The sequence below is a fragment of the Scyliorhinus torazame genome, chromosome 1, assembly GCF_047496885.1.
Source record: "Scyliorhinus torazame isolate Kashiwa2021f chromosome 1, sScyTor2.1, whole genome shotgun sequence".
NCBI lineage: Eukaryota > Metazoa > Chordata > Chondrichthyes > Carcharhiniformes > Scyliorhinidae > Scyliorhinus > Scyliorhinus torazame.
Window position 1 is genome coordinate 392,863,360 of NC_092707.1, and position 144,179 is coordinate 393,007,538.

Here is a 144,179-nt window from a genome sequence, read left to right on the forward strand (position 1 = left end):
TGCACTGTTACCACGCCGTCACACACAGTGCCGTACTGAAGGAGCGCTGCACTGTTACCACGCCCACACTCACAGTGCCGTACCGAAGGAGCGCTGCACTGTTACCACGCCCACACTCACAGTGCCGTACTGAAGGAGCGCTGCACTGTTACCACGCCCACACTCACAGTGCCGTACCGAAGGAGCGCTGCACTGTTACCACGCCGTCACTCACAGTGCCGTACTGAAGGAGCGCTGCACTGTTACCACGCCGTCACACACAGTGCCGTACTGAAGGAGCGCTGCACTGTTACCACGCCCACACTCACAGTGCCGTACTGAAGGAGTGCTGCACTGTTACCACGCCGTCACTCACAGTGCTGTACTGAAGTTGCGCTGCACTGTTACCACGCCCACACTCACAGTGCCGTTCTGAAGGAGCGCTGCACTGTTACCACGCCGTCACTCACAGTGCCGTACTGAAGGAGCGCTGCACTGTTACCACGCCGTCACACACAGTGCCGTACTGAAGGAGCGCTGCACTGTTACCACGCCCACACTCACAGTGCCGTACTGAAGGAGCGCTGCACTGTTACCACGCCCACACTCACAGTGCCGTACTGAAGGAGCGCTGCACTGTTACCACGCCCTCAATCACTGTGCCGTACTGAAGGAGCGCTGCACTGTTACCACGCCCACACTCACAGTGCCGTACTGAAGGAGCGCTGCACTGTTACCACGCCGTCACTCACAGTGCTGTACTGAAGGAGCGCTGCACTGTTACCATGCCGTCACTCACAGTGCCGTACTGAAGGAGCGCTGCACGGTTACCACGCCGTCACTCACAGTGCCGTACTGAAGGAGCGCTGCACTGTTACCACGCCGTCACTCACAGTGCCGTACTGAAGGAGCGCTGCACTGTTACCACGCCGTCACTCACAGTGCTGTACTGAAGTTGCGCTGCACTGTTACCACGCCCACACTCACAGTGCCGTACCGAAGGAGCGCTGCACTGTTACCACGCCCACACTCACAGTGCCGTACTGAAGGAGCGCTGCACTGTTACCACGCCCACACTCACAGTGCCGTACCGAAGGAGCGCTGCACTGTTACCACGCCGTCACTCACAGTGCCGTACTGAAGGAGCGCTGCACTGTTACCACGCCGTCACACACAGTGCCGTACTGAAGGAGCGCTGCACTGTTACCACGCCCACACTCACAGTGCCGTACTGAAGGAGTGCTGCACTGTTACCACGCCGTCACTCACAGTGCTGTACTGAAGTTGCGCTGCACTGTTACCACGCCCACACTCACAGTGCCGTACTGAAGGAGCGCTGCACTGTTACCACGCCGTCACTCACAGTGCCGTACTGAAGGAGCGCTGCACTGTTACCACGCCGTCACACACAGTGCCGTACTGAAGGAGCGCTGCACTGTTACCACGCCCACACTCACAGTGCCGTACTGAAGGAGCGCTGCACTGTTACCACGCCCACACTCACAGTGCCGTACTGAAGGAGCGCTGCACTGTTACCACGCCCTCACTCACTGTGCCGTACTGAAGGAGCGCTGCACTGTTACCACGCCCACACTCACAGTGCCGTACTGAAGGAGCGCTGCACTGTTACCACGCCGTCATTCACAGTGCTGTACTGAAGGAGCGCTGCACTGTTACCATGCCGTCACTCACAGTGCCGTACTGAAGGAGCGCTGCACGGTTACCACGCCGTCACTCACAGTGCCGTACTGAAGGAGCGCTGCACTGTTACCACGCCGTCACTCACAGTGCCGTACTGAAGGAGCGCTGCACTGTTACCACGCCGTCACTCACAGTGCTGTACTGAAGTTGCGCTGCACTGTTACCACGCCCACACTCACAGTGCCGTACTGAAGGAGCGCTGCACTGTTACCACGCCGTCACTCACAGTGCCGTGCTGAAGGAGCGCTGCACTGTTACCACGCCGTCACTCACAGTGCCGTACTGAAGGAGCGCTGCACTGTTACCATGCCGTCACACACAGTGCCGTACTGAAGGAGCGCTGCACTGTTACCACGCCCACACTCACAGTGCCGTACTGAAGGAGCGCTGCACTGTTACCACGCCGTCACTCACAGTGCCGTACTGAAGGAGCGCTGCACTGTTACCACGCCCACACTCACAGTGCCGTACTGAAGGAGCGCTGCACTGTTACCACGCCGTCACTCACAGTGCCGTACTGAAGGAGCGCTGCACTGTTACCACGCCGTCACACACAGTGCCGTACTGAAGGAGCGCTGCACTGTTACCACGCCCACACTCACAGTGCCGTACTGAAGGAGCGCTGCACTGTTACCACGCCCACACTCACAGTGCCGTACTGAAGGAGCGCTGCACTGTTACCACGCCCTCACTCACTGTGCCGTACTGAAGGAGCGCTGCACTGTTACCACGCCCACACTCACAGTGCCGTACTGAAGGAGCGCTGCACTGTTACCACGCCGTCACTCACAGTGCTGTACTGAAGGAGCGCTGCACTGTTACCATGCCGTCACTCACAGTGCCGTACTGAAGGAGCGCTGCACGGTTACCACGCCGTCACTCACAGTGCCGTACTGAAGGAGCGCTGCACTGTTACCACGCCGTCACTCACAGTGCCGTACTGAAGGAGCGCTGCACTGTTACCACGCCGTCACTCACAGTGCTGTACTGAAGTTGCGCTGCACTGTTACCACGCCCACACTCACAGTGCCGTACTGAAGGAGCGCTGCACTGTTACCACGCCGTCACTCACAGTGCCGTGCTGAAGGAGCGCTGCACTGTTACCACGCCGTCACTCACAGTGCCGTACTGAAGGAGCGCTGCACTGTTACCACGCCGTCACACACAGTGCCGTACTGAAGGAGCGCTGCACTGTTACCACGCCCACACTCACAGTTCCGTACTGAAGGAGCGCTGCACTGTTACCACGCCGTCACTCACAGTGCCGTACTGAAGGAGCGCTGCACTGTTACCACGCCCACACTCACAGTGCCGTACTGAAGGAGCGCTGCACTGTTACCACGCCGTCACTCACAGTGCTGTACTGAAGGAGCGCTGCACTGTTACCATGCCGTCACTCACAGTGCCGTACTGAAGGAGCGCTGCACTGTTACCACGCCGTCACTCACAGTGCCGTACTGAAGGAGCGCTGCACTGTTACCACGCCCACACTCACAGTGCCGTACTGAAGGAGCGCTGCACTGTTACCACGCTGTCACTCACAGTGCCGTACTGAAGGAGCGCTGCACGGTTACCACGCCGTCACTCACAGTGCCGTACTGAAGGAGCGCTGCACGGTTACCACGCCGTCACTCACAGTGCCGTACTGAAGGAGCGCTGCACTGTTACCACGCCGTCACTCACAGTGCCGTACTGAAGGAGCGCTGCACTGTTACCACGCCGTCACTCACAGTGCCGTACTGAAGGAGCGCTGCACTGTTACCACGCCCACACTCACAGTGCCGTACTGAAGGAGTGTTGCACTGTTACCACGCCCACACTCACAGTGCCGTACTGAAGGAGTGTTGCACTGTTACCACGCCCACACTCACAGTGCCGTACTGAAGGAGCGCTGCACTGTTACCACGCCGTCACAGTGCCGTACTGAAGGAGTGCTGCACTGTTACCACGCCGTCACTCACAGTGCCGTACTGAAGGAGCGATGCACGGTTACCACGCCGTCACTCACAGTGCCGCACTGAAGGAGCGCTGCACTGTTACCACGCCGTCACTCACAGTGCCGGACTGAAGGAGCGCTGCACTGTTACCACGCCGTCATCAAAGTGCCGTACTGAAGGAGCGCTGCACTGTTACCACGCCCACACTCACAGTGCCGTACTGAAGGAGCGCTGCACTGTTACCACGCCGTCACAGTGCCGTGCTGAAGGAGCGCTGCACTGTTACCACGCCGTCACAGTGCCGTGCTGAAGGAGCGCTGCACTGTTACCACGCCGTCACTCACAGTGCCGTACTGAAGGAGCGCTGCACGGTTACCACGCCGTCACTCACAGTGCCGTACTGAAGGAGCGCTGCACGGTTACCACGCCGTCACTCACAGTGCCGTACTGAAGGAGCGCTGCACTGTTACCACGCCGTCACTCACAGTGCCGTGCTGAAGGAGCGCTGCACTGTTACCACGCCCACACTCACAGTGCCGTACTGAAGGAGCGCTGCACTGTTACCACGCCGTCACTCACAGTGCCGTACCGAAGGAGCGCTGCACTGTTACCACGCCCACACTCACAGTGCCGTACCGAAGGAGCGCTGCACTGTTACCACGCCGTCACTCACAGTGCCGTACTGAAGGAGCGCTGCACTGTTACCACGCCCACACTCACAGTGCCGTACCGAAGGAGCGCTGCACTGTTACCACGCCGTCACTCACAGTGCCGTACTGAAGGAGCGCTGCACTGTTACCACGCCGTCACACACAGTGCCGTACTGAAGGAGCGCTGCACTGTTACCACGCCCACACTCACAGTGCCGTACCGAAGGAGCGCTGCACTGTTACCACGCCCACACTCACAGTGCCGTACTGAAGGAGCGCTGCACTGTTACCACGCCCACACTCACAGTGCCGTACCGAAGGAGCGCTGCACTGTTACCACGCCGTCACTCACAGTGCCGTACTGAAGGAGCGCTGCACTGTTACCACGCCGTCACACACAGTGCCGTACTGAAGGAGCGCTGCACTGTTACCACGCCCACACTCACAGTGCCGTACTGAAGGAGTGCTGCACTGTTACCACGCCGTCACTCACAGTGCTGTACTGAAGTTGCGCTGCACTGTTACCACGCCCACACTCACAGTGCCGTTCTGAAGGAGCGCTGCACTGTTACCACGCCGTCACTCACAGTGCCGTACTGAAGGAGCGCTGCACTGTTACCACGCCGTCACACACAGTGCCGTACTGAAGGAGCGCTGCACTGTTACCACGCCCACACTCACAGTGCCGTACTGAAGGAGCGCTGCACTGTTACCACGCCCACACTCACAGTGCCGTACTGAAGGAGCGCTGCACTGTTACCACGCCCTCAATCACTGTGCCGTACTGAAGGAGCGCTGCACTGTTACCACGCCCACACTCACAGTGCCGTACTGAAGGAGCGCTGCACTGTTACCACGCCGTCACTCACAGTGCTGTACTGAAGGAGCGCTGCACTGTTACCATGCCGTCACTCACAGTGCCGTACTGAAGGAGCGCTGCACGGTTACCACGCCGTCACTCACAGTGCCGTACTGAAGGAGCGCTGCACTGTTACCACGCCGTCACTCACAGTGCCGTACTGAAGGAGCGCTGCACTGTTACCACGCCGTCACTCACAGTGCTGTACTGAAGTTGCGCTGCACTGTTACCACGCCCACACTCACAGTGCCGTACCGAAGGAGCGCTGCACTGTTACCACGCCCACACTCACAGTGCCGTACTGAAGGAGCGCTGCACTGTTACCACGCCCACACTCACAGTGCCGTACCGAAGGAGCGCTGCACTGTTACCACGCCGTCACTCACAGTGCCGTACTGAAGGAGCGCTGCACTGTTACCACGCCGTCACACACAGTGCCGTACTGAAGGAGCGCTGCACTGTTACCACGCCCACACTCACAGTGCCGTACTGAAGGAGTGCTGCACTGTTACCACGCCGTCACTCACAGTGCTGTACTGAAGTTGCGCTGCACTGTTACCACGCCCACACTCACAGTGCCGTACTGAAGGAGCGCTGCACTGTTACCACGCCGTCACTCACAGTGCCGTACTGAAGGAGCGCTGCACTGTTACCACGCCGTCACACACAGTGCCGTACTGAAGGAGCGCTGCACTGTTACCACGCCCACACTCACAGTGCCGTACTGAAGGAGCGCTGCACTGTTACCACGCCCACACTCACAGTGCCGTACTGAAGGAGCGCTGCACTGTTACCACGCCCTCACTCACTGTGCCGTACTGAAGGAGCGCTGCACTGTTACCACGCCCACACTCACAGTGCCGTACTGAAGGAGCGCTGCACTGTTACCACGCCGTCATTCACAGTGCTGTACTGAAGGAGCGCTGCACTGTTACCATGCCGTCACTCACAGTGCCGTACTGAAGGAGCGCTGCACGGTTACCACGCCGTCACTCACAGTGCCGTACTGAAGGAGCGCTGCACTGTTACCACGCCGTCACTCACAGTGCCGTACTGAAGGAGCGCTGCACTGTTACCACGCCGTCACTCACAGTGCTGTACTGAAGTTGCGCTGCACTGTTACCACGCCCACACTCACAGTGCCGTACTGAAGGAGCGCTGCACTGTTACCACGCCGTCACTCACAGTGCCGTGCTGAAGGAGCGCTGCACTGTTACCACGCCGTCACTCACAGTGCCGTACTGAAGGAGCGCTGCACTGTTACCACGCCGTCACACACAGTGCCGTACTGAAGGAGCGCTGCACTGTTACCACGCCCACACTCACAGTGCCGTACTGAAGGAGCGCTGCACTGTTACCACGCCGTCACTCACAGTGCCGTACTGAAGGAGCGCTGCACTGTTACCACGCCCACACTCACAGTGCCGTACTGAAGGAGCGCTGCACTGTTACCACGCCGTCACTCACAGTGCTGTACTGAAGGAGCGCTGCACTGTTACCATGCCGTCACTCACAGTGCCGTACTGAAGGAGCGCTGCACTGTTACCACGCCGTCACTCACAGTGCCGTACTGAAGGAGCGCTGCACTGTTACCACGCCCACACTCACAGTGCCGTACTGAAGGAGCGCTGCACTGTTACCACGCTGTCACTCACAGTGCCGTACTGAAGGAGCGCTGCACGGTTACCACGCCGTCACTCACAGTGCCGTACTGAAGGAGCGCTGCACGGTTACCACGCCGTCACTCACAGTGCCGTACTGAAGGAGCGCTGCACTGTTACCACGCCGTCACTCACAGTGCCGTACTGAAGGAGCGCTGCACTGTTACCACGCCGTCACTCACAGTGCCGTACTGAAGGAGCGCTGCACTGTTACCACGCCCACACTCACAGTGCCGTACTGAAGGAGTGTTGCACTGTTACCACGCCCACACTCACAGTGCCGTACTGAAGGAGTGTTGCACTGTTACCACGCCCACACTCACAGTGCCGTACTGAAGGAGCGCTGCACTGTTACCACGCCGTCACAGTGCCGTACTGAAGGAGCGCTGCACTGTTACCACGCCGTCACTCACAGTGCCGTACTGAAGGAGCGCTGCACTGTCACCACGCCGTCACTCACAGTGCCGTACTGAAGGAGCGCTGCACGGTTACCACGCCGTCACTCACAGTGCCGTACTGAAGGAGCGCTGCACTGTTACCACGCCGTCACTCACAGTGCCGTACTGAAGGAGCGCTGCACTGTTACCACGCCCACACTCACAGTGCCGTACTGAAGGAGCGCTGCACGGTTACCACGCCGTCACTCACAGTGCCGTACTGAAGGAGCGCTGCACTGTTACCACGCCCACACTCACAGTGCCGTACTGAAGGAGCGCTGCACGGTTACCACGCCGTCACTCACAGTGCCGTACTGAAGGAGCGCTGCACTGTTACCACGCCGTCACTCACAGTGCCGTACTGAAGGAGCGCTGCACGGTTACCACGCCGTCACTCACAGTGCAGTACTGAAGGAGCGCTGCACGGTTACCACGCCGTCACTCACAGTGCCGTACTGAAGGAGCGCTGCACTGTTACCACGCCCACACTCACAGTGCCGTACTGAAGGAGCGCTGCACGGTTACCACGCCGTCACTCACAGTGCCGTACTGAAGGAGCGCTGCACTGTTACCACGCCGTCACTCACAGTGCCGTACTGAAGGAGCGCTGCACGGTTACCACGCCCACACTCACAGTGCCGTACTGAAGGAGCGCTGCACTGTTACCACGCCGTCACTCACAGTGCCGTACTGAAGGAGCGCTGCACTGTTACCACGCCCACACTCACAGTGCCGTACTGAAGGAGCGCTGCACTGTTACCACGCCGTCACTCACTGTGCCGTACTGAAGGAGCGCTGCACGGTTACCACGCCGTCACTCACAGTGCCGTACTGAAGGAGCGCTGCACGGTTACCACGCCGTCACTCACAGTGCCGTACTGAAGGAGCGCTGCACGGTTACCACGCCGTCACTCACAGTGCCGTACTGAAGGAGCGCTGCACTGTTACCACGCCCACACTCACAGTGCCGTACTGAAGGAGCGCTGCACTGTTACCACGCCCTCACTCACTGTGCCGTACTGAAGGAGCGCTGCACTGTTACCACGCCCACACTCACAGTGCCGTACTGAAGGAGCGCTGCACTGTTACCACGCCCACACTCACAGTGCCGTACAGAAGGAGCGCTACACTGTTACCACGCCGTCACTCACAGTGCCGTACTGAAGGAGCGCTGCACTGTTACCACGCCTTCACTCACAGTGCCGTACTGAAGGAGCACTGCACTGTTACCACGCCCACACTCACAGTGCCGTACTGAAGGAGCGCTGCACGGCTACCACGCCCACACTCACAGTGCCGTACTGAAGGAGCGCTGCACTGTTACCACGCCGTCGTCACAGTGCCGTACTGAAGGAGCGCTGCACTGTTACCACGCCCACACTCACAGTGCCGTACTGAAGGAGCGCTGCACTGTTACCACGCCCACACTCACAGTGCCGTACTGAAGGAGCGCTGCACTGTTACCACGCCCACACTCACAGTGCCGTACTGAAGGAGCCCTGCACTGTTACCACGCCGTCACTCACTGTGCCGTACTGAAGGAGCGCTGCACTGTTACCACGCCCACACTCACAGTGCCGTACTGAAGGAGCGCTGCACTGTTACCACGCCGTCACTCACAGTGCCGTACTGAAGGAGCGCTGCACTGTTACCACGCTGTCACTCACTGTGCCGTACTGAAGGAGCGCTGCACTGTTACCACGCCGTCACTCACAGTGCCGTACTGAAGGTGCGCTGCACTGTTACCCCGCCGTCACAGTGCCGTACTGAAGGAGCGCTGCACTGTTACCACGCCGTCACTCACAGTGCCGTACTGAAGGAGCGGTGCACTGTTACCACGCCGTCACAGTGCCGTGCTGAAGGAGCGCTGCACTGTTACCACGCCGTCACTCACAGTGCCGTACTGAAGGAGCGCTGCACTGTTACCACGCCCACACTCACAGTGCCGTACTGAAGGAGTGTTGCACTGTTACCACGCCCACACTCACAGTGCCGTACTGAAGGAGTGTTGCACTGTTACCACGCCCACACTCACAGTGCCGTACTGAAGGAGCGCTGCACTGTTACCACGCCGTCACAGTGCCGTACTGAAGGAGTGCTGCACTGTTACCACGCCGTCACTCACAGTGCCGTACTGAAGGAGCGATGCACTGTTACCACGCCGTCACTCACAGTGCCGGACTGAAGGAGCGCTGCACGGTTACCACGCCGTCACTCACAGTGCCGCACTGAAGGAGCGCTGCACTGTTACCACGCCGTCACTCACAGTGCCGGACTGAAGGAGCGCTGCACTGTTACCACGCCGTCATCAAAGTGCCGTACTGAAGGAGCGCTGCACTGTTACCACGCCGTCACTCACAGTGCTGTACTGAAGGAGCGCTGCACTGTTACCACGCCCACACTCACAGTGCCGTACTGAAGGAGCGCTGCACTGTTACCACGCCGTCACAGTGCCGTGCTGAAGGAGCGCTGCACTGTTACCACGCCGTCACTCACAGTGCCGTACTGAAGGAGCGCTGCACGGTTACCACGCCGTCACTCACAGTGCCGTACTGAAGGAGCGCTGCACGGTTACCACGCCGTCACTCACAGTGCCGTACTGAAGGAGCGCTGCACTGTTACCACGCCGTCACTCACAGTGCCGTGCTGAAGGAGCGCTGCACTGTTACCACGCCCACACTTACAGTGCCGTACTGAAGGAGCGCTGCACTGTTACCACGCCGTCACTCACAGTGCCGTACCGAAGGAGCGCTGCACTGTTACCACGCCCACACTCACAGTGCCGTACCGAAGGAGCGCTGCACTGTTACCACGCCGTCACTCACAGTGCCGTACTGAAGGAGCGCTGCACTGTTACCACGCCCACACTCACAGTGCCGTACCGAAGGAGCGCTGCACTGTTACCACGCCGTCACTCACAGTGCCGTACTGAAGGAGCGCTGCACTGTTACCACGCCGTCACACACAGTGCCGTACTGAAGGAGCGCTGCACTGTTACCACGCCCACACTCACAGTGCCGTACCGAAGGAGCGCTGCACTGTTACCACGCCCACACTCACAGTGCCGTACTGAAGGAGCGCTGCACTGTTACCACGCCCACACTCACAGTGCCGTACCGAAGGAGCGCTGCACTGTTACCACGCCGTCACTCACAGTGCCGTACTGAAGGAGCGCTGCACTGTTACCACGCCGTCACACACAGTGCCGTACTGAAGGAGCGCTGCACTGTTACCACGCCCACACTCACAGTGCCGTACTGAAGGAGTGCTGCACTGTTACCACGCCGTCACTCACAGTGCTGTACTGAAGTTGCGCTGCACTGTTACCACGCCCACACTCACAGTGCCGTACTGAAGGAGCGCTGCACTGTTACCACGCCGTCACTCACAGTGCCGTACTGAAGGAGCGCTGCACTGTTACCACGCCGTCACACACAGTGCCGTACTGAAGGAGCGCTGCACTGTTACCACGCCCACACTCACAGTGCCGTACTGAAGGAGCGCTGCACTGTTACCACGCCCACACTCACAGTGCCGTACTGAAGGAGCGCTGCACTGTTACCACGCCCTCACTCACTGTGCCGTACTGAAGGAGCGCTGCACTGTTACCACGCCCACACTCACAGTGCCGTACTGAAGGAGCGCTGCACTGTTACCACGCCGTCACTCACAGTGCTGTACTGAAGGAGCGCTGCACTGTTACCATGCCGTCACTCACAGTGCCGTACTGAAGGAGCGCTGCACGGTTACCACGCCGTCACTCACAGTGCCGTACTGAAGGAGCGCTGCACTGTTACCACGCCGTCACTCACAGTGCCGTACTGAAGGAGCGCTGCACTGTTACCACGCCGTCACTCACAGTGCTGTACTGAAGTTGCGCTGCACTGTTACCACGCCCACACTCACAGTGCCGTACTGAAGGAGCGCTGCACTGTTACCACGCCGTCACTCACAGTGCCGTGCTGAAGGAGCGCTGCACTGTTACCACGCCGTCACTCACAGTGCCGTACTGAAGGAGCGCTGCACTGTTACCACGCCGTCACACACAGTGCCGTACTGAAGGAGCGCTGCACTGTTACCACGCCCACACTCACAGTGCCGTACTGAAGGAGCGCTGCACTGTTACCACGCCGTCACTCACAGTGCCGTACTGAAGGAGCGCTGCACTGTTACCACGCCCACACTCACAGTGCCGTACTGAAGGAGCGCTGCACTGTTACCACGCCGTCACTCACAGTGCTGTACTGAAGGAGCGCTGCACTGTTACCATGCCGTCACTCACAGTGCCGTACTGAAGGAGCGCTGCACTGTTACCACGCCGTCACTCACAGTGCCGTACTGAAGGAGCGCTGCACTGTTACCACGCCCACACTCACAGTGCCGTACTGAAGGAGCGCTGCACTGTTACCACGCTGTCACTCACAGTGCCGTACTGAAGGAGCGCTGCACGGTTACCACGCCGTCACTCACAGTGCCGTACTGAAGGAGCGCTGCACGGTTACCACGCCGTCACTCACAGTGCCGTACTGAAGGAGCGCTGCACTGTTACCACGCCGTCACTCACAGTGCCGTACTGAAGGAGCGCTGCACTGTTACCACGCCGTCACTCACAGTGCCGTACTGAAGGAGCGCTGCACTGTTACCACGCCCACACTCACAGTGCCGTACTGAAGGAGTGTTGCACTGTTACCACGCCCACACTCACAGTGCCGTACTGAAGGAGTGTTGCACTGTTACCACGCCCACACTCACAGTGCCGTACTGAAGGAGCGCTGCACTGTTACCACGCCGTCACAGTGCCGTACTGAAGGAGTGCTGCACTGTTACCACGCCGTCACTCACAGTGCCGTACTGAAGGAGCGATGCACGGTTACCACGCCGTCACTCACAGTGCCGCACTGAAGGAGCGCTGCACTGTTACCACGCCGTCACTCACAGTGCCGGACTGAAGGAGCGCTGCACTGTTACCACGCCGTCATCAAAGTGCCGTACTGAAGGAGCGCTGCACTCTTACCACGCCCACACTCACAGTGCCGTACTGAAGGAGCGCTGCACTGTTACCACGCCGTCACAGTGCCGTGCTGAAGGAGCGCTGCACTGTTACCACGCCGTCACAGTGCCGTGCTGAAGGAGCGCTGCACTGTTACCACGCCGTCACTCACAGTGCCGTACTGAAGGAGCGCTGCACGGTTACCACGCCGTCACTCACAGTGCCGTACTGAAGGAGCGCTGCACGGTTACCACGCCGTCACTCACAGTGCCGTACTGAAGGAGCGCTGCACTGTTACCACGCCGTCACTCACAGTGCCGTGCTGAAGGAGCGCTGCACTGTTACCACGCCCACACTCACAGTGCCGTACTGAAGGAGCGCTGCACTGTTACCATGCCGTCACTCACAGTGCCGTACCGAAGGAGCGCTGCACTGTTACCACGCCCACACTCACAGTGCCGTACCGAAGGAGCGCTGCACTGTTACCACGCCGTCACTCACAGTGCCGTACTGAAGGAGCGCTGCACTGTTACCACGCCCACACTCACAGTGCCGTACCGAAGGAGCGCTGCACTGTTACCACGCCGTCACTCACAGTGCCGTACTGAAGGAGCGCTGCACTGTTACCACGCCGTCACACACAGTGCCGTACTGAAGGAGCGCTGCACTGTTACCACGCCCACACTCACAGTGCCGTACCGAAGGAGCGCTGCACTGTTACCACGCCCACACTCACAGTGCCGTACTGAAGGAGCGCTGCACTGTTACCACGCCCACACTCACAGTGCCGTACCGAAGGAGCGCTGCACTGTTACCACGCCGTCACTCACAGTGCCGTACTGAAGGAGCGCTGCACTGTTACCACGCCGTCACACACAGTGCCGTACTGAAGGAGCGCTGCACTGTTACCACGCCCACACTCACAGTGCCGTACTGAAGGAGTGCTGCACTGTTACCACGCCGTCACTCACAGTGCTGTACTGAAGTTGCGCTGCACTGTTACCACGCCCACACTCACAGTGCCGTTCTGAAGGAGCGCTGCACTGTTACCACGCCGTCACTCACAGTGCCGTACTGAAGGAGCGCTGCACTGTTACCACGCCGTCACACACAGTGCCGTACTGAAGGAGCGCTGCACTGTTACCACGCCCACACTCACAGTGCCGTACTGAAGGAGCGCTGCACTGTTACCACGCCCACACTCACAGTGCCGTACTGAAGGAGCGCTGCACTGTTACCACGCTGTCACTCACTGTGCCGTACTGAAGGAGCGCTGCACTGTTACCACGCCGTCACTCACAGTGCCGTACTGAAGGTGCGCTGCACTGTTACCCCGCCGTCACAGTGCCGTACTGAAGGAGCGCTGCACTGTTACCACGCCGTCACTCACAGTGCCGTACTGAAGGAGCGGTGCACTGTTACCACGCCGTCACAGTGCCGTGCTGAAGGAGCGCTGCACTGTTACCACGCCGTCACTCACAGTGCCGTACTGAAGGAGCGCTGCACTGTTACCACGCCCACACTCACAGTGCCGTACTGAAGGAGTGTTGCACTGTTACCACGCCCACACTCACAGTGCCGTACTGAAGGAGTGTTGCACTGTTACCACGCCCACACTCACAGTGCCGTACTGAAGGAGCGCTGCACTGTTACCACGCCGTCACAGTGCCGTACTGAAGGAGTGCTGCACTGTTACCACGCCGTCACTCACAGTGCCGTACTGAAGGAGCGATGCACTGTTACCACGCCGTCACTCACAGTGCCGGACTGAAGGAGCGCTGCACGGTTACCACGCCGTCACTCACAGTGCCGCACTGAAGGAGCGCTGCACTGTTACCACGCCGTCACTCACAGTGCCGGACTGAAGGAGCGCTGCACTGTTACCACGCCGTCATCAAAGTGCCGTACTGAAGGAGCGCTGCACTGTTACCACGCCGTCACTCACAGTGCTGTACTGAAGGAGCGCTGCACTGTTACCACGCCCACACTCACAGTGCCGTACTGAAGGAGCGCTGCACTGTTACCACGCCGTCACAGTGCCGTGCTGAAGGAGCGCTGCACTGTTACCACGCCGTCACTCACAGTGCCGTACTGAAGGAGCGCTGCACGGTTACCACGCCGTCACTCACAGTGCCGTACTGAAGGAGCGCTGCACGGTTACCACGCCGTCACTCACAGTGCCGTACTGAAGGAGCGCTGCACTGTTACCACGCCGTCACTCACAGTGCCGTGCTGAAGGAGCGCTGCACTGTTACCACGCCCACACTTACAGTGCCGTACTGAAGGAGCGCTGCACTGTTACCACGCCGTCACTCACAGTGCCGTACCGAAGGAGCGCTGCACTGTTACCACGCCCACACTCACAGTGCCGTACCGAAGGAGCGCTGCACTGTTACCACGCCGTCACTCACAGTGCCGTACTGAAGGAGCGCTGCACTGTTACCACGCCCACACTCACAGTGCCGTACCGAAGGAGCGCTGCACTGTTACCACGCCGTCACTCACAGTGCCGTACTGAAGGAGCGCTGCACTGTTACCACGCCGTCACACACAGTGCCGTACTGAAGGAGCGCTGCACTGTTACCACGCCCACACTCACAGTGCCGTACCAAAGGAGCGCTGCACTGTTACCACGCCCACACTCACAGTGCCGTACTGAAGGAGCGCTGCACTGTTACCACGCCCACACTCACAGTGCCGTACCGAAGGAGCGCTGCACTGTTACCACGCCGTCACTCACAGTGCCGTACTGAAGGAGCGCTGCACTGTTACCACGCCGTCACACACAGTGCCGTACTGAAGGAGCGCTGCACTGTTACCACGCCCACACTCACAGTGCCGTACTGAAGGAGTGCTGCACTGTTACCACGCCGTCACTCACAGTGCTGTACTGAAGTTGCGCTGCACTGTTACCACGCCCACACTCACAGTGCCGTACTGAAGGAGCGCTGCACTGTTACCACGCCGTCACTCACAGTGCCGTACTGAAGGAGCGCTGCACTGTTACCACGCCGTCACACACAGTGCCGTACTGAAGGAGCGCTGCACTGTTACCACGCCCACACTCACAGTGCCGTACTGAAGGAGCGCTGCACTGTTACCACGCCCACACTCACAGTGCCGTACTGAAGGAGCGCTGCACTGTTACCACGCCCTCACTCACTGTGCCGTACTGAAGGAGCGCTGCACTGTTACCACGCCCACACTCACAGTGCCGTACTGAAGGAGCGCTGCACTGTTACCACGCCGTCACTCACAGTGCTGTACTGAAGGAGCGCTGCACTGTTACCATGCCGTCACTCACAGTGCCGTACTGAAGGAGCGCTGCACGGTTACCACGCCGTCACTCACAGTGCCGTACTGAAGGAGCGCTGCACTGTTACCACGCCGTCACTCACAGTGCCGTACTGAAGGAGCGCTGCACTGTTACCACGCCGTCACTCACAGTGCTGTACTGAAGTTGCGCTGCACTGTTACCACGCCCACACTCACAGTGCCGTACTGAAGGAGCGCTGCACTGTTACCACGCCGTCACTCACAGTGCCGTGCTGAAGGAGCGCTGCACTGTTACCACGCCGTCACTCACAGTGCCGTACTGAAGGAGCGCTGCACTGTTACCACGCCGTCACACACAGTGCCGTACTGAAGGAGCGCTGCACTGTTACCACGCCCACACTCACAGTGCCGTACTGAAGGAGCGCTGCACTGTTACCACGCCGTCACTCACAGTGCCGTACTGAAGGAGCGCTGCACTGTTACCACGCCCACACTCACAGTGCCGTACTGAAGGAGCGCTGCACTGTTACCACGCCGTCACTCACAGTGCTGTACTGAAGGAGCGCTGCACTGTTACCATGCCGTCACTCACAGTGCCGTACTGAAGGAGCGCTGCACTGTTACCACGCCGTCACTCACAGTGCCGTACTGAAGGAGCGCTGCACTGTTACCACGCCCACACTCACAGTGCCGTACTGAAGGAGCGCTGCACTGTTACCACGCTGTCACTCACAGTGCCGTACTGAAGGAGCGCTGCACGGTTACCACGCCGTCACTCACAGTGCCGTACTGAAGGAGCGCTGCACGGTTACCACGCCGTCACTCACAGTGCCGTACTGAAGGAGCGCTGCACTGTTACCACGCCGTCACTCACAGTGCCGTACTGAAGGAGCGCTGCACTGTTACCACGCCGTCACTCACAGTGCCGTACTGAAGGAGCGCTGCACTGTTACCACGCCCACACTCACAGTGCCGTACTGAAGGAGTGTTGCACTGTTACCACGCCCACACTCACAGTGCCGTACTGAAGGAGTGTTGCACTGTTACCACGCCCACACTCACAGTGCCGTACTGAAGGAGCGCTGCACTGTTACCACGCCGTCACAGTGCCGTACTGAAGGAGTGCTGCACTGTTACCACGCCGTCACTCACAGTGCCGTACTGAAGGAGCGATGCACGGTTACCACGCCGTCACTCACAGTGCCGCACTGAAGGAGCGCTGCACTGTTACCACGCCGTCACTCACAGTGCCGGACTGAAGGAGCGCTGCACTGTTACCACGCCGTCATCAAAGTGCCGTACTGAAGGAGCGCTGCACTGTTACCACGCCCACACTCACAGTGCCGTACTGAAGGAGCGCTGCACTGTTACCACGCCGTCACAGTGCCGTGCTGAAGGAGCGCTGCACTGTTACCACGCCGTCACAGTGCCGTGCTGAAGGAGCGCTGCACTGTTACCACGCCGTCACTCACAGTGCCGTACTGAAGGAGCGCTGCACGGTTACCACGCCGTCACTCACAGTGCCGTACTGAAGGAGCGCTGCACGGTTACCACGCCGTCACTCACAGTGCCGTACTGAAGGAGCGCTGCACTGTTACCACGCCGTCACTCACAGTGCCGTGCTGAAGGAGCGCTGCACTGTTACCACGCCCACACTCACAGTGCCGTACTGAAGGAGCGCTGCACTGTTACCATGCCGTCACTCACAGTGCCGTACCGAAGGAGCGCTGCACTGTTACCACGCCCACACTCACAGTGCCGTACCGAAGGAGCGCTGCACTGTTACCACGCCGTCACTCACAGTGCCGTACTGAAGGAGCGCTGCACTGTTACCACGCCCACACTCACAGTGCCGTACCGAAGGAGCGCTGCACTGTTACCACGCCGTCACTCACAGTGCCGTACTGAAGGAGCGCTGCACTGTTACCACGCCGTCACACACAGTGCCGTACTGAAGGAGCGCTGCACTGTTACCACGCCCACACTCACAGTGCCGTACCGAAGGAGCGCTGCACTGTTACCACGCCCACACTCACAGTGCCGTACTGAAGGAGCGCTGCACTGTTACCACGCCCACACTCACAGTGCCGTACCGAAGGAGCGCTGCACTGTTACCACGCCGTCACTCACAGTGCCGTACTGAAGGAGCGCTGCACTGTTACCACGCCGTCACACACAGTGCCGTACTGAAGGAGCGCTGCACTGTTACCACGCCCACACTCACAGTGCCGTACTGAAGGAGTGCTGCACTGTTACCACGCCGTCACTCACAGTGCTGTACTGAAGTTGCGCTGCACTGTTACCACGCCCACACTCACAGTGCCGTTCTGAAGGAGCGCTGCACTGTTACCACGCCGTCACTCACAGTGCCGTACTGAAGGAGCGCTGCACTGTTACCACGCCGTCACACACAGTGCCGTACTGAAGGAGCGCTGCACTGTTACCACGCCCACACTCACAGTGCCGTACTGAAGGAGCGCTGCACTGTTACCACGCCCACACTCACAGTACCGTACTGAAGGAGCGCTGCACTGTTACCACGCCCTCAATCACTGTGCCGTACTGAAGGAGCGCTGCACTGTTACCACGCCCACACTCACAGTGCCGTACTGAAGGAGCGCTGCACTGTTACCACGCCGTCACTCACAGTGCTGTACTGAAGGAGCGCTGCACTGTTACCATGCCGTCACTCACAGTGCCGTACTGAAGGAGCGCTGCACGGTTACCACGCCGTCACTCACAGTGCCGTACTGAAGGAGCGCTGCACTGTTACCACGCCGTCACTCACAGTGCCGTACTGAAGGAGCGCTGCACTGTTACCACGCCGTCACTCACAGTGCTGTACTGAAGTTGCGCTGCACTGTTACCACGCCCACACTCACAGTGCCGTACTGAAGGAGCGCTGCACTGTTACCACGCCGTCACTCACAGTGCCGTGCTGAAGGAGCGCTGCACTGTTACCACGCCGTCACTCACAGTGCCGTACTGAAGGAGCGCTGCACTGTTACCACGCCGTCACACACAGTGCCGTACTGAAGGAGCGCTGCACTGTTACCACGCCCACACTCACAGTGCCGTACTGAAGGAGCGCTGCACTGTTACCACGCCGTCACTCACAGTGCCGTACTGAAGGAGCGCTGCACTGTTACCACGCCCACACTCACAGTGCCGTACTGAAGGAGCGCTGCACTGTTACCACGCCGTCACTCACAGTGCTGTACTGAAGGAGCGCTGCACTGTTACCATGCCGTCACTCACAGTGCCGTACTGAAGGAGCGCTGCACTGTTACCACGCCGTCACTCACAGTGCCGTACTGAAGGAGCGCTGCACTGTTACCACGCCCACACTCACAGTGCCGTACTGAAGGAGCGCTGCACTGTTACCACGCTGTCACTCACAGTGCCGTACTGAAGGAGCGCTGCACGGTTACCACGCCGTCACTCACAGTGCCGTACTGAAGGAGCGCTGCACGGTTACCACGCCGTCACTCACAGTGCCGTACTGAAGGAGCGCTGCACTGTTACCACGCCGTCACTCACAGTGCCGTACTGAAGGAGCGGTGCACTGTTACCAAGCCAACACTCACAGTGCCGTACTGAAGGAGCGCTGCACTGTTACCACGCCGTCACTCACAGTGACGTACTGAAGGAGCGCTGCACTGTTACCAAGCCGTCACTCACAGTGCAGTACTGAAGGAGCGCTGCACTGTTACCACGCCGTCACTCACAGTGCAGTACTGAAGGAACGCTGCACTGTTACCACGCCCACACTCACAGTGCCGGACTGAAGGAGCGCTGCACTGTTACCACGCCCACACTCACAGTGCCGTGCTGAAGGAGCGCTGCACTGTTCTCACGCCGTCATCACAGTGCCGTACTGAAGGAGCGCTGCACGGTTACCACGCCGTCACTCACAGTGCCGGACTGAAGGAGCGCTGCACTGTTACCGCGCGGTCACTCACAGTGCCGTACTGAAGGAACGCTGCACTGTTACCACGCCGTCACTCACAGTGCCGTACTGAAGGAGCGCTGCACTGTTACCACGCCCACACTCACAGTGCCGGACTGAAGGAGCGCTGCACTGTTACCACGCCCACACTCACAGTGCCGTACTGAAGGAGCGCTGCACTGTTACCACGCCGTCACTCACAGTGCCGTGCTGAAGGAGCGCTGCACTGTTCTCACGCCATCATCACAGTGCCGTACTGAAGGAGCGCTGCACGGTTACCACGCCGTCACTCACAGTGCCGTACTGAAGGAGCGCTGCACGGTTACCACGCCGTCACTCACAGTGCCGCACTGAAGGAGCGATGCACTGTTACCACGCCGTCACTCACAGTGCCGCACTGAAGGAGCGCTGCACTGTTACCACGCCGTCACAGTGCCGTGCTGAAGGAGCGCTGCACTGTTACCACGCTGTCACTCACAGTGCCGTACTGAAGGAGCGCTGCACTGTTACCACGCCCACACTCACAGTGCCGTGCTGAAGGAGCGATGCACTGTTACCACGCCCACACTCACAGTGCCGTGCTGAAGGAGCGCTGCACTGTTACCACGCTGTCACTCACAGTGCCGTACTGAAGGAGCGCTGCACTGTTACCACGCCGTCACTCACAGTGCCGTACTGAAGGAGCGCTGCACTGTTACCACGCCGTCACTCACAGTGCTGTACAGAAGGAGCGCTGCACTGTTACCACGCCGTCACTCAAAGTGCCGTACTGAAGGAGCGCTGCACTGTTACCACGCCCACACTCACAGTGCCGTACTGAAGGAGCGATGCACTGTTACCACGCCCACACTCACAGTGCCGTGCTGAAGGAGCGCTGCACTGTTACCACGCTGTCACTCACAGTGCCGTACTGAAGGAGCGCTGCACTGTTACCACGCCGTCACTCACAGTGCCGTACTGAAGTAGCGCTGCACTGTTACCACGCCGTCACTCACAGTGCTGTACAGAAGGAGCGCTGCACTGTTACCACGCCGTCACTCACAGTGCCGTACTGAAGGAGCGCTGCACGGTTACCACGCCGTCACTCACAGTGCCGTACTGAAGGAGCGCTGCACGGTTACCACGCAGTCACTCACAGTGCCGTACTGAAGGAGCGCTGCACTGTTACCACGCCGTCACTCACTGTGCCGTACTGAAGGAGCGCTGCACTGTTACCACGCCCACACTCACAGTGCCGTACTGAAGGAGCGCTGCACTGTTACCACGCCGTCACTCACAGTGCCGTACTGAAGGAGCGCTGCACTGTTACCACGCCGTCACTCACTGTGCCGTACTGAAGGAACGCTGCACTGTTACCACGCCGTCACTCACAGTGCCGTACTGAAGGAGCGCTGCACTGTTACCACGCCGTCACTCACAGTGCCGTGCTGAAGGAGCGCTGCACTGTTACCACGCCCACACTCACAGTGCCGTGCTGAAGGAGCGCTGCACTGTTACCACGCCGTCATCACAGTGCCGTACTGAAGGAGCGCTGCACTGTTACCAAGCCGTCACTCACAGTGCCGTACTGAAGGAGCGCTACACTGTTAGCACGCCGTCACTCACAGTGCCGTACTGAAGGAGCGGTGCACTGTTACCACGCCGTCACTCACAGTGCCGTACTGAAGGAGCGCTGCACTGTTACCACGCCGTCACTCACAGTGCCGTACAGAAGGAGCGCTGCACTGTTACCACGCCGTCACTCACAGTGCCGTGCTGAAGGAGCGCTGCACGGTTACCACGCCGTCACTCACAGTGCCGTACTGAAGGAGCGCTGCACGGTTACCACGCCGTCACTCACAGTGCCGTACTGAAGGAGCGCTACACTGTTAGCACGCCGTCACTCACAGTGCCGTACTGAAGGAGCGGTGCACTGTTACCACGCCGTCACTCACAGTGCCGTACTGAAGGAGCGCTGCACTGTTACCACGCCGTCACTCACAGTGCCGTACAGAAGGAGCGCTGCACTGTTACCACGCCGTCACTCATAGTGCCGTACTGAAGGAGCGCTGCACTGTTACCACGCCGTCACTCACAGTGCCGTACTGAAGGAGCGGTGCACTGTTACCACGCCGTCACTCACAGTGCCGTACTGACGGAGCGCTGCACTGTTACCACGCCGTCACTCACAGTGCCGTACTGAAGGAGCGCTGCACTGTACCACGCCGTCACTCACAGTGCCGTACTGAAGGAGCGCTGCACTGTACCACGCCGTCACTCACAGTGCCGTACTGAAGGAGCGCTGCACTGTTACCACGCCGTCACTCACAGTGCCGTACTGAAGGAACGCTGCACTGTACCACGCCGTCACTCACAGTGCCGGGCTGAAGGAGTGCTGCACTGTTACCACGCTGTCACTCACAGTGCCGAACTGAAGGAGCGCTGCACTGTTACCACGCCCACACTCACAGTGCCGGACTGAAGGAACGGTGCACTGTTACCACGCCGTCACTCACAGTGCCGTACTGAAGGAGCGCTGCACTGTTACCACACCGTCACTCACAGTGCCGGACTGAAGGAGCGCTGCACGGTTACCACGCCGTCACTCACAGTGCCGTACTGAAGGAGCGCTGCACTGTTACCACACCGTCACTCACAGTGCCGGACTGAAGGAGCGCTGCACGGTTACCACGCCCAAACTCACAGTGCCGGACTGAAGGAGCGCTGCACTGTTACCACGCCCACACTCACAGTGCCGTACTGAAGGAGCGCTGCACTGTTACCACGCCCACACTCACAGTGCCGTACTGAAGGAGCGCTGCACTGTTACCACGCCGTCACTCACAGTGCCGGTCTGAAGGGGCGCTGCACTGTTACCACGCCGTCACTCACAGTGCCGTACTGAAGGAGCGCTGCACTGTTAACACGCCGTCACTCACAGTGCCGTACTGAAGGAGCGCTGCACGGTTACCACGCCGTCACTCACAGTGCCGTACTGAAGGAGTGCTGCACTGTTACCACGCCGTCACTCACAGTGCCGTACTGAAGGAGCGCTGCACGGTTACCACGCCGTCACTCACAGTGCCGTACTGAAGGAGTGCTGCACTGTTACCACGCCGTCACTCACAGTGCCGTACTGAAGGAGTGCTGCACTGTTACCACGCCGTCACTCACAGTGCCGTACTGAAGGAGCGCTGCACGGTTACCACGCCGTCACTCATAGTGCAGTACTGAAGGAGTGCTGCACTGTTACCACGCCGTCACTCACACTGCCGTGCTGAAGGAGCGCTGCACTGTTACCACGCCGTCACTCACAGTGCCGTACTGAAAGAGCGCTGCACGGTTACCACGCCCACACTCACAGTGCCGTACTGAAGGAGCGCTGCACTGTTACCACGCCGTCACTCACAGTGCCGTACTGAAGGAGCGCTGCACTGTTACCACGCCGTCACTCACAGTGCCGTAATGAAGGAGCGCTGCACTGTTACCACGCCGTCACTCACAGTGCCGTACTGAAGGAGCGCTGCACTGTTACCACGCCCTCACTCACAGTGCCGTACTGAAGGAGCGCTGCACTGTTACCACGCCGTCACTCACAGTGCCGTACTGAAGGAGTGTTGCACTGTTACCACGCCGTCACTCACAGCGCCGTACTGAAGGAGCGCTGCACTGTTACCACGCCGTCACTCACAGTGCCGCACTGAAGGAGCGCTGCACTGTTACCACGCCGTCACTCACAGTGCCGTGCTGAAGGAGCGCTGCACTGTTACCACGCCGTCACTCACAGCGCCGTACTGAAGGAGCCCTGCACTGTTACCACGCCGTCACTCACAGTGCCGTACTGAAGGAGCGCTGCACTGTTACCACGCCGTCACTCACAGTGCCGTAATGAAGGAGCGCTGCACTGTTACCACGCCGTCACTCACAGTGCCGTACTGAAGGAGCGCTGCACGGTTACCACGCCCACACTCACAGTGCCGTACTGAAGGAGCGCTGCAATGTTACCACGCCGTCACTCACAGTGCCGTACTGAAGGAGCGCTGCACTGTTACCACGCCGTCACTCACAGTGCCGTAATGAAGGAGCGCTGCACTGTTACCACGCCCACACTCACAGTGCCGGACTGAAGGAGCGCTGCACTGTTACCACGCCGTCACTCATAGTGCAGTACTGAAGGAGTGCTGCACTGTTACCACGCCGTCACTCACAGTGCCGTACTGAAGGAGTGCTGCACTGTTACCACGCCCACACTCACAGTGCCGGACTGAAGGAGTGCTGCACTGTTACCACGCCGTCACTCACAGTGCCGGACTGAAGGAGCGCTGCACTGTTACCACGCCCACACTCACAGTGCCGTACTGAAGGCGCGCTGCACTGTTACCACGCCCTCACTCACAGTGCCGTACTGAAGGATCGCTGCACTGTTACCACGCCGTCACTCACTGTGCCGTACTGAAGGAGCGCTGCACTGTTACCACGCCGTCACTCACTGTGCCGTACTGAAGGAGCGCTGCACTGTTACAACGCCGTCACTCACTGTGCCGTACTGAAGGAGCGCTGCACTGTTACCACGCCGTCACTCACAGTGCCGGACTGAAGGAGCGCTGCACTGTTACCACGCCGTCACTCACAGTGCCGTACTGAAGGAGCGCTGCACTGTTACCACGCCCACACTCACAGTGCCGTACTGAAGGCGCGCTGCACTGTTACCACGCCCTCACTCACAGTGCCGTACTGAAGGAGTGCTGCACTGTTACCACGCCGTCACTCACTGTGCCGTACTGAAGGAGCGCTGCACTGTTACCACGCCGTCACTCACAGTGCCGTACTGAAGGAGCGCTGCACTGTTACCACGCCGTCACTCACAGTGCCGTACTGAAGGAGCGCTGCACTGTTACCACGCCGTCACTCACAGTGCCGTACTGAAGGAGCGCTGCACTGTTACCACGCCGTCACTCACTGTGCCGTACTGAAGGAGTGCTGCACTGTTACCACGCCGTCACTCACAGTGCCGTACTGAAGGAGCGCTGCACTGTTACCACGCCCTCACTCACAGTGCCGTACTGAAGGAGTGCTGCACTGTTACCACGTCGTCACTCACTGTGCCGTACTGAAGGAGCGCTGCACTGTTACCACGCCGTCACTCACAGTGCGGTACAGAAGGAGCGCTGCACTGTTACCACGCCCACACTCACAGTGCCGGACTGAAGGAGCGCTGCACTGTTACCACGCCGTCACTCACAGTGCCGTACTGAAGGAGCGCTGCACTGTTACCACGCCCACACTCACAGTGCCGTACTGAAGGAGCGCTGCACTGTTACCAAGCCAACACTCACAGTGCCGGACTGAAGGAGCGCTGCACTGTTACCAAGCCAACACTCACAGTGCCGGACTGAAGGAGCGCTGCACTGTTACCACGCCGTCACTCACAGTGCCGTACTGAAGGAGCGCTGCACTGTTACCACGCCCACACTCACAGTGCTGTACTGAAGGAGCGCTGCACTGTTACCACGCCGTCACTCACAGTGCCGGACTGAAGGAGCGGTGCACTGTTACCGCGCGGTCACTCACAGTGCTGTACAGAAGGAGCGCTGCACTGTTACCACGCCGTCACTCACAGTGCCGTACTGAAGGAGCGCTGCACGGTTACCACGCCGTCACTCACAGTGCTGTACAGAAGGAGCGCTGCACTGTTACCACGCCGTCACTCACAGTGCCGTACTGAAGGAGCGCTGCACGGTTACCACGCCGTCACTCACAGTGCCGTACTGAAGGAGCGCTGCACGGTTACCACGCAGTCACTCACAGTGCCGTACTGAAGGAGCGCTGCACTGTTACCACGCCGTCACTCACTGTGCCGTACTGAAGGAGCGCTGCACTGTTACCACGCCCACACTCACAGTGCCGTACTGAAGGAGCGCTGCACTGTTACCACGCCGTCACTCATAGTGCCGTACTGAAGGAGCGCTGCACTGTTACCACGCCGTCACTCACAGTGCCGTACTGAAGGAACGCTGCACTGTTACCACGCCGTCACTCACAGTGCCGTGCTGAAGGAGCGCTGCACTGTTACCACGCCCACACTCACAGTGCCGTGCTGAAGGAGCGCTGCACTGTTACCACGCCGTCATCACAGTGCCGTACTGAAGGAGCGCTGCACTGTTACCAAGCCGTCACTCACAGTGCCGTACTGAAGGAGCGCTACACTGTTAGCACGCCGTCACTCACAGTGCCGTACTGAAGGAGCGGTGCACTGTTACCACGCCGTCACTCACAGTGCCGTACTGAAGGAGCGCTGCACTGTTACCACGCCGTCACTCACAGTGCCGTACAGAAGGAGCGCTGCACTGTTACCAAGCCGTCACTCACAGTGCCGTACTGAAGGAGCGCTGCACTGTTACCACGCCGTCACTCACAGTGCCGTACAGAAGGAGCGCTGCACTGTTACCACGCCCTCACTCACAGTGCCGTACTGAAGGAGCGCTGCACGGTTACCACGCCGTCACTCACAGTGCCGTACTGAAGGAGCGCTACACTGTTAGCACGCCGTCACTCACAGTGCCGTACTGAAGGAGCGGTGCACTGTTACCACGCCGTCACTCACAGTGCCGTACTGAAGGAGCGCTGCACTGTTACCACACCGTCACTCACAGTGCCGGACTGAAGGAGCGCTGCACGGTTACCACGCCCAAACTCACAGTGCCGGACTGAAGGAGCGCTGCACTGTTACCACGCCCACACTCACAGTGCCGTACTGAAGGAGCGCTGCACTGTTACCACGCCCACACTCACAGTGCCGTACTGAAGGAGCGCTGCACTGTTACCACGCCGTCACTCACAGTGCCGGTCTGAAGGGGCGCTGCACTTTTACCACGCCGTCACTCACAGTGCCGTACTGAAGGAGCGCTGCACTGTTAACACGCCGTCACTCACAGTGCCGTACTGAAGGAGCGCTGCACGGTTACCACGCCGTCACTCACAGTGCCGTACTGAAGGAGTGCTGCACTGTTACCACGCCGTCACTCACAGTGCCGTACTGAAGGAGCGCTGCACGGTTACCACGCCGTCACTCACAGTGCCGTACTGAAGGAGTGCTGCACTGTTACCACGCCGTCACTCACAGTGCCGTACTGAAGGAGTGCTGCACTGTTACCACGCCGTCAATCACAGTGCCGTACTGAAGGAGCGCTGCACGGTTACCACGCCGTCACTCATAGTGCAGTACTGAAGGAGTGCTGCACTGTTACCACGCCGTCACTCACAGTGCCGTGCTGAAGGAGCGCTGCACTGTTACCACGCCGTCACTCACAGTGCCGTACTGAAGGAGCGCTGCACGGTTACCACGCCCACACTCACAGTGCCGTACTGAAGGAGCGCTGCACTGTTACCACGCCGTCACTCACAGTGCCGTACTGAAGGAGCGCTGCACTGTTACCACGCCGTCACTCACAGTGCCGTAATGAAGGAGCGCTGCACTGTTACCACGCCGTCACTCACAGTGCCGTACTGAAGGAGCGCTGCACTGTTACCACGCCCTCACTCACAGTGCCGTACTGAAGGAGCGCTGCACTGTTACCACGCCGTCACTCACAGTGCCGTACTGAAGGAGTGTTGCACTGTTACCACGCCGTCACTCACAGCGCCGTACTGAAGGAGCGCTGCACTGTTACCACGCCGTCACTCACAGTGCCGCACTGAAGGAGCGCTGCACTGTTACCACGCCGTCACTCACAGTGCCGTGCTGAAGGAGCGCTGCACTGTTACCACGCCGTCACTCACAGCGCCGTACTGAAGGAGCCCTGCACTGTTACCACGCAGTCACTCACAGTGCCGTACTGAAGGAGCGCTGCACTGTTACCACGCCGTCACTCACAGTGCCGTAATGAAGGAGCGCTGCACTGTTACCACGCCGTCACTCACAGTGCCGTACTGAAGGAGCGCTGCACGGTTACCACGCCCACACTCACAGTGCCGTACTGAAGGAGCGCTGCAATGTTACCACGCCGTCACTCACAGTGCCGTACTGAAGGAGCGCTGCACTGTTACCACGCCGTCACTCACAGTGCCGTAATGAAGGAGCGCTGCACTGTTACCACGCCCACACTCACAGTGCCGGACTGAAGGAGCGCTGCACTGTTACCACGCCGTCACTCATAGTGCAGTACTGAAGGAGTGCTGCACTGTTACCACGCCGTCACTCACAGTGCCGTACTGAAGGAGTGCTGCACTGTTACCACGCCCACACTCACAGTGCCGGACTGAAGGAGTGCTGCACTGTTACCACGCCGTCACTCACAGTGCCGGACTGAAGGAGCGCTGCACTGTTACCACGCCGTCACTCACTGTGCCGTACTGAAGGAGCGCTGCACTGTTACAACGCCGTCACTCACTGTGCCGTACTGAAGGAGCGCTGCACTGTTACCACGCCGTCACTCACAGTGCCGGACTGAAGGAGCGCTGCACTGTTACCACGCCGTCACTCACAGTGCCGTACTGAAGGAGCGCTGCACTGTTACCACGCCCACACTCACAGTGCCGTACTGAAGGCGCGCTGCACTGTTACCACGCCCTCACTCACAGTGCCGTACTGAAGGAGTGCTGCACTGTTACCACGCCGTCACTCACTGTGCCGTACTGAAGGAGCGCTGCACTGTTACCACGCCGTCACTCACAGTGCCGTACTGAAGGAGCGCTGCACTGTTACCACGCCGTCACTCACAGTGCCGTACTGAAGGAGCGCTGCACTGTTACCACGCCGTCACTCACAGTGCCGTACTGAAGGAGCGCTGCACTGTTACCACGCCGTCACTCACTGTGCCGTACTGAAGGAGTGCTGCACTGTTACCACGCCGTCACTCACAGTGCCGTACTGAAGGAGCGCTGCACTGTTACCACGCCCTCACTCACAGTGCCGTACTGAAGGAGTGCTGCACTGTTACCACGCCGTCACTCACTGTGCCGTACTGAAGGAGCGCTGCACTGTTACCACGCCGTCACTCACAGTGCCGTACAGAAGGAGCGCTGCACTGTTACCACGCCCACACTCACAGTGCCGGACTGAAGGAGCGCTGCACTGTTACCACGCCGTCACTCACAGTGCCGTACTGAAGGAGCGCTGCACTGTTACCACGCCCACACTCACAGTGCCGTACTGAAGGAGCGCTGCACTGTTACCAAGCCAACACTCACAGTGCCGGACTGAAGGAGCGCTGCACTGTTACCAAGCCAACACTCACAGTGCCGGACTGAAGGAGCGCTGCACTGTTACCACGCCGTCACTCACAGTGCCGTACTGAAGGAGCGCTGCACTGTTACCACGCCCACACTCACAGTGCTGTACTGAAGGAGCGCTGCACTGTTACCACGCCGTCACTCACAGTGCCGGACTGAAGGAGCGGTGCACTGTTACCGCGCGGTCACTCACAGTGCCGTACTGAAGGAGCGCTGCACTGTTACCACGCCCACACTCACAGTGCCGGGCTGAAGGAGCGCTGCACTGTTACCGCGCGGTCACTCACAGTGCCGCACTGAAGGAGCGCTGCACTGTTACCACGCCCACACTCACAGTGCTGTACTGAAGGAGCGCTGCACTGTTACCACGCCCACACTCACAGTGACGGACTGAAGGAGCGGTGCACTGTTACCACGCCGTCACTCACAGTGCCGCACTGAAGGAGCTCTGCACTGTTACCACGCCGTCACTCTCAGTGCCGTACTGAAGGAGCGCTGCACTGTTACCACGCCCACACTCACAGTGCCGGACTGAAGGAGCGCTGCACTGTTACCACGCCCACACTCACAGTGCCGTACTGAAGGAGCGCTGCACTGTTACCGCGCGGTCACTCACAGTGCTGTGCTGAAGGAGCGCTGCACTGTTACCACGCCGTCACTCACAGTGCCGTACTGAAGGAGCGCTGCACGGTTACCACGCCATCACTCACAGTGCCGTGCTGAAGGGGCGCTGCACTGTTACCACGCCGTCACTCACGGTGCAGTACTGAAGGAGCGCTGCACTGTTACCACGCCGTCACTCACAGTGCCGTACTGAAGGAACGCTGCACTGTTACCACGCCCACACTCACAGTGCCGTACTGAAGGCGCGCTGCACTGTTACCACGCCCTCACTCACAGTGCCGTACTGAAGGAGTGCTGCACTGTTACCACGCCGTCACTCACTGTGCCGTACTGAAGGAGCGCTGCACTGTTACCACGCCGTCACTCACAGTGCCGTACTGAAGGAGCGCTGCACTGTTACCACGCCGTCACTCACAGTGCCATACTGAAGGAGCGCTGCACTGTTACCACGCCGTCACTCACAGTGCCGTACTGAAGGAGCGCTGCACTGTTACCACGCCGTCACTCACTGTGCCGTACTGAAGGAGTGCTGCACTGTTACCACGCCGTCACTCACAGTGCCGTACTGAAGGAGCGCTGCACTGTTACCACGCCCTCACTCACAGTGCCGTACTGAAGGAGTGCTGCACTGTTACCATGCCGTCACTCACTGTGCCGTACTGAAGGAGCGCTGCACTGTTACCACGCCGTCACTCACAGTGCCGTACAGAAGGAGCGCTGCACTGTTACCACGCCGTCACTCACAGTGCCGTACTGAAGGAGCGCTGCACTGTTACCACGCCGTCACTCACAGTGCCGTACTGAAGGAGCGCTGCACTGTTACCACGCCGTCACTCACAGTGCCGTACTGAAGGAGCGCTGCACTGTTACCACGCCCACACTCACAGTGCCGTACTGAAGGAGCGCTGCACTGTTACCAAGCCAACACTCACAGTGCCGGACTGAAGGAGCGCTGCACTGTTACCAAGGCAACACTCACAGTGCCGGACTGAAGGAGCGCTGCACTGTTACCACGCCCACACTCACAGTGCTGTACTGAAGGAGCGCTGCACTGTTACCACGCCGTCACTCACAGTGCCGTACTGAAGGAGCGCTGCACTGTTACCACGCCCACACTCACAGTGCTGTACTGAAGGAGCGCTGCACTGTTACCACGCCGTCACTCACAGTGCCGGACTGAAGGAGCGCTGCACTGTTACCACGCGGTCACTCACAGTGCCGTACTGAAGGAGCGCTGCACTGTTACCACGCCCACACTCACAGTGCCGGACTGAAGGAGCGCTGCACTGTTACCGCGCGGTCACTCACAGTGCCGCACTGAAGGAGCGCTGCACTGTTACCACGCCCACACTCACAGTGCTGTACTGAAGGAGCGCTGCACTGTTACCACGCCCACACTCACAGTGACGGACTGAAGGAGCGGTGCACTGTTACCACGCCGTCACTCACAGTGCCGCACTGAAGGAGCTCTGCACTGTTACCACGCCGTCACTCTCAGTGCCGTACTGAAGGAGCGCTGCACTGTTACCACGCCCACACTCACAGTGCCGGACTGAAGGAGCGCTGCACTGTTACCACGCCCACACTCACAGTGCCGTACTGAAGGAGCGCTGCACTGTTACCGCGCGATCACTCACAGTGCTGTGCTGAAGGAGCGCTGCACTGTTACCACGCCGTCACTCACAGTGCCGTACTGAAGGAGCGCTGCACTGTTACCACGCCGTCACTCACAGTGCCGTACTGAAGGGGCGCTGCACTGTTACCACGCCGTCACTCACAGTGCTGTGCTGAAGGAGCGGTGCACTGTTACCACGCCGTCACTCACAGTGCCGTACTGAAGGAGCGCTGCACTGTTACCACGCCGTCACTCACAGTGCCGTACTGAAGGAGCGCTGCACGGTTACCACGCCATCACTCACAGTGCCGTGCTGAAGGGGCGCTGCACTGTTACCACGCCGTCACTCACGGTGCAGTACTGAAGGAGCGCTGCACTGTTACCACGCCGTCACTCACAGTGCCGTGCTGAAGGAGCGCTGCACTGTTACCACGCCCACACTCACAGTGCCGTACTGAAGGAGCGCTGCACGGTTACCACGCCCAGACTCACAGTGCCGTACTGAAGGAGCGCTGCACTGTTACCACGCCGTCACTCACAGTGCCGGACTGAAGGAGCGCTGCACGGTTACCACGCCGTCACTCACAGTGCCGTAGTGAAGGAGCGCTGCACTGTTACCACGCCGTCACTCACCGTGCCGTACTGAAGGAGTGCTGCACTGTTACCACGCCGTCACTCACAGTGCCGTACTGAAGGAGCGGTGCACTGTTACCACACCGTCACTCACAGTGCCGTAGTGAAGGTGCGCTGCACTGTTACCACTCCGTCACTCACAGTGCCGTACTGAAGGAGCGCTGCACTGTTACCACGCCGTCACTCACTGTGCCGTACTGAAGGAGCGCTGCACTGTTACCACGCCCACACTCACAGTGCCGGACTGAAGGAACGCTGCACTGTTACCACGCCGTCACTCACAGTGCCGTACTGACGGAGCGCTGCACTGTTACCACGCCGTCACTCACAGTGCCGTACTGAAGGAGCGCTGCACGGTTACCACGCCGTCACTCACAGTGCCGTGCTGAAGGAGCGCTGCACTGTTACCACGCCCACACTCACAGTGCCGTACTGAAGGAGCGCTGCACTGTTACCACGCCGTCACTCACAGTGCCGTACTGAAGGAGCGCTGCACTGTTACCACGCCCACACTCACAGTGCCGTACTGAAGGAGCGCTGCACTGTTACCACGCCGTCACTCACAGTGCCGTACTGAAGGAGCGCTGCACTGTTACCACGCCCACACTCACAGTGCCGGACTGAAGGAGTGCTGCACTGTTACCACGCCGTCACTCACAGTGCCGTACTGAAGGAGCGCTGCACTGTTACCACGCCGTCACTCACAGTGCCATACTGAAGGAGCGCTGCACTGTTACCACGCCGTCACTCACAGTGCCGTACTGAAGGAGCGCTGCACTGTTACCACGCCGTCACTCACAGTGCCGTACTGAAGGAGCGCTGCACTGTTACCACGCCCTCACTCACAGTGCCGTACCGAAGGAGCGCTGTATTGTTACCAAGCCGTCACTCACAGTGCCGTACTGAAGGAGCGCTGCACTGTTACCGCGCGGTCACTCACAGTGCCGTACTGAAGGAGCGCTGCACTGCTGCCACGCTGTCACTCACAGTGCCGGGCTGAAGGAGCGCTGCACTGTTACCACGCCCACACAAACAGTGCCGTACTGAACGAGCGCTGCACTGTTACCACGCCCACACTCACAGTGCCGTACTGAAGGAGCGCTGCACTGTTACCACGCCCACACTCACAGTGCCGTACTGAAGGAGCGCTGCACTGTTACCACGCCGTCACTCACAGTGCCGTACTGAAGGAGCGCTGCACGGTTACCACGCCCACACTCACAGTGCCGTACTGAAGGAGCGCTGCACTGTTACCACGCCGTCACTCACAGTGCCGTACTGAAGGAGCGCTGCACGGTTACCACGCCCACACTCAGTGCCGTACTGAAGGAGCTCTGCACGGTTACCACGCCGTCACTCACAGTGCCGTACTGAAGGAGCGCTGCACTGTTACCACGCCCAAACTCAGTGCCGTACTGAAGGAGCGCTGCACTGTTACCACGCCCTCACTCACAGTGCCGTACTGAAGGAGCGCTGCACTGTTACCACGCCGTCACTCACAGTGCCGTACTGAAGGAGCCCTGCACTGTTACCACGCCGTCACTCACAGTGCCGTACTGAAGGAGCGCTGCACTGTTACCACGCCGTCACTCACAGTGCCGTACTGAAGGAGCGCTGCACTGTTACCACGCCGTCACTCACAGTGCCGCACTGAAGGAGCGCTGCACTGTTACCACGCCCACACTCACAGTGCCGTACTGAAGGAGCGCTGCACTGTTACCACGCCGTCACTCACTGTGCCGGACTGAAGGAGCGCTGCACTGTTACCACGCCGTCACTCACAGTGCCGTACTGAAGGAGTGCTGCACGGTTACCACGCCCACACTCACAGTGCTGTACTGAAGGAGCGCTGCACTGTTACCACGCCCACACTCACAGTGCCGTACTGAAGGAGCGCTGCACTGTTACCACGCCGTCACTCACAGTGCCGTACTGAAGGAGCGCTGCACTGTTACCACGCCGTCACTCACAGTGCCGTACTGAAGGAGAGCTGCACGGTTACCACGCCGTCACTCACAGTGCCGTACTGAAGGAGTGCTGCACTGTTACCACGCCGTCACTCACAGTGCCGTACTGAAGGAGGGCTGCACTGTTACCACGCCGTCACTCACAGTGCCGTACTGAAGGAGCGCTTCACTGTTACCACGCCCACACTCACAGTGCCGTACAGAAGGAGCGCTGCACTGTTACCACGCCGTCACTCACAGTGCCGTACTGAAGGAGCGCTTCACTGTTACCACGCCCACACTCACAGTGCCGTACTGAAGGAGCGCTGCACGGTTACCACGCCCACACTCACAGTGCCGTACTGAAGGAGCGCTGCACTGTTACCACGCCGTCACTCACAGTGCCGTACTGAAGGAGCGCTGCACTGTTACCACGCCCACACTCACAGTGCCGTACTGAAGGAGCGCTGCACTGTTACCACGCCGTCACTCACAGTGCCGCAGTGAAGGAGCGCTGCACTGTTACCACGCCCACACTCACAGTGCCGGACTGAAGGAGCCCTGCACTGTTACCACGCCGTCACCACAGTGCCGTACTGAAGGAGCCCTGCACTGTTACCACGCCCACACTCACAGTGCCGGACTGAAGGAGTGCTGCACTGTTACCACGCCGTCACTCACAGTGCCGGACTGAAGGAGCCCTGCACTGTTACCACGCCGTCACTCACAGTGCCGTACTGAAGGAGCCCTGCACTGTTACCACGCCCACACTCACAGTGCCGGACTGAAGGAGCGCTGCACTGTTACCACGCCGTCACTCACAGTGCCGTACTGAAGGAGTGCTGCACGGTTACCACGCCGTCACTCACAGTGCCGTACTGAAGGAGCCCTGCACTGTTACCACGCCCACACTCACAGTGCCGTACTGAAGGAGTGCTGCACGGTTTCCACGCCGTCACTCACAGTGCCGTACTGAAGGAGCGCTGCACTGTTACCACGCCGTCACTCACAGTGCCGGACTGAAGGAGCGCTGCACTGTTACCACGCCCACACTCACAGTGCCGGACTGAAGGAGTGCTGCACTGTTACCACGACGTCACTCACAGTGCCGTACTGAAGGAGCGCTGCACTGTTACCACGCCGTCACTCACAGTGCAGTACTGAAGGAGCCCTGCACTGTTACCACGCCCACACTCACAGTGCCGGACTGAAGGAGCCCTGCACTGTTACCACGACGTCACTCACAGTGCCGTACTGAAGGAGTGCTGCACGGTTACCACGCCGTCACTCACAGTGCCGTACTGAAGGAGCCCTGCACTGTTACCACGCCCACACTCACAGTGCCGGACTGAAGGAGTGCTGCACTGTTACCACGCCGTCACTCACAGTGCCGTACTGAAGGAGCGCTGCACTGTTACCACGCCCTCACTCACAGTGCCGTACTAAAGGAGCCCTGCACTGTTACCACGCCGTCACTCACAGTGCCGTACTGAAGGAGTGCTGCACTGTTACCACGCCGTCACTCACTGTGCCGTACTGAAGGAGCGCTGCACTGTTACCACGCCCTCACTCACAGTGCCGTACTGAAGGAGTGCTGCACTGTTACCACGCCGTCACTCACAGTGCCGTACTGAAGGAGCGCTGCACTGTTACCACGCCGTCACTCACAGTGCCGGACTGAAGGAGCGCTTCACTGTTACCACGCCGTCACTCACAGTGCCGTACTGAAGGAGCGCTGCACTGTTACCACGCCGTCACTCACAGTGCCGTACTGAAGGAGCGCTGCTCTGTTACCACGCCGTCACTCACAGTGCCGTACTGAAGGAGCGCTGCTCTGTTACCACGCCGTCACTCACAGTGCCGTACTGAAGGAGCGCTGCACTGTTACCACGCCCACACTCACAGTGCCGGACTGAAGGAGCGCTGCACTGTTACCACGCCGTCACTCACTGTGCCGTACTGAAGGAGTGCTGCACTGTTACCACGCCGTCACTCACTGTGCCGTACTGAAGGAGTGCTGCACTGTTACCACGCCCACACTCACAGTGCCGTTCTGAAGGAGTGCTGCACTGTTACCACGCCCACACTCACAGTGCCGTACTGAAGGAGCGCTGCACTGTTACCACGCCCACACTCACAGTGCCGTACTGAAGGAGCGCTGCACGGTTACCACGCCCACACTCACAGTGCCGTACTGAAGGAGCGCTGCACTGTTACCACGCCCACACTCACAGTGCCGGACTGAAGGAGCGCTGCACTGTTACCAAGCCCTCACTCACAGTGCCGTTCTGAAGGAGCACTGCACTGTTACCACGCCGTCACTCACAGTGCCGTACTGAAGGAGCGCTGCACTGTTACCACGCCGTCACTCACAGTGCCGTACTGAAGGAGCGCTGCACGGTTACCACGCCCACACTCACAGTGCCGTACTGAAGGAGCGCTGCACTGTTACCACGCCGTCACTCACAGTGCCGTACTGAAGGAGCGCTGCACTGTTACCACGCCCACACTCACAGTGCCGTACTGAAGGAGCGCTGCACTGTTACCACGCCGTCACTCACAGTGCCGCAGTGAAGGAGCGCTGCACTGTTACCACGCCCACACTCACAGTGCCGGACTGAAGGAGCCCTGCACTGTTACCACGCCGTCACCACAGTGCCGTACTGAAGGAGCCCTGCACTGTTACCACGCCCACACTCACAGTGCCGGACTGAAGGAGTGCTGCACTGTTACCACGCCGTCACTCACAGTGCCGGACTGAAGGAGCCCTGCACTGTTACCACGCCGTCACTCACAGTGCCGTACTGAAGGAGCCCTGCACTGTTACCACGCCCACACTCACAGTGCCGGACTGAAGGAGCGCTGCACTGTTACCACGCCGTCACTCACAGTGCCGTACTGAAGGAGTGCTGCACGGTTACCACGCCGTCACTCACAGTGCCGTACTGGAGGAGCCCTGCACTGTTACCACGCCCACACTCACAGTGCCGTACTGAAGGAGTGCTGCACGGTTTCCACGCCGTCACTCACAGTGCCGTACTGAAGGAGCGCTGCACTGTTACCACGCCGTCACTCACAGTGCCGGACTGAAGGAGCGCTGCACTGTTACCACGCCCACACTCACAGTGCCGGACTGAAGGAGTGCTGCACTGTTACCACGACGTCACTCACAGTGCCGTACTGAAGGAGCGCTGCACTGTTACCACGCCGTCACTCACAGTGCAGTACTGAAGGAGCCCTGCACTGTTACCACGCCCACACTCACAGTGCCGGACTGAAGGAGCCCTGCACTGTTACCACGACGTCACTCACAGTGCCGTACTGAAGGAGTGCTGCACGGTTACCACGCCGTCACTCACAGTGCCGTACTGAAGGAGCCCTGCACTGTTACCACGCCCACACTCACAGTGCCGGACTGAAGGAGTGCTGCACTGTTACCACGCCGTCACTCACAGTGCCGTACTGAAGGAGCGCTGCACTGTTACCACGCCCTCACTCACAGTGCCGTACTAAAGGAGCCCTGCACTGTTACCACGCCGTCACTCACAGTGCCGTACTGAAGGAGTGCTGCACTGTTACCACGCCGTCACTCACTGTGCCGTACTGAAGGAGCGCTGCACTGTTACCACGCCCTCACTCACAGTGCCGTACTGAAGGAGTGCTGCACTGTTACCACGCCGTCACTCACAGTGCCGTACTGAAGGAGCGCTGCACTGTTACCACGCCGTCACTCACAGTGCCGGACTGAAGGAGCGCTTCACTGTTACCACGCCGTCACTCACAGTGCCGTACTGAAGGAGCGCTGCACTGTTACCACGCCGTCACTCACAGTGCCGTACTGAAGGAGCGCTGCTCTGTTACCACGCCGTCACTCACAGTGCCGTACTGAAGGAGCGCTGCTCTGTTACCACGCCGTCACTCACAGTGCCGTACTGAAGGAGCGCTGCACTGTTACCACGCCCACACTCACAGTGCCGGACTGAAGGAGCGCTGCACTGTTACCACGCCGTCACTCACTGTGCCGTACTGAAGGAGTGCTGCACTGTTACCACGCCGTCACTCACTGTGCCGTACTGAAGGAGTGCTGCACTGTTACCACGCCCACACTCACAGTGCCGTTCTGAAGGAGTGCTGCACTGTTACCACGCCCACACTCACAGTGCCGTACTGAAGGAGCGCTGCACTGTTACCACGCCCACACTCACAGTGCCGTACTGAAGGAGCGCTGCACGGTTACCACGCCCACACTCACAGTGCCGTACTGAAGGAGCGCTGCACTGTTACCACGCCCACACTCACAGTGCCGGACTGAAGGAGCGCTGCACTGTTACCAAGCCCTCACTCACAGTGCCGTTCTGAAGGAGCACTGCACTGTTACCACGCCGTCACTCACAGTGCCGTACTGAAGGAGCGCTGCACTGTTACCACGCCGTCACTCACTGTGCCGTACTGAAGGAGTGCTGCACTGTTACCACGCCCACACTCACAGTGCCGTACTGAAGGAGTGCTGCACTGTTACCACGCCCACACTCACAGTGCCGTACTGAAGGAGCGCTGCACTGTTACCACGCCCTCACTCACAGTGCCGTACTGAAGGAGTGCTGCACTGTTACCACGCCCACACTCACAGTGCCGTACTGAAGGAGCAATGCACTGTTACCACGCCGTCACTCACAGTGCCGGACTGAAGGAGCGCTGCACTGTTACCACGCCGTCACTCACAGTGCCGTACTGAAGGAGCGCTGCACTGTTACCACGCCCACACTCACAGTGCCGTACTGAAGGAGCGCTGCACTGTTACCACGCCGTCACTCACAGTGCCGTACTGAAGGAGCGCTGCACTGTTACCAAGCCAACACTCACAGTGCCGTACTGAAGGAGTGCTGCACTGTTACCACGCCGTCACTCACAGTGCCGTACTGAAGGAGCGCTGCACGGTTACCACGCCCTCACTCACAGTGCCATACTGAAGGAGCGCTGCACTGTTACCACGCCCACACTCACAGTGCCGTACTGAAGGAGCGCTGCACTGTTACCACGCCGTCACTCACAGTGCCGTACTGAAGGAGCGCTGCACTGTTACCAAGCCAACACTCACAGTGCCGGACTGAAGGAGCGCTGCACTGTTACCAAGCCAACACTCACAGTGCCGTACTGAAGGAGCGCTGCACTGTTACCACGCCGTCACTCACAGTGCCGGACTGAAGGAGCGCTGCACTGTTACCACGCCGTCACTCACAGTGCCGTACTGAAGGAGCGCTGCACTGTTACCACGCCCACACTCACAGTGCCGTACTGAAGGAGCGCTGCACTGTTACCACGCCGTCACTCACAGTGCCGGACTGAAGGAGCGCTGCACTGTTACCACGCCGTCACTCACAGTGCCGTACTGAAGGAGCGCTGCACTGTTACCACGCCGTCACTCACAGTGCCGTACTGAAGGAGCGCTGCACTGTTACCACGCCGTCACTCACAGTGCCGGACTGAAGGAGCGGTGCACTGTTACCGCGCGGTCACTCACAGTGCCGTACTGAAGGAGCGCTGCACTGTTACCACGCCCACACTCACAGTGCCGGACTGAAGGAGCGCTGCACTGTTACCGCGCGGCCACTCACAGTGCCGCACTGAAGGAGCGCTGCACTGTTACCACGCCCACACTCACAGTGCTGTACTGAAGGAGCGCTGCACTGTTACCACGCCGTCACTCACAGTGCCGGACTGAAGGAGCGCTGCACTGTTACCACGCCCACACTCACAGTGCTGTACTGAAGGAGCGCTGCACTGTTACCACGCCCACACTCACAGTGACGGACTGAAGGAGCGGTGCACTGTTACCACGCCGTCACTCACAGTGCCGCACTGAAGGAGCTCTGCACTGTTACCACGCCCACACTCACAGTGCCGCACTAAAGGAGCGCTGCAGTGTTACCACGCCCACACTCACAGTGCCGGACTGAAGGAGCGCTGCACTGTTACCACGCCCACACTCACAGTGCCGTACTGAAGGAGCGCTGCACTGTTACCGCGCGGTCACTCACAGTGCTGTGCTGAAGGAGCGCTGCACTGTTACCACGCCGTCACTCACAGTGCCGTACTGAAGGAGCCCTGCACTGTTACCACGCCGTCACTCACAGTGCCGTACTGAAGGAGCGCTGCACTGTTACCGCGCGGTCACTCACAGTGCCGTACTGAAGGAGCGCTGCACGGTTACCACGCCATCACTCACAGTGCCGTGCTGAAGGGGCGCTGCACTGTTACCACGCCGTCACTCACGGTGCAGTACTGAAGGAGCGCTGCACTGTTACCACGCCGTCACTCACAGTGCCGTGCTGAAGGAGCGCTGCACTGTTACCACGCCCACACTCACAGTGCCGGACTGAAGGAGCGCTGCAGTGTTACCACGCCGTCACTCTCAGTGCCGGACTGAAGGAGCGCTGCACGGTTACCACGCCGTCACTCACAGTGCCGTACTGAAGGAGCGCTGCACTGTTACCACGCCCACACTCACAGTGCCGTAGTGAAGGAGCGCTGCACTGTTACCACGCCGTCACTCACCGTGCCGTACTGAAGGAGTGCTGCACTGTTACCACACCGTCACTCACAGTGCCGTAGTGAAGGTGCGCTGCACTGTTACCACTCCGTCACTCACAGTGCCATACTGAAGGAGCGCTGCACTGTTACCACGCCGTCACTCACTGTGCCGTACCGAAGGAGCGCTGCACTGTTACCACGCTGTCACTCACAGTACCGTGCTGAAGGAGCGCTGCACTGTTACCAAGCCGTCACTCACAGTGCCGTACTGAAGGAGCGCTGCACGGTTACCACGCCGTCACTCACAGTGCCGTACTGAAGGAGCGCTGCACGGTTACCACGCCGTCACTCACAGTGCCGTACTGAAGGAGCGCTGCACGGTTACCACGCCCACACTCACAGTGCCGTACTGAAGGAGCGCTGCACTGTTACCACGCCCACACTCACAGTGCCGGACTGAAGGAGCGCTGCACTGTTACCACGCCCTCACTCACAGTGCCGTACCGAAGGAGCGCTGCATTGTTACCAAGCCGTCACTCACAGTGCCGTACTGAAGGAGCGCTGCACTGTTACCACGCCGTCACTCACAGTGCCGTACTGAAGGAGCGCTGCACTGTTACCACGCCCACACTCACAGTGCCGTACTGAAGGAGCGCTGCACTGTTACCACGCCGTCACTCACAGTGCCGTACTGAAGGAGCGCTGCACTGTTACCACGCCCACACTCACAGTGCCGTACTGAAGGAGCGCTGCTCTGTTACCACGCCGTCACTCACAGTGCCGTACTGAAGGAGCGCTGCACTGTTACCACGCCGTCACTCACAGTGCCGTACTGAAGGAGCGCTGCACTGTTACCACGCCCACACTCACAGTGCCGTACTGAAGGAGCGCTGCACTGTTACCACGCCGTCACTCACTGTGCCGTACTGAAGGAGCGCTGCACTGTTACCACGCCGTCACTCACAGTGCCGTACTGAAGGAGTGCTGCACGGTTACCACGCCGTCACTCACAGTGCCGGACTGAAGGAGCGCTGCACTGTTACCACGCCCACACTCACAGTGCCGTACTGAAGGAGCGCTGCACTGTTACCACGCCGTCACTCACAGTGCCGTACTGAAGGAGCGCTGCATTGTTACCACGCCGTCACTCACAGTGCCGGACTGAAGGAGCGCTGCACTGTTACCACGCCGTCACTCACAGTGCCGGACTGAAGGAGCGCTGCACTGTTACCACGCCGTCACTCACAGTGCCGTACTGAAGGAGTGCTGCACGGTTACCACGCCGTCACTCACAGTGCCGTACTGAAGGAGCGCTGCACTGTTACCACGCCCACACTCACAGTGCCGTACTGAAGGAGCGCTGCACTGTTACCACGCCGTCACTCACTGTGCCGTACCGAAGGAGCGCTGCACTGTTACCACGCCCACACTCACAGTGCCGTACTGAAGGAGCGCTGCACTGTTACCACGCCGTCACTCACAGTGCCGTACTGAAGGAGCGCTGCACTGTTACCACGCCGTCACTCACAGTGCCGTACTGAAGGAGCGCTGCACTGTTACCACGCCCACACTCACAGTGCCGTACTGAAGGAGCGCTGCACTGTTACCAAGCCAACACTCACAGTGCCGGACTGAAGGAGCGCTGCACTGTTACCAAGGCAACACTCACAGTGCCGGACTGAAGGAGCGCTGCACTGTTACCACGCCCACACTCACAGTGCTGAACTGAAGGAGCGCTGCACTGTTACCACGCCGTCACTCACAGTGCCGTACTGAAGGAGCGCTGCACTGTTACCACGCCCACACTCACAGTGCTGTACTGAAGGAGCGCTGCACTGTTACCACGCCGTCACTCACAGTGCCGGACTGAAGGAGCGCTGCACTGTTACCACGCGGTCACTCACAGTGCCGTACTGAAGGAGCGCTGCACTGTTACCACGCCCACACTCACAGTGCCGGACTGAAGGAGCGCTGCACTGTTACCGCGCGGTCACTCACAGTGCCGCACTGAAGGAGCGCTGCACTGTTACCACGCCCACACTCACAGTGCTGTACTGAAGGAGCGCTGCACTGTTACCACGCCCACACTCACAGTGACGGACTGAAGGAGCGGTGCACTGTTACCACGCCGTCACTCACAGTGCCGCACTGAAGGAGCTCTGCACTGTTACCACGCCGTCACTCTCAGTGCCGTACTGAAGGAGCGCTGCACTGTTACCACGCCCACACTCACAGTGCCGGACTGAAGGAGCGCTGCACTGTTACCACGCCCACACTCACAGTGCCGTACTGAAGGAGCGCTGCACTGTTACCGCGCGATCACTCACAGTGCTGTGCTGAAGGAGCGCTGCACTGTTACCACGCCGTCACTCACAGTGCCGTACTGAAGGAGCGCTGCACTGTTACCACGCCGTCACTCACAGTGCCGTACTGAAGGGGCGCTGCACTGTTACCACGCCGTCACTCACAGTGCTGTGCTGAAGGAGCGGTGCACTGTTACCACGCCGTCACTCACAGTGCCGTACTGAAGGAGCGCTGCACTGTTACCACGCCGTCACTCACAGTGCCGTACTGAAGGAGCGCTGCACGGTTACCACGCCATCACTCACAGTGCCGTGCTGAAGGGGCGCTGCACTGTTACCACGCCGTCACTCACGGTGCAGTACTGAAGGAGCGCTGCACTGTTACCACGCCGTCACTCACAGTGCCGTGCTGAAGGAGCGCTGCACTGTTACCACGCCCACACTCACAATGCCGTACTGAAGGAGCGCTGCACGGTTACCACGCCCAGACTCACAGTGCCGTACTGAAGGAGCGCTGCACTGTTACCACGCCGTCACTCACAGTGCCGGACTGAAGGAGCGCTGCACGGTTACCACGCCGTCACTCACAGTGCCGTAGTGAAGGAGCGCTGCACTGTTACCACGCCGTCACTCACCGTGCCGTACTGAAGGAGTGCTGCACTGTTACCACGCCGTCACTCACAGTGCCGTACTGAAGGAGCGGTGCACTGTTACCACACCGTCACTCACAGTGCCGTAGTGAAGGTGCGCTGCACTGTTACCACTCCGTCACTCACAGTGCCGTACTGAAGGAGCGCTGCACTGTTACCACGCCGTCACTCACTGTGCCGTACTGAAGGAGCGCTGCACTGTTACCACGCCCACACTCACAGTGCCGGACTGAAGGAACGCTGCACTGTTACCACGCCGTCACTCACAGTGCCGTACTGACGGAGCGCTGCACTGTTACCACGCCGTCACTCACAGTGCCGTACTGAAGGAGCGCTGCACGGTTACCACGCCGTCACTCACAGTGCCGTGCTGAAGGAGCGCTGCACTGTTACCACGCCCACACTCACAGTGCCGTACTGAAGGAGCGCTGCACTGTTACCACGCCGTCACTCACAGTGCCGTACTGAAGGAGCGCTGCACTGTTACCACGCCCACACTCACAGTGCCGTACTGAAGGAGCGCTGCACTGTTACCACGCCGTCACTCACAGTGCCGTACTGAAGGAGCGCTGCACTGTTACCACGCCCACACTCACAGTGCCGGACTGAAGGAGTGCTGCACTGTTACCACGCCGTCACTCACAGTGCCGTACTGAAGGAGCGCTGCACTGTTACCACGCCGTCACTCACAGTGCCATACTGAAGGAGCGCTGCACTGTTACCACGCCGTCACTCACAGTGCCGTACTGAAGGAGCGCTGCACTGTTACCACGCCGTCACTCACAGTGCCGTACTGAAGGAGCGCTGCACTGTTACCACGCCCTCACTCACAGTGCCGTACCGAAGGAGCGCTGTATTGTTACCAAGCCGTCACTCACAGTGCCGTACTGAAGGAGCGCTGCACTGCTACCACGCTGTCACTCACAGTGCCGGACTGAAGGAGCGCTGCACTGTTACCACGCCCACACAAACAGTGCCGTACTGAACGAGCGCTGCACTGTTACCACGCCCACACTCACAGTGCCGTACTGAAGGAGCGCTGCACTGTTACCACGCCCACACTCACAGTGCCGTACTGAAGGAGCGCTGCACTGTTACCACGCCGTCACTCACAGTGCCGTACTGAAGGAGCGCTGCACGGTTACCACGCCCACACTCACAGTGCCGTACTGAAGGAGCGCTGCACTGTTACCACGCCGTCACTCACAGTGCCGTACTGAAGGAGCGCTGCACGGTTACCACGCCCACACTCAGTGCCGTACTGAAGGAGCTCTGCACGGTTACCACGCCGTCACTCACAGTGCCGTACTGAAGGAGCGCTGCACTGTTACCACGCCCAAACTCAGTGCCGTACTGAAGGAGCGCTGCACTGTTACCACGCCGTCACTCACAGTGCCGTACTGAAGGAGCGCTGCACTGTTACCACGCCGTCACTCACAGTGCCGTACTGAAGGAGCGCTGCACTGTTACCACGCCCACACTCACAGTGCCGTACTGAAGGAGCGCTGCACTGTTACCACGCCGTCACTCACAGTGCCGTACTGAAGGAGCGCTGCACTGTTACCAAGCCAACACTCACAGTGCCGTACTGAAGGAGTGCTGCACTGTTACCACGCCGTCACTCACAGTGCCGTACTGAAGGAGCGCTGCACGGTTACCACGCCCTCACTCACAGTGCCATACTGAAGGAGCGCTGCACTGTTACCACGCCCACACTCACAGTGCCGTACTGAAGGAGCGCTGCACTGTTACCACGCCGTCACTCACAGTGCCGTACTGAAGGAGCGCTGCACTGTTACCAAGCCAACACTCACAGTGCCGGACTGAAGGAGCGCTGCACTGTTACCAAGCCAACACTCACAGTGCCGTACTGAAGGAGCGCTGCACTGTTACCACGCCGTCACTCACAGTGCCGGACTGAAGGAGCGCTGCACTGTTACCACGCCGTCACTCACAGTGCCGTACTGAAGGAGCGCTGCACTGTTACCACGCCCACACTCACAGTGCCGGACTGAAGGAGCGCTGCACTGTTACCACGCCGTCACTCACAGTGCCGGACTGAAGGAGCGCTGCACTGTTACCACGCCGTCACTCACAGTGCCGTACTGAAGGAGCGCTGCACTGTTACCACGCCGTCACTCACAGTGCCGTACTGAAGGAGCGCTGCACTGTTACCACGCCGTCACTCACAGTGCCGGACTGAAGGAGCGGTGCACTGTTACCGCGCGGTCACTCACAGTGCCGTACTGAAGGAGCGCTGCACTGTTACCACGCCCACACTCACAGTGCCGGACTGAAGGAGCGCTGCACTGTTACCGCGCGGCCACTCACAGTGCCGCACTGAAGGAGCGCTGCACTGTTACCACGCCCACACTCACAGTGCTGTACTGAAGGAGCGCTGCACTGTTACCACGCCGTCACTCACAGTGCCGGACTGAAGGAGCGCTGCACTGTTACCACGCCCACACTCACAGTGCTGTACTGAAGGAGCGCTGCACTGTTACCACGCCCACACTCACAGTGACGGACTGAAGGAGCGGTGCACTGTTACCACGCCGTCACTCACAGTGCCGCACTGAAGGAGCTCTGCACTGTTACCACGCCCACACTCACAGTGCCGCACTAAAGGAGCGCTGCAGTGTTACCACGCCCACACTCACAGTGCCGGACTGAAGGAGCGCTGCACTGTTACCACGCCCACACTCACAGTGCCGTACTGAAGGAGCGCTGCACTGTTACCGCGCGGTCACTCACAGTGCTGTGCTGAAGGAGCGCTGCACTGTTACCACGCCGTCACTCACAGTGCCGTACTGAAGGAGCCCTGCACTGTTACCACGCCGTCACTCACAGTGCCGTACTGAAGGAGCGCTGCACTGTTACCGCGCGGTCACTCACAGTGCCGTACTGAAGGAGCGCTGCACGGTTACCACGCCATCACTCACAGTGCCGTGCTGAAGGGGCGCTGCACTGTTACCACGCCGTCACTCACGGTGCAGTACTGAAGGAGCGCTGCACTGTTACCACGCCGTCACTCACAGTGCCGTGCTGAAGGAGCGCTGCACTGTTACCACGCCCACACTCACAGTGCCGGACTGAAGGAGCGCTGCAGTGTTACCACGCCGTCACTCTCAGTGCCGGACTGAAGGAGCGCTGCACGGTTACCACGCCGTCACTCACAGTGCCGTACTGAAGGAGCGCTGCACTGTTACCACGCCCACACTCACAGTGCCGTAGTGAAGGAGCGCTGCACTGTTACCACGCCGTCACTCACCGTGCCGTACTGAAGGAGTGCTGCACTGTTACCACACCGTCACTCACAGTGCCGTAGTGAAGGTGCGCTGCACTGTTACCACTCCGTCACTCACAGTGCCATACTGAAGGAGCGCTGCACTGTTACCACGCCGTCACTCACTGTGCCGTACTGAAGGAGCGCTGCACTGTTACCACGCTGTCACTCACAGTACCGTGCTGAAGGAGCGCTGCACTGTTACCAAGCCGTCACTCACAGTGCCGTACTGAAGGAGCGCTGCACGGTTACCACGCCGTCACTCACAGTGCCGTACTGAAGGAGCGCTGCACGGTTACCACGCCGTCACTCACAGTGCCGTACTGAAGGAGCGCTGCACGGTTACCACGCCCACACTCACAGTGCCGTACTGAAGGAGCGCTGCACTGTTACCACGCCCACACTCACAGTGCCGGACTGAAGGAGCGCTGCACTGTTACCACGCCCTCACTCACAGTGCCGTACCGAAGGAGCGCTGCATTGTTACCAAGCCGTCACTCACAGTGCCGTACTGAAGGAGCGCTGCACTGTTACCACGCCGTCACTCACAGTGCCGTACTGAAGGAGCGCTGCACTGTTACCACGCCCACACTCACAGTGCCGTACTGAAGGAGCGCTGCACTGTTACCACGCCGTCACTCACAGTGCCGTACTGAAGGAGCGCTGCACTGTTACCACGCCCACACTCACAGTGCCGTACTGAAGGAGCGCTGCTCTGTTACCACGCCGTCACTCACAGTGCCGTACTGAAGGAGCGCTGCACTGTTACCACGCCGTCACTCACAGTGCCGTACTGAAGGAGCGCTGCACTGTTACCACGCCCACACTCACAGTGCCGTACTGAAGGAGCGCTGCACTGTTACCACGCCGTCACTCACTGTGCCGTACTGAAGGAGCGCTGCACTGTTACCACGCCGTCACTCACAGTGCCGTACTGAAGGAGTGCTGCACGGTTACCACGCCGTCACTCACAGTGCCGGACTGAAGGAGCGCTGCACTGTTACCACGCCCACACTCACAGTGCCGTACTGAAGGAGCGCTGCACTGTTACCACGCCGTCACTCACAGTGCCGTACTGAAGGAGCGCTGCATTGTTACCACGCCGTCACTCACAGTGCCGGACTGAAGGAGCGCTGCACTGTTACCACGCCGTCACTCACAGTGCCGGACTGAAGGAGCGCTGCACTGTTACCACGCCGTCACTCACAGTGCCGTACTGAAGGAGTGCTGCACGGTTACCACGCCGTCACTCACAGTGCCGTACTGAAGGAGCGCTGCACTGTTACCACGCCCACACTCACAGTGCCGTACTGAAGGAGCGCTGCACTGTTACCACGCCGTCACTCACTGTGCCGTACCGAAGGAGCGCTGCACTGTTACCACGCCCACACTCACAGTGCCGTACTGAAGGAGCGCTGCACTGTTACCACGCCGTCACTCACAGTGCCGTACTGAAGGAGCGCTGCACTGTTACCACGCCGTCACTCACAGTGCCGTACTGAAGGAGCGCTGCACTGTTACCACGCCCACACTCACAGTGCCGTACTGAAGGAGCGCTGCACTGTTACCAAGCCAACACTCACAGTGCCGGACTGAAGGAGCGCTGCACTGTTACCAAGGCAACACTCACAGTGCCGGACTGAAGGAGCGCTGCACTGTTACCACGCCCACACTCACAGTGCTGAACTGAAGGAGCGCTGCACTGTTACCACGCCGTCACTCACAGTGCCGTACTGAAGGAGCGCTGCACTGTTACCACGCCCACACTCACAGTGCTGTACTGAAGGAGCGCTGCACTGTTACCACGCCGTCACTCACAGTGCCGGACTGAAGGAGCGCTGCACTGTTACCACGCGGTCACTCACAGTGCCGTACTGAAGGAGCGCTGCACTGTTACCACGCCCACACTCACAGTGCCGGACTGAAGGAGCGCTGCACTGTTACCGCGCGGTCACTCACAGTGCCGCACTGAAGGAGCGCTGCACTGTTACCACGCCCACACTCACAGTGCTGTACTGAAGGAGCGCTGCACTGTTACCACGCCCACACTCACAGTGACGGACTGAAGGAGCGGTGCACTGTTACCACGCCGTCACTCACAGTGCCGCACTGAAGGAGCTCTGCACTGTTACCACGCCGTCACTCTCAGTGCCGTACTGAAGGAGCGCTGCACTGTTACCACGCCCACACTCACAGTGCCGGACTGAAGGAGCGCTGCACTGTTACCACGCCCACACTCACAGTGCCGTACTGAAGGAGCGCTGCACTGTTACCGCGCGATCACTCACAGTGCTGTGCTGAAGGAGCGCTGCACTGTTACCACGCCGTCACTCACAGTGCCGTACTGAAGGAGCGCTGCACTGTTACCACGCCGTCACTCACAGTGCCGTACTGAAGGGGCGCTGCACTGTTACCACGCCGTCACTCACAGTGCTGTGCTGAAGGAGCGGTGCACTGTTACCACGCCGTCACTCACAGTGCCGTACTGAAGGAGCGCTGCACTGTTACCACGCCGTCACTCACAGTGCCGTACTGAAGGAGCGCTGCACGGTTACCACGCCATCACTCACAGTGCCGTGCTGAAGGGGCGCTGCACTGTTACCACGCCGTCACTCACGGTGCAGTACTGAAGGAGCGCTGCACTGTTACCACGCCGTCACTCACAGTGCCGTGCTGAAGGAGCGCTGCACTGTTACCACGCCCACACTCACAATGCCGTACTGAAGGAGCGCTGCACGGTTACCACGCCCAGACTCACAGTGCCGTACTGAAGGAGCGCTGCACTGTTACCACGCCGTCACTCACAGTGCCGGACTGAAGGAGCGCTGCACGGTTACCACGCCGTCACTCACAGTGCCGTAGTGAAGGAGCGCTGCACTGTTACCACGCCGTCACTCACCGTGCCGTACTGAAGGAGTGCTGCACTGTTACCACGCCGTCACTCACAGTGCCGTACTGAAGGAGCGGTGCACTGTTACCACACCGTCACTCACAGTGCCGTAGTGAAGGTGCGCTGCACTGTTACCACTCCGTCACTCACAGTGCCGTACTGAAGGAGCGCTGCACTGTTACCACGCCGTCACTCACTGTGCCGTACTGAAGGAGCGCTGCACTGTTACCACGCCCACACTCACAGTGCCGGACTGAAGGAACGCTGCACTGTTACCACGCCGTCACTCACAGTGCCGTACTGACGGAGCGCTGCACTGTTACCACGCCGTCACTCACAGTGCCGTACTGAAGGAGCGCTGCACGGTTACCACGCCGTCACTCACAGTGCCGTGCTGAAGGAGCGCTGCACTGTTACCACGCCCACACTCACAGTGCCGTACTGAAGGAGCGCTGCACTGTTACCACGCCGTCACTCACAGTGCCGTACTGAAGGAGCGCTGCACTGTTACCACGCCCACACTCACAGTGCCGTACTGAAGGAGCGCTGCACTGTTACCACGCCGTCACTCACAGTGCCGTACTGAAGGAGCGCTGCACTGTTACCACGCCCACACTCACAGTGCCGGACTGAAGGAGTGCTGCACTGTTACCACGCCGTCACTCACAGTGCCGTACTGAAGGAGCGCTGCACTGTTACCACGCCGTCACTCACAGTGCCATACTGAAGGAGCGCTGCACTGTTACCACGCCGTCACTCACAGTGCCGTACTGAAGGAGCGCTGCACTGTTACCACGCCGTCACTCACAGTGCCGTACTGAAGGAGCGCTGCACTGTTACCACGCCCTCACTCACAGTGCCGTACCGAAGGAGCGCTGTATTGTTACCAAGCCGTCACTCACAGTGCCGTACTGAAGGAGCGCTGCACTGCTACCACGCTGTCACTCACAGTGCCGGACTGAAGGAGCGCTGCACTGTTACCACGCCCACACAAACAGTGCCGTACTGAACGAGCGCTGCACTGTTACCACGCCCACACTCACAGTGCCGTACTGAAGGAGCGCTGCACTGTTACCACGCCCACACTCACAGTGCCGTACTGAAGGAGCGCTGCACTGTTACCACGCCGTCACTCACAGTGCCGTACTGAAGGAGCGCTGCACGGTTACCACGCCCACACTCACAGTGCCGTACTGAAGGAGCGCTGCACTGTTACCACGCCGTCACTCACAGTGCCGTACTGAAGGAGCGCTGCACGGTTACCACGCCCACACTCAGTGCCGTACTGAAGGAGCTCTGCACGGTTACCACGCCGTCACTCACAGTGCCGTACTGAAGGAGCGCTGCACTGTTACCACGCCCAAACTCAGTGCCGTACTGAAGGAGCGCTGCACTGTTACCACGCCCTCACTCACAGTGCCGTACTGAAGGAGCGCTGCACTGTTACCACGCCGTCACTCACAGTGCCGTACTGAAGGAGCCCTGCACTGTTACCACGCCGTCACTCACAGTGCCGTACTGAAGGAGCGCTGCACTGTTACCACGCCGTCACTCACAGTGCCGTACTGAAGGAGCGCTGCACTGTTACCACGCCGTCACTCACAGTGCCGCACTGAAGGAGCGCTGCACTGTTACCACGCCCACACTCACAGTGCCGTACTGAAGGAGCGCTGCACTGTTACCACGCCGTCACTCACTGTGCCGGACTGAAGGAGCGCTGCACTGTTACCACGCCGTCACTCACAGTGCCGTACTGAAGGAGTGCTGCACGGTTACCACGCCCACACTCACAGTGCTGTACTGAAGGAGCGCTGCACTGTTACCACGCCCACACTCACAGTGCCGTACTGAAGGAGCGCTGCACTGTTACCACGCCGTCACTCACAGTGCCGTACTGAAGGAGCGCTGCACTGTTACCACGCCGTCACTCACAGTGCCGTACTGAAGGAGAGCTGCACGGTTACCACGCCGTCACTCACAGTGCCGTACTGAAGGAGTGCTGCACTGTTACCACGCCGTCACTCACAGTGCCGTACTGAAGGAGGGCTGCACTGTTACCACGCCGTCACTCACAGTGCCGTACTGAAGGAGCGCTTCACTGTTACCACGCCCACACTCACAGTGCCGTACAGAAGGAGCGCTGCACTGTTACCACGCCGTCACTCACAGTGCCGTACTGAAGGAGCGCTTCACTGTTACCACGCCCACACTCACAGTGCCGTACTGAAGGAGCGCTGCACGGTTACCACGCCCACACTCACAGTGCCGTACTGAAGGAGCGCTGCACTGTTACCACGCCGTCACTCACAGTGCCGTACTGAAGGAGCGCTGCACTGTTACCACGCCCACACTCACAGTGCCGTACTGAAGGAGCGCTGCACTGTTACCACGCCGTCACTCACAGTGCCGCAGTGAAGGAGCGCTGCACTGTTACCACGCCCACACTCACAGTGCCGGACTGAAGGAGCCCTGCACTGTTACCACGCCGTCACCACAGTGCCGTACTGAAGGAGCCCTGCACTGTTACCACGCCCACACTCACAGTGCCGGACTGAAGGAGTGCTGCACTGTTACCACGCCGTCACTCACAGTGCCGGACTGAAGGAGCCCTGCACTGTTACCACGCCGTCACTCACAGTGCCGTACTGAAGGAGCCCTGCACTGTTACCACGCCCACACTCACAGTGCCGGACTGAAGGAGCGCTGCACTGTTACCACGCCGTCACTCACAGTGCCGTACTGAAGGAGTGCTGCACGGTTACCACGCCGTCACTCACAGTGCCGTACTGAAGGAGCCCTGCACTGTTACCACGCCCACACTCACAGTGCCGTACTGAAGGAGTGCTGCACGGTTTCCACGCCGTCACTCACAGTGCCGTACTGAAGGAGCGCTGCACTGTTACCACGCCGTCACTCACAGTGCCGGACTGAAGGAGCGCTGCACTGTTACCACGCCCACACTCACAGTGCCGGACTGAAGGAGTGCTGCACTGTTACCACGACGTCACTCACAGTGCCGTACTGAAGGAGCGCTGCACTGTTACCACGCCGTCACTCACAGTGCAGTACTGAAGGAGCCCTGCACTGTTACCACGCCCACACTCACAGTGCCGGACTGAAGGAGCCCTGCACTGTTACCACGACGTCACTCACAGTGCCGTACTGAAGGAGTGCTGCACGGTTACCACGCCGTCACTCACAGTGCCGTACTGAAGGAGCCCTGCACTGTTACCACGCCCACACTCACAGTGCCGGACTGAAGGAGTGCTGCACTGTTACCACGCCGTCACTCACAGTGCCGTACTGAAGGAGCGCTGCACTGTTACCACGCCCTCACTCACAGTGCCGTACTAAAGGAGCCCTGCACTGTTACCACGCCGTCACTCACAGTGCCGTACTGAAGGAGTGCTGCACTGTTACCACGCCGTCACTCACTGTGCCGTACTGAAGGAGCGCTGCACTGTTACCACGCCCTCACTCACAGTGCCGTACTGAAGGAGTGCTGCACTGTTACCACGCCGTCACTCACAGTGCCGTACTGAAGGAGCGCTGCACTGTTACCACGCCGTCACTCACAGTGCCGGACTGAAGGAGCGCTTCACTGTTACCACGCCCACACTCACAGTGCCGTACTGAAGGAGCGCTGCACTGTTACCACGCCGTCACTCACAGTGCCGGACTGAAGGAGCCCTGCACTGTTACCACGCCCACACTCACAGTGCCGGACTGAAGGAGCCCTGCACTGTTACCACGACGTCACTCACAGTGCCGTACTGAAGGAGTGCTGCACGGTTACCACGCCGTCACTCACAGTGCCGTACTGAAGGAGCCCTGCACTGTTACCACGCCCACACTCACAGTGCCGGACTGAAGGAGTGCTGCACTGTTACCACGCCGTCACTCACAGTGCCGTACTGAAGGAGCGCTGCACTGTTACCACGCCCTCACTCACAGTGCCGTACTAAAGGAGCCCTGCACTGTTACCACGCCGTCACTCACAGTGCCGTACTGAAGGAGTGCTGCACTGTTACCACGCCGTCACTCACTGTGCCGTACTGAAGGAGCGCTGCACTGTTACCACGCCCTCACTCACAGTGCCGTACTGAAGGAGTGCTGCACTGTTACCACGCCGTCACTCACAGTGCCGTACTGAAGGAGCGCTGCACTGTTACCACGCCGTCACTCACAGTGCCGGACTGAAGGAGCGCTTCACTGTTACCACGCCGTCACTCACAGTGCCGTACTGAAGGAGCGCTGCACTGTTACCACGCCGTCACTCACAGTGCCGTACTGAAGGAGCGCTGCTCTGTTACCACGCCGTCACTCACAGTGCCGTACTGAAGGAGCGCTGCTCTGTTACCACGCCGTCACTCACAGTGCCGTACTGAAGGAGCGCTGCACTGTTACCACGCCCACACGCACAGTGCCGGACTGAAGGAGCGCTGCACTGTTACCACGCCGTCACTCACTGTGCCGTACTGAAGGAGTGCTGCACTGTTACCACGCCGTCACTCACTGTGCCGTACTGAAGGAGTGCTGCACTGTTACCACGCCCACACTCACAGTGCCGTTCTGAAGGAGTGCTGCACTGTTACCACGCCCACACTCACAGTGCCGTACTGAAGGAGCGCTGCACTGTTACCACGCCCACACTCACAGTGCCGTACTGAAGGAGCGCTGCACGGTTACCACGCCCACACTCACAGTGCCGTACTGAAGGAGCGCTGCACTGTTACCACGCCCACACTCACAGTGCCGGACTGAAGGAGCGCTGCACTGTTACCACGCCCTCACTCACAGTGCCGTTCTGAAGGAGCACTGCACTGTTACCACGCCGTCACTCACAGTGCCGTACTGAAGGAGCGCTGCACTGTTACCACGCCGTCACTCACTGTGCCGTACTGAAGGAGTGCTGCACTGTTACCACGCCCACACTCACAGTGCCGTACTGAAGGAGTGCTGCACTGTTACCACGCCCACACTCACAGTGCCGTACTGAAGGAGCGCTGCACTGTTACCACGCCCTCACTCACAGTGCCGTACTGAAGGAGTGCTGCACTGTTACCACGCCCACACTCACAGTGCCGTACTGAAGGAGCAATGCACTGTTACCACGCCGTCACTCACAGTGCCGGACTGAAGGAGCGCTGCACTGTTACCACGCCGTCACTCACAGTGCCGTACTGAAGGAGCGCTGCACTGTTACCACGCCCACACTCACAGTGCCGTACTGAAGGAGCGCTGCACTGTTACCACGCCGTCACTCACAGTGCCGTACTGAAGGAGCGCTGCACTGTTACCAAGCCAACACTCACAGTGCCGTACTGAAGGAGTGCTGCACTGTTACCACGCCGTCACTCACAGTGCCGTACTGAAGGAGCGCTGCACGGTTACCACGCCCTCACTCACAGTGCCATACTGAAGGAGCGCTGCACTGTTACCACGCCCACACTCACAGTGCCGTACTGAAGGAGCGCTGCACTGTTACCACGCCGTCACTCACAGTGCCGTACTGAAGGAGCGCTGCACTGTTACCAAGCCAACACTCACAGTGCCGGACTGAAGGAGCGCTGCACTGTTACCAAGCCAACACTCACAGTGCCGTACTGAAGGAGCGCTGCACTGTTACCACGCCGTCACTCACAGTGCCGGACTGAAGGAGCGCTGCACTGTTACCACGCCGTCACTCACAGTGCCGTACTGAAGGAGCGCTGCACTGTTACCACGCCCACACTCACAGTGCCGTACTGAAGGAGCGCTGCACTGTTACCACGCCGTCACTCACAGTGCCGGACTGAAGGAGCGCTGCACTGTTACCACGCCGTCACTCACAGTGCCGTACTGAAGGAGCGCTGCACTGTTACCACGCCGTCACTCACAGTGCCGTACTGAAGGAGCGCTGCACTGTTACCACGCCGTCACTCACAGTGCCGGACTGAAGGAGCGGTGCACTGTTACCGCGCGGTCACTCACAGTGCCGTACTGAAGGAGCGCTGCACTGTTACCACGCCCACACTCACAGTGCCGGACTGAAGGAGCGCTGCACTGTTACCGCGCGGTCACTCACAGTGCCGCACTGAAGGAGCGCTGCACTGTTACCACGCCCACACTCACAGTGCTGTACTGAAGGAGCGCTGCACTGTTACCACGCCGTCACTCACAGTGCCGGACTGAAGGAGCGCTGCACTGTTACCACGCCCACACTCACAGTGCTGTACTGAAGGAGCGCTGCACTGTTACCACGCCCACACTCACAGTGACGGACTGAAGGAGCGGTGCACTGTTACCACGCCGTCACTCACAGTGCCGCACTGAAGGAGCTCTGCACTGTTACCACGCCCACACTCACAGTGCCGCACTAAAGGAGCGCTGCACTGTTACCACGCCCACACTCACAGTGCCGGACTGAAGGAGCGCTGCACTGTTACCACGCCCACACTCACAGTGCCGTACTGAAGGAGCGCTGCACTGTTACCGCGCGGTCACTCACAGTGCTGTGCTGAAGGAGCGCTGCACTGTTACCACGCCGTCACTCACAGTGCCGTACTGAAGGAGCCCTGCACTGTTACCACGCCGTCACTCACAGTGCCGTACTGAAGGAGCGCTGCACTGTTACCGCGCGGTCACTCACAGTGCCGTACTGAAGGAGCGCTGCACGGTTACCACGCCATCACTCACAGTGCCGTGCTGAAGGGGCGCTGCACTGTTACCACGCCGTCACTCACGGTGCAGTACTGAAGGAGCGCTGCACTGTTACCACGCCGTCACTCACAGTGCCGTGCTGAAGGAGCGCTGCACTGTTACCACGCCCACACTCACAGTGCCGGACTGAAGGAGCGCTGCAGTGTTACCACGCCGTCACTCTCAGTGCCGGACTGAAGGAGCGCTGCACGGTTACCACGCCGTCACTCACAGTGCCGTACTGAAGGAGCGCTGCACTGTTACCACGCCCACACTCACAGTGCCGTAGTGAAGGAGCGCTGCACTGTTACCACGCCGTCACTCACCGTGCCGTACTGAAGGAGTGCTGCACTGTTACCACACCGTCACTCACAGTGCCGTAGTGAAGGTGCGCTGCACTGTTACCACTCCGTCACTCACAGTGCCATACTGAAGGAGCGCTGCACTGTTACCACGCCGTCACTCACTGTGCCGTACTGAAGGAGCGCTGCACTGTTACCACGCTGTCACTCACAGTACCGTGCTGAAGGAGCGCTGCACTGTTACCAAGCCGTCACTCACAGTGCCGTACTGAAGGAGCGCTGCACGGTTACCACGCCGTCACTCACAGTGCCGTACTGAAGGAGCGCTGCACGGTTACCACGCCGTCACTCACAGTGCCGTACTGAAGGAGCGCTGCACGGTTACCACGCCCACACTCACAGTGCCGTACTGAAGGAGCGCTGCACTGTTACCACGCCCACACTCACAGTGCCGGACTGAAGGAGCGCTGCACTGTTACCACACCCTCACTCACAGTGCCGTACCGAAGGAGCGCTGCATTGTTACCAAGCCGTCACTCACAGTGCCGTACTGAAGGAGCGCTGCACTGTTACCACGCCGTCACTCACAGTGCCGTACTGAAGGAGCGCTGCACTGTTACCACGCCCACACTCACAGTGCCGTACTGAAGGAGCGCTGCACTGTTACCACGCCGTCACTCACAGTGCCGTACTGAAGGAGCGCTGCACTGTTACCACGCCCACACTCACAGTGCCGTACTGAAGGAGCGCTGCTCTGTTACCACGCCGTCACTCACAGTGCCGTACTGAAGGAGCGCTGCACTGTTACCACGTCGTCACTCACAGTGCCGTACTGAAGGAGCGCTGCACTGTTACCACGCCCACACTCACAGTGCCGTACTGAAGGAGCGCAGCACTGTTACCACGCCGTCACTCACTGTGCCGTACTGAAGGAGCGCTGCACTGTTACCACGCCGTCACTCACAGTGCCGTACTGAAGGAGTGCTGCACGGTTACCACGCCGTCACTCACAGTGCCGGACTGAAGGAGCGCTGCACTGTTACCACGCCCACACTCACAGTGCCGTACTGAAGGAGCGCTGCACTGTTACCACGCCGTCACTCACAGTGCCGTACTGAAGGAGCGCTGCATTGTTACCACGCCGTCACTCACAGTGCCGGACTGAAGGAGCGCTGCACTGTTACCACGCCGTCACTCACAGTGCCGGACTGAAGGAGCGCTGCACTGTTACCACGCCGTCACTCACAGTGCCGTACTGAAGGAGTGCTGCACGGTTACCACGCCGTCACTCACAGTGCCGTACTGAAGGAGCGCTGCACTGTTACCACGCCCACACTCACAGTGCCGTACTGAAGGAGCGCTGCACTGTTACCACGCCGTCACTCACTGTGCCGTACTGAAGGAGCGCTGCACTGTTACCACGCCCACACTCACAGTGCCGTACTGAAGGAGCGCTGCACTGTTACCACGCCGTCACTCACTGTGCCGTACTGAAGGAGAGCTGCACGGTTACCACGCCGTCACTCACAGTGCCGCACTGAAGGAGCGCTGCACTGTTACCACGCCCACACTCACAGTGCCGTACTGAAGGAGCGCTGCACGGTTACCACGCCGTCACTCACAGTGCCGTACTGAAGGAGCGCTGCACTGTTACCACGCCGTCACTCACAGTGCCGTACCGAAGGAGCGCTGCACTGTTACCACGCCCACACTCACAGTGCCGTACTGAAGGAGCGCTGCACGGTTACCACGCCGTCACTCACAGTGCCGTACTGAAGGAGCGCTGCACTGTTACCACGCCCACACTCACAGTGCCGTAATGAAGGAGCGCTGCACTGTTACCACGCCCACACTCACTGTGCCGTACTGAAGGAGCGCTGCACTGTTACCACGCCGTCACTCACAGTGCCGTACTGAAGGAGCGCTGCACTGTTACCACGCCCACACTCACAGTGCCGGACTGAAGGAGCCCTGCACTGTTACCACGCCGTCACTCACAGTGCCGGGCTGAAGGAGCGCTGCACTGTTAACACGCCGTCACTCACAGTGCCGTACTGAAGGAGCGCTGCACTGTTACCACGCCGTCACTCACAGTGCCGTACTGAAGGAGCGCTGCACTGTTACCACGCCGTCACTCACTGTGCCGTACTGAAGGAGCGCTGCACTGTTACCACGCCGTCACTCACAGTGCCGTACTGAAGGAGTGCTGCACGGTTACCACGCCGTCACTCACAGTGCCGGACTGAAGGAGCGCTGCACGGTTACCACGCCCACACTCAGTGCCGTACTGAAGGAGCGCTGCACTGTTACCACGCCGTCACTCAGAGTGCCGTACTGAAGGAGCGCTGCACTGTTACCACGCCGTCACTCACAGTGCCGTACTGAAGGAGCGCTGCACTGTTACCACGCCGTCACTCACAGGGCCGTACTGAAGGAGCGCTGCACTGTTACCACGCCGTCACTCACAGTGCCGGACTGAAGGAGCGCTGCACTGTTACCACGCCGTCACTCACAGTGCCGTACTGAAGGAGCGCTGCACTGTTACCACGCCGTCACTCACAGTGCCGTACTGAAGGAGCGCTGCACTGTTACCACGCCGTCACTCACAGTGCCGGACTGAAGGAGCGCTGCACGGTTACCACGCCGTCACTCACAGTGCCGTACGGAAGGAGCGCTGCACGGTTACCACGCCGTCACTCACAGTGCCGTACTGAAGGAGCGCTGCACTGTTACCACGCCGTCACTCACAGTGCCGTACTGAAGGAGCGCTGCACTGTTACCACGCCGTCACTCACAGTGCCGTACTGAAGGAGAGCTGCACGGTTACCACGCCGTCACTCACAGTGCCGTACTGAAGGAGCGCTGCACTGTTACCACGCCGTCACTCACAGTGCCGTACTGAAGGAGCGCTGCACTGTTACCACGCCGTCACTCACAGTGCCGTACTGAAGGAGCCCTGCACTGTTACCACGCCCACACTCACAGTGCCGTACTGAAGGAGCGCTGCACGGTTACCACGCCGTCACTCACAGTGCCGTACTGAAGGAGTGCTGCACGGTTACCACGCCGTCACTCACAGTGCCGTACTGAAGGAGCGCTGCACTGTTACCACGCCGTCACTCACAGTGCCGTACTGAAGGAGCGCTGCACTGTTACCACGCCGTCACTCACAGTGCCGTACTGAAGGAGCGCTGCACTGTTACCACGCCCACACTCACAGTGCCGTACTGAAGGAGCGCTGCACGGTTACCACGCCCACACTCACAGTGCCGTACTGAAGGAGCGCTGCACTGTTACCACGCCGTCACTCACAGTGCCGTAGTGAAGGAGCGCTGCACTGTTACCACGCCCACACTCACAGTGCCGGACTGAAGGAGCCCTGCACTGTTACCACGCCGTCACTCACAGTGCCGTACTGAAGGAGCCCTGCACTGTTACCACGCCCACACTCACAGTGCCGGACTGAAGGAGTGCTGCACTGTTACCACGCCGTCACACACAGTGCCGTACTGAAGGAGCGCTGCACTGTTACCACGCCCACACTCACAGTGCCGTACTGAAGGAGCGCTGCACTGTTACCACGCCCACACTCACAGTGCCGTACTGAAGGAGCGCTGCACTGTTACCACGCCCACACTCACAGTGCCATACTGAAGGAGTGCTGCACGGTTACCACGCCGTCACTCACAGTGCCGTACTGAAGGAGCCCTGCACTGTTAACACGCCCACACTCACAGTGCCGGACTGAAGGAGTGCTGCACTGTTACCACGCCGTCACTCACAGTGCCGTACTAAAGGAGCCCTGCACTGTTACCACGCCGTCACTCACTGTGCCGTACTGAAGGAGCGCTGCACTGTTACCACGCCCTCACTCACAGTGCCGTACTAAAGGAGCCCTGCACTGTTACCACGCCGTCACTCACAGTGCCGTACTGAAGGAGCCCTGCACTGTTACCACGCCGTCACTCACTGTGCCGTACTGAAGGAGCGCTGCACTGTTACCACGCCGTCACTCACAGTGCCGTACTGAAGGAGTGCTGCACTGTTACCACGCCGTCACTCACTGTGCCGTACTGAAGGAGCGCTGCACTGTTACCACGCCCTCACTCACAGTGCCGTACTGAAGGAGTGCTGCACTGTTACCACGCCGTCACTCACAGTGCCGTACTGAAGGAGCGCTGCACTGTTACCACGCCGTCACTCACAGTGCCGCACTGAAGGAGTGCTGCACTGTTACCACGCCCACACTCACAGTGCCGTACTGAAGGAGCGCTGCACTGTTACCACGCCCTCACTCACAGTGCCGTACCGAAGGAGCGCTGCATTGTTACCAAGCCGTCACTCACAGTGCCGTACTGAAGGAGCGCTGCACTGTTACCACGCCGTCACTCACAGTGCCGTACTGAAGGAGCGCTGCACTGTTACCACGCCCACACTCACAGTGCCGTACTGAAGGAGCGCTGCACTGTTACCACGCCGTCACTCACAGTGCCGTACTGAAGGAGCGCTGCACTGTTACCACGCCCACACTCACAGTGCCGTACTGAAGGAGCGCTGCTCTGTTACCACGCCGTCACTCACAGTGCCGTACTGAAGGAGCGCTGCACTGTTACCACGCCGTCACTCACAGTGCCGTACTGAAGGAGCGCTGCACTGTTACCACGCCCACACTCACAGTGCCGTACTGAAGGAGCGCTGCACTGTTACCACGCCGTCACTCACTGTGCCGTACTGAAGGAGCGCTGCACTGTTACCACGCCGTCACTCACAGTGCCGTACTGAAGGAGTGCTGCACGGTTACCACGCCGTCACTCACAGTGCCGGACTGAAGGAGCGCTGCACTGTTACCACGCCCACACTCACAGTGCCGTACTGAAGGAGCGCTGCACTGTTACCACGCCGTCACTCACAGTGCCGTACTGAAGGAGCGCTGCATTGTTACCACGCCGTCACTCACAGTGCCGGACTGAAGGAGCGCTGCACTGTTACCACGCCGTCACTCACAGTGCCGGACTGAAGGAGCGCTGCACTGTTACCACGCCGTCACTCACAGTGCCGTACTGAAGGAGTGCTGCACGGTTACCACGCCGTCACTCACAGTGCCGTACTGAAGGAGCGCTGCACTGTTACCACGCCCACACTCACAGTGCCGTACTGAAGGAGCGCTGCACTGTTACCACGCCGTCACTCACTGTGCCGTACTGAAGGAGCGCTGCACTGTTACCACGCCCACACTCACAGTGCCGTACTGAAGGAGCGCTGCACTGTTACCACGCCGTCACTCACTGTGCCGTACTGAAGGAGAGCTGCACGGTTACCACGCCGTCACTCACAGTGCCGCACTGAAGGAGCGCTGCACTGTTACCACGCCCACACTCACAGTGCCGTACTGAAGGAGCGCTGCACGGTTACCACGCCGTCACTCACAGTGCCGTACTGAAGGAGCGCTGCACTGTTACCACGCCGTCACTCACAGTGCCGTACCGAAGGAGCGCTGCACTGTTACCACGCCCACAGTCACAGTGCCGTACTGAAGGAGCGCTGCACGGTTACCACGCCGTCACTCACAGTGCCGTACTGAAGGAGCGCTGCACTGTTACCACGCCCACACTCACAGTGCCGTAATGAAGGAGCGCTGCACTGTTACCACGCCCACACTCACTGTGCCGTACTGAAGGAGCGCTGCACTGTTACCACGCCGTCACTCACAGTGCCGTACTGAAGGAGCGCTGCACTGTTACCACGCCCACACTCACAGTGCCGGACTGAAGGAGCCCTGCACTGTTACCACGCCGTCACTCACAGTGCCGGGCTGAAGGAGCGCTGCACTGTTAACACGCCGTCACTCACAGTGCCGTACTGAAGGAGCGCTGCACTGTTACCACGCCGTCACTCACAGTGCCGTACTGAAGGAGCGCTGCACTGTTACCACGCCGTCACTCACTGTGCCGTACTGAAGGAGCGCTGCACTGTTACCACGCCGTCACTCACAGTGCCGTACTGAAGGAGTGCTGCACGGTTACCACGCCGTCACTCACAGTGCCGGACTGAAGGAGCGCTGCACGGTTACCACGCCCACACTCAGTGCCGTACTGAAGGAGCGCTGCACTGTTACCACGCCGTCACTCACTGTGCCGTACTGAAGGAGCGCTGCACTGTTACCACGCCCTCACTCACAGTGCCGTACTGAAGGAGCGCTGCACTGTTACCAAGCCAACACTCACAGTGCCGGACTGAAGGAGCGCTGCACTGTTACCACGCCGTCACTCACAGTGCCGTACTGAAGGAGCGCTGCACTGTTACCACGCCGTCACTCACAGTGCCGTACTGAAGGAGTGCTGCACTGTTAGCACGCCGTCACTCACAGTGCCGTACTGAAGGAGCGCTGCACGGTTACCACGCCCTCACTCACAGTGCCGTACTGAAGGAGTGCTGCACTGTTACCACGCCGTCACTCACTGTGCCGTACTGAAGGAGCGCTGCACTGTTACCACGCCGTCACTCACAGTGCCGTACTGAAGGAGCGCTGCACTGTTACCACGCCGTCACTCACAGTGCCGGACTGAAGGAGCGCTGCACTGTTAGCACGCCGTCACTCACAGTGCCGTACTGAAGGAGCGCTGCACGGTTACCACGCCCTCACTCACAGTGCCGTACTGAAGGAGTGCTGCACAGTTACCACGCCGTCACTCACTGTGCCGTACTGAAGGAGCGCTGCACTGTTACCACGCCGTCACTCACAGTGCCGTACTGAAGGAGCGCTGCACTGTTACCACGCCGTCACTCACAGTGCCGGACTGAAGGAGCGCTGCACTGTTACCACGCCGTCACTCACAGTGCCGTACTGAAGGAGCGCTGCACTGTTACCACGCCCACACTCACAGTGCCGTACTGAAGGAGCGCTGCACTGTTACCACGCCGTCACTCACAGTGCCGTACTGAAGGAGCGCTGCACTGTTACCACGCCCACACTCACAGTGCCGTACTGAAGGAGCGCTGCACTGTTACCAAGCCAACACTCACAGTGCCGGACTGAAGGAGCGCTGCACGGTTACCACGCCGTCACTCACAGTGCCGTACTGAAGGAGCGCTGCACTGTTACCACGCCGTCACTCACAGTGCCGTACTGAAGGAGCGCTGCACTGTTACCACGCCGTCACTCACAGTGCCGTACTGAAGGAGCGCTGCACTGTTACCAAGCCGTCACTCACAGTGCCGGACTGAAGGAGCGCTGCACTGTTACCGCGCGGTCACTCACAGTGCCGTACTGAAGGAGCGCTGCACTGTTACCACGCCCACACTCACAGTGCCGGACTGAAGGAGCGCTGCACTGTTACCGCGCGGTCACTCACAGTGCCGCACTGAAGGAGCGCTGCACTGTTACCACGCCGTCACTCACAGTGCCGTACTGAAGGAGCGCTGCACTGTTACCACGCCGTCACTCACAGTGCCGTACTGAAGGAGCGCTGCACTGTTACCACGCCCACACTCACAGTGCTGTACTGAAAGAGCGCTGCACTGTTACCACGCCCACACTCACAGTGACGGACTGAAGGAGCGGTGCACTGTTACCACGCCGTCACTCACAGTGCCGCACTGAAGGAGCTCTGCACTGTTACCACGCCCACACTCACAGTGCCGGACTGAAGGAGCGCTGCACTGTTACCACGCCCACACTCACAGTGCCGTACTGAAGGAGCGCTGCACTGTTACCACGCCCACACTCAGAGTGCCGTACTGAAGGAGCGCTGCACTGTTACCGCGCGGTCACTCACAGTGCTGTGCTGAAGGAGCGCTGCACTGTTACCACGCCGTCACTCACAGTGCCGTACTGAAGGAGCGCTGCACTGTTACCGCGCGGTCACTCACAGTGCCGTACTGAAGGAGCGCTGCACGGTTACCACGCCATCACTCACAGTGCCGTGCTGAAGGAGCGCTGCACTGTTACCACGCCGTCACTCACGGTGCAGTACTGAAGGAGCGCTGCACTGTTACCACGCCGTCACTCACAGTGCCGTGCTGAAGGAGCGCTGCACTGTTACCACGCCCACACTCACAGTGCCGGACTGAAGGAGCGCTGCAGTGTTACCACGCCCACACTCACAGTGCCGTGCTGAAGGAGCGCTGCACGGTTACCACGCCCACACTCACAGTGCCGTACTGAAGGAGCGCTGCACTGTTACCACGCCGTCACTCACAGTGCCGGACTGAAGGAGCGCTGCACGGTTACCACGCCGTCACTCACAGTGCCGTACTGAAGGAGCGCTGCACTGTTACCACGCCCACACTCACAGTGCCGTAGTGAAGGAGCGCTGCACTGTTACCACGCCGTCACTCACCGTGCCGTACTGAAGGAGTGCTGCACTGTTACCACGCCGTCACTCACAGTGCCGTACTGAAGGAGCGGTGCACTGTTACCACGCCGTCACTCACAGTGCCGTACTGAAGGAGCGCTGCTCTGTTACCACGCCGTCACTCACTGTGCCGGACTGAAGGAGCGCTGCACTGTTACCACGCCGTCACTCACCGTGCCGTACTGAAGGAGTGCTGCACTGTTACCACGCCGTCACTCACAGTGCCGTAGTGAAGGTGCGCTGCACTGTTACCACTCCGTCACTCACAGTGCCGTACTGAAGGAGCGCTGCACTGTTACCACGCCCACACTCACAGTGCCGTACTGAAGGAGCGCTGCACTGTTACCACGCCCACACTCACAGTGCCGTACTGAAGGAGCGCTGCACTGTTACCACGCCGTCACTCACAGTGCCGTACTGAAGGAGCGCTGCACTGTTACCACGCCGTCACTCACAGTGCCGTACTGAAGGAGCGCTGCACTGTTACCACGCCGTCACTCACAGTGCCGTAGTGAAGGTGCGCTGCACTGTTACCACTCCGTCACTCACAGTGCCGTACTGAAGGAGCGCTGCACTGTTACCACGCCCACACTCACAGTGCCGTACTGAAGGAGCGCTGCACTGTTACCACGCCGTCACTCACAGTGCCGTACTGAAGGAGCGCTGCACTGTTACCACGCCGTCACTCACAGTGCCGTACTGAAGAGGCGCTGCACTGTTACCACGCCGTCACTCACAGTGCCGTGCTGAAGGAGCGCTGCACTGTTACCAAGCCGTCACTCACAGTGCCGTACTGAAGGAGCGCTGCACTGTTACCACGCCCACACTCACAGTGCCGTACTGAAGGAGCGCTGCACGGTTACCACGCCGTCACTCACAGTGCCGTACTGAAGGAGCGCTGCACGGTTACCACGCCGTCACTCACAGTGCCGTACTGAAGGAGCGCTGCACGGTTACCACGCCGTCACTCACAGTGCCGTACTGAAGGAGCGCTGCACTGTTACCACGCCCACACTCACAGTGCCGTACTGAAGGAGCGCTGCACTGTTACCATGCCGTCACTCACAGTGCCGGACTGAAGGAGCGCTGCACTGTTACCACGCCGTCACTCACAGTGCCGTACTGAAGGAGTGCTGCACTGTTACCACGCCGTCACTCACAGTGCCGGACTGAAGGAGCGCTGCACTGTTACCACGCCGTCACTCACAGTGCCGTACTGAAGGAGCGCTGCACTGTTACCACGCCCACACTCACAGTGCCGGACTGAAGGAGCGCTGCACTGTTACCAAGCCGTCACTCACAGTGCCGTACTGAAGGAGCGCTGCACGGTTACCACGCCGTCACTCACAGTGCCGTACTGAAGGAGCGCTGCACTGTTACCGCGCGGTCACTCACAGTGCCGTACTGAAGGAGCGCTGCACGGTTACCACGCCGTCACTCACAGTGCCGTACTGAACGAGCGCTGCACTGTTACCACGCCCACACTCACAGTGCCGTACTGAAGGAGCGCTGCACTGTTACCACGCCGTCACTCACAGTGCCGTACTGAAGGAGCGCTGCACTGTTACCACGCCGTCACTCACAGTGCCGCACTGAAGGAGCGCTGCACTGTTACCACGCCCACACTCACAGTGCCGTACTGAAGGAGCGCTGCACTGTTACCACGCCGTCACTCACTGTGCCGGACTGAAGGAGCGCTGCACTGTTACCACGCCGTCACTCACAGTGCCGGACTGAAGGAGCGCTGCACTGTTACCACGCCGTCACTCACAGTGCCGTACTGAAGGAGTGCTGCACGGTTACCACGCCCACACTCACAGTGCTGTACTGAAGGAGCGCTGCACTGTTACCACGCCCACACTCACAGTGCCGTACTGAAGGAGCGCTGCACTGTTACCACGCCGTCACTCACAGTGCCGTACTGAAGGAGTGCTGCACGGTTACCACGCCCACACTCACAGTGCTGTACTGAAGGAGCGCTGCACTGTTACCACGCCGTCACTCACAGTGCCGTACTGAAGGAGTGCTGCACGGTTACCACGCCGTCACTCACAGTGCCGTACTGAAGGAGCGCTGCACGGTTACCACGCCGTCACTCACAGTGCCGTACTGAAGGAGTGCTGCACTGTTACCACGCCGTCACTCACAGTGCCGTACTGAAGGAGGGCTGCACTTTTACCACGCCGTCACTCACAGTGCCGTACTGAAGGAGCGCTTCACTGTTACCACGCCCACACTCACAGTGCCGTACTGAAGGAGCGCTGCACGGTTACCACGCCCACACTCACAGTGCCGTACTGAAGGAGCGCTGCACTGTTACCACGCCGTCACTCACAGTGCCGTACTGAAGGAGCGCTGCACTGTTACCACGCCCACACTCACAGTGCCGTACTGAAGGAGCGCTGCACTGTTACCACGCCGTCACTCACAGTGCCGCAGTGAAGGAGCGCTGCACTGTTACCACGCCCACACTCACAGTGCCGGACTGAAGGAGCCCTGCACTGTTACCACGCCGTCACTCACAGTGCCGTACTGAAGGAGCCCTGCACTGTTACCACGCCCACACTCACAGTGCCGGACTGAAGGAGTGCTGCACTGTTACCACGCCGTCACTCACAGTGCCGGACTGAAGGAGCCCTGCACTGTTACCACGCCGTCACTCACAGTGCCGTACTGAAGAAGTGCTGCACGGTTACCACGCCGTCACTCACAGTGCCGTACTGAAGGAGCCCTGCACTGTTACCACGCCCACACTCACAGTGCCGTACTGAAGGAGCGCTGCACTGTTACCACGCCCACACTCACAGTGCCGTACTGAAGGAACGCTGCACTGTTACCACGCCGTCACTCACAGTGCCGCAGTGAAGGAGCGCTGCACTGTTACCACGCCCACACTCACAGTGCCGGACTGAAGGAGCCCTGCACTGTTACCACGCCGTCACTCACAGTGCCGTACTGAAGGAGCCCTGCGCTGTTACCACGCCGTCACTCACAGTGCCGGACTGAAGGAGCGCTGCACTGTTACCACGCCCACACTCACAGTGCCGTAGTGAAGGAGCGCTGCACTGTTACCACGCCGTCACTCACCGTGCCGTACTGAAGGAGTGCTGCACTGTTACCACGCCGTCACTCACAGTGCCGTACTGAAGGAGCGGTGCACTGTTACCACGCCGTCACTCACAGTGCCGTACTGAAGGAGCGCTGCTCTGTTACCACGCCGTCACTCACTGTGCCGGACTGAAGGAGCGCTGCACTGTTACCACGCCGTCACTCACCGTGCCGTACTGAAGGAGTGCTGCACTGTTACCACGCCGTCACTCACAGTGCCGTAGTGAAGGTGCGCTGCACTGTTACCACTCCGTCACTCACAGTGCCGTACTGAAGGAGCGCTGCACTGTTACCACGCCCACACTCACAGTGCCGTACTGAAGGAGCGCTGCACTGTTACCACGCCCACACTCACAGTGCCGTACTGAAGGAGCGCTGCACTGTTACCACGCCGTCACTCACAGTGCCGTACTGAAGGAGCGCTGCACTGTTACCACGCCGTCACTCACAGTGCCGTACTGAAGGAGCGCTGCACTGTTACCACGCCGTCACTCACAGTGCCGTAGTGAAGGTGCGCTGCACTGTTACCACTCCGTCACTCACAGTGCCGTACTGAAGGAGCGCTGCACTGTTACCACGCCCACACTCACAGTGCCGTACTGAAGGAGCGCTGCACTGTTACCACGCCGTCACTCACAGTGCCGTACTGAAGGAGCGCTGCACTGTTACCACGCCGTCACTCACAGTGCCGTACTGAAGAGGCGCTGCACTGTTACCACGCCGTCACTCACAGTGCCGTGCTGAAGGAGCGCTGCACTGTTACCAAGCCGTCACTCACAGTGCCGTACTGAAGGAGCGCTGCACTGTTACCACGCCCACACTCACAGTGCCGTACTGAAGGAGCGCTGCACGGTTACCACGCCGTCACTCACAGTGCCGTACTGAAGGAGCGCTGCACGGTTACCACGCCGTCACTCACAGTGCCGTACTGAAGGAGCGCTGCACGGTTACCACGCCGTCACTCACAGTGCCGTACTGAAGGAGCGCTGCACTGTTACCACGCCCACACTCACAGTGCCGTACTGAAGGAGCGCTGCACTGTTACCATGCCGTCACTCACAGTGCCGGACTGAAGGAGCGCTGCACTGTTACCACGCCGTCACTCACAGTGCCGTACTGAAGGAGTGCTGCACTGTTACCACGCCGTCACTCACAGTGCCGGACTGAAGGAGCGCTGCACTGTTACCACGCCGTCACTCACAGTGCCGTACTGAAGGAGCGCTGCACTGTTACCACGCCCACACTCACAGTGCCGGACTGAAGGAGCGCTGCACTGTTACCAAGCCGTCACTCACAGTGCCGTACTGAAGGAGCGCTGCACGGTTACCACGCCGTCACTCACAGTGCCGTACTGAAGGAGCGCTGCACTGTTACCGCGCGGTCACTCACAGTGCCGTACTGAAGGAGCGCTGCACGGTTACCACGCCGTCACTCACAGTGCCGTACTGAACGAGCGCTGCACTGTTACCACGCCCACACTCACAGTGCCGTACTGAAGGAGCGCTGCACTGTTACCACGCCGTCACTCACAGTGCCGTACTGAAGGAGCGCTGCACTGTTACCACGCCGTCACTCACAGTGCCGCACTGAAGGAGCGCTGCACTGTTACCACGCCCACACTCACAGTGCCGTACTGAAGGAGCGCTGCACTGTTACCACGCCGTCACTCACTGTGCCGGACTGAAGGAGCGCTGCACTGTTACCACGCCGTCACTCACAGTGCCGGACTGAAGGAGCGCTGCACTGTTACCACGCCGTCACTCACAGTGCCGTACTGAAGGAGTGCTGCACGGTTACCACGCCCACACTCACAGTGCTGTACTGAAGGAGCGCTGCACTGTTACCACGCCCACACTCACAGTGCCGTACTGAAGGAGCGCTGCACTGTTACCACGCCGTCACTCACAGTGCCGTACTGAAGGAGTGCTGCACGGTTACCACGCCCACACTCACAGTGCTGTACTGAAGGAGCGCTGCACTGTTACCACGCCGTCACTCACAGTGCCGTACTGAAGGAGTGCTGCACGGTTACCACGCCGTCACTCACAGTGCCGTACTGAAGGAGCGCTGCACGGTTACCACGCCGTCACTCACAGTGCCGTACTGAAGGAGTGCTGCACTGTTACCACGCCGTCACTCACAGTGCCGTACTGAAGGAGGGCTGCACTTTTACCACGCCGTCACTCACAGTGCCGTACTGAAGGAGCGCTTCACTGTTACCACGCCCACACTCACAGTGCCGTACTGAAGGAGCGCTGCACGGTTACCACGCCCACACTCACAGTGCCGTACTGAAGGAGCGCTGCACTGTTACCACGCCGTCACTCACAGTGCCGTACTGAAGGAGCGCTGCACTGTTACCACGCCCACACTCACAGTGCCGTACTGAAGGAGCGCTGCACTGTTACCACGCCGTCACTCACAGTGCCGCAGTGAAGGAGCGCTGCACTGTTACCACGCCCACACTCACAGTGCCGGACTGAAGGAGCCCTGCACTGTTACCACGCCGTCACTCACAGTGCCGTACTGAAGGAGCCCTGCACTGTTACCACGCCCACACTCACAGTGCCGGACTGAAGGAGTGCTGCACTGTTACCACGCCGTCACTCACAGTGCCGGACTGAAGGAGCCCTGCACTGTTACCACGCCGTCACTCACAGTGCCGTACTGAAGAAGTGCTGCACGGTTACCACGCCGTCACTCACAGTGCCGTACTGAAGGAGCCCTGCACTGTTACCACGCCCACACTCACAGTGCCGTACTGAAGGAGCGCTGCACTGTTACCACGCCCACACTCACAGTGCCGTACTGAAGGAACGCTGCACTGTTACCACGCCGTCACTCACAGTGCCGCAGTGAAGGAGCGCTGCACTGTTACCACGCCCACACTCACAGTGCCGGACTGAAGGAGCCCTGCACTGTTACCACGCCGTCACTCACAGTGCCGTACTGAAGGAGCCCTGCGCTGTTACCACGCCCACACTCACAGTGCCGGACTGAAGGAGTGCTGCACTGTTACCACGCCGTCACTCACAGTGCCGGACTGAAGGAGCCCTGCACTGTTACCACGCCGTCACTCACAGTGCCGTACTGAAGGAGCGCTGCACTGTTACCACGCCGTCACTCACAGTGCTGTACTGAAGGAGCCCTGCACTGTTACCACGCCCACACTCACAGTGCCGTACTGAAGGAGTGCTGCACGGTTTCCACGCCGTCACTCACAGTGCCGTACTGAAGGAGCCCTGCGCTGTTACCACGCCCACACTCACAGTGCCGGACTGAAGGAGTGCTGCACTGTTACCACGCCCACACTCACAGTGCAGTACTGAAGGAGCCCTGCACTGTTACCACGCCCACACTCACAGTGCCGTACTGAAGGAGCGCTGCACTGTTACCACGACGTCACTCACAGTGCCGTACTGAAGGAGTGCTGCACGGTTACCACGCCGTCACTCACAGTGCCGTACTGAAGGAGCCCTGCACTGTTACCACGCCCACACTCACAGTGCCGGACTGAAGGAGTGCTGCACTGTTACCACGCCGTCACTCACAGTGCCGTACTGAAGGAGCGCTGCACTGTTACCACGCCGTCACTCACAGTGCCGTACTGAAGGAGCGCTGCACTGTTACCACGCCCTCACTCACAGTGCCGTACTAAAGGAGCCCTGCACTGTTACCACGCCGTCACTCACAGTGCCGTACTGAAGGAGCCCTGCACTGTTACCACGCCGTCACTCACTGTGCCGTACTGAAGGAGCGCTGCACTGCTAACACGCCGTCACTCACAGTGCCGTACTGAAGGAGTGCTGCACTGTTACCACGCCGTCACTCACTGTGCCGTACTGAAGGAGCGCTGCACTGTTACCACGCCCTCACTCACAGTGCCGTACTGAAGGAGTGCTGCACTGTTACCACGCCGTCACTCACAGTGCCGTACTGAAGGAGCGCTGCACTGTTACCACGCCGTCACTCACAGTGCCGTACTGAAGGAGCACTGCACTGTTACCACGCCGTCACTCACAGTGCCGTACTGAAGGAGCGCTGCACTGTTACCACGCCGTCACTCACAGTGCCGTACTGAAGGAGCACTGCACTGTTACCACGCCGTCACTCACTGTGCCGTACTGAAGGAGTGCTGCACTGTTACCACGCCGTCACTCACTGTGCCGTACTGAAGGAGTGCTGCACTGTTACCACGCCCACACTCACAGTGCCGTACTGAAGGAGTGCTGCACTGTTACCACGCCCACACTCACAGTGCCGTACTGAAGGAGCGCTGCACTGTTACCACGCCCACACTCACAGTGCCGTACTGAAGGAGCGCTGCACGGTTACCACGCCCACACTCACAGTGCCGTACTGAAGGAGCGCTGCACTGTTACCACGCCCACACTCACAGTGCCGGACTGAAGGAGCGCTGCACTGTTACCACGCCCTCACTCACAGTGCCGTACTGAAGGAGCACTGCACTGTTACCACGCCGTCACTCACAGTGCCGTACTGAAGGAGCGCTGCACTGTTACCACGCCGTCACTCACTGTGCCGTACTGAAGGAGTGCTGCACTGTTACCACGCCCACACTCACAGTGCCGTACTGAAGGAGTGCTGCACTGTTACCACGCCCACACTCACAGTGCCGTACTGAAGGAGCGCTGCACTGTTACCACGCCCTCACTCACAGTGCCGTACTGAAGGAGTGCTGCACTGTTACCACGCCCACACTCACAGTGCCGTACTGAAGGAGCAATGCACTGTTACCACGCCGTCACTCACAGTGCCGGACTGAAGGAGCGCTGCACTGTTACCACGCCGTCACTCACAGTGCCGTACTGAAGGAGCGCTGCACTGTTACCACGCCCACACTCACAGTGCCGTACTGAAGGAGCGCTGCACTGTTACCACGCCGTCACTCACAGTGCCGTACTGAAGGAGCGCTGCACTGTTACCAAGCCAACACTCACAGTGCCGTACTGAAGGAGTGCTGCACTGTTACCACGCCGTCACTCACAGTGCCGTACTGAAGGAGCGCTGCACGGTTACCACGCCCTCACTCACAGTGCCATACTGAAGGAGCGCTGCACTGTTACCACGCCCACACTCACAGTGCCGTACTGAAGGAGCGCTGCACTGTTACCACGCCGTCACTCACAGTGCCGTACTGATGGAGCGCTGCACTGTTACCAAGCCAACACTCACAGTGCCGGACTGAAGGAGCGCTGCACTGTTACCAAGCCAACACTCACAGTGCCGGACTGAAGGAGCGGTGCACTGTTACCGCGCGGTCACTCACAGTGCCGTACTGAAGGAGCGCTGCACTGTTACCACGCCCACACTCACAGTGCCGGACTGAAGGAGCGCTGCACTGTTACCGCGCGGTCACTCACAGTGCCGCACTGAAGGAGCGCTGCACTGTTACCACGCCCACACTCACAGTGCTGTACTGAAGGAGCGCTGCACTGTTACCACGCCGTCACTCACAGTGCCGGACTGAAGGAGCGCTGCACTGTTACCACGCCCACACTCACAGTGCTGTACTGAAGGAGCGCTGCACTGTTACCACGCCCACACTCACAGTGACGGACTGAAGGAGCGGTGCACTGTTACCACGCCGTCACTCACAGTGCCGCACTGAAGGAGCGCTGCACTGTTACCACGCCCACACTCACAGTGCCGGACTGAAGGAGCGCTGCACTGTTACCACGCCCACACTCACAGTGCCGTACTGAAGGAGCGCTGCACTGTTACCGCGCGGTCACTCACAGTGCTGTGCTGAAGGAGCGCTGTACTGTTACCACGCCGTCACTCACAGTGCCGTACTGAAGGAGCCCTGCACTGTTACCACGCCGTCACTCACAGTGCCGTACTGAAGGAGCGCTGCACTGTTACCGCGCGTTCACTCACAGTGCCGTACTGAAGGAGCGCTGCACGGTTACCACGCCATCACTCACAGTGCCGTGCTGAAGGGGCGCTGCACTGTTACCACGCCGTCACTCACGGTGCAGTACTGAAGGAGCGCTGCACTGTTACCACGCCGTCACTCACAGTGCCGTGCTGAAGGAGCGCTGCACTGTTACCACGCCCACACTCACAGTGCCGGACTGAAGGAGCGCTGCAGTGTTACCACGCCGTCACTCTCAGTGCCGGACTGAAGGAGCGCTGCACGGTTACCACGCCGTCACTCACAGTGCCGTACTGAAGGAGCGCTGCACTGTTACCACGCCCACACTCACAGTGCCGTAGTGAAGGAGCGCTGCACTGTTACCACGCCGTCACTCACCGTGCCGTACTGAAGGAGCGCTGCACTGTTACCACGCCGTCACTCACCGTGCCGTACTGAAGGAGTGCTGCACTGTTACCACACCGTCACTCACAGTACCGTGCTGAAGGAGCGCTGCACTGTTACCACGCCCACACTCACAGTGCCGTAGTGAAGGTGCGCTGCACTGTTACCACTCCGTCACTCACAGTGCCGTACTGAAGGAGCGCTGCACTGTTACCACGCTGTCACTCACAGTACCGTGCTGAAGGAGCGCTGCACTGTTACCAAGCCGTCACTCACAGTGCCGTACTGAAGGAGCGCTGCACGGTTACCACGCCGTCACTCACAGTGCCGTACTGAAGGAGCGCTGCACGGTTACCACGCCGTCACTCACAGTGCCGTACTGAAGGAGCGCTGCACGGTTACCACGCCGTCACTCACAGTGCCGTACTGAAGGAGCGCTGCACGGTTACCACGCCCACACTCACAGTGCCGTACTGAAGGAGCGCTGCACTGTTACCACGCCCACACTCACAGTGCCGGACTGAAGGAGCGCTGCATTGTTACCACGCCCTCACTCACAGTGCCGTACCGAAGGAGCGCTGCATTGTTACCAAGCCGTCACTCACAGTGCCGTACTGAAGGAGCGCTGCACTGTTACCACGCCGTCACTCACAGTGCCGTACTGAAGGAGCGCTGCACTGTTACCACGCCCTCACTCACAGTGCCGTACCGAAGGAGCGCTGCATTGTTACCAAGCCGTCACTCACAGTGCCGTACTAAAGGAGCGCTGCACTGTTACCACGCCCACACTCACAGTGCCGTACTGAAGGAGTGCTGCACTGTTACCACGCCGTCACTCACATTGCCGTACTGAAGGAGCGCTGCACGGTTACCACGCCGTCACTCACAGTGCCGTACTGATGGAGCGCTGCACTGTTACCGCGCGGTCACTCACAGTGCCGTACTGAAGGAGCGCTGCACGGTTACCACGCCGTCACTCACAGTGCCGTACTGAAGGAGCGCTGCACTGTTACCACGCCGTCACTCACAGTGCCGTACTGAAGGAGCGCTGCACTGTTACCACGCCGTCACTCACAGTGCCGTACTGAAGGAGCGCTGCACTGTTACCACGCCCACACAAACAGTGCCGTACTGAACGAGCGCTGCACTGTTACCACGCCCACACAAACAGTGCCGTACTGAAGGAGCGCTGCACTGTTACCACGCCCACACTCACAGTGCCGTACTGAAGGAGCGCTGCACTGTTACCACGCCGTCACTCACAGTGCCGTACTGATGGAGCGCTGCACGGTTACCACGCCGTCACTCACAGTGCCGTACTGAAGGAGCGCTGCACGGTTACCACGCCGTCACTCACAGTGCCGTACTGAAGGAGCGCTGCACTGTTACCACGCCCACACAAACAGTGCCGTACTGAACGAGCGCTGCACTGTTACCACGCCCACACAAACAGTGCCGTACTGAAGGAGCGCTGCACTGTTACCACGCCCACACTCACAGTGCCGTACTGAAGGAGCGCTGCACTGTTACCACGCCGTCACTCACAGTGCCGTACTGAAGGAGCGCTGCACTGTTACCACGCCGTCACTCACTGTGCCGTACTGAAGGAGCGCTGCTCTGTTACCACGCCGTCACTCACTGTGCCGGACTGAAGGAGCCCTGCACTGTTACCACGCCGTCACTCACAGTGCCGTACTGAAGGAGCGCTGCACTGTTACCACGCCCACACTCACAGTGCCGTACTGAAGGAGCGCTGCACTGTTACCACGCCGTCACTCACTGTGCCGTACTGAAGGAGCGCTGCACTGTTACCACGCCGTCACTCACAGTGCCGTACTGAAGGAGTGCTGCACGGTTACCACGCCGTCACTCACAGTGCCGTACTGAAGGAGCGCTGCACGGTTGCCACGCCCACACTCAGTGCCGTACTGAAGGAGCGCTGCACTGTTACCACGCCGTCACTCAGAGTGCCGTACTGCAGGAGCGCTGCACTGTTACCACGCCGTCACTCACAGTGCCGGACTGAAGGAGCGCTGCACGGTTACCACGCCCACACTCAGTGCCGTACTGAAGGAGCGCTGCACTGTTACCACGCCGTCACTAAGAGTGCCGTACTGAAGGAGCGCTGCACTGTTACCACGCCGTCACTCACAGTGCCGTACTGAAGGAGCGCTGCACTGTTACCACGCCGTCACTCACAGTGCCGGACTGAAGGAGCGCTGCACTGTTACCACGCCGTCACTCACAGTGCCGTACTGAAGGAGCGCTGCACTGTTACCACGCCGTCACTCACAGTGCCGGACTGAAGGAGCGCTGCACTGTTACCACGCCGTCACTCACAGTGCCGTACTGAAGGAGCGCTGCACGGTTACCACGCCGTCACTCACAGTGCCGTACGGAAGGAGCGCTGCACGGTTACCACGCCGTCACTCACAGTGCCGTACTGAAGGAGCGCTGCACTGTTACCACGCCGTCACTCACAGTGCCGTACTGAAGGAGCGCTGCACGGTTACCACGCCGTCACTCACAGTGCCGTTCGGAAGGAGCGCTGCACGGTTACCACGCCGTCACTCACAGTGCCGTACTGAAGGAGCGCTGCACTGTTACCACGCCGTCACTCACAGTGCCGTACTGAAGGAGCGCTGCACTGTTACCACGCCGTCACTCACAGTGCCGTACTGAAGGAGAGCTGCACGGTTACCACGCCGTCACTCACAGTGCCGTACTGAAGGAGTGCTGCACGGTTACCACGCCGTCACTCACAGTGCCGTACTGAAGGAGTGCTGCACGGTTACCACGCCGTCACTCACAGTGCCGTACTGAAGGAGCGCTGCACTGTTACCACGCCGTCACTCACAGTGCCGTACTGAAGGAGCGCTGCACTGTTACCACGCCGTCACTCACAGTGCCGTACTGAAGGAGCGCTGCACTGTTACCACGCCCACACTCACAGTGCCGTACTGAAGGAGCGCTGCACGGTTACCACGCCGTCACTCACAGTGCCGTAGTGAAGGAGCGCTGCACTGTTACCACGCCGTCACTCACAGTGCCGTAGTGAAGGAGCGCTGCACTGTTACCACGCCCACACTCACAGTGCCGTACTGAAGGAGCGCTGCACTGTTACCACGCCGTCACTCACAGTGCCGTAGTGAAGGAGCGCTGCACTGTTACCACGCCCACACTCACAGTGCCGGACTGAAGGAGCCCTGCACTGTTACCACGCCGTCACTCACAGTGCCGTACTGAAGGAGCCCTGCACTGTTACCACGCCGTCACTCACAGTGCCGTACTGAAGGAGCCCTGCACTGTTACCACGCCCACACTCACAGTGCCGGACTGAAGGAGTGCTGCACTGTTACCACGCCGTCACACACAGTGCCGTACTGAAGGAGCGCTGCACTGTTACCACGCCCACACTCACAGTGCCGTACTGAAGGAGCGCTGCACTGTTACCACGCCCACACTCACAGTGCCGTACTGAAGGAGTGCTGCACGGTTACCACGCCGTCACTCACAGTGCCGTACTGAAGGAGCCCTGCACTGTTAACACGCCCACACTCACAGTGCCGGACTGAAGGAGTGCTGCACTGTTACCACGCCCACACTCACAGTGCCGGACTGAAGGAGCCCTGCACTGTTACCACGACGTCACTCACAGTGCCGTACTGAAGGAGTGCTGCACGGTTACCACGCCCACACTCACAGTGCCGTACTGAAGGAGCCCTGCACTGTTAACACGCCCACACTCACAGTGCCGTACTGAAGGAGTGCTGCACGGTTACCACGCCGTCACTCACAGTGCCGTACTGAAGGAGCCCTGCACTGTTACCACGCCCACACTCACAGTACCGGACTGAAGGACTGCTGCACTGTTACCACGCCGTCACTCACAGTGCCGTACTAAAGGAGCCCTGCACTGTTACCACGCCGTCACTCACAGTGCCGTACTGAAGGAGCCCTGCACTGTTACCACGCCGTCACTCACTGTGCCGTACTGAAGGAGCGCTGCACTGTTACCACGCCCTCACTCACAGTGCCGTACTAAAGGAGCCCTGCACTGTTACCACGCCGTCGCTCACAGTGCCGTACTGAAGGAGCCCTGCACTGTTACCACGCCGTCACTCACTGTGCCGTACTGAAGGAGCGCTGCACTGTTACCACGCCGTCACTCACAGTGCCGTACTGAAGGAGTGCTGCACTGTTACCACGCCGTCACTCACTGTGCCGTACTGAAGGAGCGCTGCACTGTTACCACGCCCTCACTCACAGTGCCGTACTGAAGGAGTGCTGCACTGTTACCACGCCGTCACTCACAGTGCCGTACTGAAGGAGCGCTGCACTGTTACCACGCCGTCACTCACAGTGCCGTACTGAAGGAGTGCTGCACTGTTACCACGCCCACACTCACAGTGCCGTACTGAAGGAGCGCTGCACTGTTACCACGCCGTCACTCACAGTGCCGGACTGAAGGAGCGCTGCACTGTTACCACGCCGTCACTCACAGTGCCGTACTGAAGGAGCGCTGCACTGTTACCACGCCGTCACTCACAGTGCCGTACTGAAGGAGCGCTGCACTGTTACCAAGCCAACACTCACAGTGCCGGACTGAAGGAGCGCTGCACTGTTACCAAGCCAACACTCACAGTGCCGGACTGAAGGAGCGCTGCACTGTTACCACGCCGTCACTCACAGTGCCGTACTGAAGGAGCGCTGCACTGTTACCACGCCGTCACTCACAGTGCCGTACTGAAGGAGTGCTGCACTGTTACCACGCCGTCACTCACAGTGCCGTACTGAAGGAGCGCTGCACGGTTACCACGCCCTCACTCACAGTGCCGTACTGAAGGAGTGCTGCACTGTTACCACGCCGTCACTCACTGTGCCGTACTGAAGGAGCGCTGCACTGTTACCACGCCGTCACTCACAGTGCCGTACTGAAGGAGCGCTGCACTGTTACCACGCCGTCACTCACAGTGCCGGACTGAAGGAGCGCTGCACTGTTACCACGCCGTCACTCACAGTGCCGTACTGAAGGAGCGCTGCACTGTTACCACGCCCACACTCACAGTGCCGTACTGAAGGAGCGCTGCACTGTTACCACGCCGTCACTCACAGTGCCGTACTGAAGGAGCGCTGCACTGTTACCACGCCCACACTCACAGTGCCGTACTGAAGGAGCGCTGCACTGTTACCAAGCCAACACTCACAGTGCCGGACTGAAGGAGCGCTGCACGGTTACCACGCCGTCACTCACAGTGCCGTACTGAAGGAGCGCTGCACTGTTACCACGCCGTCACTCACAGTGCCGTTCTGAAGGAGCGCTGCACTGTTACCACGCCGTCACTCACAGTGCCGTACTGAAGGAGCGCTGCACTGTTACCACGCCCACACTCACAGTGCCGGACTGAAGGAGCGCTGCACTGTTACCGCGCGGTCACTCACAGTGCCGCACTGAAGGAGCGCTGCACTGTTACCACGCCCACACTCACAGTGCTGTACTGAAGGAGCGCTGCACTGTTACCACGCCCACACTCACAGTGACGGACTGAAGGAGCGGTGCACTGTTACCACGCCGTCACTCACAGTGCCGCACTGAAGGAGCTCTGCACTGTTACCACGCCCACACTCACAGTGCCGGACTGAAGGAGCGCTGCACTGTTACCACGCCCACACTCACAGTGCCGTACTGAAGGAGCGCTGCACTGTTACCACGCCCACACTCAGAGTGCCGGACTGAAGGAGCGCTGCACTGTTACCGCGCGGTCACTCACAGTGCTGTGCTGAAGGAGCGCTGCACTGTTACCACGCCGTCACTCACAGTGCCGTACTGAAGGAGTGCTGCACTGTTACCGCGCGGTCACTCACAGTGCCGTACTGAAGGAGCGCTGCACGGTTACCACGCCATCACTCACAGTGCCGTGCTGAAGGAGCGCTGCACTGTTACCACGCCGTCACTCACGGTGCAGTACTGAAGGAGCGCTGCACTGTTACCAAGCCAACACTCACAGTGCCGTACTGAAGGAGCGCTGCACTGTTACCGCGCGGTCACTCACAGTGCCGTACTGAAGGAGCGCTGCACGGTTACCACGCCGTCACTCACAGTGCCGTGCTGAAGGAGCGCTGCACTGTTACCACGCCCACACTCACAGTGCCGGACTGAAGGAGCGCTGCAGTGTTACCACGCCCACACTCACAGTGCCGTGCTGAAGGAGCGCTGCACTGTTACCACGCCGTCACTCACAGTGCCGTACTGAAGGAGCGCTGCACTGTTACCACGCCCACACTCACAGTGCCGGACTGAAGGAGCGCTGCACGGTTACCACGCCGTCACTCACAGTGCCGTACTGAAGGAGCGCTGCACTGTTACCACGCCCACACTCACAGTGCCGGACTGAAGGAGCGCTGCACGGTTACCACGCCGTCACTCACAGTGCCGTACTGAAGGAGCGCTGCACTGTTACCACGCCCACACTCACAGTGCCGTAGTGAAGGAGCGCTGCACTGTTACCACGCCGTCACTCACCGTGCCGTACTGAAGGAGCGCTGCACTGTTACCACGCCCACACTCACAGTGCCGTACTGAAGGAGCGCTGCACTGTTACCACGCCGTCACTCACAGTGCCGTACTGAAGGAGCGGTGCACTGTTACCACGCCGTCACTCACAGTGCCGTAGTGAAGGTGCGCTGCACTGTTACCACTCCGTCACTCACAGTGCCGTACTGAAGGAGCGCTGCACTGTTACCACGCCCACACTCACAGTGCCGGACTGAAGGAGCGCTGCACTGTTACCACGCCGTCACTCACAGTGCCGTACTGAAGGAGCGCTGCACTGTTACCAAGCCGTCACTCACAGTGCCGTACTGAAGGAGCGCTGCACGGTTACCACGCCGTCACTCACAGTGCCGTACTGAAGGAGCGCTTCACTGTTACCACGCCCACACTCACAGTGCCGTACTGAAGGAGCGCTGCACTGTTACCACGCCGTCACTCACAGTGCCGTACTGAAGGAGCGCTGCACGGTTACCACGCCGTCACTCACAGTGCCGTACTGAAGGAGCGCTGCACTGTTACCACGCCCACACTCACAGTGCCGTACTGAAGGAGCGCTGCACTGTTACCACGCCGTCACTCACAGTGCTGGACTGAAGGAGCGCTGCACTGTTACCACGCCCACACTCACAGTGCCGGACTGAAGGAGCGCTGCACTGTTACCACGCCCTCACTCACAGTGCCGTACTGAAGGAGCGCTGCACTGTTACCACGCCGTAACTCACAGTGCCGTACCGAAGGAGCGCTGCATTGTTACCAAGCCGTCACTCACAGTGCCGGACTGAAGGAGCGCTGCACGGTTACCACGCCGTCACTCACAGTGCCGTACTGAAGGAGCGCTGCACTGTTACCGCGCGGTCACTCACAGTGCCGTACTGAAGGAGCGCTGCACTGCTACCACGCCGTCACTCACAGTGCCGTACTGAAGGAGCGCTGCACTGTTACCACGCCCACACTCACAGTGCCGTACTGAAGGAGCGCTGCACTGTTACCACGCCGTCACTCACAGTGCCGGACTGAAGGAGCGCTGCACTGTTACCACGCCGTCACTCACAGTGCCGTACTGAAGGAGCGCTGCACTGTGACCACGCCGTCACTCACAGTGCCGGACTGAAGGAGCGCTGCACTGTTACCACGCCCACACTCACAGTGCCGTACTGAAGGAGCGCTGCACTGTTACCACGCCGTCACTCACAGTGCCGTACTGAAGGAGCGCTGCACTGTTACCACGCCGTCACTCACAGTGCCGTACTGAAGGAGCGCTGCACGGTTACCACGCCCACACTCAGTGCCGTACTGAAGGAGCTCTGCACGGTTACCACGCCGTCACTCACAGTGCCGTACTGAAGGAGCGCTGCACTGTTACCACGCCCACACTCAGTGCCGTACTGAAGGAGCGGTGCACTGTTACCACGCCGTCACTCACAGTGCCGTACTGAAGGAGCGCTGCACTGTTACCACGCCCTCACTCACAGTGCCGGACTGAAGGAGCGCTGCACTGTTACCACGCCGTCACTCACAGTGCCGTACTGAAGGAGCGCTGCACTGTTACCACGCCCTCACTCACAGTGCCGTACTGAAGGAGCGCTGCACTGTTACCACGCCGTCACTCACAGTGCCGTACTGAAGGAGCGCTGCACTGTTACCACGCCCACACTCACAGTGCCGTACTGAAGGAGCGCTGCACGGTTACCACGCCGTCACTCACAGTGCCGGACTGAAGGAGCGCTGCACTATTACCACGCCGTCACTCACAGTGCCGGACTGAAGGAGCGCTGCACTGTTACCACGCCGTCACTCAGTGCCGGACTGAAGGAGCGCTGCACTGTTACCACGCCCTCACTCACAGTGCCGTACTGAAGGAGCGCTGCACGGTTACCACGCCGTCACTCACAGTGCCGGACTGAAGGAGCGCTGCACTATTACCACGCCGTCACTCACAGTGCCGGACTGAAGGAGCGCTGCACTGTTACCACGCCCTCACTCACAGTGCCGTACTGAAGGAGCGCTGCACTATTACCACGCCGTCACTCACAGTGACGTAGTGAAGGAGCGCTGCACTGTTACCACGCCCTCACTCACAGTGCCGTACTGAAGGAGTGCTGCACGGTTACCACGCCGTCACTCACAGTGCCGTACTGAATGAGCGCTGCACTGTTACCATGCCGTCACTCACAGTGCCGTACTGAAGGAGCGCTGCACGGTTAGCACGCCGTCACTCACAGTGCCGGACTGAAGGAGCGCTGCACTATTACCACGCCGTCACTCACAGTGCCGGACTGAAGGAGCGCTGCACTGTTACCACGCCGTCACTCACAGTGCCGTACTGAAGGAGTGCTGCACGGTTACCACGCCGTCACTCACAGTGCCGCACTGAAGGAGCGCTGCACTGTTACCACGCCGTCACTCACAGTGCCGTACTGAAGGAGCGCTGCACTGTTACCACGGCGTCACTCACAGTGCCGTACTGAAGGAGCGCTGCACTGTTACCACGCCCACACTCACAGTGCCGTACTGAAGGAGCACTGCACGGTTACCACGCCGTCACTCACAGTGCCGTACTGAAGGAGCGCTGCACGGTTACCACGCCGTCACTCACAGTGCCGTAATGAAGGAGCGCTGCTCTGTTACCACGCCCACACTCACAGTGCCGTACTGAAGGAACGGTGCACTGTTACCACGCCGTCACTCACAGTGCCGTACTGAAGGAGTGCTGCACGGTTACCACGCCGTCACTCACAGTGCCGGACTGAAGGAGGGCTGCACTGTTACCACGCCGTCACTCACAGTGCCGTACTGAAGGAGCGCTGCACTGTTAACACGCCGTCACTCACAGTGCCGGACTGAAGGAGCGTTGCACTGTTACCACGCCGTCACTCACAGTGCCGTACTGAAGGAGCGCTGCACTGTTACCACGCCGTCACTCACAGTGCCGTACTGAAGGAGTGCTGCACAGTTACCACGCCGTCACTCACAGTGCCGTACTGAAGGAGCGCTGCACTGTTACCACGCCGTCACTCACAGTGCCGTACTGAAGGAGCGCTGCACGGTTACCACGCCGTCACTCACAGTGCCGTAATGAAGGAGCGCTGCTCTGTTACCACGCCCACACTCACAGTGCCGTACTGAAGGAACGGTGCACTGTTACCACGCCGTCACTCACAGTGCCGGACTGAAGGAGGGCTGCACTGTTACCACGCCGTCACTCACAGTGCCATACTGAAGGAGCGCTGCACTGTTACCACGCCGTCACTCACAGTGCCGGACTGAAGGAGCGGTGCACTGTTACCACGCCGTCACTCACAGTGCCGTACTGAAGGAGCGCTGCACTGTTACCACGCCGTCACTCACAGTGCCGGACTGAAGGAGCGCTGCACTGTTACCACGCCGTCACTCACAGTGCCGTACTGAAGGAGCGCTGCACTGTTACCACGCCGTCACTCACAGTGTCGGACTGAAGGAGCGGTGCACTGTTACCACGCCGTCACTCACAGTGCCGTACTGAAGGAGCGCTGCACTGTTACCACGCCGTCACTCACAGTGCCGTACTGAAGGAGCGCTGCACTGTTACCACGCCCACACTCACAGTGCCGGACTGAAGGAGCGCTGCACTGTTACCACGCCGTCACTCACAGTGCCGTAGTGAAGGAGCGCTGCACTGTTACCACGCCCACACTCACAGTGCCGGACTGAAGGAGCGCTGCACTGTTACCACGCCGTCACTCACAGTGCCGTACTGAAGGAGCGCTGCACTGTTACCACGCCGTCACTCACAGTGCCGTACTGAAGGAGTGCTGCACTGTTACCACGCCGTCACTCACAGTGCCGTACTGAAGGAGCGCTGCACGGTTACCACGCCCTCACTCACAGTGCCGTACTGAAGGAGTGCTGCACTGTTACCACGCCGTCACTCACTGTGCCGTACTGAAGGAGCGCTGCACTGTTACCACGCCGTCACTCACAGTGCCGTACTGAAGGAGCGCTGCACTGTTACCACGCCGTCACTCACAGTGCCGGACTGAAGGAGCGCTGCACTGTTACCACGCCGTCACTCACAGTGCCGTACTGAAGGAGCGCTGCACTGTTACCACGCCCACACTCACAGTGCCGTACTGAAGGAGCGCTGCACTGTTACCACGCCGTCACTCACAGTGCCGTACTGAAGGAGCGCTGCACTGTTACCACGCCCACACTCACAGTGCCGTACTGAAGGAGCGCTGCACTGTTACCAAGCCAACACTCACAGTGCCGGACTGAAGGAGCGCTGCACGGTTACCACGCCGTCACTCACAGTGCCGTACTGAAGGAGCGCTGCACTGTTACCACGCCGTCACTCACAGTGCCGTTCTGAAGGAGCGCTGCACTGTTACCACGCCGTCACTCACAGTGCCGTACTGAAGGAGCGCTGCACTGTTACCACGCCCACACTCACAGTGCCGGACTGAAGGAGCGCTGCACTGTTACCGCGCGGTCACTCACAGTGCCGCACTGAAGGAGCGCTGCACTGTTACCACGCCCACACTCACAGTGCTGTACTGAAGGAGCGCTGCACTGTTACCACGCCCACACTCACAGTGACGGACTGAAGGAGCGGTGCACTGTTACCACGCCGTCACTCACAGTGCCGCACTGAAGGAGCTCTGCACTGTTACCACGCCCACACTCACAGTGCCGGACTGAAGGAGCGCTGCACTGTTACCACGCTCACACTCACAGTGCCGTACTGAAGGAGCGCTGCACTGTTACCACGCCCACACTCAGAGTGCCGGACTGAAGGAGCGCTGCACTGTTACCGCGCGGTCACTCACAGTGCTGTGCTGAAGGAGCGCTGCACTGTTACCACGCCGTCACTCACAGTGCCGTACTGAAGGAGCGCTGCACTGTTACCGCGCGGTCACTCACAGTGCCGTACTGAAGGAGCGCTGCACGGTTACCACGCCATCACTCACAGTGCCGTGCTGAAGGAGCGCTGCACTGTTACCACGCCGTCACTCACGGTGCAGTACTGAAGGAGCGCTGCACTGTTACCAAGCCAACACTCACAGTGCCGTACTGAAGGAGCGCTGCACTGTTACCGCGCGGTCACTCACAGTGCCGTACTGAAGGAGCGCTGCACGGTTACCACGCCGTCACTCACAGTGCCGTGCTGAAGGAGCGCTGCACTGTTACCACGCCCACACTCACAGTGCCGGACTGAAGGAGCGCTGCAGTGTTACCACGCCCACACTCACAGTGCCGTGCTGAAGGAGCGCTGCACTGTTACCACGCCGTCACTCACAGTGCCGTACTGAAGGAGCGCTGCACTGTTACCACGCCCACACTCACAGTGCCGGACTGAAGGAGCGCTGCACGGTTACCACGCCGTCACTCACAGTGCCGTACTGAAGGAGCGCTGCACTGTTACCACGCCCACACTCACAGTGCCGGACTGAAGGAGCGCTGCACGGTTACCACGCCGTCACTCACAGTGCCGTACTGAAGGAGCGCTGCACTGTTACCACGCCCACACTCACAGTGCCGTAGTGAAGGAGCGCTGCACTGTTACCACGCCGTCACTCACCGTGCCGTACTGAAGGAGCGCTGCACTGTTACCACGCCCACACTCACAGTGCCGTACTGAAGGAGCGCTGCACTGTTACCACGCCGTCACTCACAGTGCCGTACTGAAGGAGCGGTGCACTGTTACCATGCCGTCACTCACAGTGCCGTAGTGAAGGTGCGCTGCACTGTTACCACTCCGTCACTCACAGTGCCGTACTGAAGGAGCGCTGCACTGTTACCACGCCCACACTCACAGTGCCGGACTGAAGGAGCGCTGCACTGTTACCACGCCGTCACTCACAGTGCCGTACTGAAGGAGCGCTGCACTGTTACCAAGCCGTCACTCACAGTGCCGTACTGAAGGAGCGCTGCACGGTTACCACGCCGTCACTCACAGTGCCGTACTGAAGGAGCGCTTCACTGTTACCACGCCCACACTCACAGTGCCGTACTGAAGGAGCGCTGCACTGTTACCACGCCGTCACTCACAGTGCCGTACTGAAGGAGCGCTGCACGGTTACCACGCCGTCACTCACAGTGCCGTACTGAAGGAGCGCTGCACTGTTACCACGCCCACACTCACAGTGCCGTACTGAAGGAGCGCTGCACTGTTACCACGCCGTCACTCACAGTGCTGGACTGAAGGAGCGCTGCACTGTTACCACGCCCACACTCACAGTGCCGGACTGAAGGAGCGCTGCACTGTTACCACGCCCTCACTCACAGTGCCGTACTGAAGGAGCGCTGCACTGTTACCACGCCGTAACTCACAGTGCCGTACCGAAGGAGCGCTGCATTGTTACCAAGCCGTCACTCACAGTGCCGGACTGAAGGAGCGCTGCACGGTTACCACGCCGTCACTCACAGTGCCGTACTGAAGGAGCGCTGCACTGTTACCGCGCGGTCACTCACAGTGCCGTACTGAAGGAGCGCTGCACTGCTACCACGCCGTCACTCACAGTGCCGTACTGAAGGAGCGCTGCACTGTTACCACGCCCACACTCACAGTGCCGTACTGAAGGAGCGCTGCACTGTTACCACGCCGTCACTCACAGTGCCGGACTGAAGGAGCGCTGCACTGTTACCACGCCGTCACTCACAGTGCCGTACTGAAGGAGCGCTGCACTGTGACCACGCCGTCACTCACAGTGCCGGACTGAAGGAGCGCTGCACTGTTACCACGCCCACACTCACAGTGCCGTACTGAAGGAGCGCTGCACTGTTACCACGCCGTCACTCACAGTGCCGTACTGAAGGAGCGCTGCACTGTTACCACGCCGTCACTCACAGTGCCGTACTGAAGGAGCGCTGCACGGTTACCACGCCCACACTCAGTGCCGTACTGAAGGAGCTCTGCACGGTTACCACGCCGTCACTCACAGTGCCGTACTGAAGGAGCGCTGCACTGTTACCACGCCCACACTCAGTGCCGTACTGAAGGAGCGGTGCACTGTTACCACGCCGTCACTCACAGTGCCGTACTGAAGGAGCGCTGCACTGTTACCACGCCCTCACTCACAGTGCCGGACTGAAGGAGCGCTGCACTGTTACCACGCCGTCACTCACAGTGCCGTACTGAAGGAGCGCTGCACTGTTACCACGCCCTCACTCACAGTGCCGTACTGAAGGAGCGCTGCACTGTTACCACGCCGTCACTCACAGTGCCGTACTGAAGGAGCGCTGCACTGTTACCACGCCCACACTCACAGTGCCGTACTGAAGGAGCGCTGCACGGTTACCACGCCGTCACTCACAGTGCCGGACTGAAGGAGCGCTGCACTATTACCACGCCGTCACTCACAGTGCCGGACTGAAGGAGCGCTGCACTGTTACCACGCCGTCACTCAGTGCCGGACTGAAGGAGCGCTGCACTGTTACCACGCCCTCACTCACAGTGCCGTACTGAAGGAGCGCTGCACGGTTACCACGCCGTCACTCACAGTGCCGGACTGAAGGAGCGCTGCACTATTACCACGCCGTCACTCACAGTGCCGGACTGAAGGAGCGCTGCACTGTTACCACGCCCTCACTCACAGTGCCGTACTGAAGGAGCGCTGCACTATTACCACGCCGTCACTCACAGTGCCGTAGTGAAGGAGCGCTGCACTGTTACCACGCCCTCACTCACAGTGCCGTACTGAAGGAGTGCTGCACGGTTACCACGCCGTCACTCACAGTGCCGTACTGAATGAGCGCTGCACTGTTACCATGCCGTCACTCACAGTGCCGTACTGAAGGAGCGCTGCACGGTTAGCACGCCGTCACTCACAGTGCCGGACTGAAGGAGCGCTGCACTATTACCACGCCGTCACTCACAGTGCCGGACTGAAGGAGCGCTGCACTGTTACCACGCCGTCACTCACAGTGCCGTACTGAAGGAGTGCTGCACGGTTACCACGCCGTCACTCACAGTGCCGCACTGAAGGAGCGCTGCACTGTTACCACGCCGTCACTCACAGTGCCGTACTGAAGGAGCGCTGCACTGTTACCACGGCGTCACTCACAGTGCCGTACTGAAGGAGCGCTGCACTGTTACCACGCCCACACTCACAGTGCCGTACTGAAGGAGCACTGCACGGTTACCACGCCGTCACTCACAGTGCCGTACTGAAGGAGCGCTGCACGGTTACCACGCCGTCACTCACAGTGCCGTAATGAAGGAGCGCTGCTCTGTTACCACGCCCACACTCACAGTGCCGTACTGAAGGAACGGTGCTCTGTTACCACGCCGTCACTCACAGTGCCGTACTGAAGGAGTGCTGCACGGTTACCACGCCGTCACTCACAGTGCCGGACTGAAGGAGGGCTGCACTGTTACCACGCCGTCACTCACAGTGCCGTACTGAAGGAGCGCTGCACTGTTAACACGCCGTCACTCACAGTGCCGGACTGAAGGAGCGGTGCACTGTTACCACGCCGTCACTCACAGTGCCGTACTGAAGGAGCGCTGCACTGTTACCACGCCGTCACTCACAGTGCCGTACTGAAGGAGTGCTGCACGGTTACCACGCCGTCACTCACAGTGCCGTACTGAAGGAGCGCTGCACTGTTACCACGCCGTCACTCACAGTGCCGTACTGAAGGAGCGCTGCACGGTTACCACGCCGTCACTCACAGTGCCGTAATGAAGGAGCGCTGCTCTGTTACCACGCCCACACTCACAGTGCCGTACTGAAGGAACGGTGCACTGTTACCACGCCGTCACTCACAGTGCCGGACTGAAGGAGGGCTGCACTGTTACCACGCCGTCACTCACAGTGCCATACTGAAGGAGCGCTGCACTGTTACCACGCCGTCACTCACAGTGCCGGACTGAAGGAGCGGTGCACTGTTACCACGCCGTCACTCACAGTGCCGTACTGAAGGAGCGCTGCACTGTTACCACGCCGTCACTCACAGTGCCGGACTGAAGGAGCGCTGCACTGTTACCACGCCGTCACTCACAGTGCCGTACTGAAGGAGCGCTGCACTGTTACCACGCCGTCACTCACAGTGTCGGACTGAAGGAGCGGTGCACTGTTACCACGCCGTCACTCACAGTGCCGTACTGAAGGAGCGCTGCACTGTTACCACGCCGTCACTCACAGTGCCGTACTGAAGGAGCGCTGCACTGTTACCACGCCCACACTCACAGTGCCGGACTGAAGGAGCGCTGCACTGTTACCACGCCGTCACTCACAGTGCCGTAGTGAAGGAGCGCTGCACTGTTACCACGCCCACACTCACAGTGCCGGACTGAAGGAGCCACTGCACTGTTACCACGCCGTCACTCACAGTGCCGTACTGAAGGAGCGCTGCACTGTTACCACGCCGTCACTCACAGTGCCGGACTGAAGGAGCGCTGCACTGTTACCACGCCGTCACTCACAGTGCCGTACTGAAGGAGCGCTGCACTGTTACCACGCCGTCACTCACAGTGCCGTACTGAAGGAGCGCTGCACTGTTACCACGCCCTCACTCACAGTGCCGTACTGAAGGAGCGCTGCACTGTTACCACGCCGTCACTCACAGTGCCGTACTGAAGGAGCGCTGCACTGTTACCACGCCGTCACTCACAGTGCCGTACTGAAGGAGCGCTGCACGGTTACCACGCCGTCACTCACAGTGCCGGACTGAAGGAGCCCTGCACTGTTACCACGCCGTCACTCACAGTGCCGTACTGAAGGAGCGCTGCACTGTTACCAAGCCAACACTCACAGTGCCGTACTGAAGGAGCGCTGCACTGTTACCACGCCGTCACTCACAGTGCCGTACTCAAGGAGCGCTGCACGGTTACCACGACGTCACACACAGTGCCGTACTGAAGCAGCGCTGCACGGTTACCACGCCCACACTCACAGTGCCGGACTGAAGGAGCGCTGCACTGTTACCACGACGTCACTCACAGTGCCGTACTGAAGGAGCGCTGCACGGTTACCACGACGTCACACACAGTGCCGTACTGAAGCAGCGCTGCACGGTTACCACGCCCACACTCACAGTGCCGTACTGAAGGAGCGCTGCACTGTTACCACGCCCACACTCACAGTGCCGTACTGAAGGAGCGCTGCACTGTTACCACGCCCACACTCACAGTGCCGTACTGAAGGAGCGCTGCACTGTTACCAAGCCAACACTCACAGTGCCGTACTGAAGGAGCGCTGCACTGTTACCACGCCGTCACTCACAGTGCCGTACTGAAGGAGCGCTGCACTGTTACCACGCCCACACTCACAGTGCCGTACTGAAGGAGCGCTGCACTGTTACCACGCCGTCACTCACAGTGCCGTGCTGAAGGAGCGCTGCACTGTTACCACGCCGTCACTCACAGTGCCGTACTGAAGGAGCGCTGCACTGTTACCACGCCGTCACTCACAGTGCCGTACTGAAGGAGTGCTGCACTGTTACCACGCCGTCACTCACAGTGCCGTACTGAAGGAGCGCTGCACGGTTACCACGCCGTCACTCACAGTGCCGTACTGAAGGAGCGCTGCACTGTTACCACGCCCACACTCACAGTGCCGGACTGAAGGAGCCCTGCACGGTTACCACGCCGTCACTCACAGTGCCGTACTGAAGGAGCGCTGCACTGTTACCACGCCCACACTCACAGTGCCGGACTGAAGGAGCGCTGCACTGTTACCACGCCGTCACTCACTGTGCCGTACTGAAGGAGCCCTGCACTGTTACCACGCCGTCACTCACAGTGCCGGACTGAAGGAGCGCTGCACTGTTACCACGCCGTCACTCACAGTGCCGTACTGACGGAGCGCTGCACGGTTACCACGCCCACACTCACAGTGCCGTACTGAAGGAGCGCTGCACTGTTACCACGCCGTCACTCACAGTGCCGTACTGAAGGAGCGCTGCACTGTTACCACGCCCACACTCACAGTGCCGTACTGAAGGAGCGCTGCACTGTTACCACGCCCACACTCACAGTGCCGTACTGAAGGAGCGCTGCACTGTTACCACGCCCACACTCACAGTGCCGTACTGAAGGAGCGCTGCACTGTTACCACGCCCACACTCACAGTGCCATACTGAAGGAGCGCTGCACTGTTACCACGCCCACACTCACAGTGCCGTACTGAAGGAGTGCTGCACGGTTACCACGCCGTCACTCACAGTGCCATACTGAAGGAGTGCTGCACGGTTACCACGCCGTCACTCACAGTGCCGTACTGAAGGAGTGCTGCACGGTTACCACGCCGTCACTCACAGTGCCGTACTGAAGGAGCGCTGCACGGTTACCACGCCGTCACTCACAGTGCCGTACTGAAGGAGTGCTGCACGGTTACCACGCCGTCACTCACAGTGCCGTACTGAAGGAGCGCTGCACTGTTACCACGCCGTCACTCACAGTGCCGTACTGAAGGAGCGCTGCACTGTTACCACGCCGTCACTCACAGTGCCGTACTGAAGGAGCGCTGCACTGTTACCACGCCCACACTCACAGTGCCGTACTGAAGGAGCGCTGCACTGTTACCACGCCGTCACTCACAGTGCCGTACTGAAGGAGCGCTGCACTGTTACCACGCCCACACTCACAGTGCCGTACTGAAGGAGCGCTGCACTGTTACCACGCCCACACTCACAGTGCCGTACTGAAGGAGCGCTGCACTGTTACCACGCCCACACTCACAGTGCCGTACTGAAGGAGCGCTGCACTGTTACCACGCCGTCACTCACAGTGCCGGACTGAAGGAGCGCTGCACTGTTACCACGCAGTCACTCACAGTGCCGTACTGAAGGAGCGCTGCACTGTTACGACGCCGTCACTCACAGTGCCGTACTGAAGGAGCGCTGCACTGTTACGACGCCCACACTCACAGTGCCGGACTGAAGGAGCGCTGCACTGTTACCACGCCCACACTCACAGTGCCGTACGGAAGCAGCGCTGCACTGTTACCACGCCGTCACTCACAGTGCCGTACTGAAGGAGTGCTGCACTGTTACCACGCCCACACTCACAGTGCCGTACGGAAGCAGCGCTGCACTGTTACCACGCCGTCACTCACAGTGCCGTACTGAACGAGCGCTGCACTGTTACCACGCCGTCACTCACAGTGCCGTGCTGAAGGAGTGCTGCACTGTTACCACGCCCACACTCACAGTGCCGTACTGAAGGAGCGCTGCACTGTTACCACGCCGTCACTCACAGTGCCGTACTGAAGGAGCGCTGCACTGTTACCACGCCGTCACTCACAGTGCCGTACTGAAGGAGCGCTGCACTGTTACCACGCCGTCACACACAGTGCCGTACTGAAGGAGCGCTGCACTGTTACCACGCCCACACTCACAGTGCCGTGCTGAAGGAGCGCTGCACTGTTACCACGCCGTCACTCACAGTGCCGGACTGAAGGAGCGCTGCACTGTTACCACGCCCACACTCACAGTGCCGTACTGAAGGAGCGCTGCACTGTTACCACGCCCACACTCACAGTGCCGTACTGAAGGAGTGCTGCACTGTTACCACGCCGTCACTCACAGTGCCGTACTGAAGGAGCGCTGCACTGTTACCACGCCGTCACTCACAGTGCCGTACTGAAGGAGCGCTGCACTGTTACCACGCCGTCACTCACTGTGCCGTACCGAAGGAGCGCTGCACTGTTACCACGCCGTCACTCACAGTGCCGTACTGAAGGAGCGCTGCACTGTTACCACGCCCACACTCACAGTGCCGGACTGAAGGAGCGCTGCACTGTTACCACGCCGTCACTCACAGTGCCGTACTGAAGGAGCGCTGCACTGTTACCACGCCGTCACTCACAGTGCCGTACTGAAGGAGCGCTGCACGGTTACCACGCCGTCACTCACAGTGCCGTACTGAAGGAGCGCTGCACTGTTACCACGCCGTCACTCACAGTGCCGTACTGAAGGAGCGCTGCACGGTTACCACGCCGTCACTCACAGTGCCGTACTGACGGAGCGCTGCACTGTTACCACGCCCACACTCACAGTGCCGTACTGAAGGAGCGCTGCACTGTTACCACGCCGTCACTCACAGTGCCGTACTGAAGTAGCGCTGCACTGTTACCACGCCGTCACTCACAGTGCCGTGCTGAAGGAGCGCTGCACTGTTACCATGCCCACACTCACTGTGCCGTACTGAAGGAGCGCTGCACTGTTACCACGCCGTCACTCACAGTGCCGTACTGAAGGAGCGCTGCACTGTTACCATGCCCACACTCACAGTGCCGTACTGAAGGAGCGCTGCACTGTTACCACGCCGTCACTCACAGTGCCGTACTGAAGGAGCGCTGCACTGTTACCATGCCCACACTCACAGTGCCGTACTGAAGGAGTGCTGCACTGTTACCACGCCGTCACTCACAGTGCCGTACTGAAGGAGCGCTGCACTGTTACCACGCCGTCACTCACAGTGCCGTACTGAAGGAGCGCTGCACTGTTACCACGCCGTCACTCACAGTGCCGGATTGAAGGAGCGCTGCACTGTTACCACGCCGTCACTCACAGTGCCGGACTGAAGGAGCGCTGCACTGTTACCACGCCGTCACTCACAGTGCCGTACTGAAGGAGCGCTGCACTGTTACCACGCCCACACTCACAGTGCCGTACTGAAGGAGTGCTGCACTGTTGGAGGTGGTGATATCTTTTAGAGAGAACGTTAAATCAGGGCCTCACCCGGCTGCTCAGGTGGTTGCAGTAGATCCCATTGCACAGTGGTGCAGCGATTAGTACTGCTGCCTCACAGTGCCAGGGACCTGGGTTCAATTCCGACCTCGGGTGACTGTGCGGAGTCTGCACGTTCTCCCCGTGTCTGCGTGGGTTTCCTCCGGGTGCTGCGGTTTCCTCCCACCGTCCAAAGGTGTCAGGTTAGGTGGATTGCCCATGCTAAATTTGCCCCTTAGTTTCCAAATGTTCGGTGTGGTTACAGGGATAGGACAGGGGATTGGGCCTCAGTAGGGTGCTCGTCATAGCGTTGGTCCAGTATTGATAGGCCACATGGCCTCCTTATGCACTGTAGGGATTCGATGATACTATTTTTGAGGAATGCCGGCTGAGTTCGGATCAACACTTATCCCTCAATCAAATCACGAAAAGGCAGACTATCTGGGTCATTGTTTCAGTGCTATTCGTGGGCTCCTACTGAGCGCAAACTGGCTGCCTCGTTGCGACAGTGACTACACTGTAGAAAGTACTTCATTGGCTGTAAGGCTCTTTTGTGATGGCGTTGGTCGCCAAAAGCCTCACACAAACACAAGTCTTTCTTTCTTTTTGGGGAAGTTGACAGCTTGGCGGCTGCCTGCCAACATCTGGCAGATTCGATTACCTCCAATTCCCTTTCCGGTATTACTGTTGACGCTCAGAAGTATGGTGGGCACAAAGACATTTACACAGGCCTGGATATTGGCATCTTTAGCCTGTAACATTCTCGTCTGCTGCCAATGCACAGATTTACTGACAAAAGCTCCTAAGTTCTGCACTTCTGCTGTACAGTTTGCCTTAAGCCCCCTGATAGCAGACAGGCGGTTTACGAATGGATGTGGGAGCATGCCACGGAACAGTAAAGCCTGCGGCTAATGGGACATCATCTGGAAACCACAGTGGGTGAATGGATATAACTGCCGCTGGCGAGCTCTGGGGCTGATTTCCAGACCACAGACTGAACCCCAGCAACTCTTGGGCCATCGGATATTAACGTTTGTTCAAATCGGTTCATAAAATAACATTGAACCAGCAAGGTTTTTGGAGCGTGACGTGATTTTAAGTCTTACGGGGAGAAAATTGCAAACTCAACACTCGTTGCGTACTCGTGTTTCTTCCTGGTTGGAACACGGTCACTTTAAGAGTCTGATCATGAGACTCATTGATGACGTTATCGGGCCATCCGCGCGGGTAAATGGGCAGCTTAGCCTAACAGCCTGCAGGGCAAACACCTTCCAATAAAGCTCTTGCTCGTACCTTCGTGGTCTACAAGTCTGTCCTTTAAAAGGGCCACAACACTAGCCCGAATCCTCCGACCCTCGGGATTCTCTATTCCAGCCGGCACGCTTCCCCGTCAGCGGGTTTTCCGGCGGCGTGGGGCAGCTTCAATGGGAAATCCCGCTGACAGGCGGCGGGAAGAGAGAATCCCGCCGCTGGTGAACAGCATGCGACTGAGAATCCAGCCGAGTGAAACACATTGCAAGTTGTGAGCTCCTCATTATGTTGGCTGCAATTCATTCAAACACTACTCTGTACGAGTGGAACCAAAGTTCAAATTGAGCTCTAACAGAGGGGATGGAAGGCTGTCCTTCGCGACAAAGATTGACTCTTGTCTCTGAGATAGAGAGGTCAAATTCCCAATCGGGGACACCCTCAGCTGACTTTCTGTTGCAATTCTGAGTTGATACTTCTTCATCAGTGTTGCTGTACTTACTGATGTTAAATCAGAACCTTGCCTGCCTGACTCAGAAGATCCCCATGCATTGTTGCTCTTGGCAAGAGACAGCAAGGCTCAACGCCTTTTTCTTTGCTGCAGCCAATCTATAATTCTATGGACAGGATCGTTCCTGCCCTGCCACTCGAAGAGCCAGCGGGGAACGTGGCCCATTGAATACTCTGAGTCCCGTCTCGGAGAGTTGCAAGTACCTGCAGCCCCAGCAGTGCGTCTGGCAGCAGTGGCCAGGACAGGGACTACAATCTGACCCCAAATTCTAAGTCGAGGAGTTTCAGGCCCAGGTAAGTGCAGGGAGCCTTGCAGTGGAGAGGAAGGGTGTGACCCGAGGGGGGAGGTCCTGAGGGAGAGGCCGGAGGGGTGGAAGGGATACCCGTGCAGTAATCAGACCTTGGGAGTGGGGGAGTCCGTGTAAAACGAGGCCCTTGAAGGAGGTGCCCTTGCTGCCTGAGGCCTGAGCAGAGTGACCTGCTGACTTCTCTCTACCGCTGACCTTCGTCTGGCAGGCTGCAGAGAGGCGGGGAACGGCTCTTAAATGGCCAACACTTCACAAATATACACACACACTCCACATTCACACTGATTCACACACACAACACGCACACCCCACATTCATACCGATTCACACACACCCAACATTCACACCGATTCACACACACCACGCACATACACACACACCCCACATTCACACCGATTCACACACACCACGCACATATACACACACCCCACATTCACAACGATACACACACACCACGCACATACACACACACCCAACATTCACAACGATACACACACACACAATATTCACACCGATTCACACACACCACGCACATACAAACACACGCCACATTCACACCGATTCACACACACCACGCCCATATACACACACCCCACATTCACGCCGATTCACACACATCACACACATACACACACACCCCACATTCACACCAATGCACACACACCACGCACATACACACACACCAAACATTCACAACGATACACACACAACATTCACACCGATTCACACACACCACGCACATACACACACACCCCACATTCACACCGATTCACACACACCACGCACATATACACACACCCCACATTCACACCGATTCACACACACCACGCACATACACACACACCCCACAATCACAACGATACACACACACTCAACATTCACACCGATTCACACACCCCACATTCACAAAGTTACACACACACCCAACATTCACACCGATTCACACACACCACACATACACACACACCACACAATCACACCGATTCACACACATCACGCACATACACACCCCACAATCACACTGATTCACACACACCACGCGCATACACAGACACCCCACATTCACATCGATTCACACACACCATGCACATACACACACCCCCACATTCACAACGATACACACACACCCAACATTCACACCGGTTCACAAACACCACGCACATACACACCCCGCAATCACACTGATTCACACACACCATGCACATACACACACACCCCACAATCACACTGATTCACACACACCATGCACATACACTCACACCACATTCACACCGATTCACACACACCACACAATCACACTGATTCACACACAACACACACATACACACACCCCACATTCACACCGATTCACACACGCACAAATATCCCACAATCACACCGATTCACACACACCACACACATACACAGACACCCCACATTCACACCGATTCACACACACCACGCACATACACACACACTCCACAATCACACCGATTCACACACACCACGCACATACCCACACACCACATTCACACCGATTCACACACACCACACATTCACACCGATTCACACACATCACACACATACACACTCCACAATCACACTGATTCACACACACCACGCACATACACACACACCCAACATTCACACCGGTTCACACACACCATGCACATACACACCCCACAATCACACTGATTCACACACACCATGCACAAACACAGACACCCCACAATCACACTGATTCACACACACCACGCACATACACACACACTCCACAATCACACCGATCCCACGCACATACAGACACACCACACAATCACACCAATTCACACACACCACGCACATACACACACACCCCACATTCACACCAATTCACAAACACCACGCACATACACACACACCTCCCTTCACACCGATTCACACACACCACGCACATACACACACACCTAACATTCACAATGATACACACACACACAACATTCACACCGATTCACACACACCACGCACATACACACACACCCCACATTCACACCGATTCACACACACCGTGCACATACACACAGACCCCACATTCACACCGATTCACACACACCACGCACAGACACACACACCGCACAATCACACCGATTCACACACACCACGCACATACACACACACCCCACAATCACACCGATTCACACACACCACGCATATACACACACACCCCACATTCACACCGATTCATACACACCACGCACGTACACACACACCCAACATTCACACCGATTCACACACACCACGCACATAGATACACACACCCCACATTCACACCGATTCACACACACCACGCACATATACACACACCCCACATTCACACCGATTCACCCACACCACGCACATACACACACACCCCACATTCACACCGATTCATACACACCACGCACAGACACAGACACCCCACATTCACACCGATTCACACACACCACGCACATACACAGACACCCCACATTCACACCGATTCACACACACCACGCACATGCACACACACCCCACAGTCACACCGATTCACACACACCACGCACATAGATACACACACCCCACATTCACACCGATTCACACACACCACGCACATATACACACACCCCACATTCACACCGATTCATATACACCACGCACATACACACACACCCCACAATCACAACGATTCACACACACCACGCATATACACACACACCCCACATTCACACCGATTCATGCACACCACGCACGTACACACACACCCAACATTCACACCGATTCACACACACCACGCACATAGATACACACACCCCACATTCACACCGATTCACACACACCACGCACATATACACACACCCCACATTCACACCGATTCACCCACACCACGCACATACACACACACCCCACATTCACACCGATTCATACACACCACGCACAGACACAGACACCCCACATTCACACCGATTCACACACACCACGCACATACACAGACACCCCACATTCACACCGATTCACACACACCACGCACATGCACACACACCCCACAGTCACACCGATTCACACATACCACGCACATACACACACACCCCACAATTACAACGATTCACATACACCACGCACATACACACACCCCCCACAATCACACCGATTCACACACACCACACGCATACACACACACCCCACAATCACACCGATTCACACACACCACGCACATACACAGACACCCCACAATCACACCGATTCACACACACCACAAGCATACACACACACCCCACAATCACACCGATTCACACACACCACGCACATACACAGACACCCAACATTCACAACGCTACACACACACCCCACAATCACACCGATTCACACACACCATGCACATACACACACACACCACAATCACAACGATACACACACACTCAACATTCACACCGATTCACACACCCCACATTCACAACGTTACACACACACCCAACATTCACACCGATTCACACACACCACACATACACACACCACACAATCACACCGATTCACACACATCATGCACATACACACCCCACAATCACACTGATTCACACACACCACGCACATACACAGACACCGCACATTCACATCGATTCACACACACCATGCACATACACACCCCCCCCCACATTCACAACGATACACACACATCCAACATTCACACCCGTTCACACACACCACGCACATACACACCCCGCAATCACACTGATTCACACACACCATGCACATACACACACACCCCACAATCACACTGATTCACACACACCATGCACATACACTCACACCACATTCACACCGATTCACACACACCCCACATTCACACCGATTCACACATGCACAAATATCCCACAATCACACCGATTCACACACACCACACACATACACAGACACCCCACATTCACACTGATTCACACACACCACGCACATACACACACACTCCACAATCACACCGATTCACACACACCACGCACATACCCACACACCACATTCACACCGATTCACACACACCACACATTCACACCGATTCACACACATCACGCACATACACACCACACAATCGCACTGATTCACACACACCACGCACATACACACACACCCAACATTCACACCGGTTCACACACACCATGCACATACACACCCCACAATCACACTGATTCACACACACCATGCACATACACAGACACCCCACAATCACACTGATTCACACAGACCACGCACATACACACACACTCCACAATCACACCGATCCCACGCACATACAGACACACCACACAATCACACCAATTCACACACACCACGCACATACACACAGACCCCACATTCACACCGATTCACACACACCACGCACATACACACACACCCCACAATCACACCGATTCACACACACCACGCACATACACACACCCCACATTCACACCGATTCATACACACCACGCACGTACACACACACCCAACATTCACACCGATTCACACACACCACGCACATAGATACACACATCCCACATTCACACCGATTCACACACGCCACGCACATATACACACACCCAACATTCACACCGATTCACCCACACCACGCACATACGCACACACCCCACATTCACACCGATTCATACACACCACGCACATACACAGACACCCCACATTCACACCGATTCACACACACCACGCACATACAGACACACCCCACAATCACACCGATTCACACACACCCAACATTCACACCGATTCATACACACCACGCACATACACACACACCCCACATTCACACCAATTCACACACACCACGCACATACACACACACCCAACATTCACACCGATTCACACACACCACGCACATAGATACACACATCCCACATTCACACCGATTCACACACGCCACGCACATATACACACACCCAACATTCACACCGATTCACCCACACCACGCACATACGCACACACCCCACATTCACACCGATTCATACACACCACGCACATACACAGACACCCCACATTCACACCGATTCACACACACCACGCACATACAGACACACCCCACAATCACACAGATTCACACACACCCAACATTCACACCGATTCATACACACCACGCACATACACACACACCCCACATTCACACCGATTCACGCACATACACACACACCCAACATTCACAACGATACACACACAAACAACATTCCCACTGATTCACACACACCACGCACATACACACACACCCCACAATCACACCGATTCACACACACCACGCACATACACACACACCCCACATTCACACCGATTCACACAGACCATGCACATACATACAGACCCAACATTCACACCGATTCACACACACCACGCACATACACACACACCCCACAATCACACCGATTCACACACACCATGCACGTACACACACACCCAACATTCACACCGATTCACACACACCACGCACATAGATACACACAACCCACATTCACACCGATTCACACACACCACGCACATATACACACACCCCACATTCACACCGATTCACACACACCACGCACATATACACAAACCCCACATTCACAACGATACACACACACCACGCACATACACACACACCCAACATTCACAACGATACACACACACACAATATTCACACCGATTCACACACACCACGCACATACAAACACACGCCACATTCACACCGATTCACACACACCACGCCCATATACACACACCCCACATTCACGCCGATTCACACACATCACACACATACACACACACCCCACATTCACACCAATGCACACACACCACGCACATACACACACACCAAACATTCACAACGATACACACACAACATTCACACCGATTCACACACACCACGCACATACACACACACCCCACATTCACACCGATTCACACACACCACGCACATATACACACACCCCACATTCACACAGATTCACACACACCACGCACATACACACACACCCCACAATCACAACGATACACACACACTCAACATTCACACCGATTCACACACCCCACATTCACAAAGTTACACACACACCCAACATTCACACCGATTCACACACACCACACATACACACACACCACACAATCACACCGATTCACACACATCACGCACATACACACCCCACAATCACACTGATTCACACACACCACGCGCATACACAGACACCCCACATTCACATCGATTCACACACACCATGCACATACACACACCCCCACATTCACAACGATACACACACACCCAACATTCACACCGGTTCACAAACACCACGCACATACACACCCCGCAATCACACTGATTCACACACACCATGCACATACACACACACCCCACAATCACACTGATTCACACACACCATGCACATACACTCACACCACATTCACACCGATTCACACACACCACACAATCACACTGATTCACACACAACACACACATACACACACCCCACATTCACACCGATTCACACACGCACAAATATCCCACAATCACACCGATTCACACACACCACACACATACACAGACACCCCACATTCACACCGATTCACACACACCACGCACATACACACACACTCCACAATCACACCGATTCACACACACCACGCACATACCCACACACCACATTCACACCGATTCACACACACCACACATTCACACCGATTCACACACATCACACACATACACACTCCACAATCACACTGATTCACACACACCACGCACATACACACACACCCAACATTCACACCGGTTCACACACACCATGCACATACACACCCCACAATCACACTGATTCACACACACCATGCACAAACACAGACACCCCACAATCACACTGATTCACACACACCACGCACATACACACACACTCCACAATCACACCGATCCCACGCACATACAGACACACCACACAATCACACCAATTCACACACACCACGCACATACACACACACCCCACATTCACACCAATTCACAAACACCACGCACATACACACACACCTCCCTTCACACCGATTCACACACACCACGCACATACACACACACCTAACATTCACAATGATACACACACACACAACATTCACACCGATTCACACACACCACGCACATACACACACACCCCACATTCACACCGATTCACACACACCGTGCACATACACACAGACCCCACATTCACACCGATTCACACACACCACGCACAGACACACACACCGCACAATCACACCGATTCACACACACCACGCACATACACACACACCCCACAATCACACCGATTCACACACACCACGCATATACACACACACCCCACATTCACACCGATTCATACACACCACGCACGTACACACACACCCAACATTCACACCGATTCACACACACCACGCACATAGATACACACACCCCACATTCACACCGATTCACACACACCACGCACATATACACACACCCCACATTCACACCGATTCACCCACACCTCGCACATACACACACACCCCACATTCACACCGATTCATACACACCACGCACAGACACAGACACCCCACATTCACACCGATTCACACACACCACGCACATACACAGACACCCCACATTCACACCGATTCACACACACCACGCACATGCACACACACCCCACAGTCACACCGATTCACACACACCACGCACATAGATACACACACCCCACATTCACACCGATTCACACACACCACGCACATATACACACACCCCACATTCACACCGATTCATATACACCACGCACATACACACACACCCCACAATCACAACGATTCACACACACCACGCATATACACACACACCCCACATTCACACCGATTCATGCACACCACGCACGTACACACACACCCAACATTCACACCGATTCACACACACCACGCACATAGATACACACACCCCACATTCACACCGATTCACACACACCACGCACATATACACACACCCCACATTCACACCGATTCACCCACACCACGCACATACACACACACCCCACATTCACACCGATTCATACACACCACGCACAGACACAGACACCCCACATTCACACCGATTCACACACACCACGCACATACACAGACACCCCACATTCACACCGATTCACACACACCACGCACATGCACACACACCCCACAGTCACACCGATTCACACATACCACGCACATACACACACACCCCACAATTACAACGATTCACATACACCACGCACATACACACACCCCCCACAATCACACCGATTCACACACACCACGCACATATACACACACCCCACATTCACACCGATTCACACACACCACGCACATACACACACACCCCACAATCACAACGATACACACACACTCAACATTCACACCGATTCACACACCCCACATTCACAAAGTTACACACACACCCAACATTCACACCGATTCACACACACCACACATACACACACACCACACAATCACACCGATTCACACACATCACGCACATACACACCCCACAATCACACTGATTCACACACACCACGCGCATACACAGACACCCCACATTCACATCGATTCACACACACCATGCACATACACACACCCCCACATTCACAACGATACACACACACCCAACATTCACACCGGTTCACAAACACCACGCACATACACACCCCGCAATCACACTGATTCACACACACCATGCACATACACACACACCCCACAATCACACTGATTCACACACACCATGCACATACACTCACACCACATTCACACCGATTCACACACACCACACAATCACACTGATTCACACACAACACACACATACACACACCCCACATTCACACCGATTCACACACGCACAAATATCCCACAATCACACCGATTCACACACACCACACACATACACAGACACCCCACATTCACACCGATTCACACACACCACGCACATACACACACACTCCACAATCACACCGATTCACACACACCACGCACATACCCACACACCACATTCACACCGATTCACACACACCACACATTCACACCGATTCACACACATCACACACATACACACTCCACAATCACACTGATTCACACACACCACGCACATACACACACACCCAACATTCACACCGGTTCACACACACCATGCACATACACACCCCACAATCACACTGATTCACACACACCATGCACAAACACAGACACCCCACAATCACACTGATTCACACACACCACGCACATACACACACACTCCACAATCACACCGATCCCACGCACATACAGACACACCACACAATCACACCAATTCACACACACCACGCACATACACACACACCCCACATTCACACCAATTCACAAACACCACGCACATACACACACACCTCCCTTCACACCGATTCACACACACCACGCACATACACACACACCTAACATTCACAATGATACACACACACACAACATTCACACCGATTCACACACACCACGCACATACACACACACCCCACATTCACACCGATTCACACACACCGTGCACATACACACAGACCCCACATTCACACCGATTCACACACACCACGCACAGACACACACACCGCACAATCACACCGATTCACACACACCACGCACATACACACACACCCCACAATCACACCGATTCACACACACCACGCATATACACACACACCCCACATTCACACCGATTCATACACACCACGCACGTACACACACACCCAACATTCACACCGATTCACACACACCACGCACATAGATACACACACCCCACATTCACACCGATTCACACACACCACGCACATATACACACACCCCACATTCACACCGATTCACCCACACCTCGCACATACACACACACCCCACATTCACACCGATTCATACACACCACGCACAGACACAGACACCCCACATTCACACCGATTCACACACACCACGCACATACACAGACACCCCACATTCACACCGATTCACACACACCACGCACATGCACACACACCCCACAGTCACACCGATTCACACACACCACGCACATAGATACACACACCCCACATTCACACCGATTCACACACACCACGCACATATACACACACCCCACATTCACACCGATTCATATACACCACGCACATACACACACACCCCACAATCACAACGATTCACACACACCACGCATATACACACACACCCCACATTCACACCGATTCATGCACACCACGCACGTACACACACACCCAACATTCACACCGATTCACACACACCACGCACATAGATACACACACCCCACATTCACACCGATTCACACACACCACGCACATATACACACACCCCACATTCACACCGATTCACCCACACCACGCACATACACACACACCCCACATTCACACCGATTCATACACACCACGCACAGACACAGACACCCCACATTCACACCGATTCACACACACCACGCACATACACAGACACCCCACATTCACACCGATTCACACACACCACGCACATGCACACACACCCCACAGTCACACCGATTCACACATACCACGCACATACACACACACCCCACAATTACAACGATTCACATACACCACGCACATACACACACCCCCCACAATCACACCGATTCACACACACCACACGCATACACACACACCCCACAATCACACCGATTCACACACACCACGCACATACACAGACACCCCACAATCACACCGATTCACACACACCACAAGCATACACACACACCCCACAATCACACCGATTCACACACACCACGCACATACACAGACACCCAACATTCACAACGCTACACACACACCCCACAATCACACCGATTCACACACACCATGCACATACACACACACACCACAATCACAACGATACACACACACTCAACATTCACACCGATTCACACACCCCACATTCACAACGTTACACACACACCCAACATTCACACCGATTCACACACACCACACATACACACACCACACAATCACACCGATTCACACACATCATGCACATACACACCCCACAATCACACTGATTCACACACACCACGCACATACACAGACACCGCACATTCACATCGATTCACACACACCATGCACATACACACCCCCCCCCCACATTCACAACGATACACACACATCCAACATTCACACCCGTTCACACACACCACGCACATACACACCCCGCAATCACACTGATTCACACACACCATGCACATACACACACACCCCACAATCACACTGATTCACACACACCATGCACATACACTCACACCACATTCACACCGATTCACACACACCCCACATTCACACCGATTCACACATGCACAAATATCCCACAATCACACCGATTCACACACACCACACACATACACAGACACCCCACATTCACACTGATTCACACACACCACGCACATACACACACACTCCACAATCACACCGATTCACACACACCACGCACATACCCACACACCACATTCACACCGATTCACACACACCACACATTCACACCGATTCACACACATCACGCACATACACACCACACAATCGCACTGATTCACACACACCACGCACATACACACACACCCAACATTCACACCGGTTCACACACACCATGCACATACACACCCCACAATCACACTGATTCACACACACCATGCACATACACAGACACCCCACAATCACACTGATTCACACAGACCACGCACATACACACACACTCCACAATCACACCGATCCCACGCACATACAGACACACCACACAATCACACCAATTCACACACACCACGCACATACACACAGACCCCACATTCACACCGATTCACACACACCACGCACATACACACACACCCCACAATCACACCGATTCACACACACCACGCACATACACACACCCCACATTCACACCGATTCATACACACCACGCACGTACACACACACCCAACATTCACACCGATTCACACACACCACGCACATAGATACACACATCCCACATTCACACCGATTCACACACGCCACGCACATATACACACACCCAACATTCACACCGATTCACCCACACCACGCACATACGCACACACCCCACATTCACACCGATTCATACACACCACGCACATACACAGACACCCCACATTCACACCGATTCACACACACCACGCACATACAGACACACCCCACAATCACACCGATTCACACACACCCAACATTCACACCGATTCATACACACCACGCACATACACACACACCCCACATTCACACCAATTCACACACACCACGCACATACACACACACCCAACATTCACACCGATTCACACACACCACGCACATAGATACACACATCCCACATTCACACCGATTCACACACGCCACGCACATATACACACACCCAACATTCACACCGATTCACCCACACCACGCACATACGCACACACCCCACATTCACACCGATTCATACACACCACGCACATACACAGACACCCCACATTCACACCGATTCACACACACCACGCACATACAGACACACCCCACAATCACACCGATTCACACACACCCAACATTCACACCGATTCATACACACCACGCACATACACACACACCCCACATTCACACCGATTCACGCACATACACACACACCCAACATTCACAACGATACACACACAAACAACATTCCCACTGATTCACACACACCACGCACATACACACACACCCCACAATCACACCGATTCACACACACCACGCACATACACACACACCCCACATTCACACCGATTCACACAGACCATGCACATACATACAGACCCAACATTCACACCGATTCACACACACCACGCACATACACACACACCCCACAATCACACCGATTCACACACACCATGCACGTACACACACACCCAACATTCACACCGATTCACACACACCACGCACATAGATACACACAACCCACATTCACACCGATTCACACACACCACGCACATATACACACACCCCACATTCACACCGATTCACACACACCACGCACATATACACAAACCCCACATTCACAACGATACACACACACCACGCACATACACACACACCCAACATTCACAACGATACACACACACACAACATTCACACCGATTCACACACACCACGCACATACAAACACACACCACATTCACACCGATTCACACACACCACGCCCATATACACACACCCCACATTCACACCGATTCACACACATCACACACATACACACACACCCCACATTCACACCAATTCACACACACCACGCACATACACACACACCAAACATTCACAACGATACACACACAACATTCACACCGATTCACACACACCACGCCCATATACACACACCCCACATTCACACCGATTCACACACATCACACACATACACACACACCCCACATTCACACCAATTCACACACACCACGCACATACACACACACCAAACATTCACAACGATACACACACAACATTCACACCGATTCACACACACCACGCACATACACACGCACCCCACATTCACACCGATTCACACACACCACGCACATATACACACACCCCACATTCACACCGATTCACACACACCACGCACATACACACACACCCCACAATCACAACGATACACACACACTCAACATTCACACCGATTCACACACCCCACATTCACAAAGTTACACACACACCCACCATTCACACCGATTCACACACACCACACATACACACACACCACACAATCACACCGATTCACACACATCACGCACATACACACCCCACAATCACACTGATTCACACACACCACGCGCATACACAGACACCCCACTTTCACATCGATTCACACACACCATGCACATAGACACCCCCCCACATTCACAACGATACACACACAAACAACATTCCCACTGATTCACACACACCACGCACATACACACACACCCCACAATCACACCGATTCACACACACCACGCACATACACACACACCCCACATTCACACCGATTCACACAGACCATGCACATACATACAGACCCAACATTCACACCGATTCACACACACCACGCACATACACACACACCCCACAATCACACCGATTCACACACACCACGCACGTACACACACACCCAACATTCACACCGATTCACACACACCACGCACATAGATACACACAACCCACATTCACACCGATTCACACACACCACGCACATATACACACACCCCACATTCACACCGATTCACCCACACCATGCACATACACACACACCCCACATTCACACCGATTCATACACACCACGCACAGACACAGACACCCCACATTCAGACCGATTCACACACACCACGCACATACACAGACACCCCACATTCACACCGATTCACACACACCACGCACATGCACACACACCCCACAGTCACACCGATTCACACATGCCACGCACATACACACACACCCCACAATTACAACGATTCACACACACCACGCACATACACACACCCCCCACATTCACACCGATTCATACACACCACGCACATAGACACACACCCCACATTCACACCGATTCACACTCACCACGCACATATACACACACCCCACATACACACCGATTCACCCACACCACGCACATAAACACATACCCCACAATCACACCGATTCACACACATCACACACGTACACAGACACCCCACATTCACACCGATTCACACACACCACGCACATACACAGACACCCCACATTCACACCGATTCACACACACCACGCACATACACACACACCCCACATTCACACCGATTCACACACACCACGCACATACACACACACCCCACATTCACACCGATTCACACACACCACGCACATACACACACACCCCACAATCACACTGATTCACACACACCACAGGCATACTCACACACCCCACAATCACACCGATTCACACACACCACGCACATACACAGACACCCCACATTCACATCGATTCACACACACCACGCACATACACAGACACCCAACATTCACAACGCTACACACACACCCCACAATCACACCGATTCACACACACCACGCACATACACACACACCCCACAATCACACCGATTCACACACACCATGCACATACACACACACCCCACAATCACACCGATTCACACACACCACGCACATACACAGACACCCCACATTCACACCGATTCACACACCCCATTCACATACACACACAACCCCACAATCACAACGATACACACACACTCATCATTCGCACCGATTCACACACCCCACATTCACAATGATACACACACACCCAACATTCACACCGGTTCACACACACCACGCACATACACACCCCACAATCACACTGATTCACACACACCATGCACATACACAGACACGCCACAATCACACTGATTCACACACACCACGCACATACACACACACCCCACAATCACACTGATTCACACACACCATGCACATACACTCACACCACATTCACACCGATTCACACACACCACACAATCACACTGATTCACACACAACACACACATACACACACACCACATTCACACCGATTCACACACACCAGGCACATACACACCGACCCCACATTCACACCGATTCACACATGCACAAATATCCCACAATCACACCGATTCACACACAACACACACATACACAGACACCCCACATTCACACCGATTCACACACCACGCACATACACACACACTCCACAATCACACCGATTCACACACACCACACATTCACACCGATTCACACACATCACGCACATACACACCCCACAATCACACTGATTCACACACACCACGCACATACACACACACCCCACATTCACAACGATACACACACACCCAACATTCACACCGGTTCACACACACCATGCACACACTCACTCCACAATCACACCGATTCACCCACAACACGCACATACACAGAAACCCCACATTCACACCGATTCACACACACCACGCACATACACAGAAACCCCACATTCACACCGATTCATACACACCACGCACGTGTACACACACCCAACATACACACCGATTCACCAACAACACGCACATACACACACACCCCACAATCACACCTATTCACACACATCACACGTGTACACAGACACCCCACATTCACACCGATTCATACACACCACGCACATACACACACACCCCACAATCACACCGATTCACCCACATCACGCACATACACACACACCCCACATTCACACCGATTCATACTCACCACGCACATACACACACACCCCACAATCACACCAATTCACACACACCACGCACATACACACACACCCAACATTCACAACGATACACACACACACAACATTCACACTGATTCACACACACCACGCACATACACACACCCCACAATCACACCGATTCACACACCACACACATACACACACACCCCACATTCACACCGATTCACACACACCATGCACATACGTACAGACCCCAGATTCACACCGATTCACACACACCACGCACATACACACACACCCCACAATCACACCGATTCACACATACCACCCACATACACACACACCCCACATTCACACCGATTCATACACACCACGCACGTACACACACACCCAACATTCACACCGATTCGCACACACCACGCACATAGATACACACCCCACAATCACACCGATTCACACACACCACACGCATACACACACACCCCACAATCACACCGATTCACACACACCACGCACATACACAGACACCCCACAATCACACCGATTCACACACACCACGCACATACACAGGCACCCCACAATCACACCGATTCACACACACCACACGCATACACACACACCCCACAATCACACCGATTCACACACACCACGCACATGCACAGACACCCAACATTCACAACGCTACACACACACCCCACAATCACACCGATTCACACACACCACGCACATACACACACACCCCACATTCACACCGATTCACACACACCATGCACATACACACACACCCCACAATCACAACGATACACGCACACTCAACATTCACACCGATTCACACACCCCACATTCACAACGATACACACACACCCAACATTCACACCGATTCACACAAACCACACATACACACACACCACACAATCACACCGATTCACACACATCACGCACATACACACCCCACAATCACACTGATTCAAACACACCACGCACATACACAGACACCCCACATTCACATCGATTCACACACACCATGCACATACACACACCCCCCACATTCACAACGATACACACACACCCAAGATTCACACCGGTTCACACACACCACGCACATACACACCCCGCAATCACACTGATTCACACACACCATGCACATACACAGACACCCCACAATCACACTGATTCACACACACCACGCACATACACAGACACCCCACATTCACATCGATTCACACACACCATGCACATACACACCCCCCCCACATTCACAACGATACACACACATCCAACATTCACACCGGTTCACACACACCACGCACATACACACCCCGCAATCACACTGATTCACACACACCATGCACATACACAGACACCCCACAATCACACTGATTCACACACACCACACACATACACACACACCCCACAATCACACTGATTCACACACACCATGCACATACACTCACACCACATTCTCACTGATTCACACACACCACACAATCACACTGATTCACACACAACACACACATACACACACCCACATTCACGCCGATTCACACACGCACAAATATCCCACAATCACACCGATTCACACACACCACACACATACAGACACCCCACATTCACACCGATTGACACACACCACACATATACACACACTCCACAATCACACCGATTCACACACACCACGCACATACCCACACAGCACATTCACACCGATTCACACACACCACACATTCACACCGATTCACACACATCACGCACATACACACCCCACAATCACACTGATTCACACACACCACGCACATACACACACACCCAACATTCACACCGGTTTACACACACCATGCACATACACACCCCACAATCACACTGATTCACACACACCATGCACATACACAGACACCCCACAATCACACTGATTCACACACACCACGCACATACACACACACTCCACAATCACACCGATCCCACGCACATAGACACACCACACAATCACACCAATTCACACACACCACGCACATACACACACACCCCACATTCACACCAATTCACACACACCACGCACATACACACACACCCCACATTCACACCAATTCACACACACCACGCACATACACACACACCCAACATTCACAACGATACACACACAACATTCACACCGATTCACACACACCACGCACATACACACACACCCCACATTTACACCGATTCACACACACCATGCACATACACACAGACCCCACATTCACACCGATTCACACACACCACGCACATGCACACACACCCCACATTCACACCAATTCACACGCACCACGCGCATACACACCCCACATTCACACCGATTCATACACACCACGCACATACACACACAACCAACATTCACACCGATTCACACACACCATGCACATAGACACACACCCCACATTCACACCGATTCACACTCACCACGCACATATACACACACCCCACATACACACCGATTCACCCACACCACGCACATACACACACACCCCACAATCACACCGATTCACACACATCACACACGTACACAGACACCCCACATTCACACCGATTCACACACACCACGCACATACACAGACACCCCACATTCACACCGATTCACACACACCACGCACATACACACACACACCCACATTCACACCGATTCACACACACCACGCACATACACACACACCCCACATTCACACCGATTCACACACACCACACACACACACACACATCCCACAATTACACCGATTCACACACATCACACACGTACACAGACACCCCACATTCACACCAATTCACACACACCACGCACATACACAGACACCCCACATTCACACCGATTCACAGACACCACGCACATACACACATACCCCACATTCACACCGATTCACACACACCACGCACATACACACACACCCCACAATCACACCGATTCACACACACCACACGCATACACACACACCCTACAATCACACCGATTCACACACACCACGCACATACACAGACACCCCACATTCACATCGATTCACACACACCACGCACATACAGAGACACCCAACGTTCACAACGCTACACACACACCCCACAATCACACCGATTCACACACACCACGCACATACACACACACCCCACAATCACACCGATTCACACACACCACGCACATACACACACACCCCACAATCACACCGATTCACACACACCACTCACATACACAGACACCCCACATTCACACCGATTCACACACACCATGCACATACACACACACCCCACAATCACAACGATACACACACACTCAACATTCACATCGATTCACACACCCCACATTCACAACTATACACACACACCCAACATTCACACCGATTCACACACAACACACGTACACACACACCACACAATCACACCGATTCACATACATCACGCACATACACACCCCACAATCACACTGATTCACACACACCATGCGCATACACACACACCCCATAATCACACCGATTCACACACACCACGCACATACACACACACCCCACAATCACACCGATTCACACACACCCCACAATCACACTGATTCACACACACCACGCACATGCACACGCACTGCACAATCACACTGATTCACACACACCACGCACATACACACACACCCCACAATCACACCGATTCAGTCACACCATGCACATTCACACACACCCCACAATCACACCGATTCACATACACCATGCGCATACACATACACCCCACCATCGCACCGATTCACACACACCACGCACATACACACACACCACATTCACACCGATTCACACACACACAACATTCACACCGATTCACACACACCACACATATACACGCCACACATTCACACCGATTCACACACACCACACATTCACACCGATTCACACACACATATACACACACCTCACATTCACACCAATTCACACACACCACACACATACACACACACCCCACATTCACACCGATTCACACACACCACGCACATACACACACACACCACAATCACACCGATTCACACACACCACACACATACACACACCACATTTACACTGATGCACTCACACCACGCACATACACACACCTCAGATTCACACCGATGCATACACACATTCACACCGATTCACACACACCACACATTCGCACCAATTCACACACACCACACACATACACACACACACACAACACATTCACACCGATTCACACATACCACGCACATATACACACATCCCACATTCACACCGATTCACACACACACGCACAAACACACACACCCCACATTCACACCGATTCACATACACCACGCACATACACACACACCACATTCACACCAATTTACACACACCACCCACATACACACACACCCCACAATCACACCGATTCACACACACCACGCACATACACACGCACCACACATTCACACCGGTTCGCACACACCACACATACACACACCCCACAATCACACCGATTCTCACACACCACGCACATACACACACACCCCACAATCACACCAATTCACACACACCACGCACATACACACGCACCACACATTCACACCGGTTCGCACATACCACACATACACACACCCCACAATCACACCGATTCACACACACCACGCACATACACACACACCCCATAATCACACCGATTCACACACACCACGCACATACACACACACCCCACAATCACACCGATTCACACACACCACGCACATACACACACACCCCACAATCACACCGATTCACGCACACCACACACATACACACACACCCCACATTCACACCGATTCACACACACCATACATTCACACCGATTCGCACACACCACACATACACAAACACCCCACAATCACACCGATTCACACACACCCCACAATCATACCGATTCACACACGCCACGCACATACACGCACACCCCACATTCACACCGATTCACACACACCACACACATACACACACACCCCACATTCATACTAATTCACACACACCACCCACAGACTCACACAGCACAGATTCACACCGATTCACACACACCACACATTCACACCGATTCACACACACTACACATTCACACCAATTCACACACACCACACACATGCACACACCACACCGGTTCATACACACACCACACATTCACAGCGATTCACACACACCACACATTCACACCAATTCACACACACCACACATTCACACCAATTCACATACACACACCACATTCACACCAATTCACACACTTACACTGATTCACACATGAACACGCATACATATACACACCACACACTTACAGCGATTCACGGACCTGATAAAACACCATCCATATCGACTGAACCCACAGAAACTGGCCCAGATAGAAGTGGAATACATGTTGGAAAATCCTTAAATTGAGCCGGGTAAGAGAGGCTGGAGTTTGCGATCATGTTAATATCTAGGTTATATGGGACAACCCACTTCTGTATGGACTACCGGAAGGTCAATGCCATCACCAAAATAGGTTTGTATCCAATTCCCAGGTTGGCAGACTATATCAAAGGGATAGGCAGTGTCTCATTCATGCCTTTCAAAAATCAATTTGTTAAAGGGATATTGGCAGCTTCCTTTAACCCCTTTAAGAGCTAAAGAGATATCTGCCTTTGTGACTCCAAAGGGGATTGTATCAGTGTAAAGTTATCCTGTTTGGATTAAAAAACGTGCCTAACTGCGTGGTCTATTTGGACAACGTGGTAATTTACAGAGACACATGAAAGGAGCATGTGGGACAATTGGCGGAGTTATTTAAACAACCCCAGTTGGCCGATTTAGTCATCAATTTGGCCTAAAGTGAGTTTACTAAAGCAAAAGTGACTTATCATAGAATCATAGAATTTACAGTGCAGAAGGAGGCCATTCAGCCCAACAAGTCTGCACCGGCCCTTGGACAGACCACTCCATCCAAGCCCACACACCATCCCCGTACCCCAGTAACCCCAACCAACCTTTTTTGGACACTAAGGGCAATTTAGCGTGGCCAATCCACCTAACCTGCACATCTTTGGATTGTGGGAGGAAACCGGAGCACCCGGAGGAAACCCATGCAGACACGGGGAGAACGTGCAGACTCCGCACAGACAGTGACCCAAGCCGGGAATCGAACCTGGGACCCTGGAACTGTGAAGCAACTGTGCTAACCACTATGCTACCATGCTGCCCACACGGGCACATTATGGGACAGCGACGAGAGGTACCTAGAACAGCCCAGGTAAAGGTGTTACTAGATTTCCCCATTCCCAAAATGAAAGGAGAGATTATCAGGTTACTAGGCACGTGCAGGTTCTATAGAAAATTTGTATCCAACTTTAGTACGATAATGAATTGCAAAAACAAGCAAAAAATTAGTACTGTCCGCAGAATGTTTGAGAAATTTAGGGCTTTATTGGTAAACGAACCAGTGCTTGATGCCCTGGACTTTTCCAAACCCTTTCCAAGCCACGGATGCCAGCCACCTGGGGTGGGTACAGTGTTACTGTAGGATGACGAGTCAGGAATAGAGAGGCCGGTGGGAAACTTAGTCTGTGCCAAAGAAAGTGCTTCACCATTGCGACAAGCCCTTCAGCATTTTGAAGTTAATGTTCAGCATGAAAATAAGCAAAGCCTAGTCTGTACAGACCATGATGTGGAGATGCCGGCGTTGGACTAGGGTGGGCACAATAAGAAGTCTTACACTTCCGCTTGTGACCATGGAGTGAGTGGTCACGTACAGGGCTGTTCCTGGTCAAAGTCACAGAAAAGGGCGCTTTTTCCCCAGATCTGGGTAGTATTTTGCTGAAAAGGTGTAGGTGAATGTCAGAGGAGTAGTTTACCCCTGGAATGGTATGTCTTCTGATCACTGGACCCAGCAGAAAACAGTGAGAGGTTTGGCTGGAAAGTTGAAACAGTCTGGTGCTGCAGCAACAGTCTCTTCCAGCCTGCAGGCGGGAGGGGAGGGGCAAGCTGGAAGGCCCCAGATACAGGAACTGATGACTTTTATCAAGGAGGAATTCCATAAACAGAGGAAAGAAATGCATGAGGTTCATGCAAAGGCCATTGCAGAAGCTGTGGCCCCCCTGAAGAGTACTTTGGAGCGGATGGAGAGGTGTTTGGAGGTGCACGGGTCACAGATTCGGGAGATTGAAGGAGTGATCTCAGACCACAGCGATCATGTGGTAGCTCTGGAGGCGGAGGTCAGGCTCCTAGGAGACCTTTATAAAATGCTGAGGGCAAAGGTTGAGGAGCAGGAAAATACCTCGTGAAGGCAGAACCTGCCAATAGTCGGCCTGCCTGAAGGAGTGGAAGGTGTGAGAGCCACGAGGTACGTCTCGAGGATGCTGGCGGGGCTGATGGCAGAAGGGGTGCTGGATAAGGCACCTGAAGTGGACCGAGGGCGTAGGTCTCTGAGGCAGAAGCCTCGAGCTGGGGAGCCGGTGCGGGGGGTGATCGTGAGGTTCCATAAATTTGTGGAGAAAGAGAAAATTCTATGCTGGGCCAGGGAGAAGCGTAGCTGCGACTGGGAGGGAAATAACGTCCGGGTTTAACAGGACGTCGGAGCCGAGTTGGCAGAACGGCGGGCAGGTTTCAACAAGGCCAAGGCGGTGCTGCACCAGCGGCAGATCAGGTTTGGGGTGCTCTACCCGGCAAAACTATGGGTGACGTTCGGAGGCCGGGAGTATTATTTCAAGACCCCAGAAGCGGCCGAAGACTTGATTAAGGAGCATAAACTGGGGGAGAACTTAGTGGACAATGCTTGGGAACCGGGGTGCTGGCATTATGTAATGGTCGGGAGCATGTTTGAAGTGGGTGTAGGGATTGGGGGATTTTCGCCTTTCTTTGTGGTAGGGGGCAGTTTCTGTTCAATATTGAGATTGTAAGGAGCTGTAGGGGTGAAAAGTTTATGTGGGGACGGATGTTCCCATCCCCCCTCCTGTTTTATGGGGCTGTTTGTGTTTAATATCTGTTTGTTTTTGGAGAAAGGTACCTGGAGTTCAGGATAAGCCCTTGTTTGGGTGGGGGGGGGAAGGCCAGCAGGAGGCCTTCTTCTTGGAGCTGAGGAGTGGGGGGGGGGGGGGGTCATTAGGATGTGCCTTTGGGCAGGGGCAGCCGCGCGAGCAGGTTATGCTGGTGAACGGAAGTGAGCTGGTGGGGGAGAAGGCCAAGAGGGGTGGCTGGGGCGAGGGGGGAAAGGGGAAGTGGAGGGGGAAGAAGGGGAAGGGGAAAAGCTGGGGGGGGGGGGTTTCTGCGACGCGGCAGGGGGTGAGAGATGACATGGTCAAGGGCGAAGAAAGGGGCCATCAGGGATGGGCTAGGTACAGAGTGGAATTAAAGGGGCAGGAGTTAAATGGGGAAGATGACGGACGGTAGAGGGGATTGGAGGCGCAAGTCTCCGGTAAGAGTGGTAACGTGGAACGTCCGGGGACTGAATGGGCGGGTAAAAGGTCGCGGGTGTTCGCGCACCTCAGGAGCTTGAAAGCGGGGGTTGTCTTTTTGCAGGAGACACACCTCCATGTGAAGGACCAGGTTAGGTTAAGGATGGGGTGGGTCGGGCAGATTTTTCACTCGGGGTTTGATTTGAAATCAAGGGGTGTGGCGATTTTAATGAGCAAAAAAACAGGATTTGAGAGTGTGAAGGAGGTGAGGGATCCAGGTGGGAGATATGTGATTGTGAGTGGAGTATTGGGAGGGGCACCGGTAGTGTTGGGAAATGTGTACGCCCCAAATTGGGATGATGTGGGTTTTATGAGGGGGTTGCTGGCAGCAATCCCGGATTTGGCCACGTACCAGTTGATCATGGGAGGAGATTTTAACTGTGTCCTGGAGCCGAGGGTGGATAGATCGAGCCCCAGGTCGATGGGTAGGGTACGAACGCCTCGGGAGCTGGGGGGGTTTATGGACAGGACGGGTATGGTGGATCCATGGCGCTTTCAGAACCCAGGGGGAAGAGAGTATTCCTTCTTTTCACACGTCTATAAGGTGCATTCGAGGATTGATTACTTTGTAGTGAGTCGGGAGATTTTGGTTGGGGTGGAGGGGGCAGAGTATGCGGGGATAGTTATCTCGGACCATGCACCCCACTGGCTGGATATTCGGTTCAGTACGGGATGAGAGCAGAGCCCGGGGTGGAGGTTTGACTCGGGGTTGTTGGCGGATGGAGGTTTTTGTGATAAGGTGCGGTTGGCGATTAGGGATTATGTGGAGTTCAATCAGAATGGGGAGGTGTCGGCGGGCATTTTTTGGGAAGCACTGAAGGCAGTGGTCCGGGGAGAAATTATCTCATTTACGGTTCATGCGAATAAGGAAAGGAGGGCGGAACATGGCCGTCTAGTGAGCGAGATAGTGGAGGTGGACAGGGAATATTCGAGGGTGCCCACCGTGGAGGGATTGGCAAGGAGGAAAAAGTTGCAGGGGCAATTTGACAAGCTGACAACGGGGAGGGTGGTAGGGCAACTGCGTAGGGCAAGAGGGGTGCAATCCGAGTATGGGGAGAAGGCGAGCCGCATGCTGGCGCACCAGCTACGGAGGCAGGCTGTGTCCAAGGAAATATTGAAGATCCGGACTGGGGCTGGGGATGTGGTGTCAGAGCCAGGGAAGATAAATGAGGCATTTCATAGAATTTGAATCATAGAATTTACAGTGCAGAAGGAGGCCATTCGGCCCATCGAGTCTGCACCGGCTCTTGGAAAGAGCACCCTACCCAAGATCCACACCTCCACCCTATCCCCATAACCCAGTAACCCCACCCAACACTAAGGGCAATTTTGGACACGATGGGCAATTTAGCATGGCCAATCCACCTAACCCGCACATCTTTGGACTGTGGGAGGAAACCGGAGCACTCGGAGGAAACCCACGCACACACGGGGAGGATGTGCAGACTCCGCACAGACAGTGACCCAAGCCGGAATCGAACCTGGGACCCTGGAGCTGTGAAGCATTTGTGCTATCCACAATGCTACCGTGCTGCCCCACAATGCTACCGTGCTGCCCCACAGAGAGTATTACCAGGGACTTTATGAGGCAGACCCAGGAGGAGAGGAGAGGGACATGCGTTGGTTTCTGGACGAGTTGGAATTTCCCCAGGTGGAGGAGGCAAAGAGGCAGGCGTTGGAGGAGCCCCTGGGGCTGAGGGAGGTGCTGGATAGTATCAGGGGTATGAAGACGGGGAAGGCCCCCGGGCCGGATGGGTACCCGGCAGAATTTTATAAGGAATTTGCGGCGGACCTGGCACCACATCTGTTGGGGGCGTTTAATGAAGCACTGGAGAAGGGGGAGTTGCCGGAGACGATGACGCAGGCAGTAATCACACTAATCCCCAAAAAAGGGAAGGATCCGGTGGAATGGGGGCCGTATAGACCCATATCATTATTGAACACGGATGTGAAAGTATTGGCTGAGTTGTTGGCGGTGAGGATGGAGGATTGTGTCCCACGGGTGGTTGCAGAAGATCAAACATGGTTCGTGAAGGGCAGCCAGTTTACGGGTAATCTAAGACGGCTGTTGAATGTGGTGATGAATCCGTCGAGAGCTCTGGTACCGGAGGTGGTGGTGTCCATGGACGCGGAGAAAGCATTTGATCGGGTGGAGTGGCGGTACTTGTTCGAAGTTTTGGGAACGTTTGGGTTTAGGCCGAGATTTGTGGCATGGGTGCGGTTGCTGTATGTGGCGCCAAGAGCGAGGGTGAGGACGAATGATATGAGCTCACGAAGCTTTGACTTACACAGGGGTACGAGGCAGGGGTGCCCGCTGTCGCCGCTGTTGTTTGCTCCGGCCATAGAGTCATTGGCGATGGCTCTCAGGGGGTTGGCAGAGTGGCAGGGGATAATGAGAGGACAGAAGGAGCATCGGGTGTCGCTCTATGCCGATGACCTCTTGCTGTATGTTTCGGATCCGTTGGAGAATATGGGAAGGATTATGGGCCTGTTGGGGAGGTTTGGAGGGTTCTCGGTATACAAGTTGTATGGAGGGAAAAGCGTGGTATTCCCGGTGATTGACCTGGCACAGCGGGCTAATTTAGGGGGGATGCCATTTACGTTTGCGAGGGATAGGTTTAGGTTCTTGGGGATTCAGGTAGTGAGGGAATGGACGGGGCTCCATAAGTGGAACTTAATGAAGCTGGTGGAGGAGGCCAGGGAGGATCTTAAGAGGTGGGATACACTGCACTTAATGTTGCGGGGAGGGTCCAAGTGGTGAAAATGAATATTCTGCCGAGGTCCTTGTTTATCTTTCAGGCTCTCCCGATCTTTATACCAAAGGTCTTTTTTCGGAAAGTGGACACAATCATCTCTGAGTTTGTATGGGCGGGGAAGGTGCCGAGGGTGGGGAGGACTCTGCTACAGAGGCAGAGGCAGTAGGGGGGGTTGGCGTCGCCAAACTTGCTTCATTATTGTTGGGCGGCAAATGTGGATAAGGTGCGGTGGTGGTGGGAAGGAGAAGGGGTAGAGTGGGTTAGGATGGAGGAGGAATCTTGTAAGGGGCTCCGGGTAGAGTGCCAATGGCTCCGGGTAGGTATTCAGGGAGCCCAATGGTGCAGTCCACGGTGAAGGTATGGAATCAGCTGAGGAGGCATTTTAGGGTGGAAGGGATGTCGGTGCTAACGCCGCTGTGCGAAAATCATGGGTTTCAATGGGGGGGATGGATAGTGTGTACAGGAGGTGAACAAAGAACAAAGAACAAAGAAATGTACAGCACAGGAACAGGCCCTTCGGCCCTCCAGGCCCGTGCCGACCATGCTGCCCGACTAAGCTACAATCTTCTACACTTCCTGGGTCCGTATCCCTCTATTCCCATCCTATTCATGTATTTGTCAAGATGCCCCTTAAATGTCACTATCGTCCCTGCTTCCACCACCTCCTCCGGCAGCGAGTTCCAGGCACCCACTGCCCTCTGTGTATAAAACTTGCCTCGTACATCTCCTCTAAACCTTGCCCCTCGCACCTTAAACCTATGCCCCCTAGTAATTGACCCCTCTACCCTGGGGAAAAGCTTCTGACTATCCACTCTGTATATGCCCCTCATAATTTTGTAGACCTCTATCAGGTCGCCCCTCAACCTCCATCGTTCCAGTGAGAACAAACCGAGTTTATTCAACCGCTCCTCATAGATAATGCCCTCCATACCAGGCAACATCCTGGTAAATCTCTTCTGCACCCTCTCTAAAGCCTCCACATCCTTCTGGTAGTGTGGCGACCAGAATTGAACACTATACTCCAAGTGTGCCCTAACTAAGGTTCTATACAGCTGCAACATGACTTGCCAATTCTTATACTCAATGCCCCGACCAATGAAGGCAAGCATGCCATATGCCTTCTTGACTACCTTCTCCACCTGTGTTTCCCCTTTCAGTGACCTGTGGACCTGTACACCTAGATGTCTCTGACTTTCAATACTCTGAAGGGTTCTACCATTCACTGTATATTCCTTACCTGCATTGGACCTTCCAAAATGCATTACCTCACATTTCTCCGGATTAAACGCCATCTGCCATCTCTCCGCCCAAGTCTCCAAACAATCTAAATCCTGCTGTATCCTCTGACAGTCCTCATCGCTATCCACAATTCCACCAACCTTGGTGTCGTCTGATAACTTACTAATCAGACCAGTTACATTTTCCTCCAAATCATTTATATATACTACCAACAGCAAAGGTCCCAGCACTGATCCCTGTGGAACACCACTGGTCACAGCCCTCCAATTAGAAAAGCATCCTTCCATTGCTACTCTCTGCCTCCTATGACCTAGCCAGTTCTGTATCCACCTTGCCAGCTCACCCTTGATCCCGTGTGACTTCACCTTTATTACTAGCCTACCATGACGGACCTTGTCAAAGGCCTTACTGAAGTCCATATAGACAACATCCACTGCCCTACCTGCATCAATCATCTTTGTGACCGCCTCGAAAAACTCTATCAAGTTAGTGAGACACGACCTCCCCTTCACAAAACCATGCTGCCTCTCACTAATACGTCCATTTGCTTCCAAATGGGAGTAGATTCTATCTCGAAGAATTCTCTCCAGTAATTTCCCTACCACTGATGTAAGGCTCACCGGCCTGTAGTTCCCTGGATTATCCTTGCTACCCTTCTTAAACAGAGGAACAACATTGGCTATTCTCCAGTCCACCGGGACATCACCTGAAGACAGTGAGGATCCAAAGATTTCTGTCAAGGCCTCAGCAATTTCCTCTCTAGCCTCCTTCAGTATTCTGGGGTAGATCCCATCAGGCCCTTGGGACTTATCTACCTTAATATTTTTCAAGACGTCCAACACCTCGTCTTTTTGGATCTCAATGTGACCCAGGCTATATACACACCCTTCTCCAGACTCAACATCTACCAATTCCTTCTCTTTGGTGAATACTGATGCAAAGTATCAGTGGGCAGCACGGTAGCCTTGTGGATAGCACAATTGCTTCACAGCTCCAGGGTCCCAGGTTCGATTCCGGCTTGGGTCACTGTCTGTGTGGAGTCTGCACATCCTCCCCGTGTGTGCGTGGGTTTCCTCCGGGTGCTCCGGTTTCCTCCCACAGTCCAAAGATGTGCGGGTTAGGTGGATTGGCCATGATAAATTGCCCTTAGTGTCCAAAATTGCCCTTAGTAGGGTTACTGGGTTATGGGGATAGGGCGGAGGTGTTGACCTTGGGTAGGGTGCTCTTTCCAAGAGCCGGTGCAGACTCGATGGGCCGAATTGCCTCCTTCTGCACTGTAAAAAAAAATTCTATGAAAGTATTCATTTAGTACCTCACCCATTTCCTCTGGCTCCACACATAGATTCCCTTGCCTATCCTTCAGTGGGCCAACCCTTTCCCTGGGTACCCTCTTGCTTTTTATGTACGTGTAAAAAGCCTTGGGATTTTCCTTAACCCTATTTGCCAATGACTTTTCGCGACCCCCTTCTAGCCCTCCTGACTCCTTGCTTAAGTTCCTTCCTACTTTCCTTATATTCTACACAGGCTTCGTCTGTTCCCAGCCTTTTAGCCATGACAAATGCCTCCTTTTTCTTTTTGACGAGGCCTACAATATCTCTCGTTATCCAAGGTTCCCGAAAATTGCCGTATTTATCCTTCTTCCTCACAGGAACATGCCGGTCCTGAATTCCTTTCAACTGACACTTGAAAGCCTCCCACATGTCAGATGTTGATTTACCCTCAAACATCCGCCCCCAATCTAGGTTCTTCAGTTCCCGCCTAATATTGTTATAATTAGCCTTCCCCCAATTTAGCACATTCACCCTAGGACCACTCTTATCCTTGTCCACCAGCACTTTAAAACTTACTGAATTGTGGTCACTGTTCCCAAAATGCTCCCCTACTGAAACTTCTACCACCTGGCCGGGCTCATTCCCCAATACCATGTCCAGTACAGCCCCTTCCCTAGTTGGACTGTCTACATATTGTTTTAAGAAGCCCTCCTGGATGCTCCTTACAAACTCCGCCCCATCTAAGCCCCTGGCACTAAGTGAGTCCCAGTCAATATTGGGGAAGTTGAAGTCTCCCATCACCACAACCCTGTTGTTTTTACTCTTTTCCAAAATCTGTCTACCTATCTGCTCCTCTATCTCCCGCTGGCTGTTGGGAGGCCTGTAGTAAACCCCCAACATTGTGACTGCACCCTTCTTATTCCTGATCTCTACCCATATAGCCTCACTGCCCTCTGAGGTGTCCTCCCATAGTACAGCTGCGATATCCTCCCTAACCAGTAGCGCAACTCCGCCACCCCTTTTACATCCCCCTCTAGCCCGCCTGAAACATCTAAATCCTGGAACGTTTAGCTGCCAATCCTGCCCTTTCCTCAACCAGGTATCTGTAATGGCAACAACATCATAGTTTCAAGTACTAATCCAAGCTCTAAGTTCATCTGCCCTACCCGTAATACTTCTTGCATTAAAACATATGCACTTCAGGCCACCAGACCTGCTGTGTTAAGCAACTTCACCCTGTCTGCTCTGCCTCAGAGACATACTGTCCCTATTCCCTAGTTCTCCCGCAATGCTCTCACCTTCTGACCTATTGCTCCCATGCCCACCCCCCCTGCCATACAAGTTTAAACCCTCCTGTGTGACACTAGCAAACCTCGCGGCCAGGATATTTATGCCTCTCCAGTTTAGCTGCAACCCGTCCTTCTTATATAGATCACACCTGCCCCGGAAGAGCTCCCAGTGGTCCAGATAACGGAAACCCTCCCTCCCACACCAGCTGTTTAACCACGTGTTTAGCTGCTCTATCTTCCTATTTCAAGCCTCATTGGCACGTGGCACAGGGAGTAATCCCGAGATTACAACCCTAGAGGTCCTGTCTTTTAACTTTCTGCCTAGCTCCCTGAACTCCTGCTGCAGGACCTCATGCCCCTTCCTGCCCTGTCGTTAGTACTAATATGTACAATGACCTCTGCCTGTTTACCCTCCCCCTTCAGGATTCCCTCTACCCGTTCGGAGACATCCTGGACCCTGGCACCAGGGAGGCAACATACCATCCTGGAGTCTCTTTCACGTCCACAGAAGCGCCTATCTGTGTCCCTGACTATAGAGTCCCCAATGACTATTGCTCTTCTGCACTTTGACCCTCCCTTCTGAACATCAGAGCCAGCCGTGGTGCCACTGCTCTGGCTGCTGCTGTTTTCCCCTGATAGGCTATCCCCCCCGACAGTATCCAAAGGGGTATACCTGTTCGAGAGGGGGACAACCACAGGGGATTCCTGCACTGACTGCCTGCCCTATCTGGTGGTCACCCATTTCTCTGCCTGCTCTGCCTGGAGGGAAGTGGGGCTGGTCAACGTGAGGGATTTGTATTTGGAGGAAGGGTTCACCAGTCTGGAGGAGCTAAGGGAGAGGGTAGAGCTGCCGAGGGGGAGTGAGTTCAGGTATCTACAGGTTAGGGACTTTGCACAAAAGATCTGGTAGGGGTTCCCGAGATTGCCGGGAAACACCCTGCTGGAGCGACTGCTGCTTCCGGATGTGGAAGGGGAGGGAAGAATTGGGGATATATATAAGTGGCTGGGGGAGCAGGGAGGCGAGCGGGTGGTGAAGATCAAGGAGAAATGGGAAGCGGTGTTGGGAATGGAGATCAATTGGGGAGTATAGAGTGAGACACTGTGAATGGTAAACGGGACCTCCTCCTGTGCAAGGATGAGCCTGATACAGTTTAAGGTGGTGCACAGGGTGCATGTGACTCGGGCGAGAATGAGTGGGTTCTTTCAGGGGGTAGCCGATGAGTGTGAGAGGTGTGGGCGGGGGCCAGCGAATCATGCGCACATATTTTGGGGTTGTGAAAAATTGGGAAGATTCTGGGTGGGAGTGTTCTTGGTCTTAGCCAGGATAGTGGAGGAGGGAGTGGACCTGGACCTTTTGGTGGCGATATTTGGGGTTTCAGAGAAGCCGGGGCTCATGGAGAGGAGGAAGGCCGATGTCATGGCCTTCGCCTCTCTGATTGCACGGCGGTGAATTTTGCTGGCGTGGCGGTCGGCATCGCCACCGGGGGTAGCAGCATGGTTGGGTGACCTGTACGACTTCCTGCGATTAGAAAAGATAAAGTATGAGTTAAGGGGCTCAGCAGGGGAGTTTGAGGAAAGGTGGCGGATGTTTGTGGCCGTGTTTGAGGAGCTGTTCGTCGAAGGGGGGGGGGGGGGGGAGGAGCGGGGGGGGGAGGGGGGGTGGGTGATGGGGAGAGGGGGGGTGAAAAAGGAGAAAAATCTGTACAACCTGTATAGAGTCCAACAGGTTTGTTTCAAATCACTAGCTTTCGGAGCGCTGCTCCTTCCTCTGGTGAATGATGAGGTGGGTTCCACAACCAGATATATAGACAAAGTCAATGGTGCAAGACGATACTTTGAATGAGAGTCTTTGCAGGTAATTAAGTCTTTACCGGTCCAGACGGAGTGGCTGGAGTGAGGTATAATCACAGGTTAAATAGGTGTGAATTGTCTCAAGCCAGAACAGTTGGTAGGATTTTGCAGGCCCAGGCCAGATGGTGGGGGGTGAATGTAATGGGACATGAATCCAAGGTCCTGGTTGAGGCCGTACTCATGTGTGCGGAACTTGGCTATCAGCCGAGCAGAAACTGATAGCCAAGTTCCGCACACACACAAACGCACACACACAAGCACATGCGCGCAAATGCACACACACATGCATACACATGTACATACATACATACGCTCATGCACACAAACACATGCACGCAGACACACAAATTCACATGCACACTCACACAATAAAGTCCAGGAGGAGACACAGTTTAGCGGTCACGAGCAGAAACACAGTGGATTTTTCTTTTCCCCATGCAGTAAAGCAGAGGCCAATTCAATCCCGACTGGGATTAGTGCAACATTAATGTGGATTTATATGGCGTCTTTAAGACAGTAAAAATGGCCCAAGGCACTTCGCAGGAGCATTTGTCAGACACAAAGTGCACAAGATGGGAATTAAAACATGGACCTTCCCTGTGTATTTGACTCCGGGAAGGCCAGGCACTGCTTGTTAAATAAAATACTGATGGAGATTCAGCCATCAGTCACTCTGCTTTCATTTACTGACAAACATCACAGGGAAGCAAAACATCACATCAGGGAAATCAGGTCAGTTCCTGTAAATCTCCTCATCGAGCAGGTTGTGCGACTCAAACAGTTGGCATCACATTAACCCGGGAGATCTATGACCCCCCACCCATTACTAAAACATCACAGATCTATAAACAGATCTCTATTCTTTTTTATCTCTGTGAAATTTTCCTTTGCATTTTTTATTGCCAGCATTTTGCATCCTCTGAGCATTTACTAATGGAGAGTCGGGTACTTCAGAATTTAATACATTGCACGTTCAATGCAGCCACATTATTTGATGGAGTGAGGGTGAATATTGATGTTAATGGTATTAATGTTAAAGGCAGCGCCAGCAAATTACCCGCCTTGCCTTAAGTCACCAGGTTTTGCCGTTCTACAAAGTGACACTTTGGGGAGAATCGTGGTGCAGGAATGTTGCCCGTCCTTTGCAGCCCGACGAGGATTGGAATTGGCGCATTGTTTTGACATTCACTTTCAAGTCTGCATGAGATCAAAGTGGGGCAGTTCCTGCCACTGCGCCTATTCACCTCCTCTCACCTGCCTCCCGAGATCCACGCCTGTTCCTGAGGTCCCTCTACCACTGCACCGTTCAGAATACAGTCAGATTGTTCCAGGTGGCAGATGGAATGTTTTCCTTCCTTGGGCGAGGTACTGAATATGAATGACGGGATGTGATGCTGGAACTGTATAAAAATGCTGTGTTGGGACACAGCTGGAGTCCTGTGTACAGTTCTGGTCACCACGTTAGAGGAAGGACACAATTGCTTTGGACAGAGAGTGCGGGAGGCATAGATTTAAGGTGATTGGGAGAAGGATCCCAGCTGATGGTTACTACTGGACAAACCAGATCCCAGAGTGGAACCTGGCTTGATAGATCCAAACTTTCTTTGAAATTGTGGTGGGTAGTTACTGAACACATTCACAGGAATCTGTCAGTGCACTTTGAACAGAAAGAGGACAGGGTTCTCCGGTCACCCAGCCGCGTGTTTCTTGGCAGCCTATCATTTGCTGGCTCCGGGATTCTCTGTTCCCGCCCCTTATCAATGGGATTTCCCACCCTACGTTGTCGGGAACCCATGGGCGGGGGATGCGCTGCCTGCAGGAAAAGTGAATCGTAACGGCTGGAGAATTCCAGTCGACATTTATTAATCAAAAAAAAAGCTAGGTTACATGAGAAATAAAGATGGAACTATTTCAATACAAACAAACGTAAATGAGACAAATCACATGACTCTTTCACTCCAAGTATAGCTTTGCACATACATACAAATTCATAAAGTTAACACACTTTGCAATGGGGGCAATTTTCAATGTTCCATCACAATCCAACCGCACTGAGACATGTTTTTGGAACTTGGGAGATTCTCACTGAATTCTCCCACACGTAGAATGTTTTCTGCAGCGGGGTCCTGAAGATACCAGCTCCTCAGAAATCAGGCAACCATTTTTAAATGCCCAGAGCCCGACCACCCTGGGCTCCCGATGGCCTGGGAGACCCCCTCTCCCAGGTACTGTTACGCCTGGTCCAGATTTGTGTAGACCAGTGCTATATAGTGCCATGACGAGGTCTCCCCGGCAAGGCCTTCGCTCCCAGGCCTCAGGTGAATTGGGCGCTGACATATTTAAATAAGGTTAATGGCTCACTTAAATATGTTAATTTGGACACAGATTGCGACATCTCGCGAGATCACATTAGATCTCTCAAGGGGCAGCACGGTGGTGAAGTGGTTAGCACTGCTGCCTCACGGCGCCGAGGTCCCAGGTTCGATCCCGGCTCTGGGTCACTGTCCATGTGGAGTTTGCACATTCTCCCCGTGTTTGCGTGGGTTTCACTCCCACAACCCAAAAGATGTGCAGGGTAGGTGGATTGGCCACGCTAAATTGCCCCTTAATTGGAATTTCTTTTGAACAAAAAACCTCGCAAGACAGCTCTGACTGTTGCAAATGTTGTGAGAGACCATTGGAGAGATTTACCGGTCTCATCGTATCACCGAGCCGGGTGCAACGAGGTCATTCGATCACACCCAATATGTTACAATATGTCCTGTGACATTCTGTAAAGGAGGGAATAATTATGCATTTCTACAATAGTCTAAATCTGTCAATTTGGAATCAACAGCCCTGCTGAACAATGTCCATTTCTATTGAGGTCAATGCGGTTCGTCTGTTGTGTATTTTATTATGTGGGTCTGGTAACTGATCTATGCTCACTATACTTGATTGGTTAAACCTGGGTGTGGACTCAGAGCATTGACACCAAGTGAAGCTACAAGAAACTGAGTTATAAGCATGAGTGCCAAAATTTTGTGATTGGGGAGATATTTTAAAACTCTTAAAAAATAAACCTGTTGCACACTGAGAAACTGATGTCATCCCTGCCTTCCTCTGAGGCAAACAAAACATATAAAATACAAATAAAATATAAAATAAAATATAAAATAAAATTCAACATAACAATAAAAATGCAGTAACTGCAATATAGTTTCAACTAATGTTACATGGGGAATATTTTTGTCTTGTGAGGTCTGCCTGCCTCTTACAGGCATAACTGATACTGCAGGTTTATGTGGACAGTCCATCGTGGTTTTTTGCCATGGAAAGAGGGATGGGTTTTCCACAGATTTGGAAATGAACTGTTGGGGATAATAGGTCACTGCTGAGACAGAGGAGATGCAGTACTCAGGCACTGTGTGTGCCATTCTCCCCTTTAAAGTATATCAGCCAGGAACCACATTTTCTGTGTCTGCCACCCCTCCTCGCCCCACCCACCTCCGATCTGGGGACTAGGGAAAGGTTGAGGCCTGGAAATGCCACCCAATATTGTAACATATTGGGTGTGATCGAATGACCTCGTCGCACCCGGCTCGGTGACACGATGAGACCGATACATCTCTCCAAAGGTCTCTCACAACATTTGCAACAGTCAGAACTCTTGCGAGGTTTTTTATTGGAAAAAAATTCCAATTAAGGGGCAATTTAGCGCGGCCAATCTACCTACCCTGCACGTCTTTTGGGTTCTGGGAGTGAGACCCACGCAGACACGGCGAGCATGTGCAAACTCGACATGGACAGTGACCCAGGGCCGGGATTGAACCCGGTTCCTCGGTGCCGTGAGGCAGTAGTGCTAACCATTGGCCCACCATGCCACCCGGCCCTGCGAGATTTCATTACTTTTGAATAAATTTAGAGTACCCAATTAATTTTTTCCAATGAAAGGACAATTTAGTGTGGCCAATCCACCTAGCCTCCACATCTTTGGGTTGTGGGGGCGAAACCCACGCAAACACGGGGAGAGTGTGCAAACTCCACATGGACAGTGACCCAGAGCCGGGATCGAACCTGGGACCTCGGCACCGTGAGGCAGCAGTGCTAACCACTGCCCCACTCTGCTGTCCCTTGAGAGATCAAATGAGATCTCGTGAGACATCGCAATCTGTGTCCAAATTAACATATTTAAGTGAGCGATTAATCTTATTTAAATATGTCAGCGCCCGATTCACCTGAGGCCTGAGAGCGAAGGCCTTGCATGGGAGACCGCGCCATGGCACTATTTAGCACTGGTCTGCACAAACTTGGACCAGGCGTAACAGCACCTGGGGGAGGGGGTCGCCCAGGCCATCGGAAGCCCAGGGTGGTCGGGCAACCCAGGTGGTTGCCTGATCTCTGGCGGGGTACTGGATGTCCTGCAGTTGACAGGACATTAACAAGACAAAAATGTTTTAAGACTGGACTCTGGAGTGTTAGTAATACAAGATATTAATGGACAGCAGCCAGTGGAGCTCAGAAGGATGTAGAAAGGATATCGCAGTTTGCAAAAGGTGAGAAAGCTGATTTACAAGTATGATATGAGAACTGAACTGAGGACCTGGGTTCGATTCCAGCTCTGGGTCACCGTCCAGGTGGAGTTTGGACATTATCACCCCCACAACCGAAAGCTGTGCAGGGTAGGAGGATTGGCCATGCTAAATTGCCCCTTAATTGGATTTTAAAAAATGAATTGGGTACTTTAAAATTTAAATTTTTTTTAAAATTAAAAGGGAACACTGAAGGGGTTAATCTAATAGACACCTGTAACATTATTGAGAGGCTTGATGGGATAGATGTTGAGAAGATATTTCTGGTTATGAGGGGGAATTCAGCAGAAACGTCTTTGTTCAAAAGGATGTGGAACGAGCTACCACAAGGAAAACTCAATGGGAAGCGAGATACTTACAAGAGGTTGAGAGTAATAGAAGGTTTATTCTGATAGGGTGAGTTAGAGTGAGAGGAGATTCTGGTGGTTGATGAAACACTATAATTGCCCTGTTGGGCTGGATGGTCTGTTTCTGTGTTGGTCTTTATAAATTAGCCAAATATAGGCAGACCAAAAGACACTAAGATGTAAGAGGAGTCAGAGTATACCCGAACAGGCGCCGGAGTGTGGCGACGAGGGGATTTTCACAGTAACTTCATTGCGGTGGTAATGTAAGCCTACTTGTGACACTAATGAAGATTATTATTATTTGTTGATAAATTAGTCTATTAAGTGCATCAAACCTCATCCTGTAGCACAGTAACTCCTCGGCTCCTTATGGCCACAGCTGTATTGCTCCAAGCCCAGCCGAGCAAATGAGTCCAACATTGATCACTCCATCGAAGTAATGCCTATCAACTGTTATAAGTTTATTTTTCAATGATTTACATCCTCTGTTCTCCTTTTTTTGGGGCCAATAAATCTATTCCAATTAACCAAGTAGAAATTCTGATTTGTAAACATCACACTCAGACATTAAATACAGGTCGTGGGTGTATTATTTTCAAATGGACATTTTTCATTTCTATGGGACGTGGGCATCATTGGCTAGGCCAACAGTTATTACCCATCCCTAATTGCCTCTTGAGAAGGTGATGGTGAGCTGCACGCTTGAACCGCTGCAGTCCATGTGATGTAGGTACACCCACAGTGCTGTTAGAGAGGGAGTTCCAGCGACAGTGAAGGATTGGCGATCTACTTTGTTCTGACTCCAACTACTTTCAACTTACAACTTAAACTGTGAGGAAATGTTAATGCATCACAACAGTGACAACACTGACCAATAAGTATTGTTTATGTTAAAACAAACTTTCACTTAAACACAGAATTAACCACATAAACAACAAAAGATATAGCTTTACAGATAACAGTTACAGATCTTAAGCAAAAAAATAAATGTAACTTACTTTCTAAATCTGCCACTATATTCCAATTAAGCAAGCCAATAAATATTAAATACCACTCACCAATAAAGTTATCAATTAGGGTTTTACTTGCTTTTCTCAGTGCAGAATCTTCGGAGAGAGAACCTTTCAGGACCAAAACTTAAACACCTCTGTTCAGATTAGAGTTTTAGGGCCTACTGAAACCAAAAGAAAAAATGCTGGAAAGTCTCAGCAGGTCTGGCAGCATCTGTAGGGAGATAAAAAGCTAATGTTTTGAGTCCAGATGACCCTTTGTCAAAGCAGTAGTATCTATTGACTTTGCAGACAGATGTGGCTCCTCCCAGGGGCAGCACGTTAGTGCAAATGGCTAGTACTGTGGCTTCACAGCGCCAGGGTCCCAGGTTCAATTCCCCGCTGGGTCACAGTCTGTGCGGAGTCTGCACGTTCTCCCCGTGTCTGCGTGGGTTTCCTCCGGGTGCTCCGGTTTCCTCCCACAGTCCAAAGACGTGCAGGTTAGGTGGATTGGCCATGCTAAATTGCCCTTAGTGTCCAAAATGATTAGGAGGGGTTATTGGGTTATGGGGATAGGATAGTAGTGAGGGCTTAAGTGGGTCGGTGCAGACTCGATGGGCCGAATGGCCTCCTTCTGCTCTGTATGCTCTATGTTCTATGTTGTCCCATTAACTCCATCATCTGTACCCAAAGCATAAGGCATTTTTTTTCTCTTCCTATAATTTGTCCCTTGAGTTGTTTAGACAGGACCAAACACAATATCCCTCATAAATTATCTACACCTAGGGGTCCTTCAAACCCAAACAATATTCCATTTGCTAGCTGTCTGTAAACAAGTAAATAGTTCTCAACAGCTACACATGCAAATCGATGATTACCTCACCTTTATGAGACCTTAATCACCCCTCTAGCAGCCATACTGTCTGTATATAGCTTAACCCAGGCTTTAATTTTCTTCTTCTTTGGTGATCAATCGCTAAAGAGTATGATTGTCTACCTAGGAAATTCCATGTTACTGGTCATGGGTTCTGTGGGTCCTTGTGTGGCTGATGAGCCCGACCCTACAGCTGCATCTTTGAACTCACACTTGGAAGGTGTTTCCAGGAGGTGGGATCGGGCCTTGGACTCTAGATCGTTGGTATTCCTTTCTCAAGCTCTTTTTCTGGGCTTCCACTTGCCGTTGGGTGTCCTTGAAGATTTGTGTCCCTTCAATCAGGAGGTTCCTCCAAGTAGCTCTCTTCTGAGCAAGGGTCTCCCAGGTGTTTGTGTCTATGATACATTTCTTGAGGTAACCTTCAGGGTGTCTCTGAAGTGATTCCCTTGTCCTCCTCTTGTTCGGGAGCCTTCTTTGAGCTGGGCAAGTTGGGACTCTGACATCCTAAGCAAGTGGCCAGCCCAGAAGAGTTGGTTTTGGATGATCATGGCCTCGATGCTCTTGGCTCCTTCAAGGATGCTGATGTTACTACGCCTAACGCCTCATTTTCTTTCTCCTTCTCAGAAAATGCGGAGAATCCATTTCAGACAGTGTTAATGGTAGCTCTCCAGGGCCTTGAAGTGACATCTGCGCATACTCCAGGTTTTTGAGCCATATAGAAGAGTTAAGAGGCCGACTGCCTCGTATGCGAGGATCTTGGTGTCAGCATGAATTGCACGGTCGTCAAAGGCTCGCGTCGTTGGACGTCTGAAAGAGGTGCTCGAGGATTCGATACGATGTTGGATCTCCACATTGAAGTCAGCCTTAGGTGAGAGGTGGCTTCCCATAAGGGGAAATGTTCCACGTTTGGTAATAACTCCTGCAAAAAATATAAAATATGACTTACATTCATCACAATTTCCAAGTCAGGATGTTCACTGTCTCTGAGAAGAACTCCCAGCTGGTGGGGTTTCCAGGCATCTGCTGCTCTTCTCCTTCTACAAGGTAGTGGTTGTGGGTTTGCTGCCTAAGGAGTCTTGGCGAGTTCCTGCAATGCATCTTGTAGATGATGCACACAACTGCCACTGTGTATCGGTGGTTGAGGGAGTGAGTATTTGTGGATGGGGTGCCAATCAAATGGGCTGCTTTGACCTGGATGGTGTCAAGCTTCTTGAGTGTTGTTGGAGCTGCACTCGTCCAGGCAAGTGGGGAGTATTCCATCAGACTCCTGGCTTGTAGATGGTGGACAGGCTTTGGGGAGTCAGGTGGTAAGTTACTCGCGGCAGGATTTCCAGCCACTGACCCGCTCTTGTAGCCACAGTATTTGTATAGCTAGTCCAGTTCCGTTTCTGATCAATGGTAACCCCCAGGGTGTCGATAGTGGGGGATTCAGTGATGGTAATGCCATTGAATGCCAAGGGGCAATAGTTTGATTCTCTGTTATTGGAGATGGTCATTGCCTGGCACTTGGGTGGTGTGAATGTAACTTGCCACTTGTCAGCCCAAGCCTGGATATTGTCCAGGTCTTGTAGCAATTGCACGAGGATTGCTTTAATGTCTGAGGAATCGCGAATGGTGCTGAACATTGTGCAGTCATCAGCGAACATCCCCACTTCTGACCTTATGATGGAAGGCAGGTCATTGATGAAGCAGCTGAAGATGGCTGGGCCTAGGACACTACCCTGAGGAACTCCTGCAGTGATGTCCTGGAGCTGAGATGATTGACCTCCAACCACCACAACCTCTCCTTTGTACCAGGTATGACTCCAACCAGTGGAGACCTTTCCTCCTGATTCCCATTGACCCAAGTTTAACTCGGGCTCCTTGATGCCATACTCGGTCAAATACTGCCTTGATGTCAAGGGCAGTCACTCTAATCTCATCTCTGGAGCTCAGCTCTTTTGTTTATATTTGAATCAAGGCTGTAATGACATCAGGAGCTGAATAATCCTGGTGGAATCCAAACTGAGTGTCCATGAGCAGGGTATTGCTGAGTAAGTGCCGCTTGATAGCACTGTTGATGACTCCTTCCATCACTTTGCTGATGATGAAGGTAGACTGATAGGGCAGTAATTACTGGGTTGGATTTGTCCTGCTTTTTGTGTACAGGACACACCTGGGCAATTTTCCACATTGCCGGGTAGATGCCAGTGTTGTAGCTGTACTGAAACAGCTTGGCTAGGATTGTGACAAGTCCTGGAGCACAGGCCTCAGTCCTACTGCTGGGATATTGTCAGGGCCCAATAGCCTTTGCAGTTTCTAGTGCCTTCAGCTGTTTCTTGATATCACGTGGAGTGAATCGTATTGGCTGAAGACTGACATCTGTGTCTGTTGGGGATTCCGGAGGAGACCGAGATGGATCATCCACTCGGCACATCTGGCTAAAGATTATTGCGAATGCATCAGCCTTGTCTTTTGCATTGATGTGCTGGATTCCTCCATCATTGAGGATGGGGATATTTGTGGAGCCTCCTCCTCCAATGTGTTGTTTAATTGTCCACCACCATTCACGACTGGATATGGCAGGACTATAGAGCTTAGAAATGATCCATTGGTTGTGGAATCACTTAGCTCTGTCTATTACTTGCTGCTTCTGCTGTTTGGCACACAAAGTAGTCCTGTGTTGTAGCTTCACCAGGTTGACACGGTAGCATTGTGGTTAGCACAATTGCTTCACAGCTCCAGAGTCCCAGGTTCGATTCCCGGCTTGGGTCACTGTCTGTGCGGAGTCTGCACATCCTCCCCGTGTGTGCGTGGGTTTCCTCCGGGTGCTCCGGTTTCCTCCCACTGTCCAAAGACGTGCAGGTTAGGTGGATTGGCCGTGATAAATTGCCCTTAGTGTCCAAAATTGCCCTTAGTGTTGAGTGGGGTTACTGGGTTATGGGGATAGGGTGGAAGTGTGGGCTTGGGTAGGGCGCTCTTTCCAGGAGCCGTGCAGACCCGATGGGCCGAACGGTCTCCTTCTGCACTGTAAATTCTATGATTCTCTGACACCGCATTTTTCGGTATCCCAGGCTGTTCCTGGCATGCTCTCCTGCACTCTTCATTGAAACAGGGTTGATCACCTGGCTTGGTGGTAATGGTAGAGTGGGGCATATGCCAGGCTATGAGGTTGCAAATTGTGGTTGAATACAATTGTGCTGCTGCTGATGGCTCACAGCACCTCATGGATGCCCAGCCTGGAGTTGTTAGATCTGTTCGACGTCTATCCCATTTAGCACGGTGGTAGTGCCACACAAAACGATGGAGGGTGTCCTCAATGTGAAGATGGGACTTTGTTTCCACAAGGACTGTGTGGTGGTCACGTCTACCAATACTGCCATGAACAGATGCATCTGCAGCAGGTGAGGATGTTTTTCCCTCTTGTTGGTTCCCGCATCACCTGCTGCAGTCTCAGTCTAACAGCTGTGTCCTTTAGGACCCGACCAGCTCGGTCAGTGGTGGTACTACCGGGCACTCTTGGTGAGGAGCATTGAAGTTCCCCCACCCACAGCATATTCTGTGCCCTAGCCCCCCCACAAGTGGTGTTCAACATGGAGGAGAACTGATTGATCAGCTGATGGTGGATGGTGCGTGTTAATCAGCAGGAGGTTTCCTTGCCCATGTTTAACCTGAAGCCATGAGACTTCTGGGGGTCCAGAATCGATGTTGAGGACGCCCAGGGTAACTCCCTCCCAACTGTATACCGCTGTGCCGCCACCTCTGCTGGGTCTGTCCTACCGGTGAGACAGGTCATACCCAGGGATGGCGATAGTGGTGTCTGGGATATTGATTGGAAGGTATGATTCTGTGAGTATGATTATGTCAGGCTTTTGCTTAACTAGTCTGTGAGACAGCTCTCCCAAATCTGGCACAAGTCCCCAAATGTTAGTGAGGAGAACCTTTCAGGGTTGTCAAGGCTGGGCTTGCTGTTGTCGTTTCCAGTGCCGAGGTCGATACTGGGGAGTCCGATCGGTTCCTATCCTTTTCTTCTTTGTCGTGGTTTGATACAACTGAATGGCTTGTTCGGTCATTTCAGAGGGCATTCAATGCTGTGGATTTGGAGCTGTGGATTTGGAGTCGGATGTAGGCCAGACCAAGTGAAGACTGCAGATTTCCTGAAGGGCATTAGTGAATTAGCTGGGTTTTTTACGACAATTGACAATGGTTTAATTCCACATATTTTGTTGGATTCAGTTTCCATCTGTCATGGCGGGATTGGAACCCGGGTCCCCACGGTATTACTCTGGGTCTCCGGATCACCAGTCCAGTGACAATACCACTACAGGACTGCAGCGGTTCAAGAAGGCCGCTCACCACCACCTTCTGAAGGGCAACTAGGGATGGGTAATAAATGCTGGTCTGATCAGCGACGCCCACATCCCGTAAATGAATTTTAAAAATACCACCGCCTCCCCATTAAACATTAACTATTATAATAATTAGCGCTTGTGTAATATAGTATCACATCAGCCAGCCTCAGCGCCCAACGGGCTGAGTTCCCGACCGTGCGGTTGCCGTGTGGTCTCAGCGGTCGGGAACTCGGCGTGGTGGTTGTGGGCTGTCCAGCGCTGCCACACTCGGCTGGAATCCGTGCCGCCGGCCGGGGGGTGGGTAGCCAGGGCATGGGCTGTGGAGTTGCATTTGGCGGGTTGGCATTGCCAGCAATGTCCACATCTCCAGAATGAATTAAAAAACAACTTATCATGGTGGGATTGAGAACCCTTCCACCACCGGGGTATTGGTCCAGTGCCATTGCCACATGGTGACGAAAGCTCTTGAATGAAAATAATGTAGGAATACCAAGTAAGTGTTCTAGAGCAATTATTTCAGGCTGTATTGTTCAGACAGTACAATATGAAACTAAGGCTACAGCCCTGCAGCTGTACAAGTCCATGATGTGACCAATTTGGAATATTGTCTTCAGTTCTGAATCCCCTAAAATGCTGGAGGATCGCAAGGACCTGGACTAGGATAGAAATTATAGAGGCTCAGGGTTCTCGGTAACCAGGGTAGCCTGAGGGATTTGGGGGGCTGTTTTTAGAGCTACAGCACAAGATGAGATAGGGGTCGGAATTCTCCGGCCATTTGCTGGCAGCGGGATTGTCTGTTCCTATTGGCAGTGCACCCCCATCCGCAGGTTTCCCGACAGCGTGGGGTGGCTTCAGTGAGGACTCCCATTGACAGCAGCTGGAGCAGAAAATCCGGCCGCCGGAGAACAGCGTGCCGCTTCCTGCTGCCACGAAACACCCAGGCCGGAAAATCCCACCGGAAGCCTCCAAAATGCCAACGGGTGAGGCGACTCAGCCTCTCAAGTCTGACCTCTGGTCTGCCACAGCAAGGCCTCCACTTCCTCTGCTTCAAGGTGCTCTTTGAACCAAGCTTTTAGTTACTTGTCTTAATCTTTCCTAAGGCGACTCCGTCTCGGATTCAACTGGACAATGTTCCCGAGAAGCGCTTTGGGAGAGTTCAGTGCATTAAAAGGTGCTACATAAATGCAAGCTGTTGTTGCTGTACCACTGCAACCCTGCAGGCACATTGAGAGAGCATGTAACAGCTGTACATGCCAGCAAGCCAAGCAGATATTTCTGATCACCATTTAGCACCTCACAGCCTGTAATCAGTAGCAGGAATGAAATACTCTATAATTACCCTTTACATTGGTTGTGGAAACTGAGGGGAAGAAAAAATGGATGGAAATAGTGCCAAATAAAATTAACTTTATATTGAAACTAAACGGCTCAGAATTTAATGCCCTTCCTAAACTGACCTTGAGGAGGTCTTGAACTGCTGCAGTCTGCGCGGTGAAGGCTGGCCACTGTTTTGTTGGAGACAGAGATCCAGGGATTTGATCTGATGATTTTTACAAATTCGTTCACATGATGTGGGGGTTGCTGCCTGGTCCAGCATTTATTACCCATCCCGAACTGCCTGGCCTGCTGGGCCATTTCAGAGGGTATTTGGGAGTCAACCAAATTGTGATGGGTCTGTGGGCCACATGTAGGCCAGACCGGGTAAGGTCGGCAGATTACCTTCCCTGAAGGGCATTAGTGAACCATACGGGTTCTTACGACAATTGAAATGGTTTCATGGTCATCTTAGACTTTTAATTCCAGATTTTTATTGGATTCAAATTTCACCATTTGGAGGAACCTGAGATATATTTCCAAGTCAGGACATTGTGTTTGTTTGGAGTTAATCCTGGAGGGGCATTTTCAAAGGGACAGGGAGGGGTCATGTGTTCGGGAGGTGCTGTTGAAGGTGCCTTGGTGAGCTGCTGCAGATAAAACACTGCAGCCACAGAATAAGAGTGGTGGAGTGAGTGAGTGATCAAGGTGGGCCTTGTATCATGCACTTTGCATCGTCAGCCATTGTTGGAGTCACTATGCGCCTGGCCTTTGCACACAGAGCTCGTCATATTACTGCTCCCCTCCTTGTTTTTGTTCCAAAACCCACACAAAAACTTTCCCTTTCAATTGGGCCTTCAGCAGCCCATCCAAAGATCAAAGAACAAAGAAACGTACAGCACAGGAACGAGCCTTCGGTTCTCCAAGCCTGTGGCGGCCATGCTGCCCGTCTAACCTAAAACCTTCTACACTTCCAGGGTCTGTATCCCTCTATTTCCACCTTATTCATGTATTTGTCAAAACGCCTATAAATGTCACTATCGTCCCTGCTTCCACCACCTCCTCCGGCAGCGAGATCCAGGCATCCACTACCCTCTGTGTAAAAAACTTGCCTCGTACATCTCCTCTAAACTTTGCCCCTCGCACCTTAAACCTGAGCCCCCTAGTAATTAACTCTTTCACCCTGGGAAAAAGCTTCTGACAATCCACTTTGTCCATGCTCCTCTTCATTTTGCAGACCATCACATTTGCCAGTTTCCTCCCTGCTTGATGCTCATTTTCTATCCTTTCATCTTGTAACGAATGTTCAGGATATGTCTGTCTGTGGAAAACATGCCAGTGTTGGCAGTATGTGGTGAAATATCGGTCATACTGCAGCCAGTTAAAATGGCTAACTCCCGATTAGAATGGCCAAACCCCGATTTAAAATGGCAAACGGAAGAGGCTGATGGGAAAATCAGCCAACAGGACTCAAACAGGCAGCTGCAGGTAAAACAGTGTATTCGCTTCTGGGGAGGCCAGACAGAATCGATACCTGCAGCCATCAACATAACACACCAGCCATCTGAATATAAATTAGCAATCCCCGGGAACAATGTGCAACAAATTAGACACACAAAGCCAACCCAGATATTTCGGCGCCAGCAGGAGCCTACACAAAGAGAGGTGAACGACCACCCCAAAACCGCCCATCGATCAAGGAATCGCTCCAGCATTGGAGAATATCGAAGCAAGTGATTGGGACGAAGTCCAATCACTTGGAACCAGGTACAGGGTCCGCCCCGAAAGGCGGGAAGCCCCTGGGGACTATAAGAATAGAGTTGAAGTTCAAATCGACCCTTCTTCTCCTCTCCGCACCCTTCGAGACCCTTCTGCTGACCTTCTACAACAGCCGCGAGAACCGTACTCCAACACTCGCTACGAGATAGGCACTCCTGGCTATCGACCCGTACCAGCTTTGAATCCCGCAGGCTCAGAACCCATACGAAAGGCCATTCGTTTCCCTGACCTGGTGGGCCATTTCCAAAGTTAAGTATTGGCCTGTTAGTTGTAGGAAGTAGCTTAGAAGTAGAATTAATGTATAAGTATTGATTACTGTATGTAATAAATGTACGTTGATTTAACTCTTACTAAGCGGTGTGTTGGATCATTGATCATTACTCGGACTTGAACCACGTGGCGGTATCAGAAAGATACCTGGCGACTCAAGGGCAAAGGTGTTAGAACAAGAGCAATTAAACTACGGCTAAAACGAGCAACACACAGAAAAGTCAAAACTCACCACAGTGGAGGGTAATATTGTAAATTTAGTTTATTTAATAAATTATAACATATGACAGCACAGAAAGAGGCCATTGGGCCCATTGGTTCAGTGCTGGCAATCTAATCAGTTAAAGGCTATTAATGAATCTGTAACAACCACCCTATCAAGCAGCACATTTCAAATCCTGACCACTCATTGGGTGAGGACAAAAGGTGTCCTCGTCCCACTTCTGGTTCTTTGCCAATTTTCACCATAAATCTGTGGTCCCTGCTTTACTACGCTCAGCCATAGAAACGGTTCGCTTTAGTTACTCTGACCCCTTCATA